This window comes from Salvia splendens, chromosome 3 (assembly GCF_004379255.2).
Source record: "Salvia splendens isolate huo1 chromosome 3, SspV2, whole genome shotgun sequence".
NCBI classification, from domain to species: domain Eukaryota; kingdom Viridiplantae; phylum Streptophyta; class Magnoliopsida; order Lamiales; family Lamiaceae; genus Salvia; species Salvia splendens.
This window is the reverse complement of record NC_056034.1, coordinates 20,185,394-20,329,572: the sequence shown is the minus strand read 5'-3', so window position 1 is coordinate 20,329,572 and position 144,179 is coordinate 20,185,394. Positions and strand designations below refer to the sequence as shown.

General features: G+C 40.3%; 6 protein-coding genes, 1 long non-coding RNA gene, 1 other non-coding gene and 3 pseudogenes across 9 annotated transcripts; 4 read left to right on the top strand and 7 right to left on the bottom strand.

Moving 5' to 3' along the window:
• Positions 1-23,794: 23,794 nt before the first annotated feature.
• Positions 23,795-25,770, bottom strand: LOC121796722. Its single transcript, XM_042195511.1, has 3 exons — positions 25,699-25,770; positions 24,286-25,506; positions 23,795-23,896 (listed from the first exon to the last, which is right to left on the bottom strand). Exons 1-3 carry the CDS (start codon positions 25,768-25,770, stop codon positions 23,795-23,797), a joined length of 1,395 nt encoding a protein of 464 aa, XP_042051445.1.
• An 18,568-nt stretch (positions 25,771-44,338) lies between these two features.
• Positions 44,339-45,072, top strand: LOC121795410 (metallothionein-like protein type 2). Its single transcript, XM_042193937.1, has 3 exons — positions 44,339-44,495; positions 44,572-44,655; positions 44,732-45,072. Exons 1-3 carry the CDS (start codon positions 44,431-44,433, stop codon positions 44,823-44,825), a joined length of 243 nt encoding a protein of 80 aa, XP_042049871.1. The 5' UTR covers positions 44,339-44,430; the 3' UTR covers positions 44,826-45,072.
• Positions 45,073-45,186: 114 nt separating this feature from the next.
• Positions 45,187-48,574, bottom strand: LOC121795409 (kinesin-like protein KIN-10B). Its single transcript, XM_042193936.1, has 13 exons — positions 48,212-48,574; positions 47,970-48,138; positions 47,400-47,793; positions 47,110-47,315; positions 46,722-47,023; positions 46,579-46,642; positions 46,417-46,501; positions 46,038-46,303; positions 45,911-45,957; positions 45,799-45,820; positions 45,650-45,712; positions 45,513-45,551; positions 45,187-45,437 (listed from the first exon to the last, which is right to left on the bottom strand). The coding sequence occupies exons 1-13, from the start codon at positions 48,451-48,453 to the stop codon at positions 45,375-45,377; spliced, it is 1,962 nt and encodes a 653-aa protein (XP_042049870.1). The 5' UTR covers positions 48,454-48,574; the 3' UTR covers positions 45,187-45,374.
• Positions 48,575-61,742: 13,168 nt separating this feature from the next.
• On the top strand, positions 61,743-64,394 carry LOC121795408 (RHOMBOID-like protein 1). The gene is made up of 5 exons (XM_042193935.1): positions 61,743-62,335; positions 62,798-62,961; positions 63,328-63,491; positions 63,577-63,833; positions 63,981-64,394. Exons 1-5 carry the CDS (start codon positions 62,022-62,024, stop codon positions 64,228-64,230), a joined length of 1,149 nt encoding a protein of 382 aa, XP_042049869.1. The 5' UTR covers positions 61,743-62,021; the 3' UTR covers positions 64,231-64,394.
• A 2,396-nt stretch (positions 64,395-66,790) lies between these two features.
• On the bottom strand, positions 66,791-66,863 carry TRNAK-UUU. The gene has a single exon. It is a non-coding gene; the product is annotated as a tRNA-Lys (tRNA).
• Positions 66,864-68,034: 1,171 nt separating this feature from the next.
• On the bottom strand, positions 68,035-70,285 carry LOC121795407 (receptor-like cytoplasmic kinase 176). Its single transcript, XM_042193934.1, has 6 exons — positions 69,911-70,285; positions 69,435-69,763; positions 69,176-69,311; positions 68,950-69,092; positions 68,742-68,865; positions 68,035-68,656 (listed from the first exon to the last, which is right to left on the bottom strand). The coding sequence occupies exons 1-6, from the start codon at positions 69,966-69,968 to the stop codon at positions 68,232-68,234; spliced, it is 1,215 nt and encodes a 404-aa protein (XP_042049868.1). The 5' UTR covers positions 69,969-70,285; the 3' UTR covers positions 68,035-68,231.
• Positions 70,286-84,116: 13,831 nt separating this feature from the next.
• Positions 84,117-87,605, bottom strand: LOC121793359 (annotated as a pseudogene).
• Positions 87,606-115,528: 27,923 nt separating this feature from the next.
• On the top strand, positions 115,529-119,241 carry LOC121795406. Of its 2 annotated transcripts, XR_006049465.1 has the most exons (4): positions 115,529-116,487; positions 116,625-117,775; positions 117,848-117,965; positions 118,806-119,241. It is a non-coding gene; the product is annotated as an uncharacterized LOC121795406 (long non-coding RNA). The 2 variants fall into 2 exon arrangements; XR_006049464.1 differs by having other exon boundaries at positions 115,768-117,775.
• A 1,022-nt stretch (positions 119,242-120,263) lies between these two features.
• On the bottom strand, positions 120,264-128,589 carry LOC121795400 (annotated as a pseudogene).
• Positions 128,590-129,509: 920 nt separating this feature from the next.
• On the bottom strand, positions 129,510-134,342 carry LOC121796720 (annotated as a pseudogene).
• Positions 134,343-135,202: 860 nt separating this feature from the next.
• Positions 135,203-141,575, top strand: LOC121795401 (nucleolar MIF4G domain-containing protein 1-like). The gene is made up of 13 exons (XM_042193927.1): positions 135,203-135,341; positions 135,415-135,500; positions 135,593-136,487; positions 136,575-136,642; positions 137,289-137,371; positions 137,881-137,980; positions 138,134-138,219; positions 138,793-138,875; positions 139,028-139,155; positions 139,235-139,336; positions 140,184-140,477; positions 140,556-140,678; positions 140,916-141,575. Exons 1-13 carry the CDS (start codon positions 135,338-135,340, stop codon positions 141,297-141,299), a joined length of 2,436 nt encoding a protein of 811 aa, XP_042049861.1. The 5' UTR covers positions 135,203-135,337; the 3' UTR covers positions 141,300-141,575.
• Positions 141,576-144,179: the final 2,604 nt, after the last annotated feature.

Here is a 144,179-nt window from a genome sequence, read left to right as displayed (position 1 = left end):
CATCTCTCTCGCGGAAACATCATTCTCAACCCTCAACCCTACCTTTTCACCACTAAATCGCAGATTTCCACTCATGGGGAAGAAAGCTTTCGCCCGGAAAATCAAACCGCGCCGCCAAGAAACCCAGGAGGCACAACCACAGCAAAATCTACCGCCACCAGCACCGACCGCTCAGCCACCACCTATGATTTCCATGGATGCCATGATGGCATTTCTTTGTCAACAGGACCCTACTCGGGACTGGACGGCGGCATTGACTGGTTTTGATCAAATGGGGGGCGTAGGAACCACACCTAGTGAACTCCCGCCTGCGCCGGACAGTCATGCAGCAGATTCAGTGCCGAATTCGGCAGAGCTCGACGCTATCACCGCACATTACGACTCCGACTCTGAGGAGCGTACGAAAAAGTCGAGTCAAGGCAAGACAACTCCGGAGGGGAGCGAAGGAACAGAGAAAACGCCCGCAGCGGAGCCGGTAGTTCAAGAAGTGAGAAGGCCGGAAATAGATTTGAATGAATCGGCCAGAAAACAAGGCCTAATGACAGACGAAGAATTTGACTCGATTCTGAACAGGGTCAACCAGAGAGAGGAGGACACTGCACCAATGGCTGAGGGTCTAAACCTCGCATTGGGGGCAGTAGGAAACAGGGAGAAAGCCACATCAGGAAACATACCGGAAGGCCGACCTTTCCAGTTGGTAGGAGGGGAAGGAGAAGCACCGAGTAAAGAAAAAGAGCCAGTAGATCCCCGAGTAGAAGTAGGGGATGGTAGAATGCAGGTAGGAGAGGAGGAAACAGCTGCAGAAACCAATGAGCCAGAACCGGTGGCACCTCCGGTAGTGAAGCCCAAGCCCATAAAGCGGAAACTGGTGGTGAAAGCAGACCCCAAGGCAGACTCGCCCAAACCGCGGAGAATTTCGCAGAGATGCTTGGGAAAGTGGGCAGCTAGTAGGGCGAAGCCGAACACAGAGGCAGATCCCGTGGAAATCTTGAGTGAAGAGGAGAGGACCACTCCCACAAAACCTGGGGAGGAGTCTTTACGTGTTACTGACCTAGAGGATACTGCAATGGAAACCGAAGCGGTCTCTCCAACACTGAGTGGCCAAGGTGAAGAGGCTGACGGGATGGCTGAGGGTCTGGACCTCGCATCCAGGTCAGTAGGCCACAGGGAGACCGGTCCTACTACCCAGTACCCATTTTCAACACAAGCTGAGAAAGAACCCGAAGTAGAGAACGACAAAGCTGAGGAGGAAGCCAGGTACCAGATAGAAAGAAAAAGGAAAGGAAAAGCCGTTGTGAAGAACAAGCCGAGTACCAAAAAACCACGTACCGTGAACACAGGCATCGTGATCACTGAGGCTGACCAGAGGACCCCATCAAACCGGCAAACACAGAGTGACAGTGAATATGAGATCAGTGAAGAATCTGAATCCGATAGCGATACGACCATGGAAGATGAGGAGTACAAGGAGCAGCAACTCCCTAACGATCATCGGGAACTATTGCATCCACCTGCAGAACCACTCCGATATAAGCGTTGGACGGTGGAGCTCACAGATGACGTGGTGGAGGGGATGCAATTTTTTGACTCCAAGGAGCTCCAATCCATCTATCGCACCAAGAACGCAAAAGGCAAGAAGGTTAAGTGTGGAAAGGTAATTAATCTCCCCTCGTTAGATGAATTGAAGGTTCGGGAATCGTTTCTCGCCCTTTTCCACGAATTGGGTTTTGAATGGCTGTTAAGGAATGAGAATTTGAATGTTCCGGTCGATTTGGCCAAAGAATTTTTCGCGACCTTTCGATTCAAGGTCACAACGGATTTGGATGTAGAGTGCATCAGTTTCAGAGTATTTGGAGGAGAGATTAGGATGAATCTGATTGAATGGACTGTTCGGCTAGGGATATGCAGTTTGGAGGAGGCCATAGGGCCCGAGTGGAGAGATAGGGAGCGGGGGATTCCCCGCAGGCATGTGGACTTTGAGCCCCCCCAGGTAGCTTGGGAAGAGCTTACTCACCCCAGGGCAGGACAGTTTCAGTCCACTATCTCCCGATCTATCCATCTCAACGATCCTAATCTACGCCTGGTTCAACTCTTCTTGGGTTACAACCTTTTAGGACAGTCGAATTCGGCAGTCCGGACATCGATGACGGAATTGTATCTTATGTGGTGTGCCAAGAGAGGCAAGAAGTTGCACTTAGGGTTCTGGACTGCATACACATGTCACCTCATCGCTACCCACCCAGCACGGAATATTTCCCTCTGCCATATATTGGGAATCTTTGTGAGAAACAACGTCACCGTTTCAGAGGACAAAGACTTAACCCCCTTGACGATGGTGGACGCCCCAGGATTGTTTGATACCCCCCTATTCGTCCGGACGAATGCGGTATACATGAGGCAAGGCGTGCCACACTTCTACGCGATGGGAGAGGAAGCTACACCCACTGCTCGGTTGGCAGCAGCTCATGAAGCACCGGCACACGACCAGAGACAAGAGGGGATGCAAAAAGCTGTGGAGAAGATAGCGGAGGGAAGCAGACAGATAAGGGCAGAAATGATCGGATTGGCATCGGACCAGGAACAACGTCAAGCCAGAATGGAGAAGGAAATGGATGAAGTTAGAGAGGAGAATAAGCAATTGAAAGCAGAGATGGTCAAGCTAGCGGCAGTGATGGAAAGGATGTTGGAGGGATCTGCAGAGCAGAAGACATTGGCTCAAAAGCAAGACGCTATGGAGACGTTAGTGACTACTTTGGGAGAGGAAAACCATCGATTGATCACGGAGATGGGCCGGATGGCATCCGTGATAGATGTGTTGTTGGAAGAAGTGACCAGCCGGAAGAAAGAACAAGCTACAGGAACAAGCGGCCATGGAGGCCAGGACGATGAGACCCACCCACCAGAGACAATGATAGACGAGCCCGAGGAAGAGAACGCCGAGGTGCCGGCAGCAGCCGAGGAACCGGCGAAGGAGAGTGAGGATCACACTGGAACGGAAGAGGAACCCCTGGAAAAGCAGCCTACACCACCTGCCCCACGGAGGAGCAGGAGACTTCGCTAAGACCACCCCCATCTGACCAGTTAGTTTTTTTTTTCTTTTTATTTTCTCGTTTTTAGCTCTTCGTTTGTTTTAATTGTGTTTTGTGTGTCTAGGTAGTATAATTTCTGTTTGTGCGCAAACCCCGTTCATAACACTTAGCCTGTTCTATAGTCTAAGTGTGAGAAGTTAAGGGTTTGTCTTTTGACGCATGTGTTGTGTTTTCTGTTTTTCGTAAGCATGATTGACGCACACTTAGTCCGTTGCACGGCCTAAGTGTGAGGAGTTTTGTATATATATGTGTTTTGTTGGTTGCTGTTTAGGTTTTCAAAATCTCACACTTAGCCTATTCCATAGTCTAAGTGTGAGAAGTTTTAGTTTTAATTTGTTGTTTTTGTCTGTTTGTCTATGTGTTCATCATACTGGCCATTACCTTTTCCACTTCACAGCCCTATCTGAGGGCAGACACTTGTGAATTGGGAGGGGGACGCAATGACCAGTATGATGAGTATGTGTATATGTGTCGTTTTTGTGTTCGTGCTTGTGTTAGTGTCCTGTTAGGTTTAGTTTTTTTTTATTTTGTGTGTTGATTGGGCTTAAAACTCAACCGTCTTGAGCTGACGGTGAAGGGAACTGAGGGAGATAAGACGTGCTGGAAAACCGAAACCACCCTCCCTAGTACCTCCTAGTCAGGATAGATGATGTGAGTATGAGAGAAAAGCCCATACTTAGAGCCAAGCGCGAAAGCCCTCTTAAAATGTGAGTTATAAGCTTTAAGTGGAACCACTTTCCACATATATGGAAAAGAAAGAGAGGCTGCCACAAATTGCCTAGGATGAAGTGACCACGGGTAGCAAAGACTGAAGGCAGTAGGAAACCCCCCATCTAAAAATAAAAAAAACCACCCTTAGAACCTTTTTTTCCTAACTCTTTTACCCAGATAAATACCCCTAGCCACTGGGACTGTGTGTGTGCAAAGCGTGAGGCGAATGAAGCCTACTGGCCAGAAAGATGTACAAGAAAGCAGACTCTAGCTGGGCAAGAAGGTTCGGAAGAAAATCGACCAGGGAGTTATCCCGGGTCCACAAAAAGAAAAAAAAGGGGGGAGAAGAAGAAGGAATAAGGGTGGCGAAGCCAAAAAAAAAAAAAAAAAAAAAAAAAAGAGAAGAATGTGGAGAAAAATGGTCAGAAACTTGACCACAAAAAAAAGAGAAGGAATAAGGGTGGCAAAGCCACAAGATGATACTGAACAGTTGGAGACCCAAGCCAGAAGCGCCAGCTAAAAAGCAACTGATCAAAAGCCTACAGCACACAGTTCTCCCGCATTAATAAAATAGAAATTTTGAAAACTTAGAGCCTTAGGAACATCTACCCCAAAACGCTGCAACCCAATAGCCCCATTACAAGCCTTTAAGTCCTTCAGTAGCTGCACGTGAGATCTAAGTCCGAAGCAAGTGTGGTTGAGCATATTGAGAGAATGCGGTCCTAACATTCCTGGTGAGGTATGAGAGACCGAGTGAATCTAGTGTTTGGCCGAGAGTTTGGGCGATCTTGACAAACGGATGTACTGACCAGGAAGGAATGGGGGGTGGCAGGAGTTCAAGGCTGTCTAAGGCCGGATTGCACCAGATCCCGAGGTAAGGGATGGTTGAAAATATAGCCCAAATCTTTGTGTTTGTGTGTTTGTGTGTTTTTTTTTCTGTGTTTGACCAAGTGTTTTTCTTTGCGTCGAGTCTAGTTTAGGTAGAGTCGGTCAGGGGAGTAACCAGGCTAGAATTCGACTTATTCGTTTTTGTTTGTTCTTCACGCTTGAGGACAAGCATGTGGTAAGTGTGAGCAGTTTGATAAGTCGTATTCTAGGCCTAGGTTACTGGTCAGTATGATGTGCGTAATTGAATTATATCTGCAAAAACTAGTTGCTTAAGCGTGCAGGGTAAGCATTCTAGCCAGTAGGTAGAGTTTCAGACACTTCAAGTGAAAAGGGCGTCAGGACGATTACGTACTGACCAGTATACATGCAAATATGGCTCGAGATGGAGAAGGAGGATAGCTGGGACTGCTCAATCACAATTAAGGGCAAAGAAGTCATCTCACCGCAAGGTCTTACCCTAAAAATCAAGGGTAAGCCTCCCTATAAAAGGAAGCCACTTGGAGAGAGAAAAAAAAATCATCATCATCACTCTTAGGTAGAATTCTCTGGGAGTTCAGTCCTTCAGCCCAGTCCAGAATCTCGTTTCTCGCCACTGCCATGGTCACTTGAAGATCTAGATGTTCCCGGAGTTCCAAATCGTCCGTTCCAGCCAGCAAGACCGTAGCTTAGTGATTTCATCGCCCGGAGTGGCGAAACACTTTTATTCGCTTTTGTAGTTTAATTTACTTGCTTTCTTTACGTTGGATCTTTGTTGCTTTTGGATATTTTCTGCTTTTGAAGTACTTGTTGAAGATCTGAACGTGTTTATGCTATGAAGTTGATTTCCGTTTCGGTTATTGTGTTGATTTATTTTCCTTCCTATTTCGCCTAGTTAGCTTAGATCTAAGGTTCCTTGGTGTTTTAAGTGCTGAAACTTTCCTTTCTTTGTTTCCATCAAAATTCCTTTAGTTAAGTGTGGAACTGTTGATCGTGAGTGAATCGCTGCATGTGAAGTCTTGTTTGAGTTCGTTTTCGTTTTCCTGCTGATCAGTATGCGGAGTTGCATTTTCTGTGTTTGATTTAAGATTTGGTGTTCGTATTTGTGGATCTGTGTTCGCGAATTGATAAACTGTGTTTCCGTGTTGAATCTGGAATTGTTTTCTGATTTCAGTTTGTGTTGCTGAAGAAGATGATGTCCCTGTCAAATGTTGGGGACCACTTGCTTTTTAGATGCTTTTGCTTTTTTTTACTTTTTGTCCTTTGCTTTTCGTTATAACCTGCAGATCTGTCAGCCCAGTCACCTTGACTACCACTACCCTCTGAATATTCTGTCTAGCCCAAAATAGAATCCCGTACCTTCCAAATATTTCCTGTTACAAAAATGTCTCCCTATTTCCACGTACACAGCTGCACCCCTACACTCCTTTCCCCATTCTAGTCAGTAGGAAATTACCTTTAAGTTCTTGCCTAGGTAGAGACTCAACCCGAGCGTGGTAGCTAACCAAACCATCCAGAATATCACCACAATAGTTTTAACGCACCATCTCTGTGGGATTCGACCCTTACCACCACTATACTGATCAGTAGAAGTGGGTTGAGGAATTTTTGAAACCAGGGTCTAGGCTTAGTTAGGATCTCTATCCTGACCAGTAGGATATATCCTTGCTTGAACGACACCTAAGCACCCTGAGTAGAACCATCGTTTCATGTAGCTCGAAAAACTCCTATTTCGTTTCATTGGCCTTGCTAAACTCTTGCATCATGAACTCGACAATCCGTTGCCATTTCTCCTCATTTCCCTCTGGCCTCTCCTCAGCTGAGTGTGTCCCCGCCTCAGAAATCTTTGGCCTTGCTTCGTTGGGAAGTGGTCTCTCTTCGGAAATCTTCTCTTCTGCAGCCTCCCTGGGGTCACTGTCCCATTCGCTCGATTTTGTTTCACTTTCTTCCTCCGATTGCTCTGCCTCACAAAATACCAAGCCCTCTCCTTTTCCTTAATAATACCGATGCTGATGAAATAAGATGTGTCAAACCACTCTGGGTCTTCACACATCACAATGGAAGACTTTGGGATTGTCATCCTCGGCATTACATTCATAATTAGATATGCTCCCACCAGATGGCAAGCATATAAGTGGCGAACGAGGTGATGGGCTATTTTGTGGCATGAGTGTGCCAGACAATAACCAAGATGCACTTTAACCTTCTTGATCATGCACCACATGAAGTAAAGTTCAATCGTGGTGATTGTGGTATTTGAGTGGCCAAGGAGGTTATGGGCCAAAAAAACGATGTGTCATTATTAGAACAGGATCAGCTATCTCTTCCCATGTTGAATCACTTATCTTAAATGGCTTTGCACCTTCAGCTCCTATCAACTTCCACGCTTTCTCAGTGTTGAATTCATCTGTACGATTAGGTTGGCCAATTTCCCGCCGAGACCAATCCACTATCTCGTCCATCTCAGAGCTCAGCAATCCCAACCTCAACGACCACTCCCTGAGATTCATAGCCATTTCTCGGTTGAAAAATCTGAAGTAAATGGATTACTTGTCCAAGTTAGTAGTCGATTCAAAATGGAAGGATGTGAAAAATTCCTTTGCAAGATTCACCGGCACCCCACAGAGTGCGTGTTCCAGTAACCAACCAAAACCAATGCCTATGATGTAACCAATGAACTGCTCCTTGACTCCTATTATACGCAGAGATGGAAGGTGAATCTTCCTCCCCGATTGCACATGTCTTGACTCAGATACTCTCCCTGCGCAATTCCTCCTTAACTTCGGGTCTTCGAAGTGGATCATAGCTTCCAGCAGCTTTTGATCCAGCTTGATTTCCAGTCTCTTATTTGGGGTCTTCGAAGTGGATCATAGCTTTTGATCATAGCTTCGAAGTGATGCAGGTCTTGATTTCCTACTCTTATTTGGGGTCGCCACTTGCTTCCCCTTTCTTCTCCTTTCTGCTGCTTCTCTTTTTGCGGCCGCCAAAACTGCAGCCTCTTCTCCCATGATCCTTAGTTCCTCTCTATCCACCCCCCATTGTATACGGAAACTCCTTCTTCTCGCCCCCTCACTCAGGGTCTCCCTACCTTCTTCTGATTCGATTTCTTCCACATTCACCACTTCTACAGCCTTCTCTACTAATTCTTCCCTAACTGGCTTCCGAATTTCTCTTTCCTTCTCTCCATCGGTTTCCCCCTTTTCTTGGCTCTGTCCTTCCTCGTCAGACTCCACCCCTCCTTCAATTTCCGCCTTCTATTCAAGATCGTCAGTGGTTCTGGATGTTTCCGACATGAGAGTTTGAGTTTGAACGGCGGTCAATGTGCTGAGGGGTTGTGCCGCTGGTTTTGTCAGGACTTGTTCTCCGACTGGCGTTCCGATGGGGATAGAAGCGACTCGACTTTCTTCTTTCTTAAATTTCTTGGCCAAGTGGAGAAAACCTCACTCATTTGTCGCTCGACGCGAACTTTCCCATTTCGTCTCCAAGAATTCTAAGGTACGTACCGCTCATGGACGTCTTTGTTGGCTGAGATGTACCTGAATCTGGTGATACCATTGACTGGGTGGGTGGTGACGTCATGATTTCCGGAAATGGAGTTGTCGGAATCAACTGCGTTCGCCGTGCTGTGGACGATTTCAGGTTCTGGTTAGATGCAGATGATTTTTCCATAGGTGGTGGTGTGGGGTGCCTGCGTCTAAAACTGAAAGATAAGAAGTTAGGAATTTTGGAGGTTAGAGAAATCTAAGGGTTTGTTGAAATGTAAAAAGGTTAAAGAGAGAGAAAAAGAAGTTTGATAAATAGAGGAGGGGAAGATGGGACGGTTTCCATGATGTCAGCAACCATTCGACTTCCGCACTGGATTTTGAAATTTTGAAATTATCCACATTTCCCCATCTTTTTACCTCTTCCGGTAAGAACAAAAATCTGCAGTAATTTTCTCTCTCTTACCTATTCAATCAAACCTTTATTTGAAAATAAAAACTAAAAAGAAAATAAAATATTCTCTAGAGTACTGGCAGGATATTTCAAGATTCGAAAGGGTATAGTGATGAAAATAAAATCCCCACCAGATACATCCAAAGATTTCAAAAATATTTTACTATTTTCTAAAAATTAATTTTTTTTTGGGAATTTCCTTAAAACATAATATAAGGTAAAGAAACATTTATTTTGAGTCATAGGCAATTTTCGAAGTCTACTTGATCAAGTACTTAAGCTGAAACCTTGGTGGTAGAGAAAGTGTGTGTGCTTTTGTGCTAGGTCAAGTCTCTCAAGCCCAAAGAATCCGCTAGATCACAAGGTCTAGGAACTCAGAGGATCCTGGGAGTGTCGCTCATCGGACACACAAATTCCGGGTTCAAAACCCTCAACCCGCTATGCTATGAATTAGTACAGGGAAGTAGGGATCGATCCCATGAAGATGGATGCGTAAGAAGGCATTTAAAAGATTCTGGAAAAGGACTTGGCTGCCGCCACGCAAATTTGGGTTGAAAAAGAAAATTACAACTTGGCTGGGGAATGAAAACTAACACTAGACCTAGGAAACTGTAAATATCATGCGGACATGGGACATCATCTTAACTTCAATATCTAAAACAAACTTCCTCGACCTAGTAAATGACTTCCTAAACTAACTAAATAGAGATCAAACATGAAGTGGGGACCATTTGCCGAAACGGTAAAGTACGGATGAAAAGTTGCAAATAACTAACTCTGAAATTAACAAACTACGATCTGCATCAATCACTTGATTCAAGCTCGAACATGGAGAAAACAGAGTAATAACCTAGATTCAAACAGAACAACATAATTCAGACGTCGGAAACTGGTGATTAATCGGAAACTGAACAGATCTATACCTACTAGACTAAGTAAACAGAAACACAGAAACGAAATATCAAGTTCATGCACAATTCCCCAACTCTGCTTCAGATCAACACGTTGGACGCTTAATCCACTCCGGATCCAAGCAATCTGAACCAAACTACAACCAAAAACAACTCCATGAGCTCTGATTCAACAGATCCACTCCGATAAACGACAATCCAACAACGATTCAACTCCAATTCACCAGATCAAGTGCAAAAAGCATCCATTCAAGTAAACAACCACAAACTCAGAATCAAACACAAACAAACCTCAACATCAGCATCATTCATGACAGAAAATAGAAATTCCATAGATAGCTAAACGAGATTTCAATAACACAACGAAAGCCGAGCTTCGAACAGCGAAGACTCGGTAGAAATTTGAACAGAAAACTAAAATGAAAATAGTAAAATGTTTCTTCGCCCTACGTAAGGACGGTGGTACACAACATCAAACCGAAAATGACCCCAAAACCCCCAGATTTCCGATCACCCCAAGTGTGTGTGAAAGTGAGCTTAGAGCCAAAAAGTAAATATATATATATATATATATATATATATATATATATATATATATATATATATCCCTCTATATATATATATATATATATATATATATATATCCCTCTATTCATGTTGCATTATCTCTCTTTTATAGATGTGGAGGCGATCTTCTAGAAGCTTTTCTCTTGAATTCTCTGTTCTGCCCTCCAGCTAATGATCTCCTCCGTCTGGCAATTTTTCTTCATTCTGCTCACTTTCTCGCCAATTTCCTTCGCCAGGCGATTATCTTCCTTCCTTCCTGGACCTGGCGATTTCTTCTACACATCTGGCTTAAAAGATGTGTTAGACCCCGTAAATTGTTGAATTTAACCCCATAACTGATGCATGAAATTAGCCTTATCATAAGCTAAGTACATAAATCTCCGAGAGTTGCCTAATGACTATTTATTCACTTGATCAGGCTGAATATGTGTAGTGGGATTTCTTCTACTGCACAAAATTTATTTATCATTTCTCTTTTTATGTGGATTATGAAAAAGAAGGCTATGAATCTGGATGCTCCCTGAAACTTTGTAGCTCTTGGGATGTGCTGAATCACTTGGGTTGCAAGTTTACACCTGCTCTTCTGAATTTAACCTACTTCAATCTCTACCAAAACATGAGAAGTAGTACTTTCCGCCCAGTTGATCATCGTTGTACCTTTGTACTCTTGGGTTGGAAGCTTCCTTTCCTCCTCATAGACATCCATCATTCGGTTCTCATTGCTCCTGTCATAGTTGAATGGATCAAGTGGATCCGAGTTCTTTTTCAACTTGATCAGCTCAGATGTTGGTAAACTCCTATGGGAACAGTCATCACTTGGAGATCCTGAATTAACTCTTCTTTCTGCTATCCATTGATTTTTCTGGAGGTACATCGCCATGGCACCCCGCTTTTTCTTGTGATTCTTGTACGTTCCCTGAATCTTCTTCTTCTCTTTGGGACGTAGTCCAGAGTAAGGAAGCTTCCCTACATCAGGCGGTTCCGACCATGGCGGTAGCTGCACCCAGTAGATGAATCTTGCAGCTTTTCTTCTCGGCCTTCCTTTCCCTGACTCTGGTTTTTCCTCTTCATAGCAACACCCAGTAGCTGTATTTTCTCCATTCGCCGCAATTGTGAATTCCTCCACCTTTTCATTGGGCACATGCACTTTTTCTGACTGGAGATAGAACAATGTATTATCGAGTTCCACATCACGCTCGATGACATCTTCTCCTTTCTCTTGAGGTTCATCGCGTGCCTCATCCAGAATTTCCTTTAGTGTTCCATCATCAGGACGTGTGGTAATCAATTCTTCTTCGACTAATGTCTCTTTCCCATCTGATTCTACTTCAACAACTTCTGTCTCTTCCCGCAGTGCCTCTGACTTTCGCTCCGCATCTGCAGGCTCTTTTTCTTCAGCTTCACTTACACCTTCTTTTTCTTCCCTGCTCTCATTCACCTTAGACCCTGCTCTGTTCTCTTGTATCTCCTTCATCAGCTCGGTCAATAGAGCGACTTGCCTGATCATGTAATCCATGTTGGATTGTTGTTCATCATAAGTGCGCTGCATTTCCATCACCAGTTCATCATTTGATCTCGTGCAGCTCCTCACGTTCTGCTGGGCTACGGCTAATCCTTCAATCTCCCCTTCTGTAGAGTTTGCATAATGATCTTCATCCATGGTTGGTTCAATACTCCCTTGAGGTTGAGGTTGATATTGAGGTTGATCAGGACAAGTTTGGTCTTTGGTGGTAATGAGTATCTTGAGTCTGCCAACCCTCATCTGACCATGTAGGGAAGTGATCCCCGGCCTTGGAAGGGTAAGTCTGATAAGGATGATTTGGGAATAAAGGGTAATGGCTGGAGTAGTCAAGTCGGTATGTCGGTGGGTTTAACTCATGGTTTTGAAAGTCAGGGTATGGTTGGTAGTGTGGATATCCCAGTTGCCAAGAGGGTGTTTGGGTGAAGGTTGGATAGGGCTCTGTATGGTATGGGAAAGGTGGGTATTCTTCTGCCCAGCTCCATCCTCCACAGTGTGGGTATTCCTGTTGGTACACCTCTGCTTGACCTCTAGGGTTCCAACTCATATTCGAACTATAAACCTGCCCTGTGTTCTGGCGGTGGTTAACTTGATCAGTCTGGAAGTGGGGTTGGATGGGAACAGTTGGATGTTATCTTGGCTCGATCACTGACTGGAGGGTTTCCTCTAGTTTGTCAATCCGGCTCTTCAGTATATTGTCATTGCTCTCTGTAGAAGTACTCTTCACTTTTTCTTGCACTGGGGCCACTGATGTATCATCGCACTCCCTCTTTGCATTTAGAAGCTTTTCCAGGACAACCTTGGCCTACTCAGCCTTAGCTTGTAGAAACTTCCCCCGCTTGATAAGTTCACCAAGTCTTTACTCTTTGCATCCATTCCATCATAGAACTTTGAGTAGACCTCCACTTCCATCAGGTTGTGATTTGGTCATGCATCCAGAAGGTCTCTGTATCTGTTCCAGTATTTGCTCAAGCTCTTGCCATACTCTTGGGTAGCCTCTCTGATTTCCCTTCTTGGTGCATTTATTTTTTATGCTGGAATAAATTGGTTTAGGAACTCCATTTTGAAATCTGTCCACATCTTGATGCTGTTGGGTTCCAATCCTCTAAACCAGCCATCTGCTTCGCCCTTCAGAGAGAGGGGAATAGTTCTCAGCTTGAGATCCTCCTCACTCGACCCCTCTGGTCTTTTCCGCACTCTGCAAATTTTGTCAAACTCATGAAGGAATTCAATTGGATTCTCCTCATTGGCTCCAGAAGGGTAGGTAAGATGGCAAGCACTTTTGGGTTCACATACACAGCTTCCTGCCCCGGAGTGGTAGATATGGCAGATGTTAGCTCATTCACCGAGTGAGCATAGAGTGAACCTATCTCCAGATCCTCTTTCTGATCGCGCACCATGGTGGGTTCGTCCTTGATTTCCTCCTTGTCTGGGGTGGCTATTGATTCGAGTGGACTCACGAAAGTGATGTTCTCACTCTCTTCACATTTGGCAGCCGAGTCAGTTAGTGGAGTGGGAGGTGATTCATCTTGATCAGTTTGTGGCTCCACTCTCTCTTTTTCCTTTGTCTGACCTCTGGACTCGGTGCCTTCGAACTGGGGTAAACAAAAAACAACAAAAAGCTTATTTACAAAATTTAAACTAAAATTCTCAAATAAAACTTGAGACGATCCACCCATCTATGTGTTCCCTTGCTCGAGTAGCTCCCTTAGTTCACACACGCAGGGAAAATACTTGATACACATATATAAGGACATTGATTCTTCACAGTTGTTGCCCTGAGTTGTCTCTAAACTGAAATAAAAACAAAGAAACAAAGAAGATATCAAAAATATTTACACCCAAGGTGTCTCACAACAAATGCAGGATAAACGCCATCATCCCCGCCAACGGCGCCATTTTGAAAGAGCACTTTTTGTGTGTACTTCACATCTTTCTTTTTTGTTATATCGTTGTGAGCTACTCAAGTTGGGTTGTCAAACTGATCCGGCCAGCCTATATATACTTGTTACCTGCAAGACTGCAGAAAAATGGATCCGGTAAAAGCTTAGGCTGATCAACTCGACTAACATCCGACTCAAGTGAGAAGAAAGGAAGAACTCAAAAGTGTGTTTTCAAAACTTTAACCCACTAATATTATTAACTAGAATAGGGAAGTAAGGATCGATCCCACAGAGATGAGGCGTTTGAGATTTGTTTGCATGACACGACTTGGGAATGGTTGCTGCCACGCTTCTAGGGGGTGGGTTAAGTTAAACTACTAGACTTTGGAAAATATAAACTTAACTAAACTGATCAACTCATGAAAACTTAACTAAACTACTTGATCAACTTAACTAAACTTTCCATAAATGGACAAACAGAATAAACGGGGACTATCAGTCCCCTGCAAAAAGCACTGTAAAGTAAAAACTTTCTAACAACTTCATCTTCTTCAACAAATCAACATGGAAAAGTCCAGAGCCTTTGTCCTTGCGGCAAGGAGCTTAGACATTATTGCATGAGGTGCCGAGTTCGAGCCCTCTTGACATCAGTTGTAATTTCCTCCTATCTATAGTATAGGAGTTTATTTATAATTTTCTCCCTTATATAGGAGTTAATTTTTAAAAAAAAACAAATCAACATGGAAAACAGAGTAGATAACAGATCTGAAAAGCTAAGGAAAACGAAACATCAAAATAACTCATAAAACTAAATCTACTCCTAAGATCTAAGCTACGACTACGTGTAACATAAAACTAACCCATGCTCATGCAGAAACGAAACTTAAACTGCTAGATCTAAACATCCTACAAACTCTCAAACATAAAACATCATATCTGAGCAAATCAAAACATAACAAAACATTTCTAAGCTAAGACATGCAAGATAAAAGGGAAGTCGAAAGAAGATCTGAAAACATCATGCATAAAACAGAACACAGAAGCTGAAAATGGAAACAAAACTTCGAATTAACTAAATCAAAAGCATCAAAAGTCGATAACATCGAAAGTAAACAGAAAACAAACAAGGAAACATGAAATTGTTTCATCACCCCTTCTCGAGGTGGAATAGCATAACAGAATGATAAAACTAAAAACCAACACCGAACTACCAGCTAAAACTGAACTAAGATAAGACCAAGTGCGTGTGTGCAGACAAATCAAGAACAAGAACTGAAAGAGCTCCGATTTCAGCCCTAGAAGAGAACTGAAAGAGCTCCGATTTCAGCCCTAGAAGAGAACTGAATTCCTAAAGATATCCTAACTAAGAAAGCTTTTGAGACTCCCTCCCTAAACTACTGGTTGGGACTCCCTTTCTTTATGTGTTGGGTTTCCTTTATATAGAGAGACGTAGGGCTCTCATCCCTAGGGTACCATCCTCTCTTAAATATCATTGCTGCCCTTCATATTTTGTAGGTGGGGTCTCTATCTCTATCTTCCAATGCAGAACTCCTGCTGGCTCCATTTGATTTCTGACTTGATCAACTCAATGCCGCAGTTTTTGCCTTCTTTTCTTGATTCGTGCTTCTGCCCAACTGATTTGCTCTCTCTTCTGAAAATGGCGGATTTCACACACACCTGGCTTGAAATTGGCTGTTAGTTCATGGTTTTGAGTACAGTTTTACCACGGAACACATGCATGAAACGAGCCTCATCAAGAGGATTCTGGTAGTGTTGATAAACAGGTGGAGCTACAAGTCACTCACGATGAGAGTGAATCACAACTTCAAGGTGGAGAAGATCAACACACTACTGCTGAAACTACTGATTCTGATACCCATCCGGAAGCTCGACAAAGAAGCATTGCTATTGACTGAGCTAGGAGGACAAGTGTGAAGCCTCCGCTGAAGTACGGTTTTGAGGATATGATGTCATATGCACTACACATGGGTGGACCCAAGTGAGGAGGGGGAGGGGATTAAGCCCTCATTGATATTATTTTTTTAACCTTTTTCTATTAATTTTTAAAAAATTTTAAGGTTTAGCGTAAATTTTTATGTAAAAGCCCCTACAAATGAACTAATTTATTCAAAAGTATACTTTAGAATAAAATTTAGAAATTCCAGTCCCTATTGATAAATATTTCTGCGTCTGCCCCTGGCACTACAGGTTGCCAGTGAGGTGGAGGATGAATCATCCACTGCAGAACCATCCACCTACAAGGAAGCTATTTCGGGTAGTGAGCGTGCTAGATGGCTCGCTGCAATGGGAGAGGAGATGGAATCATTGTGGAAAAATTCAACATGGGAGTTGGTCAAAGGCCAAAGGGGAAGAAGATTGTTACTTGCAAATGAATATTCAAGAAGAAGGAAGGGACCACAACAGATGAGGGTGTTAGATACAAAGCTCGGTTAGTTTCAAGGGGGTTCACGCAGAAGGAGGGGGTTGACTATAATGAGATTTTCTCGCCAGTGGTCAGACACACTTCCATCAGAGTGTTACTTTCAATAGTTGTACACTATGATTTGGAGCTAGAGCAACTAGATGTGAAGACAGTTTTCCTACACGGACTGCTCGAGGAAAATATCTACATGACTCAGCTAGAGAGATTTGTGGTTCCGGGCAAGGAGGATTATGTTTGCAAGCTGAAGAAGTCCTTATATGGACTAAAGCAGTCTGTGAGGCAATGGTATAAGAGTCCGTATGTATGTTGTGTATATCACAACAAAGCTGATGATGTTTCCATGATCTATCTTGTTTTGTATGTGGATGATATTCTTATAGCTGCAAAGTCAAAGTCTGAAATTCAGAAGTTGAAAGCTCATGGAAGGACTTGGAAAGAGACGAAAACGTGATTAGAATGCAGATCAAGTTATATGGAATGATAACCGAACCGGTCGGATCAGTTAGCAAATGTCGTTGCCACTTAATCAATGCAGTCTTGCTCTCGCTCTTTCTTCCTTACCAAAGTAATTTGTAAACTCCCAATTTTGCACAACTTTAAAGGTAAAGCAGCAAGTTCGGGGTCGATCCCACAGAGAAGTTGGAGTGTTGAGTGTGTGAGTAGTGAACAGGGGGGGTTGGCTGCTGCCACACTTTAACTTGGGAGTTTTTAACTACTATTTTTACTCTAGGCAGAATTAAACTAGCTAGTTTGATCAATGGAGATTTAACTACTGGGTCAAGTAAATTGCAGGTAACAGCGGAAAAGTAAATGCGAGGATGAAAACGAAATAACTTTGATTAAACTAAACTGAGAGCAATACAGCGTGAAATTGAAACTAAGCTATTACTTCGGAAAATAAGAAAGCAATTAAAACCGAGAACAATCTCGGCGGGTAATTTAGGAATACGCCGACATAAAACAAGTATTCTGCAGCCCTTCTTTAATTCTCCTTTCTAACTATGCATTACTTTATCTAAGCTAAGTTATTCTAGGGAACTGGACTAAGCTAAACTAAGCTAAACTACACGGAAAGTAAAGGATCTCCACTTTCTTGTGATGGCACACCCTCTATTTATAAGCTCGATTCGGCCTCCAGCTGGATAACGATCCTGACAGCGAATATTCGCTCATACTGAGAATGAGCGACTTATTGATTGCTACGTGCCTTTCTTCTAGAATGACGACGCATTTGAGTAACAGATTCATGACTCAGGTCCGTCCTTGCGTCTCATAAGCTAGCACGTGTCCCCTTCTAGAACGTTGTCCTTGATAACAGAATGGTGTTCATTTCCTCACGTGTTCTTCTTCTAGAAGCCAGCGGTCCCCTCCTAACTGCTTGATCACTCCCCTTGATCAACTCCCCCGATTCTTGGCCTTTTATCGCCTTTTGTACTTGCTTGATCAGTTTGGCCTTTGCTGCCTTGGTCAAGTGGCATTCCTGCATATTTAACACTTGTTTTGCGCGATAAACCGATCAAGCAGCATACATTTTACCCTTAAACCGATGCATGAAATGAGCCTTATCAAACTGCTCACACCTAAAACATACTTGTCCTCAAGTATAAAGAAAAAAAGAAAAAAAAAAGATAAGGCAAATTTCAGGCATGGTTTTCTTATTTCACAGGTAAAAGAAAAAACGAAAAACAAGACTTCAAGATAAAAAAACATGTATTCACATGTATGCATTAGACCGAATAATTTTCCAACAATCATACCCGAGGTCGAGGTAAATCCATTTGCCAGTAGCTTGTGTTCCTTCTCTTTCGCTTTTGCTTGATCAAGGTGTCAGCTTGTCAAGATTGCTCAATTTAAAAACCACTGTTGGATTCACTCAGTCACTCATTTCTCACCAGAGATGTTAGGACTTGTTCACTCGGTGTTGCCATATATTTAATACTCTGAATCGGACTGCACAAGATAGTTCCTTAAGGTCTTTGTTTTGGGTTGTAACGGGGCTCAAGGGTAGTAACGTATTAGGGTAGGGTCCTAGGGGTTCTAAGTTTAAAATAAAATTTGTAAATTAAAAAGAAAAATCACATGAGTCAAAAAGCCAAAGATTTGACTAAACTCGCTGGATCAGATTTGGGATATTTATTTCTTCCTCTGCTTGATGCTCCTTCTTGGTCAAATTTCGACCTTTAGCCTTATAACTTCCGGCTTATTTCCTGACTTTTGATTTTCTGGGTCAGGTTACAACTATTTCCTGCCCTCTTTTTCTCAAACCTTTTCTTCATTTCTTTTTATATGATCAACCCGATTGTCTAACTTGATCAACCTGGCTACCCTTCATTTCGACCATTCTATCGCTATCCCCTTTTGTTTCCCTTGACAAAATTCATCTCTTTGACCCTCTTTCCTCATGTGATATGAAACTTTGAATTTGGTTTTAAGACTTCAAGGAATGGGTAAGAGTGTATGGGCTCAACGTGGTTAACTAAGGGGTGCCTTGATTAGTGAGGCGGGTTTGTGGAACGAAGGAAGAAAATGGCTCAAAAGGCAAAGTCATAGTGCCTTTAATCCTTACTACTTGTGCAATTGTCATCTCAATATCAAAAGTCAGCCTCTCGTAAAGTTTCCTTTTGTAAAAATAGTAGAAAGTGTTCTACTTTTGGCTTTTAACTCACATATATAGAGGCTTCACAGTTGGTTTAGAAATTGAGCGTTTCCATCATACTTGCGTCGTTCAAATTGATCAAGTTTTTGAAATCAAGTTTTTACAAGTGAGCATACTGAATCCTTTTTCTAACTCTTCCAAAAAGTAATCAAGTCTTCCAATTATCCAATTTCATGCATATTGCCTATTTTATTACTAACTGGAATTTATTATTTTTGTAACAAAATTTAGCATGTATGATTCTACTGTAACTAACCCGTCCTCCCTCCCCACTGCATATGAACTCGTCCTCGAGGGACTTGATGCAGTAGAAAAAAGGGTTAGGCACAGGCAACGGCACAACAACAAACAAGGGAAACTTCTCACACTTAGACCAGACACTGGGTTAAGTGTGAGATAGTGCCGGCGATCAACACATGCTAATAAATATAGAAACAACAACAAAAGACACATAAAGCGGGCAAACAACATATAGAGCAAAAGCGAGCATGCATACTTTCTCACACTTAGACCCAAAAACAAATTAACTTGAGCTGAGATGGGGGGTTGTACTCAATGCTTTCCGGGAGGATTACTGGGAGAGGCTGAGGTGTATTTGAAGGAAAATGGGCGCTGAGACGGAGGAGAGCGTGTAGAGGGAGGTGGTGGTCATTTGGCAGGGGTCTGGTCTTAGGTAGTTCCCACCATCCTGGCCTGCAGAACCAGTTGAGCATTTGAATTCTCCACCAGCTGCATCAATGTCTGTTCCACTTGGAGCTTCCATGCATTGTCAGTGCTTGAAGCCTCCTCCTGCTCCATCCTAGGAGTGGGCGCCTGGTGTGTATCCTCTTCTTCTCCATCGGCAAGGTTTGCTGAGGCCTCCTCTAACCTTCTTCTCCTCTGGGGCTGGTTTCTTTGCTGCTCCTGCCGGCCTGCTGCGTAAAACTAAAAATTCTCTCCCTTCGTCTTCTCTAAAACCTGAATTCTAACAAAGAAGTCAAGGTCAAACATTTCAGGACTAGGGCAAAGGATGGGGCGTCCGACTCTTTTCACGATCCAGTTCCTCCTCAGATAGGCCCCGAGGAGGTGGCAGATGTTCAAATGGCGGGCAGCATGGGTAGCCATCTGGTTCGTGGAATACGCCAGCCAGAACCCCGGGTGGACTTTCCTCTGTTCTCTCATGCTCCACATGAAATAGAGCTCAGCCAGAGTGAGGATCGCCAGTATGTTTGCTTGTCCGTGGAGATTGGAGGCCAAGTAAACCTGGGCTAGGCGGAAGGCAGGATGAGCAATAAGATGTCCTCTGGATTCAGAAGTTCTGAACGTAGGGGCGCGTCCTCAGCATATTTCCTTCCAGACGACTTGCTGATCGAATTTTGGGTTCCTCTGAGGGAGACCGATATCATGCCTAACCCAGACCCCGTCAGCCACCTGTTGTTCCGTGTAGAGGCCCATCTGGATAGAGAAATCGTTGAGGCTCATTAGTTGTTCTTGGCCAAAGACCCTGAAGGAAACACTCTCTTCGTTCAGGTCTAAACTTCCTATAAAGCGGAAGGATGTGAAAAACTCCTTGGCTAGGTCCTCAGGCACAGGGGCCTCATCGACCTCTAGCAACCATTCAAAACCGATGCTGGCAATGTAGGCTGAAAACCTCTCATTCATTCCTATCTTCTCCAGGGATGGCTGGTGCAGCATCTTCCTCGCCTTTAACTTCTTCTGGGAGGTCACCCTTTGGTGCACCTCCTTCTGCATCTTAGGATCATCGAACTTCATCATCTGTTGGTGAAGAGTTGGGGTCAACACTACATGCTGAGGAGAGTAGGTGATGGAAGGAGAGGTTTCAGGCTTTCCTTGTTGTCTCCTGGTCGTTCTGGTCCAACGCAATTCCTCTCCTGTTGAATCACTGCCCTCATCTCCTGGTTGTGGGGAAGCGGGCGTAGAAGCATCTGCAATGGTGACCTCTGTGTCAACGGGGTGGCTTCTCTTGGGAGTAGGGAGAATACTCTCCTTCCCCTTCCTCTTTCTCTCTCTCCTTTCCCTCGCCAGACTGCCCTTGGTATCTTTTTCCTCCTCTCCCGCTTCCTGAAACTGAGGCTCTTCTGGTTCTTCATCCACCAGCCTCTGTACTGTGCGCGGCTTCTGTAACACCGTTCCTTCCTCACCTTGTGTTTTCAGGTTTTCAGCTACCTCCAGGAGCCGATCCGTTGTCATACGCCGTGTCTGACGACGTAGCGGTTCCTCTTCCTCCGTCTTCCCATAGTCGAACAATAGGCGGAATTCCTCTTCCTCTTCACTGTTGATGCCGCCGCCCTCAGTCAAATGAGCTTATGGATCGAAGCGGAGCCGCCACCGCCTGCTGGCGACGGAATAGCCAACGGCTGCCTATAATCCTCCCCCAACCCTTCTTCATCGGCGGTGTCTGCACTACATTGCATCGGCTGGGTTGGGGACGAAGGTGAAGGTTGGATGGAATATGGTTTCTTGATGTAGGAGAACTAGGTGGGATCTTTGGTTTAGAGGATGAAGCAGGATTGTTAAACCGGGAAATCCCAAGTCTAGCCTTGAGTTCGGCGTATGCTGTTGCATCGTCCAACTCGCGAGGTATACTCAGGAGGACTTTATTGAGGTGTCGTAGGGTTTCTTTATATATTTCGGGACTTGGAGTAGCGGTGCTGGTTTGTGGTGGGGCGGTGTTTGGCATACAAGAGTTAGGATTTTCTTGACGAACTTGGGATGAAGTTGTTAGGGTTTTGTATACTAGAAATCACCTTTCGAGTGATTGGATACTGTAAAACTCTAATGGTTATTTTCCAATAAGTGTAACAGATTATTTTTATCATAATGTTGTTATGTTTTACATTTAATGGTTGTTTATTACATATTTAAATGTATGAGCAAACGTAACAAAGTCTACGTCTTTGTTTTAGTAGACCGGTTGTGGGCGTCGTCCAATTTAAGGTGACACGGTCAGTTCTAAACAAAGAAAAATAAGAATTTCACAACGTAGATAGGCTTAGACTACCTATCGCGAAAGGTTGCAATGTCAGTCCGATTATTTCTAAACCTTATTGAAATAAGATGACGTTGGTGTGATATAGCACTGAATGGATCTAACAGCAAGACGAGTCTTTATGCTATCTACTGAAAGACGAGGTCTTGAAAATTAATTTCTTAATCAATGTACGTTAGCATTGAGCATACGATATTGAGGATCCACTACTTTGACTTACCAAAGGTGCGGGTTTTTCGTAACCCAGCGATCCAGGTATATTGGGTAGTGGTGATCATTATCTAGTGGTGCTAGGATTGCTATTATATTGAAACGTGCGCGAGGAGAGTCTCGTTTGATAACATCCACAAGAGGACCTCGAAACGAGGTTTTATTATTCAGAACCTAGCTAGTTGGTGTTTGATTACTCTATGAATAATAAATAAGAGTTTCTTGCTAAGTCCACTCTTGGAATTCGAAATATGTTAATTAAGTCTATAGCAGACATTAATTAATTAATGGATGTTTCCATCTTAAGCGCGGGAAATGAATCAAATGCAATTAAAGGAAACCCGGAATACTTGTAATTTCGGATTTGAAAGGCAGTGCAATATTACTTCTGTAGTGGCTGCTCGTAATATTCCAATATAAGCTTATATTAAATTGTGGGTTCAATTTAATTAGTAAAAAGCTAATTGGTTGAGGCCTGTTCCAAATTCTTCCTTAGATCCCTGACTGGGCCCAATATGTGACTTATATAAATAGGAGAATAAAGGAGACAGAAAACATAACAATTTATTATCAAAATTTTCATCCCCCTCTAAAGAGAGAGCTCGAAATTTGTGCCTCCTCCGTGAGCTGAGTTCTGTCTTCCATTATTCGAGTCCTAGTACGTTGGTGAGATTTGCCCACACAAATATCAGCGTATAGTCCGGGACACCAGTCAGAAGATCCAAGGTCTTGTATTGAAGATCTTCACGTGGAGACGGAGCAAGCCATCATCGATTCTTGATTGAATCAACAAGGTAAATTGGCTAATTCCGTAGTAAGCATGTTTTAGGGATTTTATGTTCTAAAGCATGTTTTAATTCAAGTTATGAGCATGACACATGTGATAATTACGCGAATAGATTTTGTCTAAATAATCTGCTAAATAGATCAAATTCATGTGATCCGTTTTGAACGCACGCTTCCGCTGCCAGCCCCTTCAGAAGTTTCCTGGTCGCCACCGTCGTCTCCGGCACTGGGGGATGATGAAGGAGTGGGAATTTGCTTAATAAACATTTTCACTTGTAATGGTGATGACTGCTGGTGGAGAAAATGTTCTAGGCAAGGGTTTGAAATTTGGATCGGTGTGGGGAGAGTAAAAGGAATGCACTGTAGTCGCTTTTGGTTGAAAGTGAAATACAGCCCTGAGATTCTGCCTATTATACTAATACCACAACTGTTGGGATCTCTGTCGGTTGAGATCTCTGCGACTGTTCACGCACGGGCGCACCTTTTTCAGAGTGCCAGCTGGCTTAGCTTCTCTGATACGCTTTCTCCCTCTCCCTAGGACGTCCTTTCATTGAGACAGTTGGCGCAGCCTGACACCTCTCTAATGACTGCATATGTCCTATCACCACTTGTCCCAGATTAATTAAATCACTGTGGCCACTGGTTAGCCCTCGTTGCACTGATCAAGTAGTCAATTATATCCAGGTGAAAACTCACATAATTCCACTTGATCAGTTTCTTTCCTCCACTTCCGACTTTTAATTTTCTAAGAAATAAAAGTAACACATTAAAAACAATTTACACTAATAAGGATTTGACAGGGTTCCCATGGGATGTTACTTGATCAGTTTAATAGATTAGGAATTTGTCGCTTGATCAAGCAGACTTCCCATGAGTATCCGATCACTTCTTCTACCTGTTCATTGGTGCGAGCTAGGCATTAGTAGTGGAATGTCGCCCACTACAAACGCCCCCATTCTGTCCCTTCCTGTCGACTCGCTTGCTACCAAGTAGTCGGCCATATCTGCAAACACTGCCCTTTTCTGTGCGTGTTGTCCCCATCTTATCTGTTTTCTTTGATCAATTTTCCCTTCCTGGCAGATCCGTTGTTCTTCAGATTGTGACTTGATTAGATGCAGGTGCCCTTCAGGGAAATCGGCTGGAATGGTTTACCTGTTTCCTTCTCGCAGAATTCGGCATAGGTGATTCACCTCTCTGTCCTCACATCTTTTCTTATCCACTGCTTCCCATTCAAACTTCTGTATAAGGAATAACCACCTGTGCAAACGCGGGTTTGATCCCCTTTTCGCCAAGAGGTACTTGACAACCGCCTGGTTTGTATACACTATTACCCTGGAACCAAGTAGGTATCGTCCAAACTTTCCAAATGCAAAGACTACTGATAGCACTTCCTTTTCGGTTGCATCATAGTTCCTTTGTCCCCGATTCAATGTTTCTGACACGTAGAGGGAAACGTAACTCTCCCCTTGGATTTTCTGACTTAATACTGCCCTCACAGCATGATTGCTAGCATCGCACATCACCTCAAAGGGGTGATTCCAGTCGGGGGCACGTATTTTTGGAAAGTTTATCAATCGGTCCTTTGGGAACGCAGCCTTGCAACCATCAGAGAACTCAAACTTCATGTTATTCGGAAAAAGCTTCGTCAGGGGCTGGGCACTTTTTGCGAAAACCTTGATGAATCTTCTATGGATCCTGGCGCGTCCTAAAAAGGTTCTGACCTCCTCCTGGTCGGTAGAGTATGGGAGTTTCACTGCCTGCGTGTGCATTGCTTCGATTGTTCGAGGGTCTGCCCAGTTCGAATTCTGCCCTTTGGGTGTCAGTTTCGGTTGACACTGGAAGAGTAACTCTTCCTCCCCCACCATGAACTCTTCCAATCTCAGGGCGGGGCTAATTCTGCATTGTCGATTAAAGTGGGGCGTCCCTCCTTTTTTTATAATGGGATGCATATACAACTCCGGGTGAGTTTCTATCAAGGCATGCGTTTTCCACTTGACTACCCCTTGATCTGGCCTCAGTTTTTTCTTCGATTTCCCTTCCTGTTCCTGCAGATTTAGCTTGACTGGTTTGTTATTGGCCTGGTTGGTAAAGTTCTTGAGAGTCATCGGCGATGCTGGTGCGGAGATTAGATGCCTTGTAGGCGAGGGATCTTCCTTCAGCGTTCCTTTCAATGGGGTAGCTTGGTCAGGTGGTTTCTCGACCCTTCTTAGTTGGATAACCTCTTTTGACTCGGTTGGTTGTGACGGTTGGCGAAATTTCATAATTGTCCTTCTAATGGCTTGATCGTTCATTTCTCCAGTCATCGTCGTATCAAACCATTCTGCTGCCTCTCTCTTGAGTTGTTCACCTTCAGTGGAACCAGAGGGTGGTTCTTTGAAGGATTTCTTTTCCGGATACTTTTTTTTCTGAGGGCTGATAGCGTCTACTGTTTGAATGCTCTCGCTGTCCTGCGGCTTCCTCACAGCTTTATCAACTTCGAATGTAAGTTGTTCTCCATTAAAACTCAGCTTCATCGTCCCTTGGCGGACGTCGATGACTGTGCTAGTTTTGGATAAGAATGGCCTTCCCAAAAGGATGCCAACAGACTCTTCTGCTCCCGGCTCTGTCGTCTTTATGACGAAGAAGTCGGCGGGGTACATAAACTTGTTTACTTTGACAAGTTCATCTTCCAGAACTCCTTCGGGGTAGATGCAAGACCCGTCTGCTAGCTGTATTTCCATATCGGTTTTGACAAGCTTAGCATCTTCCAGCTTCTCGTATATAGAATACAGCATATTATTGATGGAAGCCCCTAGATCGCACATTGCTTGCGCCATTTGGACGTTTCTGATGGAAATTGGGAGCGTAAATACCCCTGGGTCAGCTTTCTTTGGTGGAAGATCACTAGATTGGATCACTCCAATCACATTTTCTGCTTCGCCCATCTTCCTCTTCCCAGCAACCTGTTTATGGGTGTTAGGCTCAAAGCCTTCATTATGATTGAGTCTAGGTGCTGGAAAACTCGCAGATGAACTTTGACAAACTTTTTTCGATTTCAGAGAGACTGTATTGACAATCTCTCATCCTGTAGATTGTTGCACTGTGGCCGGAAGCCTTCCTTCATTCCCTCTCAGCTCGCCCAAGGACATGGCTACCTGAGATAACTGCTTTGTAAGTATCTTGAGTGCAGCCCTCTGCTCTTCCTGAGTTTTTTGTATTTCTCGCATTGCGTCTTGGGGCTGATGCGGGATCATCGCATCTCTTGGACCTTCAAATTTCTGTTTGTTATATCCCTGATTAAATCGCCCTCCTCCATGGCCTTGCTGATAGTAGCCGGAATGTCCATACTGCTCTGGCCGGAAGTGATTCTGCGGGTTTCCTCTTTGGTACTGCGGGACTTAGTTCACCATTTGATCATTTGGTTGTCTTCCCTGGTTGCAAAACTGAGGGACTTGGTGCCGGTACCCCCACTCTCCTTCCTGTTGTCGGCTTGACCAGTTAGGTTGTCCTCCACTTGACCAGTTCCCTTGAGGTCCTCTTGACCATCCTGCCTGACTGCCCTGCAATTTGTTCCCTCCAGTGTTTGGCCACTCCTGGACCCGAGCAGGCCAGTTGGGCTGCCCCTCGGTGAGTTGTAAGGACTGCGTCGGGGGTGGTTAGCTTTGATTCTGATCAGTCCACCTAATGTTTGGGTGGTCCCTCCACGGAGCATCTCTCTACTTCCCTTAGAACCAGTTCCCATTCGCGTTCCAATGACCTACGACATTCACTTGGGCTTGCGGCTCTACCTCAGGGGGGGATTCACAGTAATAATAATGATGTTCTTCTGGTTGGGACGGTTGCGGCACATATTGTGTCTCCTTTGGTGTAGGTGGTGGTGGCGGTCTTGCTTTCTCTACTGCCTCCCGCAGTTTCTTCTCCATTTGCTCAAATCGAGCCTCCAACTTTTCGTCATTGCGCGCCTCTGCTACATGCACTGCCCCTCTTCTATACTGGCCTCTAGATGTCTCGTACGACCGCTTAGCCTCGATCAGCCTCTCCAGTATATTTTTGGCTTGGCTAAACGGGGTTTTCGAGAAATCCCCTTGAGCTGCGAGGTTGAGGTCATTTTTGCTGTCCACCGTAAGTCCGCCATAGAAGGTCGAGTAGATCTCCCGCTCCCCCAGCTTGTGGTTGGGGCATGCTTGAAGCAGCCCTTAGAATCTGTCCCAGTATTGACCGAGGGGCTCATCGTACTCTTGTCTGGCTTCGGTAATATCCCGTTTGAGGGCACTCATCTTTGATGCTGGAAAGAAGCGGTAGAGTAATATCATGCGGAATTCGGCCGAGGTCCGGATGGATCCTTCTGGCAGCCTTGACAGCCAGACACCCGCATCGCCCTTTAAAACGAAGGGAATAGCTTTTAGCCTGTAATCTTCGGATGTGGATCCAGCCGGCACGGGCTGAATATTACAGTATCGGCAGTACTCCTCTAGAAATACGTACGGACACTCTTTTGAAAGACTGTAAAAGTGGGACAAAACAGCCAGTACTCATGATTTGATCGCGATGGTCCGCATCCCAGGAGTAGCGGCAATGGCATATGTGGGCTCCTTTTCATCATGAGCGTGCAGAGATCTGATACCGGAGTCGTCAGCGACAAGGGTCATCTCTGCTGGTGGTGGTTGTGTGTTCTGTTCAGCGGCTGCTGCGGCTTCTAATGCTGCTCTGTAACGAGTGGTGACAACGCCGGCTTCCTGGACTCTCCAATGAGCGTTAGTCTATCTGTATAGAAAGGGATGATTCCAGTGTCCACCGCGTTGGTACCTTCTCATCAACAGTGAAAAACAAAATGAGAAAACAAGAAAATAAGACTATATACACCTACGCACTACACACAAACATAAAGTAACACCATGCTTCCCCGGCAACGGCGCCATTTTGGAAGGACTTGGAAAGAGACGAAGACGTGATTAGAATGCGGATCAAGTTATAGGGAATGATAACCGAACCGGTCGGATCAGTTAGCAAATGTCGTTGCCACTTAATCAATACAGTCTTGCTCTCGCTCTTTCTTCCTTACCAAAGTAATTTGTAAACTCCCAATTTTGCACAACTTTAACAGTAAAGCGGCAAATTCGGGGTCGATCCCACAGAGAAGTTGGTGTGTTGAGTGTGTGAGTAGTGAACAGGGGGGGTTGGCTACTGCCACGCTTTAACTTGGGAGTTTTTAACTACTGTTTTTACTCTAGGCGGAATTAAACTAGCTAGCTTGATCAACAGAGATTTAACTACTGGGTCAAGTAAATTGCAGGTAACTGCGGAAAAGTAAATGCGAGGATGAAAACGAAATAACTTTGATTAAACTAAACTGAGAGCAATATAGCGTGAAATTAAAACTAAGCTAATACTTCGGAAAATAAGAAAGCAAGTAAAACCGAGAAGAATCTCGGTGGGTAATTTAGGAATACGCCGACAGAAAACAAGTATTCTGCAGCCCTTCTTTAATTCCCCTTTCTAACTACGCATTACTTTATCTAAGCTAAACTATTCTAGAGAACAGGACTAAGTAAAACTAAGCTAAACTAGACGGAAAGTAAAGGATCTCCACTTTCTTGTGTTGGCACACCCTCTATTTATAAGCTCGATTCGGCCTCCAGCTGGATAACGATCCTGACAGGGAATATTCGCTCATGCTGAGAATGAGCGACTCATTGATTGCTACGTGCCTTTCTTCTAGAATGACGACGCTTTTGAGTAACAGATTCATGTCTCAGATCCGTCCTTGCGTCTCATAAGCTAGCACGTGCCCCCTTCTAGAACGTTGTCCTTGATAACAGAATGGTGCGCCACTTCCAGCTCATTTCCTCACGTGTTCTTCTTCTAGAAGCCAGCGGTCCCCGCCTAACTGCTTGATCACTCCCCTTGATCAACTCCCCTGATTCTTGGCCTTTTATCGCCTTTTGTACTTGCTTGATCAGTTTGGCCTTGCTGCTTTGGTCAAGTGGCATTCCTGCACATTTAACACTTGTTTTGCGCAATAAACCGATCAAGCAGCGTACATTTTACCCTTAAACCGATGCATGAAATGAGCCTTATCAGCTCACCTCAGTGTTGAGTTAGATATGAAGGATTTGGGTGCTGCAAAGAAAATCCTGGGTATGAAGATATCTAGGGATAGAACAAAGAAGAAGCTTTCCCTGTCACAGAAGAGTTACATTGAGAAGATTTTGTCAAGATTTGGCATGCCTACATCAAAGGCTATTGATACTCCAAATGCCATAAACATTCATCTGTCATCTGATCATGCACTGAAATCTGAAGCTGAGAAGGAATACATGTCTCAACCTTCGTACTCAAATGCTGTTGGGAGTCTGATGTATGTTATGGTCTGCACTACACCAGATATAGCACATGTTATTAGTGTTGGCAGTAGGTTTATGGGGCATCTTGGAAATGAGCACTAGCAGGCTGTAAAGAGGATCCTTCGTTACTTGAGAGGTACGTCTGATGTTGGTCTCGTTTATGGAGGTGATACTCACTGTTCTATGATTGGTTATTCTGATTCTGATTATGCTAGAGATGTTGACGGTAGAAGATCTATGACTGGCTATGTTTTCACTCTTGGTGGTTCCGTTATTAGTTGGAAGGCAACTTTGCAGGTTGCAGTTACTTTGTCTACGACTGAAGCAGAATATATGACATTGACAGAAGCTGCTAAAGAGGGAATATGACTGAAAGGGCTAGTTGGTGATCTTGGTCTACATCAAGAGCAAGGTGTTATTTTCTGTGATAGTCAAAGTGTTATTTGTTTAACCAAGGATCAGGTCCATCATGAGAGGACCAAACATATTGATCTGAGGTATCATTTTCTGAAGAATGAGAAGAGAATTGAGGTGAAGAAAGTAGGTACTACTGATAATCCTGCTAATATGTTCACCAAGCTGGTCCCGCAGAGCAAGTTTCAACATTGTTTGGACTTGCTTAATGTCATGAGCTGTTAATTGCCCAGTGAGGGAAAATCTGAGGCAAGCTATTCGTCTAGCTAGGGATGTCAGTGCAGCCTGCTACCCGTGGGCTGGCCCAAATAGCCTACCAAATTTATAGGGTTAGGGTTGAAAATTTATAGCCCGAAAAAATTACAACCCGATTAGCCCACACCCGATTAACCCGCAACCCGTTAGGGCAAGACCTGAAAACCCGATGGGTTGGCCCGAAAACCCGGTAAAATTTCTATTGTTCTATTTATTTGACTCATAATTTGTCATTTCATTGATTATTTTTATAATATATATAACTAAAAAAATAACTTCTAATTTTATATTAAATATACAAATTATATAGTAAATCTTTATTAATATAATAATAGATAAATAAATTAGAAACATCCAATTCACTAAAAATTATATAAATTTCTAAAACATTCTTTAAATTTACTTGAAATATGTTTATACTTCATTTTGCACAAATCTCAAATATTAATATTTGTTCATGTTTATGTTTGAGTTTAAGCATATATCTCAAATTATCAAATTATCATAATTAAATGTTTTACATTTTATAAATATAACTAATTTTCATCATTATTTATTGGATTGATCGCATGTTAATTTTATCGGTAGCAACCCGATTAACCCGTTGGGTTAGCCCGAAACCCGAGCTTTTTGGATTAGGGTTAAACTTTTATAACCCAAAAAAATCACAACCCGATTGACCCGAAACCCGATAGGGTTAGCCTGAAACCCACCGGGCTGGCCCGATTGACATCCCTACGTCTGGCATTGTAATGATGCATCTGCAAGGGAGAATTCAAGTCAAGGTGGAGATTTATTAGTATACATTGAATCTGTATAGTTTGTCGCTAGCCGAGAGGTCAAGGGGGGTAACGCCCCCTTGTCTGGGGGTCCGGGGAGGCGGACTTGTTCGGATTTTCGACTGCAATAGACGTTTGATATTTTCCATTTTGGGTCAAGCCCGCAAGGATTTGTTTTTGGGTCACTCCCAAAAGGCCTCTAACTGATTAGGGGTTGGACATGTATTACATACACCTTCCAACTTCCCTCAAACTCCTGATGCGGGCTTGACCCAAAGCGGACAATATCAAACATCTGTTGCAGTCGACAATCCGAACAAATGGTATCAGAGCTAGGTCGATTGTGTCTGTCTTATTCCCAATGTGATCTGGTTTGAGGGAGAGGTTCGTTAAGTACAAACCCATCCCACATCGGGAGTCTGAAGGAAGTTGGAATGTGTATATAATTCATGTCCAACCCCTAATCAGTTTGACGCCTTATGGGGTGACCCAAAAATAAATCCGTGCGGGCTTTACCCCAAGCGGACAATATCAAACGTCTGTTGCATTCGAAAATCCGAAAATAAATAAATACCTTTGGTTGATTAATTAATGGGAACCTCTATGAAAGAATAAACTTAGTGGAAATGGTCATTTTTTACTAGTCCAGAATAATATGCTAGTTTCTCAGCCAAATTCACTTGCTCCGTATTTTATATGTCTAAATTCAATTCTTACCTAATATTAAAAAAGTACTACAGATAAGAGCAAGCGGGTTGTCCGTCCGGGATGTCCACTATTGCGACGGACGAGCGCTCGATTGACGAGAGGTCGTCTGCGGGTATGAGCGGACGTCCGCCGGGTCGTCCGTCGTGTCATCCGCTATTGTGGTGACTCGACGGACGTCCCGGCGGACATCCCATTTTCCAATTTTTTTAAAAAAAACTCTATATATACTACTCATTGCACTTCATTTCATTTGCACCACTTGTATTAACGATTTTCTCTCTCTCTACTCTCATTTCTTTTGAAGATAAATGGAGCACGACAGTGATTCTCCTGCCACGAGCGAGTCACAAACGCTGACGTTCCCCGTTGGAGGTGGGGGAAACGCCGGCGGAAGTGGCGGGATGCCCAGAATGATGCCCCAAATGTCGAGAATGATGGGCGGGGATGGGTGGGATGGTGCCCCAAATGCCCGGGGTGAGTAGGGGGATGGCTGCCGAGATGATGGGGGGAATGATGTCCGGTATGATGCAGGGCATGTCTGCCGCTGCGGGGGGGGGAAGGGGAGCAGAGTGGGGGTGCCCCAATCACCTGGGGACATTGTCTATCGGCCCTACATGGATTTATTGACCACCGGTTCCCAGAGTACTCCACTGGAGACTCAGTTCACCGGCAATGAGACTTTTTCACTGGAGGAGTTGGGGATATCTCCGATTAGGGAGACTACCACTCAGAGTCAACTGGCGGTAGGGCGTCGGTTGCTTCGGCAAGGTAGTCGAAGAAGAATGGCAAGGGCAGGGGCGCTGATGAGTCCTCGCGTGCGGAGGACGAGGGGGTGGCGGGAGACGAGGGGGAGGAGGTCGACGAGGGAAAGAGGATCGTCTGGAGTGAGGCGGAGTGAGTCGCTCGGGGCTAATCAAACTATCGAAAAGATGTGGTGGCGCATTATCCAGGCCTACGCCAAATTCTGCCTGGCTGGTGGAAGGTATCACGGGGGTGAGCAGTGCCGGAAACAGTGGGAGCGGGTGAGGAGGGCCATCACCCGATTTGCCGGAATCTATGAAAACAACAGTCGCACGATAACCAGCTACATGTCCATGGAAAATGTGAAGAAATTGTCTTTGCAGCACTACCCCGAGAAGGGGAAGTTCGGCAACTTCAAATACTGGGATGCCTATGTTGTGCTGCAGGATTCCTCCAAGTTTCGTGCGGGTGTTGCTGCTGGCTGGCCAAAGCTCAACGCCTCCGGCGAGTACAGTAGTAGTGTGGGTTCCCACGACCTCCCCGACGATGCCGAAGAGGCCCCGACCCCTTCCTCGTTTTCCTGCAGCCGTCGACCGTTTCGGCAAAAGACTGCGATGCGGATGCCTAGGGGAAGCGCCAGCCGGACTCACGAGGTCCAATCGGCATCTCCTAGCGAGCCCAGTCCCATTCTCACTCACCTCGCACGCATCCAACAGCAGCAGAGTATGATAGATGTCATATGGGATTGGAACACGGCGGCTGACCCCTTACACGAGAAGATGCTCAAGGGGGTCATCGATAGTATAAGGCGCGATTTGGGGCTCCCACCCCTGCCCGGGAGTGCCGCGTGTGTCGAAGCTTTCAGATGTTTTTTAATTTAATTATGTATTTTTTTCCCGTATTCGTGTCGAAATTTTAATTCCATAAATTGCATATTTGTGAATTTGTGAATTTTTATTATTGTGCTTGTCCACCGGGATGTCCTTGGGGATATCTGCTATTGTGCAATGGGATCTCCTTATGATATAGCAGTGTAGTGGGATGTCCTTATGATGTAGTAGGAGGTGTTTCTGGGATGTCTGTGGGCTTTCCCGCCGGGACATTCGTCCGTATTGTGGATGCTCTAATAAAGAACAAAAATGAGACCCTTGATAAAAGCAAGGGCCGTGGTAGTATGTCCGATGGCTCCAAGAAGTAGATTGAATATAATGGGAAAGTATGATAGCAACAGACAAAAAGCAAAAGTTAAAATGTTAAAGTAAAAGAAATTGTTAACTCTTGGTGGGTAATCGTAATTATCTCCAAAACGGCAAAACCCTTATCAACCTAACCTAACCTAACCTAACCTAACCTAAGGCATCCACAATAATACCTTGATTTTCAACCTTATTTTCAGCTATATATAATCTAGCTTTTTTTTTCCTTTCACCATTTTTTATTTCAGCCACAATACATGCAATAACAATAAGATAGCCTAATTTTTTGCCAGAACTTAGTTCACCATTTTTTCAAATATTTTAGTAGGAAAATAATAAAAATGAAAATAACATAAAATAAAAAACACAATAATAAAAACTACTCCATCCGTCCATGATTAAATGTCTCATATTTGACCGACTCGAATTTTAAGAAATTGTTTGACTTTGTGAAGAAACTACTTTTATATATTAGTTTTATAATAAAATATGAATAGAATGTGTGGTCTATTTACCAAAAATGATAAAAGTGAAAAGACATTTATTAGCAATGAACGAAAATGAAAAAAATGAGACATGTAATGGTGGATGGAGGGAGTACATAAAATTAAAAATGCAATGTAACGATGGACGGGGAGAGTACATAAAATAAAAAATGCAAATAAAAAGTATAGATAAAATAAAACTACACTTAGAAAATATCACGTTAAAGTCCAAATTGGTTGTTGACGTATATGGCGGCAAATTTGGACACCTCTGCTTGAAGCCGGCCCCAATACTTGCAGAGGTGATACCGTTCGCAAAGCATGGCCAGTCGAGCTTGATCCGGTTTTACGTCTCCGAGATTCGTATCTAGAATTTGTTGACACTCTGCTTGTTTGCGGTCACTGGATTGTCGGAAATGTCAACGTAACACTTAGCCACCAAGATCGTCTCCTCTAAGGTATACTTCCCCCTCACCCCCCCCCCCGGCAGGATTTTCCTTGGCTTTGCCCTTCCCCTTTGCGCGTGAACTGTGAAAGTGTGTCCATGCAAACTACTGGAGCTCGGCTTCTGAGCTCGGAAATGAAGCTCGGCTTTGAGTCCGGTTGTGATCGAGTGGTGGAGCCTCGGCAGCTCCGAGAAGAGATCAAGAAATAAAGCTCGGCTTTGAGCTAGCCGAGAAAGGCAGTTCGGTTGATAGCCGAGAAAGGCAGTTCGGTTGATAGCCGAGAAATGCAGTTCGGTTGCTAACCAAGAATGGCAGTTCGGTTTTAGCCGAGCAGCGGTTATAACTAACTTTGGGAAATAGAGTTAGTTGGATTTTATTTCTTGATTGCATCTTGTATAAATAGCTCGATAGAGCTCAGTAGTGAGAGAGCAGAATTACACCATATACACACACTCAGAGAGATTAAATCTCAAGATAGCAAGCAGTTGTGAGCGGTAGCGTGTGAGTGTGAGTTCGTTGTAATTGTAAAGAGTTCGTCAATAAGATTCCGGTCATCTTCTCCGTGGACGTAGGTGGATTATCACCGAACCACGTTATATCGTTTGCGTGCTTTATTTCCTCGTTCGTGCGTGTGTGAGATCGGCGGTATCTCGACCCAACAAGTGGCGCCGTCTGTGGGAAACGTTGAAACGTTTTCTTGATTGGTTTTCTGGGCGAGTTGAAGTCCGGGAGCTCTGTTGTCTGAGCCGATCTTGGCGATTGCCCACCGTTTGTTCGAGAAATGTCCACGGCCAGGTTTGAGGTGGAGAAGTTCACCGGCAGAAACGATTTTGGGCTGTGGAGGCTGAAGATGAAGGCCATCTTGATGCAGCAAGGCCTATGGGATGTCTTGAAGGGAAATAGTGATCCTAAAGAGAATCCGGAGGCCGACGAGAAGGAGAAAGGGAGGCTTCAAGACATGCAATACAAGGCCTATAGCACCCTGATCTTGAACTTGACAGATAGGGTGCTTAGAGAGGTTTCCAAGGAGGAGACAGCCGCAGGGGTGTGGACAAAACTTGAGTCATTATATATGACCAAGTCCCTTGCAAATCGATTGCATTTGAAGCAGAAACTTCTTGCCTTCAAGTTCTCGGATGGAAGAAGCATTGCTGAGCAGCTTGAGGAGTTCGGAAAATGTATTGATGATCTTGAAAACATCGATGAGGTAATCAAGGATGAGGACAAAGCCTTGATGTTGCTGAATTCCCTTCCTAAAAGTTTCGAACATTTCAAGGATGCGGTGCTACTTGGAAGAGAGTCCAAGGTTACCTATGAGGAGATTCATTCTGCCCTAAAATTGAAAGAATCACAGAGGATTGATCATCCAACTTCTTCAAGGAAAAATGATCCAGTAGCTGAAAGTTTGTATCTGAAGAAAAGTCAGAACAAGAAAGGCTTCAAGAAAAAGAAACCAAAGAAGGAGAGGGCTGAGGGAGAGAAGGAGACCAGGAGCTGCTATTATTGCAAGAAACCGGGCCATTTAAAGAAATCTTGCAATGCTTGGAGAAGGAAGCAAGGGCAAGAGATGGCTGGCAACCTGGAGACTGCTGATCTAGCTCAAGAGGTGGAGGCCAACGAGGCCTTGAATATACACTCAGGAGCAAAGATTGAAGAGTGCTGGATTATGGACTCGGGCTGCTCCTTCCATATATGCTCTCACAAATCCTGGTTTCAAGAATTGTCAGCATGGAGAGGATCAGTGATGCTGGGGAATGATCAGACGTGTGATGTCAAGGGCATTGGGGAGATCAAGCTCAGAATGAAGGGTGGAAGTGTCAAGACTCTCACAGAGGTCAGGTTTATACCACAGATCAAGAGAAACTTGATCTCTCTTGGATTGTTAGAATCAAAGGGGTACAAGTTTGATTCCAGTAATGGGATTCTCAGAGTAACAAAGGGTTCCAGAATCATTATGGAGGCCCAAAGAAAGAATAGCTTGTACTACTTGCTGGGAGAGACAGTGGTTGATGCAGTGAATGTTGCTCAGTCAGAGAATCTTAATATTTGGCATGCTAGGCTGGGACATGTGGGTGAAAAGGGCATCAGGCAGCTGGCCAAACGTGGTGTGATGAAGTTAGGTACATCAGAGAAACTGAGTAAGTGTGAATCTTGCATTCTTGGAAAGGCGAAGAAGCTGCCATTCACTGGTGGGAAGCACACTTCAACCGCACCCTTTGTGTATGCCCACAGTGACCTTTGGGGGCCATCTCCAACTGAATCCATAGGTGGAGGTAAGTATTTCATCTCCATCATAGATGATTATTCAAGAAAAGTATGGATATATATCCTGAAAGAGAAGTCCCAAGCATTTGAGAAGTTTAGAGAATGGCATGCTAGATATGAGAATGAGAAAGGGTCAGTGCTGAAATATCTTAGGACTGATAATGGCATGGAGTTTCTGTCTACTGAATTTGATAGCTTCTGTAAGGAGAAGGGAATAAGGAGACATAGGACAGTGCCAAGAAACCCCCAACAAAACGGGTTGGCAGAGAGAATGAATAGGACATTGCTAGAGAAAGTGAGATGTATGCTATTTTATTCTGGAATGCCAAAGAAGTTTTGGGCAGAGGCCGTTTCTACTGCAGCCGCTCTCATCAATAAGTGTCCTTCTTCAGCAATCTCTGATGAGACCCCAGATCAGAGATGGTATGGGAGCTTGGGAGATTATTCTGCATTGAAGATTTTTGGATGTGCAGCTTATGCACATATAAGGCAGAATAAATTAGAACCAAGAGCCAAGAAATGTGCAATGTTAGGATACCAAGATGGTGTGAAGGGATACAGATTGTGGAACTTGGATGGAGAAGGTCAGAATGTTATAGTGAGCAGAGATGTAATATTCAATGAAGAAGAAATGCCATTCAAGAAAAATGGAAGAGCCTCTGATGGTGGCAGCAGCTCTAGTATGCAGAACTTTGAGTTTGGTGAAGGATCTGGTGGAACAGATACAGATGAGGATGCTGATATTACAGAAAATCAAGAAGAAGGTGGAGTACTTAATCCTCAACCAGCTCAGGATGCGAGTGATCATGATCCACCAATGGAGCAAGCTGCTGCAAGTCAGGAAATTAGAAGGAATCCGAGGAGGAATGCAGGCTTGCCTAGTAGGTTTTCAGATTATGATATGAGCTTCTTTGCTCTATGTGTAGCAGAAGTACTCATGTTTTCAGAGCCCTCGACCTATGAAGAAGCCATGAGTTGCAAGGAAAGTCAGAAATGGATCAAGGCCATGGAAGAAGAAATTGAGTCCCTATTGAAAAATGGAACTTGGGTTTTGGTGATTGATCCAGGGATACAGAAACTGATCAGTTGCAAATGGTTGTTCAAAAAGAAGGTAGAGGTGGGGGAGGTTGAAAGCATACGTTTTAAGGCAAGGCTGGTTGCTAGGGGGTTCACACAAGTGGAGGGAATTGATTACACAGAGGTGTTCTCTCCAGTGGTGAAACATACTTCCATTCGGATCTTGTTGGCCATGACTGCTCATTATAACTGGGAGCTGCATCAACTCGATGTGAAGACAGCTTTTTTACATGGAGATCTAGAGGAAACAATCTACATGATGCAGCCTAAAGGCTTTGAGAAACCTGGAGAGGAGAAGAAAGTTTGCTTGCTGAAAAAGAGCCTATATGGCCTCAAGCAAAGTAGTAGGCAGTGGAACAAGAAATTCCATGAGCAGATGGAGCTGATGGATTTTGAGAGATCAAACTTTGATAGCTGTGTGTATATCAAGAGAAAGGGAGATCTGATAGTTGCCTACTTATTGCTGTATGTAGATGACATCCTGTTGGCTGGATCTAGCAAGAATGAGCTGCAGATTGTCAAGAAGGAACTGAAGCAGAAGTTTGAAATGAAAGACCTTGGGGAGGCAAAGCGGATCCTAGGGATGGATATCATCAGAGACAGAGGAAAAAGGGAACTGAGGTTGGTTCAAGCTGATTACATCAGGAAGGTGATAGAAAAGTATCAAGTGAAGGATGCAAGGTTAGTCTCCACTCCATTGGCAGGCCATTTCAAACTTAGCAAAGAACAAGAGCCAAAGACAGATGAAGCTAGAAGGGAAATGAGTCTGATACCCTATGCGAATATAGTGGGCAGTGTGATGTACTTGATGATTTGTACAAGGCCGGATGTTGCTCATGCTATAAGCGTGGCCAGTAGGTACATGGCTGACCCGGGCAGAGAGCACTGGGCCGCGCTGAAATGGATCTTGAAGTATCTAAAGGGATCTGTAATGATTGGTTTGAAGTTTGGTGGTGGAGCCTGGTCTGAAAAGGATGAAGTTCTTGAGGGATTTTGTGATTCGGATTATGCTGCCAACTTGGACAACAGAAAATCCCAAAGTGGCTACATATTCACGTTATTTGGCACAGCAGTGAGTTGGAAATCAAATCTACAGTCTGTGGTTGCATTGTCTACGACCGAGGCTGAGTATATTGCGCTAACAGAGGCTGCAAAGGAAGGAAAATGGCTGCAAGGGATACTACAAGATCTAGGAATGAAGCTGGGAGCAGTGAAGATTAACTGTGACAGCAACTCGGCTATATGTTTAGCAAAACATCAAATGTTCCATGAGAGGTCGAAGCATATAGATGTGAGGAGACACTTCATCAGAGATGAGATTCAAAGTGGAAAGATCAATGTGGTGAAAGTTCCTACCGAAGAAAATGCATCAGACATGTTGACAAAATCTCTGCCAACTTCGAAATTCAAACATTGTTTGAAGTTGGTTGAGATTGTGGAGTGTTGAAGCTTGTAACAAGGATTGAGAAGGGAATCCAGATATTGATGGAGTTTTGCAAGGACAAGGTGGAGATTTGTGAAAGTGTGTCCATGCAAACTACTGGAGCTCGGCTTCTGAGCTCGGAAATGAAGCTCGGCTTTGAGTCCGGTTGTGATCGAGTGGTGGAGCCTCGGCAGCTCCGAGAAGAGATCAAGAAATAAAGCTCGGCTTTGAGCTAGCCGAGAAAGGCAGTTCGGTTGATAGCCGAGAAAGGCAGTTCGGTTGATAGCCGAGAAATGCAGTTCGGTTGCTAACCAAGAATGGCAGTTCGGTTTTAGCCGAGCAGCGGTTATAACTAACTTTGGGAAATAGAGTTAGTTGGATTTTATTTCTTGATTGCATCTTGTATAAATAGCTCGATAGAGCTCAGTAGTGAGAGAGCAGAATTACACCATATACACACACTCAGAGAGATTAAATCTCAAGATAGCAAGCAGTTGTGAGCGGTAGCGTGTGAGTGTGAGTTCGTTGTAATTGTAAAGAGTTCGTCAATAAGATTCCGGTCATCTTCTCCGTGGACGTAGGTGGATTATCACCGAACCACGTTATATCGTTTGCGTGCTTTATTTCCTCGTTCGTGCGTGTGTGAGATCGGCGGTATCTCGACCCAACATGAACCGGTATGCACCTCCGAAGGGGATGGTAGAGCTACATCAGTTGATGGCTCCATGTCCGAAATCTTGTAGTAGTTTGTGTTGATTGGGAAATTGTCGACGAGGTTGATTCCGGAGTTGTGTGTTCATGGGGAATCCATTTCTTGGGCCATTATCGGCAGATACCCCTCTTGACGATTCCACGAGTCAGAATCTTTCGGATCCATCCCGCAGTCTGACTAAAAATGTAGTACACATTTTGAGCAGCCCAAGATACATTGGGGGACCACCGGAATACATTGGGTGACCATTGGGATACACTGGATAGTCGATGAAAATCGTTGGGGGACCATCATGATTCATTTTTGTGGAGTGTAAACAGAGAATGTAGAATAGAAAAGGGAGGAATGAAGGGATTACGAAGTGAGGATAGTTATAGAGAAAAATGTGAAATATATTTAAATTTTTAAAAAAAATAAAATGAAAAATCAAATACCCCGGAAATTCCAGTTGAATTTGAGTTGCAATAAGGCCGGAAAAATAGCAGCAAAATCAGGTAGACCGCCGCGATTGCGGCTGTTTTTCCGATGGCCGGAATTTTTTGGGATCCGCAATAGAGCCGGAAATTGCGGCGCCTCCATAGGCAGCAAATTACGGCCTTATTCTGAATGGCCAAAGCATGAGAAACATTAAAATGAAATGATAAGCCTTCCGGAAATATAGAATAGCTCTCTATCTTAGATTGGGTTAAGTCAAGAAAAGCAGACTTTATTATAGCTGTGATTGTGAAGACTAAACATTGCAGAGTGAAATTTGAATTTGGGCTCATTATTAATTAAGCACGGGCCGTTCTATTTAATAAGTGTGTTTATACTCTCTCGGATTTATAACGAAAGATTCTTCTTAAATGTGTTTCTTCGTTCAATTAGTCAGTTGCTAAATGTTTAACATGAAAAAGAACACTGGCTTTTGAAAATTAAGAGAGGTTAAAAGCTGTTAATAGTTGTGTAGGAATTGAACAATGGTCTTTTAAATTGAGAGGATGAGACTGGGCTTTTGGTTTGGACAGCTCCAATGTTCTTTGCTAGCTAAGAATTATGTAATGATGATATAAATATTAAATACTTGAAAGCCCAAACATGTAGCCCGTCTAACTTTGGTGAGAAAAAGTCCTAACAATTATAAAAATGAATAGATAGCCCCGTCTAGCTCAGTTGGTAGAGCGCAAGGGTTCGAGTTTAGTTGTGCTGAAAAATACTCTATATATTTACTTTTATTATAATATTATATCAATATGATATGATTATTTTTTGAGTATTTTATTGTCAATAAGACATTTTTTGTACGAATCAAATAGTTTTGGATTTAATCCAATAATCACTCGCTTATTTAAAATATTAGATTTATAGGTATATAAAATAATAAAAACACAATCATATATTTAGTAATATATATATAGGGATGTATTCATATTTTATGATTAATAAATTTAATTTGATTTTAAATTCATATTTTTAAAATACAAAAGAAGAAGTAAAAAAAAATAAAGAAAAATGAAAGGAGAAAAAAGAGAAGTAACAATTAAGAAGAGCAAAGTAAAAATTGACTGAAACAAAAATTACGAAAGAGGTATCGGTGAAGTATTTAATATCATTGCTGGTACCTTTTGAATGATGCATATTGATATTAGTGGATATATAGCCAATGGAGAAGTTTCCCCCCAATTCAAAAAGTAACATAAAGGATAAAAATGTATAAGAATAGTGTAAAAGTCCCTCCAATATGATTATACCTCATGTCCACAGACTAATAATGCGATAAAATTGTCCAATATCAGAAATTTAAGAACCCAGTTGTCCAAGGATTGAATTTGTAATTTACTCTTAAAATTATTATACATTGAAATAACAACTAGGAGCAAATTTTATATTAGGAAATGAATATATAAATAAAACAAGGTTCTCTTAGTAAATTATAGATTTAACTATAAATGCTATATAAATTTTATTCCATCTTAGTAGTAATTTGTTAAAAATGTACAACAACTTTCATAGTTTTGTAGTACAGTAATAATTTATTTTATAAGAATGCTATGTAGGTTTGATTTATCACTTTCATGAATAGTATTTAAAAATATATAATTATTTCATTGATTCATTTTATTCCATCTTAGTAGTATTTTGTTAAAAATATACAACAACTTTCATAGTTTCGTAGTAATAATTTATTTTATAAGAATGCTATGTAGGTTTAATTTATCACTTTCATATTAAATAAGTAGTATTTAAAAATATATAATTATTTCATTGATTCATTATTTTTAAACGAAATTAACTTTGAATAAATAAAATTAAAACACAGGTTTTAATATGTTCTTCAAATTAAAAAATTTTTAAATAATTATTATATTAGTTTCAAAGTATTTTTTTAATTTAAAATAAGAAATTATGTACAGAAATATTCTTTAAATGTAGTAGTTTCAATGAACTACATACTATTTGGTTTCTAAACTTTGTCATAATATCAAAAGGTTATTTTAAATCGAAAATTTTAAAATTCCCTTTAGAAGTATGAGTCATTTTAGAGCAAATTTTTTTCAAAAAGGATAAAAATCGTTTCAACAATATTACAACAAAGTCTAAAAATGTGTGATGGTATTTGGAAGAATGAAGATTGCATTTAATATTTTGACAAAGTTTAGATACTAAAAAATAATCCACTAAAAAATGTTCTGATTTCAATTGGTTGCCCCCTTTTTTACGATTTTGATTCTTGTAGCTATATTTTTTAATAAAAAATTTAATGATTGCTTAAAGTTGGAATCTTGTAATATCTGAGAGATAAATGAAATAATTAATGGGTTGGGCTCAATAGCAAAAAGATATTCCCGTGCACAACCAACGGATGAATTTGAATTATACCCCACCTACTCTTAAAGAGTGATTTCTATTAAAAGTAGTCTCCATTCCCTCTTCTTTTTCATAGTAGTAGTAGCCTAGTATGAGTACTTTATAACCCAAATATAGTGTACACTATCCACGCCCCATATTTACTAGATATATTCAAACATATAGAATCAAATTTTATTTATTTTTGGTGTAGAAAACTTCTTTAATTATATTAATTTCTAGATTTATATTTAGCAATAAATATGAAGTTATTGCTAAAATTTTATGATATATGTACGCAAAAAATGGTGTCAAATTTGAGTTTGGTGTAAATAGTTGGAGTAAGTAAAATTATGTGACATATACACAGTGTAAAATTTGAATTTAATGTAAATGGTTGGAGTAAAATTATTTTTTGGTGTGACTTACACTAAAAAATGACTTTGAGTTTAGTATAAATGATTGGAAATATTACTTCCTTTATCATTTAAACATATTGAATTTAGGAATAGTATGAATTTTAAACAAAGTAAAAGTAGGAGATATAAAAAATTTAGGAATAGTATGAATTTTAAACAAAGTAAAAGTAGGAGATATAAAAAGAAAAAAAATGCTGCTACTATTATTAGTAAGAAATACTACTAATCTGGGCATGGATTCAAATGGCAAGAGTGAAAATTTTGCAGGGATGTTTTCAGGGAAGAAGGGAGTATAAATTTTGGTTAATTGCATATAAATTATGAAATCTAATCATATTAGGATTTATACCAGTACATATTTTGAAATTTGAAATAGTACAAGAAATTTCAAATATTCTCAATTGATCTACTTGATTAAACTTGTGCTATAATTTTTAGTTTCTTATATTCAAAATTGCATAGTTCAGTCATCTATATTGTCACACTATACATATTTGTGCCACTAATTATTGATTAGTAGTACTCCCTCCGTCCCATGCTACTCGCACTTTTCATTTTAGGCCGTAAATTTGGGATTGATTTTTTTGTGTAATTAAAAAAGAATTTTAGGTGTAATGAGACATCACTTAATAAAAGAGCTATTAACTTAAACTAACATATTAATTAAATGCATTAAACTTGTGCTATAATTTTTAGTTTCTTATATTCAAAATTGCATAGTTCTATATTGTCACACTATACATATTTGTGCCACTAATTATTGATTAGTAGTATATGTGTCACTAATTTATCAATGAATTTGCCTCTAAAAATAATTTACTATTCCAATTTTGACAAGTGTAAAATAAATTAAAATTTAACAAAATTTCATGATTTTGATAAATTTCCTAGGTTTGAATATGGGATTGTGGGGTGATGCTATCTCTAAGACCATCCACAATAGGCGCCCAACGACCGCTCAGCCGAGCGCCGGCGCTGGGCGGTTCGCTGGGCGGTCTATTGCAGCCGCCCAGCAGCTGAGTGGAGAGAGAAACCGCGCAGCGCTGGGCGGTTATGTGGCGCTGGGCGGTCGGCTGGGCGGTCCGTTCGGCGCTATTACAGCGCCCGGATCGCCCAGCGCACCGCCTAGCGCGAAATTTTTTTTTTTTTTCCGAAACACTATATATACGCGCTTTGCTCGTCATTTTCCGAAACACTATATATACGCGAAAATTAATGTACTTTTTTTAAATTATTGTACTTTTTTAAATTTTAATAGTATTATTAAACTTTTCCCGTATATGTCTCGTAAATTAAATTCCGTATATTGTGTGATTGTTAATTATGTCATTTTATATAATTGTTATTAGTGATGTGTCTATTAATGTGGCTGGGCTATTTATGATGTGGCTAGGCTATGGCTGGGCTATTTATGATGTGGCAGGAGGATTTTTAGTGCTGATGATGTGGCAGTGGCTGGGTTATGGCTGGGCTATTGCTGGGCTATTCCTATTGTGGATGGCTAATATGACTTTTGTTAACTTTAAGGAGTTGTGGATTAGATTAGACAACTTTATTTCGCAATCAAGTATAGAAATTTCCACAATATAATAATCAACGCTAAAGTCTAGAAATATCTCGGTGGGTCCCATACTCGGTGTAGATGAAAACAGACCGATCGGATACTGCCACGTGTAATGATGATGTCCACGCTTCCTCGGCCTCGCACCCCTATAAATCGAGGAGTCGATCGAACATTGCTTCTCACATCAAAACACTCATTCATCTATCACAAGTTTGCATAATTAATCAGAAAAGATGTCTTGCTGCTCTGGTAACTGTGGTTGCGGATCCAGCTGCAAGTGCGGTAGTGGCTGCAATGGGTAATTAATCATCTCAATTCTCCATTCCTACCCATCCTTCAACAGTTTCATTAATCGATTCATACCATATCTACAGTTGCAGCATGTACCCGGGGTTGAACTACTCCGAGGCTGCCGGCGCCGCCGAAACCCTTGTGCTCGGAGTTGCTCCTCAGAAGACGTAAGTCTGATTTTGATTCGCCGATTTTTCAATTCAATTCGATTCAATCAATAATTTATTCTGTAATTTTGTATAGATTCTCTGAGGGAGTGGAGATGGGTATGGGCGAAGGAGAGAACGGATGCAAGTGCGGAGCTAACTGCACCTGCGATCCGTGCAACTGCAAGTGAAATCGAGGTTCCATCCCCAAACAGAGATGAACACCTTTTATATATATGTATCGTGTTTTTATTTACCAAAAGGCCCTCATAGCCTTTTCTAATAAGTTTGTTGCCTTTTCTGATGGAGTGTGGTTGTTTACGTCTTTTACTAGTATTAGCTTGGATGGATCTCGGCTTCATTCACTTGATCTTGTAACTTTGTAAACTCACTAAATCCATCCATATTGTTAGTATTATATTATTATTGGTCTTGTTATATCATGTTTTATCTATTGCTTTATTTCACCTTTTTTATTTTGTTATACAATCTTGACTGAAAATCTTGAAAGATTACTTTGCCCTACAACCCATGCATGACTCACAGTAAAAATAAGAGAAGAAAAATAAGATTACTTTGTCACTATAGTAACGTGACAGCTAAATTCCTAGTTAATACATGGACAAACGTATCTCTAAACACTCAAATTCAGTAACACACAGCAAGAGCAAGCTCAACAGGAAATGCAGAACCTAATATCAGCACAGGCTCAAATTTCTGTTGTCTTTGCAGCTCTGATCCTAGGCTTTGTGTATGAAATTCTCAAGAAGTCCTCTTGCAGCCCTTCCAAACATGTTATGCACCTAAATAGTAATATTTCTTCAATATTTCTGTTTCAATCCAACACAAAAAGTTCTTGTGGAAAACATATGCCATACCTGCTTTGAGGAAAGGCCTATCTTCTCCAGATCGCCGAGCTACAAAAGGTCGAATTAGAGAGTTAGTGGCGACTTTGTAACCTAAGCTCTCTTACCATGGGTAAAGTAGCAATAATAATTTGTGTGTTTTTTCTTACAGATTTTAAAGGACTTGTTTCCCTCAGCTCAATGATGTAATTAGCCATCTTTTGCCCAATGCCCTGCAACGATAAATAGGAGTAACTAATTATGATTTACAGAGTTGGGAATTCTATTATAGTCCATGGTGATCCGAGGGGAATGCTACCTTTAGCTCCATTAGCTCCTCACTGGCATAATAGACATGAAAATGTTCAATACAAACTCAAGAATAAGAGTAATGCACTTACATGTATAGTAACAGTAAACGGTGTTGATACCTGCTTGCCGTATTCAAGAATTCTATGTAATCTTGGAGAAGAGAAGTCTGTCCAAGAAATCCATTTATATCTATCAGCACAGGAAACAGAGCCGTGTAAATTACAAGGGAAACAAGTGAGGCAATACCTTCAAGCTGGAGCTCCGAGCAGTAATTTTATCAAGTGGGGTACCATACTCATGGATGCTATTTTCTCTATTACATGTTACTGCACGTGATGTAGGAGTCTTTGGATCCGAAGAAACAAAATGGGATCTCTCAATGTTGGAGTGAATTGGTGAAAGGACCTTCCTATAGGGCTTCTCAAGTGCTTCGATTTTCTCATTTTCCTGCAATAGGCCACTGGCATCGACGCATTTGTTTGTTGTTGTTTCCTTCCCATATTGTAGTTCATCTGGAATAAAGAAGTATTACACATACTTGAAAAGCACTTTTAAATTTCCTTCTCAAAGTAGTTTAATGTATATAGATAAAAGCTTTGTGAAACTAAGGCAAGAGATAGTGTACCAGCAGGATTTGATTTTGATGCATTGACAGAAACTGGGACAGAAAGCTTGTCTTGGTTAGTTTCTGCAGCAGAAAGGTTTTCAACCTGTGCAATAAAATCAGATTACTTGAAAGTATATGTAATTTTAAGTTTCGGTTGATATAAATCACATGAACACTAACCTCTCTTTTATAGTCAGTGTAAACTCCACCCTGAAATAGTTTTTTTCCTGTTTTACATGAACTCCTGGGGATAAACAATGACTTAAGCGTTTAGCATTCACGGGAAAGATCATGTCACATCATAGTAATGCAAAAATCATCACCTCTCTTTTGAATCTGGAACTTGTTCGTTGTTTCTGACAGCTTTAGTTGATGGTGTAAAAGTATTCAATTTCCTTACAGGTTTCACTGAACAAGGACTTCTACTGTAAAATGGAGAAGTGTATATTTTCTGACCACCTTTCGTTTTGCCCTTGGATTCTAGCCATGTCTGGAGCTTTGCCGCCATGTCAACTTTCATGTTTGAGTCTGCTTTTTTATGAGCAGGGCATACAAAATTGGAAACTTGGCGAGACCGTGCTGCCAAGCTAACTGTATAAACACATTCTTGGTACTCTCCTGGATTCTATGACCCAAGAAGCCCAAGTTAATACAAGGTTCTTGCAAGTTCAAAGCGCAAAAAACACATCAGAAAAGATCAAGTTGATATACCAGACAAGCCACCATAAGGGCACGGCTTGTTCCTCCGAGAGAATCCTGTAATATGCGTGTCAATTTGCTATCTCTGTATGGTACTCTCTGCTTGCTGTTATTAAGTGCATATATCACGTTCGATAGTGCAAAAAGAGATTGGTTGATCTTAGTGCTCTCTTGAAGTCGAATTCCTTCATTGCAAATTCTCCTGTTGTCTTCATTACCTAAGTTACATTGGTAGACAATCAAATGTTAGAATAACTTTCTTGAGATTCCACAACAGAAACAGTAGGCCAGTTACTGAAAACCTGCTAAATCAATGAGGTTAAGTTTGCCAGTGACACTTTTTTTGGTTGATTCATGAGAAGGGGTGGATACAGTAATCACTAGCACGCCATGGCTACGGCTTGATGCATCATTCAGACCCGTGCAAGCAACCTTTCGCCTTTGGAGTGCAGAGTTGAAAATCTCATGAAACTTGCTGGTTGAGTTAACCTCAATTTGAGCTAGCCCCTTGAGATGCATCTGTCCATCCTTGTCATCCAAAACCATGATCTCCTTTTCTTTAGGATCTAATAGATCATAACATCTGTCCAAGTATATCTCGTAGTACGATACTGCAATGCTACTTCCCGTACACTTGCACTCGGACAAGATGCTCGCAACCGCAAGATGCATTACACCAGGCAGCAAATCACTCCCCTGCAATTTTCATTTCACCAAATGAAGGTTAAGCTCCTAACATAGTACAGAGAATCTTATCTAGATATATGGGAAAATCATGTCAAATTCAACGCAAAATACTAGCATGTCATGAATTTTGAAACTGAGTCCTATTTATTAGTATCAAATTTAAGTTGTGTTTTAAGCAATGAAACCTGCATAGTATAAGTCTTTCCGCTACCGGTGGCGCCGTAAGCAAAGATGGTGGCGTTATATCCCTGAAATAATGCTGGAATCAAAGGCCTCACTTCCCTGTCGAAAATCTGGCCCACATTGTTGTCGTCTTGCCCGAAAAAACCATCCAAATTGAAGCACTCATTTCGACTACATCCACGGGAAAATATCAATTACTCATTCGAAAACCCAAAATTGAAAATTTCAAGTCACGAGGATTTACCTGGTTTCTTGTTCTTTGAGAAGAACGGTGACTTCATTTGAGGAAGAGTCTTCCGATTCTTGTAGAGATACGCAGGAGATGGGGTATCCATTTCTTGTAGAAATTTCATGAGGGAGAAAGGGGCGAAGTCGTACTATCACTCTGACCTGGGCAATTGAGATGGATTGGTGACGATCTTTGGCTGGGGTTGAAAAGATTTGCCGCTGAGGTGTGAAGCAGAGCTTTTCTGGTTGAGTGGCCATGACAATTTGATATTTTTGAACAACAGAGGAGATGAGAAGATGATGTTGAAATTTTCTAAATAGGAAAATTTTGAATGTGCGCTTTCATAGTTTAAATTCAAAAATCTGGGCATGGATTCTCCTTCCCGTTGCAAAAGGTACTCTACCAAATATTATCTTTTTATTCTATATTTTTATATTTACGGTCCTTGAAAAATATTGTAAAATTTTTTTGAACTTTACACTTTTGCGTTTTTCATTCATTGTTCTTTTCTTAATTTTTTTTCAATCTAAAATCTAGGGTTGATAATTTTTGCTAAGAGTGGCGAAACGGGTTACTCGCGGGTACCCGTACCCGATTTTAGCCAAATTTGTTGTCCCAATACCCGACCCCGCGACATACCGGGATTACCCGATACCCGTGTCGGGAATCCCGTACCCGACATTGCGGGTACCCGTATCCGACCCGAAATCCTAATAAAAAATTTAAAAATCATAATGACTGTTAATGTTCCCTAATTTACTTTATTAGGGCTCGTTCGCTTCATCTCAATTGTGAAATGCAGAAACAATTGTGTGGAAGGTGAGATCCTTCAGCGCATGAAGATTTATTTGTCCCTATTCTTTATCATGAATTCCTGTACTACCCTTCCTCATCAATAACGTGGTACAACGAAAAACAAAATATTCGAATTCCCCTCCTAATTTTTCCTTGGTTCGTGTCAAGGGAGCTCTTTATATAGACATTGCTTCTGCCTCATCAATCATCCCAGACACATCCTTTCTTCCATCTTTGGGTACATCATACACGGTGTTTTCCTCAATTTGTTCCCTTCTTTTCTTTGTAACAAGGTGTTTGGTTCTGCTATACAACATGTCGTAGTCGATGGTTGTCGTGGGGTCCGGAGTTGATGGAGTCGGCAGTGTTGCAGGTTTGTACTCCAAAGTACTGTATGTCATCAGTTTTTATGGCCTTTGATTATGGTTTAACTGTTGACCCACTTCCATATATCTTGTAGGGGTTCCCGGAAAACCACATCGGAAATTCGAAAAGGGTGATTAGACGCATCGAACGTGATCTCACCGGGAAGAGGAAATCTTAGCTGCGACTTTGGTCGAACTTGTGGCGTTAGGGTGGAAATCTAACAATGGCTTTAGGTCTGGTTATTTCCAGCGGTGTGAGGATAGCATACGTCAAGAATTTCCGTCGTCGGATATCAAAGGTTCTCCACATATCGTGTCCAAGATCAGCTTATGGAAAACAAGCTACACTAGCCTGCGTAACATTCTGGAGAGGACGGGTGTAGAGTTTAGTTCGAATGGCGATTACAAGATTGACATCGACGACGAGCAGTGGGAGCATGTTGTGCAGGTCAGGCTGTTTTCCGATGTGCATGTTTGACTAATTGTCCTTCATTTGATATGTGCTCCCTCCGTCTCAGTTTAAGAGTAAGATTTAGTTATGACACGGGTTTTAAGAAATTTGTGGAGTGTGTAATAAATCAAGTGAGGCAGTGGTTGTTGGAGTGTGTAATAATTGAAGTGGGTAGTGGAAGGTGCGATCCTTTTGACTTTTTGTATGTTTAGGATTTTGTTTTGTTTTATTTTTATGAAAGTAATGGCATTTGAGTGTAAAATTCATCAACAATGAGGTTAAATTTCATGGCCAAATATGATAAATTCTAAATAGGACTCTTAAACTGGGACGAACGGAAATGACAAAATAGGACTCTTAAACTGGGACGGAGGGAGTATTATTTATCTCACGTAGGTGGACCCCAAAGCGAAGTTCATACGGAACAAGTCTTCGCCTTTTTGGGAGACTTGGAAATGCATATACGGCAAAGACCGTGCGACAGGCGCCGGAGCAAAGAGTGTATCCGTAGCGGCTGCACGGCTCGGCGACCCTGACGTCGTTAGTGGTGGAAGCCATTGCGATGAGAGTGATTCACTGCCAGATTTCACGCCACCACCTCCACCCCAAGTAGGGGAACCGGAAGAGAATCCTCTAGGCCAGCCCAACAGCTCAGCCAACAGCGACAAGCCCTCATCTACGGCGAAAATGTCCGACGAAAAGCGTAAGGCAATCCATACCGATGCAATGTTGATGGATTTTTTGGCTACCTTACATGTAGAGACGAACTCAAAGTTGGAGATGATTTCTTTAAGGATCAGCTACGACTTTGATCTCGGTCAGGCCCGACAGGCTGTGTTTGACAAGCTCAGTGACGTGGATGGACTTACCATTGACCAGCGGTACCTACTGTGAATATATTTTGGGAGATAAACCACCGAAGCTCGAGGTGTTCATGGGCATACCGGCACAAGCTCGACTTGGTTACCTTCTGAAGCTAATGAACAAGTGATAGGAATATGTGAGTGGTGTGGCATAGGTTATGTGTGTTAGAAAGACGCATATTAATATTTAAGTTGTGGTAGTGTGCTTATTTACGTTTGTGGTATTTTTTGTTGACTCACTACCATCGCAGAGGTAGTTTTGTATCATCCACCGTCTGCCGGTAGTTAATGGTTCACATTTTCTATGTTTGTGGTGTTTTTTGTTGAAACACTACCGTTGCAGAGGTAGTTTTGTATCACCCACCGTGTGTTGGTAGTTAATGGTTCTCATCTTCTACGGATAACTTTGTGTTTGCATGTAAATTGGACTACCTACTACGGATAACCTATGTGTTGGTGTTTTGTGTTAAATGCATACCTACAAACGCACGACCAAGCATACATTGTTCAAGTAACATAAACAACAAATGCATTGTATGTACAAACAACCATAAAAGCAACATGGGGTATGATAACATGCAAACATAAACCCCTACGCCCTAAGCCAGCAAAAGCAAATGAACCAAATTTGGGGGCCGCAACTTTGCCAAAAATATAAACCGGCGTGACTACGTAGTAGATATTATAACATGCTTGTGCATCATACTAAGGACCAAGTCTCGCCCACCCGAAAGGAGAGTTCAATGCACATGAGCTAGCGAATGGTGAGAAGGTTTTGGGCATGAGGAATCCACCGTTGGGTATGAGTAGGGATGTCAATCGGGCCGGCCCATCGGGTTTCGGGCCGGCCCTACTCGGGTTGCGGGTCAATCGGGTGCGGGCTAATCGGGTTGTGAATTCTTTCGGGTTGTAAACGTTCAACCCTAACCCTAAAAGCTCGGGTTTCGGGCTAGCCCAGCGGGTTAATCGGTTTGCTACCGATAAGATTAACATGCGATCAATCCAATAAATAATGATGAAAATTAGTTATATTCATAAAATGTAAAATTTTTAATTAAGATAAATTTGAGATATATGGTCAAACTCAATCATAAACATGATCAAATACTAATATTTGAGATATTTCGTGAAATTTTAATGCATGTTTTAGAAATTTAAATATTTTTTAAGTGAATTTGAAGTTTTTAATTTATTTATCAATTATTATATTAATAAAAATTCAATATATAATTTGTATATTTAATATAAAATTGGAAGTTATTTTTGTAGTTATCTATATTAAAAAATTAATCAATGAAGTGTCGAATTAGAAGTAAAAAATAGAATAATAGAAATTTTATCGGGTTTTCGGGCCAGCCCATCGGGTTTTCGGGTCTAGCCCTAACGGGTCTCGGGTTAATCGGGTGCGGGCTAATCGGGTTTTAATTTTATCGGGCTAGAAATTTCCAGCCCTAACCCTATAAATTTGGCGGGCTATTCGGGCCAGCCCACGAGTTGCGGGCTACATTGACATCCCTAGGTATGAGGTTGCATGTGTTTGGGCTTGCACTAGGGTTTGAGCCTCCCTCAGCAATTGGGACATCATCTTCATCGAACAACTTACGTCGTACATACGGTGAGGTTACATCGTTATCATGGACATCCACGTCCATGATGTCTAAGTATTCCTCCAAAGATATGTCATCGGAAGATGTCGAGATGTGTATGACCTCTGGTGTAGAACTTAGATTGGGCACGAGGGTATCCGAACATAGCCAATAGCCGATAGTATTCTGGCTTGTCGTGATAATAATATGTTGCCGCGAATGGGTTGTGCTGCCAAAAAGGAACACACGTTATACATTACACAAATTAAAGATCACATGCAAATTACTAGGCGATTGTGTTATTCACCTAACGCATCTCAATCAATCTAACCCACACGCATTCGGCGGCATACACGAACTTGTCCATCTTATCCCAATACGTACCGTTGGAGGTGATGACCTCCCTGAACGTGGTACAATGCATTGCAAGTAGACTCAGACGGTTTGCAATGTCAATCGCCGTGAAAGCTATCCTGCATCTGCCTTGTACCTCTCATACTGCACAAGACATGGAGTAGCTTGGAAAAGCTTCGTACATGAACCCTATCTCATTTTTCAGCTGCATGAGGGTCTCTGATAAGGCTAATTTCATGCATAGGTCTATGGGATAAATTCGTGGATTTACTGGGTCTAACACAAGTTTTAAGCCAGGTGTGTAGAAGAATTTCGCCAGGTCCAGGAAAAAAAGAGGACAATCACATGTCCGAGGAACCTGGCGAAGAAGTGAGCATTGTGGAGGAAAATTGCAAGACGGAGGAAATCTCGGAGCTGAAGGGTAGAATGGAGATTTCTACGAAGGCTTCTAGAAGATTATGTCTGCGCCTATATAAGGAAGGAAGCATGCATTCTAGAGGGACCTTCTCGGTGGAGGCCTCGTTACGGATTGTAGCTAGGAGCTCACTTTTCTCTTACACACTTGGGTTCTCTTTGGGAAATTTGGGGGTTCACGGCTGGGTTCACTTCCTGTTTACTTTAGTTCCATCTGGGTGTAACACCATCCTGTCGAGGGCGAAGAAACAATTTCCAGTTTATTTCTCGTATTTTGTGGATTTTACCGAGCTTCGCTGTTCGGAGCTCGGCTCTCTGTTTTTACCGAATATTTTTATGTTTAATGCAAGTGTAATTTTCTGTTATGTCGTTGATGTTGATTTCTGATTTCTCTCCTGTGATTTTCTGGAGTTTGAGTTAGTTTACTTGTGTTGGATGCGTTTCGCAATTGCTCACTGAATTTGTGCAGAATAATGGCTGGATCGGGTTGATCAGAAATTGTTGGTGGTTGAATCGGAGGTTTGAATTCGGTGTTGTAGCTGAGTTGATTGGAATCGTTTAAATTCGGTGTTGATCGGAGTAGATCTGTTAGATCGGAAGATATGGAGTTGATTGAGGTTGTTGTTTGGTTCGGATAACTTGGATCCGGAGTGGATTAAGCATCCGACATGAATCTGAGCAGAGTTGGTTTAAATTTATGCCTATCCTTGGTGCTTTCATTTCATTCCGTCTAGTATATGTAGATCTGTATTATTTCCGGTTTGTTGTAAGTTTTCGACGACCCAATTTTTATATTCTGTTCGAGTCTAGGTACGTGCTCTGTTTTCTTCATCTGCGTTTTTGATTCAGTTAAAGAAATGCATGTCATTGTTAGTTAGAGTTTCGGTTTGTTATTTGCAGTCTTTCTGCCGTACTTTCCAATTCTGGAATTATGGTCCCCACTGTTATATGCTTCATGTCTGGTTCTATTAGGTAGCCGTTTACACGGTCTAGGAAGAGAATTTAATATCCCGTAGTCTTGATGATGTTTGATCTCAGCATGTTTACAATTTCCTAGGTCTAGTGTTTACATTTCTTGCCTAGGTCTAGTCGTAGTTAAACCTCAACCCAGTTTGCGTGGCAGCAGCCGCCCTTGTCCAAAGTTTCTAAATGCTTTCTTACGTGTCCATCTTCGTGGGATCAACCCCTGATTCTCTATACTAATCCATAGTATTCGGGTTGAGGGATCTTTGAAGGGGAGTTTAGTGTGCCCAACGACATAAAATTCTATGTTCTCTTGAGTTCCTAGACCAAGTGATCTAGTGGATTCATAGGACTTGGCATCTCGACCTAGTATAACACCAGACGCACGCACGAGCACTTTTTCTATTCTCCTCACACACTTCAGTCTCTATTAGCACACCATCCACCGATGAATTCCATTTACCTGCGTAAAAATAGTGCGATTGTAAGGGTACGTTTAGAACCATTAGGTGTGGAGGGAAATGATGCATGGTTACTTTTTAGCGAGTTATAGGAGGGTTTAGGTGTTGTATATATATAGGAGATATGATCGATAGCCACTACCGCTCATCAAACGAGAACCCCTCTTATGTGTCAACACCCCCACCCCCTACCCGCATCTACCCCTATGTGGACGAGAGATTTTGTAAATTTCATCGGTGTCCGCAACCGAACGACACTAGTACCCTGCAACACATCAATCCATCGAACACCATAATTGAGGAGGATTTTGTACATCTTCCTTGATTACTCAACCGAACAAGGTTTTGCTACGTCATGATTTAGATGTTGAAAAATTGTAACGTGACCTCGATTTGTGGGCTTAGCGCGTGAGGGTTACCAGACTAACATACACGCTTTGCTCTTACACACAAGACATTTCATGCAATAAGACAAATTGCATAGGAAATTCACCTTGGCAACCATCACTTGTATGTTCCGAGTTTAGTAAATATTTGAGTACGTACTGTAGTAATGATGTGGACATGTGGTACATGCATCAAACATTAATGGAGAGGGTTTGTGTACATGTCATAGCCTTCATTGTGGTAGTGTAGTGTGTATAATTGTTTCATAGCCTTCAAAGGTAATAACAGCCTGTGACACAAACAAACGGCATAGGCGTCTTAGCGGTTAAGTCTATACGAAAATGTTTTGAATGTATGTATAATAGAACGAGGGAAGGTTTCTCATGGTTACCGACCTTGAGGAACTTTCAGGCCGCCGTTACGACCTACGACGTCGTGTAACACCCTAGAATCCCCAGCTGATCCCTCCCATCTAGGCAGGACATACACAAACTGCATGTTCCGGTCTTAGACTGCCAAAGTGTTTGTAGCTATTTGACCCTTACGAGTTCGATAGCGAGGCTTGTCTGTGCTACTGACTAAAACGTTGATGTGTGTACCGTCAAACGCACTAAGACATCCCTACCAACCAAATTCAAATGAACATTTGTACAATTGCATTAATAACGACATAAACATATAAGTGGACAAATCAATGTAACGGACCTTGAACCATTTCCAATGATAGTCCGCACATTCGACCGAAACTGGCAACGAGGTCTTCAACAGAAGGCCGTGCAGGTTCAAAACTGCTCCCAACACATTGTTCACGTAATGCGACACCTTGGAGCCTGACCGCCAAAATTGAAATTTCACTACACGATTTTTTTGATGGTGTGCCAACACACCGATGAACATAGCTACTTGTTCTTCCACCCCAACACACTTTCCTGTTTTCAAACCACAACGGACTGCCAACACTCAACATAGACGGCCAAAAGTATTCCGGTCCATCCGTAGATTTGCTATGCAGTCGTAATCTGTCACATTTACCAATCGATCTAGGTGATTCACTTGCATCGGTATCTTCTTAATCACACTGTACCTGTGTGCGTTCTCAATCAGTAATCGTCTTTTCCGCCGGCTAGAACACAACATGCACCTGTGGACGAGGGTGGTTGTTTATATACGTAACATATGCATTATATCCTCTAACATCATGTACAGCATCCCGTTAGTAGTACCGGGTTTCCTCATCTATGGAAGCATCAAACGGACCACATACCAACACACACAGAAGACATAGTAGTTGAAGGATAACAGAGAGGCAAATGTAAATGATAAATTTGAAACATATTGGTACAAGGTACAGTACCGAAGATGTGTGAGAAAGTACTGACTACGGCATACCTTTTCAAAATCTTGTCGACAGTGAGTATAGCACCTCCACTAAGCAGCCGTGGTAGCCGGATCTGAGAACAAACACAACACAGTCACATGGCCAGATCCAAGAAAAATATCAGAAAAAAATACGAATGGGTAGAGATTAGGGGTGTGCATTCGGGTTTCGGTTCGGTTTTTTGCCAAAACCGAACCAAAACCGAAAAACTGAATTTAGTTCAAAATTTAAACCGAACCGAACCCAAAAAACTGAAAAACCGAAAACCGAACTTAAAAAACTGAAAAACCCGAACAAAACCGAAAAACCCGAAAAAAAACCGAAAAACCTGAAAAAAATAAATATATATTTATATATGTGTATTTTATTTTATTTTATATATACTAATAGAATATTTATATATAATATAAAATTAATAATACATATAATATATATTATATAGTAGAATATATTAAAAGAATATATATATTATATATAATATAATATATTATATTAATAGAATATATATATAATTCGGTTTTTCGGTTTTTTTCTTCGCCCGAACCGAACCGAACCGAAAAACCAATTTTTTATTTATTTTTAAAACCGAACCAAACCGAAAAACCGAAAAAACCGAACCGAATTTTAAAATTTTGGTTTGGTTCGGTTCGGATATTCGGTTTCCGGTTTTTTTGCTCACCCCTAGTAGAGATATTAAACCCCAAACGGAAGTCTACCGTTCGTCACACGACACAACGGAGTCGCAATGCCGGAAAGTAGTTGGATGTTCGAACCAATTTCTGCAGCACCGTTTGGGGAGAAGAGAGAAGTGAGAGAAAGTAGCCACACAATTTTGAACCCTCAAATGCACCATACTGTGTAAATGGTGGGAACCCCAAAAAGCTGAGGGGCCATGTAGTCATTTCACCACCAATTTTGATGAACTGTAGCAGACAAGATTTACCAAACCAAGTGCTCCGCCTGAATTATTTATGCCTAAAGTCTAAGTTTACAGTGCGGGCCTCATCTACAAACTAGGGCCATGCATAGATAATAAGTCAACACCGAACCGACGTGTTTCTCATGATTTGACCCCATTCTTGCCCAATTAATGATCACCGAACTCTATAGCTAGTTCCGGTGAGTTTTCAATTGTATGTTCATTGGAATATAAAAATGTTTCAAAAGAACTCTTAGATTTTATAAAGTACTCTCATTGTTCCGCCTTAATAGAGGCATTTCATTTTCTTTACTCATTTTAGAAAAAAATAATATTAATACTATTCTCTACATTATCATCTCTCTTACTTTATATTTTCTCCATTTTAACTATTTATTTTTAATTTTTCAAAATGAGTGTGTATATGACTATTATTATTTAACTACTTACTTTTTTTTCTCCACTCTAACTATTTGACATGTCTCTATTAATACGGAACGAAGGGAGTATTAAAATATGGTATATGGCTAATACTAATAATAAAGGGTATTATCGGTATAGTGGGTATACCCGCTACCCGCAAAACTCTAAAACATACTACCGGATCCCGCCCCGTCTCCCGTTATCGTCGGGTAGTGGGTACCCCATACCCGGCAGGTAGCGGGTCGAGATGGGAATTATCCATTACCCGCTACACATTTTTTCACCCCTAATTTTTGGCACGATACAATAACCCAACACAAATTTGCACGAAATTGATGGTTTGGGTCAAAGCTTTAGAAACCACAGCACAAGCTGGTGTGGTTAAAACGCAGCTAATTGCATATTAAAAGCATGAAATAGACAAAATCCTATTCATTTACTTTTTCTGTTTGCTATTTTAGTTTTTAGTTTTGGAACACTTCATTTTATTTAAACATTACCAATTAAGTTTATTAATTAGTACATATAATTGATCTTCACTATTTATTTGGACTTTTAAATTCACCTAAAAAATACTTATAACTTGTAGTAGGTACTCCCATCTTTTTTTGTAATGGCAATCAAACTAAAATTTACTATAGCAAAAGGAAAAAGGAAATGAAGGGATTGTGTCAAAGTCTTGAGTGAGAATATGGCTGCGTTTTAACCACAGCAGCTTGTGCAGTGGTTTTTAAAACTGCAGAGGATCTGTGCCCATTTGAATGCTATTCCTTGGGTTGGGATCCCCTGCTCACATTGCGAAAATCAAATCAAATCAAATAAAAGTGTAAAACGGAGTCTAGAAGTGCAATCAATCAACTGGAATAAATTAAAATTCCTTTTTTTAAAAATTAAAATTCGTTTAACCAAGTATATCTATCGGCGGGTGCTTATTAGCTTCTTTTACGTGGATATGATGTTAATTGATAGTTATACGTAGTGAGTATGAGATTATGTAATTTTAGTTTGTAGTTTTGGAGTGGCGACCGACTCCATTTGGATGACGTGATTTAAATCTAAATTATGTGTAGTGTCCTGTGTCCATGGCCATGTGTGAGAAAAAGAATATTGACAACTAATCCCATATCGATAGCTATAGTATTACAAATATTTATATTTTATTGGTAGATGTAAGAGTGGACTTGGACACAAATAATGCAAATAGTAAAATTCATATGACATCATGTTTGGATCTTAATCTCCGTCTTAGCACTCTTTGGATTCTTGCACGTGCCTGCAATCTGCATATTACCCTCCATCAGAGCATCTCCAATGGTCGGCGTCACCACCGGAGCGCCGATTTTTCGCCCACGCCGGTTTGACGCCGAACCATTGGAACCGGCGTGGGCGAAATCGGCGTCAAAATCGGCGTCGCCATGCCGATTCCCGCGCTGACGCCGGTTCCCACGCCGATCCTCACGGGCGCCATTGTGGCTCCCGGATCGGCGCCAAACCGGCGTCGGATTTAAATATTTTTTTTTTTTTTCGCAAAACACAATATATACGCGCGTTGAACCTCATTTTCATTCGCACCACTTGTTTTAACGAGTACTCTCTCTCTACCTTACTTTCTGTACAAGATCAATAACGAGCAATGGAGAACAACTACGAAGGTACTCCAGTTAATCCCGGGGGATGGTCTCAGACTCCCCCGGCTCCCGGTGTAGGGTCTCAGACGCCCCCGACTCCCGGGGCAGGGTCCCATACTTCCCCGGCTCCTGGGGGAGGTGGTTGGCCTCCAATGAGCGGGTACTACAACGTGTACCCGTGGCAGCAGATGATTCCGGGGTGGGCACCCGGCATGCAGCCCCCTATGCAGATGATGCCGGGGTGGGCACCCGGCATGCAGCCACCGGCGCAGCAGATGATGCCACCGGCGCAACATATGATTCCACAGTCGCAGGCGACGCACGGGGGGGACAACGCCTATCGGCCGACTTTTGATTTTTCCACCGGTTCTTCGCACACATCGACCCCAACGGATGCACAGTATTCGGAGACCTTCTCCTTAGCGGACTTGGGTTTTGATATTAACGACGTTTCTGAAACTCTCATTCAAAGCCAGGGAGTAGGGCGGGGTAAGAAGAAGGGCAAGGCGAAGAAGGTCGGCGAGTCGTCGCAGCCCCGCGCCGAAATCCGGGGCCGGAGGAAGTGGACGGACGCGGAGAACGTTGCGGTTGCCAAGGCGTGGGTGAGTGTTTGCGACGATCCTCTCGTTTCAAACAACCAGAGGATCGTCAACTTGTGGGCGAAGATAGCTGCAGCCTACAGGGCATTTTGCCCTGAAGGGAGACCGTGCACCGGGGAGGAGGTCCGGAAGTGCTGGGACCGAATCAGGGCTGGCGTCTCTCGATTTTCGGGTTTGTACGCCAACGCCCTCCGCATGCAGACCAGTGGCCAAACAGAGGAAGACTGCAGGAGGATTGCGGAAAGAGCCTACCCCGATCCGGATAAGAAGTACTATGAGTTCACCTACTGGAACTGCTACGTTGTGCTCAACGAGTCGGAGAAATTCCGGGCAGGCGTCGACGCTGGCTGGCCGAAGAGGCAGAGACTGAACTATACCGGAGATTATAGCGGCAGCAGCGGTGGTTCGTCAGACCTCCCCGAGACGGCCCAGGAGGTCCCGACTCCTCGGTCGTTCGGTCGCCGACCTCGCCCGGTTGGGCAAAGGCGGGCGCAGCAGGTTGCGAGGGGGGGCACACCGAGTTCCCAGGATGTCCATTCGGCATCCCCCCTCGGCAGGTCTACCGAGGAGCTCAAATTCTTCGCGCGCCAACAAACGCGCGCTCAAATGGTGAAGACCTTAGCCGACTTCCAAGCGGCGGTGGACCCCGAGGTGAAGGATTTTCTTCGCGTATTGCTCCAGAGCCAGCGTGAAGAACTGGAGGCGATGAGGAGGGACACCGGCGGGAATAGCCGCGGCGTAGGTGGCGACGGAGGCGGCGGCGACGGCAGTGAAGAAGCGTTGGGCGACGACGGAGACGAGGACGGCGGCGATGAGTGATTTTGTTTTACTTTTTTAAATTAATGTACTTTTTACTTTTTGTAATTTTTTTAAATTGTTGTACTTTTTTTTAAAAGTAATGTACTTTTTAAATTTTAATATTATTATTCGAATTTTCCGTATTTGTCTCGTAAATTAAATTATGTATGTTGATACAATTGTAAATTAAATTATATAATTGTTATTAGTGATGTGGATAGGTAGTGTGAAGGCTATTTGATGGCTATTTGATGTCCAGTTGATGTGGCAAGCTGATGTGGCAGGAGAATTGTAGTGCTGATGATGTGGCAGTGTGAAGGCTATTTGACGGCTATTTGACGTCCGCCAGCATTGGAGATGCTCTCATTAATTCATTATTGCTTGCTTATTTTCTTTCTACTTTTTTGACTTTTAAGCAATCCATTTCTTCACACCCAGGCATCCTCATATATTCCAAAATAGCATGCTACCTATATATGTTAATTTCCACATTAATAATAGTTAAATATTAATTTCCAATGAAAAATAGGTTGTAGTTCTAAAAGGTAGAAATATCACATGAATAATAACTAATTAATGATCCATTAGAAATGAAATATTATGTATTTTGGAATATTGATGGAGTAATAAATACTTAATGAGGAAATAGAATAGATTAAAATAGATAGCAATGTAGATGAGACTCTCCTTAACATTCCTTAACATTATACTCTCTCTTACTTTACTTGTTATCTATTTGTAAAAAATGGGTCACATGCTCCACTTACTTTCTTCTTTTTACCGTTCTTTACAAGATCTAATAATATTTTAAAATTCATGTCGAATCAAAATGACTTTTTAAATGGTGGATGAGGAGAGTGTTTAATTTATCGTCGAAAAATAACAAATACTCCCTACATCCAATAATAAGAGTCACATTTTGTCATTTCGATTCGTCCCACAATAAGAGACATTTCACTTTTACCATAAATGGTAAGTAGGTCTCAAATTCCACTAACTTACTTTACTCACATTCTATTATAAAATCAACATAAAAAATGAATTTCATATTCCACTAACTTTTTCAATCCACTATTCTTTACATTCTTAAATTTGTAAACACACCAAAGGTGACTCCTAGAAAGTACTAATTGAATTGGAAAGCATATGTATGACTTGTCTTCAGGCTTAAAATTTGGAAAAGGGAGTAGAAAAAAGGACTCAAGTCCAAGCAAAGAACTGGCTTGCTTGCAGCGTCGGCAGATGAAAAAGTGCTAATAATTACAGAAAGGGAGAAAAAGAGAAAGAGGAGGAAACGGTTAAAACAGTTGACCGAACCATCTCCTCCTCCTTCATCGCCGGCCACCCACCCCACCAACCTTCTTCTCCAAATTCAAGCCTACTCAAACAAATTTAAACCCACCAAAAATCTTTTTTCTCTGCATATATCTCCGATCCCAAAATGGAGAATGCCGCCAACAGCATACAGGTTCGAGTCCACTCACGGCGGGGCAGCAACATGATCCACCCCGTTTCCATCGAGTCTCCGTCGCCATCACCTGCCGCTCCCGTCGTCTACAGAGAAGTAAAGCATTTCAAGAAATGGTTCCCGTGGCTCATACCTTTCTTCATACTCGTAAACACGGTGATATTTATTATAACAATGGCTGTCAATAATTGCCCCAAGAATTCCGTCTCCTGCCTTGCTCCCTTTTTGGGTAGGCTTTCCTTTCAGCCCTTCAAGGAAAATCCCCTTCTTGGCCCTTCCTCTTCCGCGTAAGCTCTTTTTGCGATTCTCAATCTTGAATAATATGCTTCTAGTTGAATTGTTTACTAGGCTTGTGAGGGTTGTGTTAATTTTGAAATATGACCAAACTAGAAAAAATTAGATTGGAGACACTTAATCTTGAAATTCAAACAACACAAGTCTTGACTCCAGGAACCTCACTGTATTCTCTGTTTTATTGCTGACTTGTAATGTAATTTGACCTGTAAACATACTAAATGATGGTATTGTCAATGGAGCTTTGATGCCTATGGGCTGTGGATGGCTCTATTAACAATTCAGCTGCATAGTCTCGTACTGACGGATTGCGATTTCTTCTACTTGGCTTGTTATTTTCTTTCTAGTATGTGGGAAATGGGAGGTCATCGAATACCTTGATTTCGTTTGTGAGCGAGTGGTGGTTTAGTACTGGATGACCTCTAAAAATCATTTGAAATCTTCACTTGGTTTAGGTTGGAGAAGATGGGGGCTCTAGATGTGGGTAAAGTTGTACATCAACATCAAGGATGGAGGCTTATCACCTGTATGTGGTTACATGGGGGAGTTTTTCACTTGCTTGCCAACATGTTGAGTCTGTTAGTCATTGGCATCCGACTTGAGCGAGAATTTGGATTCGGTATGTTAAATCACTACATGGTACATACACATGCTATTGGAATTAGATTCTGTTATCCGCATAAACTATCATGTGGTTGAACGAGACATTACAATCTATTCTCTTGGTAAAGTTTCAGATAATAGAACAATATGAATATCATAGCATGTTGATATCTTGTGATTGTGACTCTATCTAGATTTGTGACTTTAAGTATGCTGTTTGTAGACATTTGAGTGTGTTTGCAGTTTACATTGTTATTAGAAGATGATTATATGTTTGCCATCCATGTTTCTGTCAATTCATGGCATATGGCTCATAAGTTCAGCTTGTATCATGAAACTATTTTTCTCCAATCCATATTTAGTTATATGTTGTGCTTTTCAGCAAAAATTGGTTTGCTTTATCTCATTTCTGGATTTGGTGGAAGCCTTCTATCTGCTCTTTTCATTCAATCAAATATATCAGTTGGTGCTTCTGGTGCTCTCTTTGGATTGTTGGGAGGAATGCTGTCGGAGCTTATTACTAATTGGAGTATATATGCTAACAAGGTATCTCTCTCACCGTCTCATTAGCATCCAGGGCTTTTATGAAGTCTTATCTTTTTTGCTGAAACCAAGAATCTTCAATTTTCAGATAGCAGCTTTGTCTACACTTATTGTGATTATTGCCATCAACCTAGCAGTAGGAATCCTCCCACACGTTGATAACTTTGCTCATCTTGGTGGATTTTTGTCCGGTTTCCTTCTTGGTTTCGTGTTCTTGATCCGCCCTCAGTTTGGTTGGGTCAGCCAGAGATATGCTCCAGCTGGGTCAGTGACTTCCGCTACCCCCCGATTCAAGCCGTACCAATGCATCCTTTGGGTGCTTTCTTTGATCTTTCTAATAGTCGGGTACGTCTCTAAATTGTTCCGTCTCAAGGTTCTTGGGTGGTTAGGTCCCAACTCAAGTTATCCATCTCACTAGGCCAATTATGTTATGTTATATGCTGCCTTATTCTATTTCGACTGAAAATGCTAAACTGCACGCTGTATATATAGGTTCACGGTGGGGCTGGTTCTGCTTCTCCGTGGTGAGGATCTAAACGATCACTGCTCGTGGTGCCATTATCTCAGCTGCGTTCCTACTTCCAGATGGAGCTGCAACACGCAGCCCATCTCGTGTCAGGCTGTGCAAAGTGGGAATCAGTACACGTTGACATGCTCGAACAGGAGCAAAAGCAGGACATATTCACTTGTTAATCCGACAACGACACAAATTCAAGGACTATGCACTCAACTATGTGGATAGATTAGTTTTATGTGAAGTTAGGCTAGATTACTTTGTACACTGTTTGCTGTAGCTTCGGATTCTGATTAGTGTGAGGTTTATACTAAGTTTGGCAGTCGTTCATTCATTTGTTCAGCTCATTTTGTGTCATGTTATATGATTGATATCTATCCTTTTCTCTTAAAGTCAATTGTCTTTTAATTTCTTAATATATAAGGTTTAGATGCAATAGCAAAACATCATTATCAAAATGACATAATTCTTCAACTGTCCTCTATTTTTCATTGTTCACTATTATCATGTGTATAAAAATTCATGTGTATACAAATATAGTACAATGTAAGTTGTTATAATCCTTTGTCTAGTGTTGTTACACAAGATTTATATAAGTTCATTGATATTCTTAGTCACAAGTTTTTACAATCAAAATGGCAGCCAAATGGTTTAGGTTGGTGATGCTACTACTTGCTCCCTCCATTCTATAAAAATAGATAATTTGGGATTGATACGAGTTTTAATACGTAATTGTTAAAGTAAAATAGAAAGAGAAAAAATAGTTGAAATTGTTTAGTAGGTAGTGTGGAACATTATTTTAACTCATATGAAGTAATTTTTTTATTTGGACATTTTTTCCCTTTCTTTATTTTTTTTGCATTGAAGGGTATTTTAGTACTTCTAAAGTTTGTTCTCTCTTTTCTAATTTATTTATAAGTTATATCTCTCATATTTCCACACTTTTCCAATTTATTTATGATTACTTCACAAATAACTAATATTTTAAAATAATGAAAAAAATTATATGGAACGAAAAATAAATTTAAATTTAAAACATACTTTAGTTTAATTTAAAATAAAAATTTGAATAAAAAATCATATTATATAATTAGCTTAATGAGTAAAAGCAAATGAAAAAAAGAAAAAAGTAAGTCTTTCAAATAAAATTTTAAAAATATTTAATTAACAACAATGTACTCATATAACGATCTTGAATTTTGATAAAAAAAATATTAAAATAACGATCTTGAATTTTGATAAAAAAAACATATACAAATAATTGAATTTGAATATAAACAATTACATAAATTGAAATTAATTTTTTCCAGTCTCATACGTGAGTATTCTTTTCCATTCGGCGTTTTAAACTAATTATATGTTAAGTATAACTTGTAATTCTAAGTGAGTTAAGTAAAATAAAATAGAAAAGAATTAGTTAGGAGAAAAGAAATCATCATAAATAAATTGGAAGAGTGAGGAGAGAAGAGAGCATAACAAATAACAAAGCTGGAAGGTGATATAAAGAAAATGTTAACTGAGCCCTTAAGACGGCAAAGGGCAAAATGAGATAGAAAATGTGAAAAATATAAATGAATTTAAAGTTTGTCCAGGTACCTCAAATGCAATTTATTTTCACGAAGTAGCTCAAATATGCATCTTATATTGCCCGGATGCAATTTTTATAGTTTACTCTTTATAATTTTGCTATAATAAAATATTTATATATAAGTAATAATTATAATAGAATGATATTAAAAAGAGATAATAGTGTGATTGAGTGGTCATTAATAAACTATAAATGTATGATTGGATTTTATGAATATTGAGATTGTGAAAAAGAGATAAATTAATTAAATATTAAAAAATATGACTAATTGGGTGGGTGGTCTGTTTAATTACTGATATACATGGTATAACAAAGAAAAATTAAAACATGGCAGTAATTAGTCAACACCCAATTGAAATGAAAGCCTAAATTTGAAGAAGTTTACAATTAGATTGAAGGGTTTATAATATTATGAATATTACCAGAGGCATTTTGGCCAAACATTAAGCTGCACTGGGGGACCTTCCTTGATTGAGATTAGGTGTGGGTAGATACGGTATACCTTACCAAAACCACCATACCGTATACCTTATCGTAAATTCGGTATATGAAAAAATCATACCTTTACCTTACCAAAATTTTCGGTATACGTACTTCGGTATACCTTATTTTCGGTATAGCAAATTTTCATACCGATACCATACCGAAGTTCGATATACCTTACTTTCAACATCAATGAAAATAGAATATTTGAGTTTTTAAAATATTATGTATATTTTATAATTTTAAAAATATGTTAAATATATTTTATTCATAATTAACTATATTTCACAACATATTTTAATAATTTTAAAATATATAAAATATATAAAACATATATTATATATAATTATATTTATATTTTACGGTATATACCTTAATTTACTGTATATACCTTAATTTACTGTATATACCGAATATCGGTATGTCACGGTATACCGCAGTATATGAAAATTCATACCGTTACCTTACCGAAAGTCACCGAAATCTTTCGGTTAGATATCATACCGTACCGAAAGTCACGGTATACCGAACATTCGGTATTTTTGGTATTTTTTCGGTACGATAAGGTCTGTATTTCTGTAATTTTTCCTAGCCCTAATTGAGATGAGTGTACATTCGTGAATTAATGCGTTCTTGGATATACAGAAATATCCTTTTTCTTTTCTTCCCACTCCTTCGGAAATAATTAAAAGAGGAGGAGATTATGTCCAAAAATATCGCCGTCTGTGGGAATCGAACCCACGACCACGTGGTTAAAAGCCACGCGCTCTACCAGCTGAGCTAAGACGGCTTGTCTCATTATAATCTAACTATATTATAAAAGTAAATACAGGGACTATATAATCAATAACACACGCATACTATAGGTATCTTGATTTCGAGAATTGCGTTCGTTCTGTTTGAAGTAATTTGGAATAGTTTGAATGGAATATACTAAAAAATACTACTACAATGTTAAACTCTAAGTAGAAGTAGGATGACAACCCCAACCATACTACATAACTCATCTTTCTAGTAGAATGACCTCCAATCATACTTCTATCTTATCTAAATTGTCATTTTTTTCGGCAGTAGCACTGTAGCTACTGAAAATTGCAGTCGGATCCTTCATGGTTGTGTATTTTTGAATAGAGGCAAGGAAACTTAATATACATGTAAGTCCAACACATACTACTGAAGGCATATATAGTAGTAAACCATCCACTAAATGTGTATGACACGGGATTTTGCTTTATACAAAACTAGATCTTAATACATATAAATAACCACTATATTTATATTTTGAATTAAGTATTCCTATAATAGGGGTGGAAACTTGTGCTTGTTGTTCTTGTTTAATGAATGAGATAGTTTTAATAATAAATAAAGTATAACACTAGGAATCCTGCGCAGATTGTTATCACTAGTGGAGGTTATATATTTTGTACAACTACAACCTAACCACTGGATAAGCGAAGACTAATTCGACGCCTCATTTTCCAACTGATTGTGATGTCTCACCTCGCATTATTAACTAACTCATTTCTAGAACATGCATTGTTCTTCTTGTTTGACACCTTTTTCTATCTATTGTCAAATTATGGCTGACCCTCTTTTCTTCTCTATCGATAAATATTAAAAGGTTCCTAATAAAGATGCAAGCAATATTTATGCTGTCTTTCCTACTTCCACTCCCACAACACCGTCAAAACTTCAAATCCCATTAGGCAATGGATGACATTTGAATATTCAAATCTCTTGCCACTAATTCACAGATTCAAATGAAGACTTGGTTGGCTCACCATCATTCTACATGGACTTTTATGCATTTTTAGTATTTATTGAAGAATTTTAAATACAATAATAGATTATGGTTTGACCAAGAATTTGCATGTTTAAATGCATCTCAGTTACTACTTGGTAGAGTAAAGAGTAATTGATGTTGTCAACTAAAACCTTAGGCATTGCCACAGAATTGGAGATTTTTAGATATCTAAGCAACAGCACATCAAAATCTTTTGATAAAATGAAAATTACAAGATACATATATGTAGAAGATATTTTAATATTACAGCATGTATATCATCAACCAGAAGAAGCTCAAAAATCTAAGTTCACTACAGAAGTTCAACACATGCATTACAGGAACACACCAAAAAAACAGATTATTTACAAGCATCTATGCATAAAGAGCAGGTCTTGGATAAGCAGGCGCTCCAGCACTGGTCTTGCAGGACTTAGGTCCGGCATTTGAATTTGATTGGCGTCGCCTATTCAGGCCATGATCTTTTTCCTCCTTTGAGTCGAGGAGCTGTTCCAAAGCTATTATTACCTCATCCATAGTAGGCCTAGTTCTGGGATCCATATATATGCATTGGAGAGCAAGGGTGGCTGCCTTTAAGGCTAGATCAACTGTGTATTGCCCTTCAATGCGGCTATCCATCACACGGGATATTCTGCGCTTGTTTGTCAGGTAAGGTTTCGCCCACTCCACCAGACTATGCTCCCCCATCGGCCGATTCTTGTCTATAGCTTTCCTACCAGTTAGAATCTCCAGGAGCACCACTCCAAAGCTGTATACATCGCTCTTGGTGGTTAAGTGGCCTATAAATGCAAAGGAATTAAGTATGGAAAGAAACAAAGACATCAAAGCAAGGTAATTTTGAATGAGATAGTATATGATCCATACCTGTGGATAGATACTCCGGTGCAGCATATCCATAAGTACCCATTATCCGAGTGGAGACATGACTCTTGTCACCAGTTGGCCCATCTCTAGCCAGTCCGAAATCAGAGAGTTTGGCATTGTAGTTCTGCTAGCATAAAAAGCCCCCAGAAAATGAGAATACAAGCGAAAGAGAGGCAAATGGAAACAAAAATAGTCGAAAAATGATGACCGAATCAAGCAAGATATTAGAAGTCTTGAAGTCCCGGTATATCACTTGTGTTTCAGCATTGTGAAGGAAGGCAAGGCCCCTCGCTGCACCCAGAGCAATTTTCACTCTTATGCGCCACGACAGCGGCTGGAAGTAAGATCCTCCTAATTCATAATAAAATCATCCATCATTAAAGTTGCATAAATAAGAATTTATATTAGAAAGATGATGTCAAATATGAACTCACTCCTGAATAGATGATTCTCCATGCTTCCTTTTGGCATGAACTCATACACCAAAAGTCTGTGGTCATCCTCTAAGCAGTAGCCAATTAATTTCATGAGATTTGGATGACGCAGCTGCCCAAGATAGTTGATTTCCGCCTATCAATTCAAATGAAGGACGTCAATGAAAATATATCTGCATACAAAACGAAGCACAAGAATTTGTGCAGAAAATTAAAGGCAAAGAATTGGAGGGGAGTTGAAATATGTTGAAATACATACCAACCATTCCTTGTGACCCTGCCAGCCCTCTTGGTTAAGCCTCTTGACAGCAACAGCCATGCTACAGCCAGGCCTTGATGCTGCGAGAGAATGCTCATCCATCCAACCTTTGAATACAGAACCAAAACCTCCTTCCCCTAACATGCTGTCGGGGCGAAAGTTTCGAGTGGCAGCCTTGAGATCGCTGAACGCAAAGCTTTTCATGTTGGAGGACTGCAATATCTCACCTTCACTCCGAGGAGTTGGAGGTATGGAAGCAGAGGATCTCTTGCTACTCGAACTGCTTAACTCGGTCCCATCTCCGCTTATCATTTTAGACGAGGTTGCACCTATCAACAACCATTTTATATCATACTATAATTTGAGAAACTCTCTTCAACAGATTCAAGATAATAGTATCAATTTGCAAAAGCACAAACACATACTAAAAAAAAAAGGATTTTACATAAGAAAAAAGAAAGCATTTGAGCATGTACCTGTGGTGGTATGAAAAGGGCTCTCAGCCTTTATCTGATTGCTCAAACAGATCCCCATTTTATGCAGCTCAAAGCCAAGCCTCAAGATCACATTTTTGGTGAGTGTAACATGCTCTCGACCGAACTTCAATACCAGCGCTAGATCCAATGTAAAATCCCTCGATTTTCTTGTTTTCTCTGTCTTAAATAAGGTTTCAGCTGCCAACCACACAAGTTATTAGTTCAAACCAGATGCTCTTGACTGTAATGGGAGAGATGGATTAAGGGATCTTCAGCTTTTTTTATGTTAAAAATGAGAAATTAAAACAATACATGTAGAAGGGGAAATGGAATTGAAATTTTGAGAGGGGGGTTGGTGGATTATATTGGCGGTTGGATGAGTTGGTTGTACATGAAGAAGCCTTTTTTATTTTTGTAGTAGTAATAAAGATTGACTTTCTGCTTGTGACAAGATAGCCCAAGTCAACATTGAGGTAGCTAGTGCGGTACTATGGTATGCTAGTTGTTTCACTCGTCACTTTTTAATTCATACTCCTATAATTTTGTTAAATTAATAGTGCAACAAATATAATTCAACATTCGAATTTCAAAATCTAGGAAAGTCAATTTTCAAGGAAAGTCGCTTTTGGTTTATGATTTGAATGGTGAGTGGAATTTATAGGAAAGTATGTAAGTGGTATACTGATATACACTGCTTAAAGTGTAAAAATCATGGATTAAATATGCCCGGTCAATGGTTTTGACCAAAGAATAAATGTGACGAGACATTTAATTTTGTGAAATTAAATGATATAGCGTCGATCTACATTTTACGTAGATAAATGTAGTATATTCACTTTCTCAAATCCGATTTCCGATGAGTGAGAAATAGTGGATTAAAGTTGGGCATAATTAGCTTTTAATTAAAGCTTGGAGCATGTGCTTAGGGAATAATTAACTAGTGTTAATTATCCCACATTGGAAGATTAATACATCTTTAATGTGTTTAAATTAAGTGACTTTATGTTACTTAATAATTATAGTGGATCAAGATGGGTGAAAAAGCCCACGCGCGCGCCGCCGCCGCCCGCCCCGCCCGAGCCCGTGGGCGTGGGCGCGGGCCGCGGGCCTCGGGCCCGAGCCCGAGCCCGAGCCCGAGCCCGAAATCCACACGCTCCACACACGGATGGCACACTCCTGCCACACGCCTGTAACCGACGTCGGTTACGAATTGGCCATGATGAGCCTTCAATGGCTGGTTGACCCTGCATGGTGGCTTGGCCTATAAATAGGCTAGCCATACCACTGCATTAGGACACAACACATACAAGCATTCTCTGCATAAGCTCTCTCCCTCTCTCTGCATTGTCTTTCTGTCGAAGCTCTGCTCTCTCCTCCATCCAGTTCGCCGGAGCTCTAGTGATTGCGGTGCTGCATCAATAGAGACGTAGCCGTTTTACCTTTGGGGACGACACGCCAAACCGAAGAGCACTACCGGGGCGTATCTCGTCTTGCGGGAAGAGGCCTCCTCGACTCGGCTAAACTTAGTTCACGGTTCTTTGTTTCGAATTCTTACGTTGTAATTTCATTTAGTTCAGTTTCTCCTTTTCTTTCTTTTGGGTTGTATTACGCCCGGTTTTGTTATCTCTTGTAATCACCAGAAACCAACAATCGCAAGACGAGATAACTTGCCTTTGAAGGGATTTGGACCTTTTAAACTGAACTAAAAACTTTCGAAACTTAATCCTTTGCTGGAGATGTCGACGGAATCCAACACTGCTGCTGCCACCACCACCTCCGCCATTCCCTCCACCATGGCGACCACTGGACCGGTCAACATTTCATCGATTCCCTCGATGATGCCAACCCCCGGCTTCCCAGCTGCCTCATCCACCGTCCCTTGGGTTTGGGACAACCCCTTCGGGGCGTCCACTGGTTCCACCTTTGGTGGTTCGGTTGGTTCCACTTATAGTGGTTCCTTCGGATCCTTTAATGGATCGAGTGTTGGTGCCTTCGGGCTCAATACTGGTGTTGGATCTTCCGGGATCAACACGAATGTGGGGGGCACTATGCCCAACACGAACATGGGGGGCTCTATGCCCAACCAAGTTGTTGGCTCCTTCGGGGGCAACGGAATTGGTTCCTTCAATGGACCAAGTGCGGCACCTATGGCACCAAGAATGATGCCACCCGCCGAGAAGCCACCAAAGTTTGGAGGATCTGACTTCAAGCGGTGGTACCAGAAGATGTTGTTCTACTTGACAACATTGGGCGTCGCCAACTTCCTCATGGAGAACGAGCCGCCCGCACCAAGCGACCAAGAGACTAGGCTCGAAGTCATGGCAGATTATGAAGCTTGGAGGAAAGGAGATTACCTTTGTAAAAATTTCATTCTAAGTGCTTTAGATGATAGTTTGTACAATGTATACTCCAATGTAACCACATCTAAACAAATGTGGGAAAACCTAGAAAAGAAGTATAGCATAGATAATCCTGCAGGGACGGAGCAAGTTGTAGCTTCCAAATTTATGGACTACAAAATGGTCGACTCTCGACCCGTCATGGAGCAAGTCCAAGAGCTCCAAATGATCATCCACTCATTAGTGGCTGAAGGGATGACCTTGCCCGACAAATTCCTAAGGTGCACGATCATTGACAAGCTCCCTCCAAGTTGGAAGGACTTCAAGAGTTATCTCAAGCACAAGCGAAAGCAGATGACCCTTGAAGACTTGATCGTGAAGTTGCGCATCGAGGCCGACGTGCGCAAAAGTGATCAAAAGGCTAAGGGATTCACCCCAAATGAAGCCAAGGCCAATCTGTTGGAGCGGGGCGGACCCTCCAACAAACGCCCTCGCCCAAACCGTCCAAATGACAAGGGGAAGGGAAAGCAGTCTTCAAAGAAGTTTGAAGGCGACTGCTACAAATGTGGCAAACCGGGCCACTTTGCCAAAGACTGTCGCAGCAAGAAGAAGAAGCCGGCAGCCCACGTCGTTGAGAAGGAGTTCAAGGACTGGGATGAGAACGACCTCATTGCAGTGGTCACTGAAGAGGTTAACCTTGTTGATAACAAGGGAGGCTGGTACATCGACACCGGCGCTACTGCTCATGTTTGCTCCGACAGGAGCAAGTTTGCCTCCTACACGGCTGTTGAAGGAAGGAAAATCAACATGGGGAATCAAGCATCGTCTGAAATCCTCGGCGTTGGCAACGTGATTCTCATGATGACGTCTGGCGTCACAATCACTTTGAAGGATGTGCTGCATGTCCCGGACATCCGCAAGAACCTAGTGTCAGGATCAATACTAGTTAATAAGGGGTTTAAACTTGTATTTGAGTCCGATAGGTTTGTCTTGTATAAGTTTGGAAAATCCCTCGGAAAAGGTTATGTAACCGATGGGCTTTTCAAGCTTAGTGTAGCAACTCGCAGTGTTGCAAAGCCATTGGCGAATAATAATAAAGCATCTACTTCCTCTTATTTGACCGAGTCTTCAAATTTGTGGCATTGTAGATTGGGACATGTAAATTCAAAAGCCATTAAAAGATTAGTAAATTTGGATTTACTAAAGGCTAATGAATTGGATATCCAAGATAAATGTGAAATTTGTCTTGAAGCAAAAATGACTAAGTTGCCGTTTCACTCGGTTGAACGAAGCACAAAACCCCTTGAATTAATTCACACGGATGTATGTGATTTAAAGATGGTGCAAACTAGAGGTGGTAAAAAGTACTTTATCACTTTCATAGATGATTGCACAAGGTATTGCTACATTTATCTTTTAAGAAGCAAAGATGAAGCAATAGAAGCTTTCAAAAATTATAAGAACGAAGTTGAGAATCAACTTGGTTGTAAAATCAAATCGATTCGAAGCGATAGAGGAGGCGAATATGTAGCCCCGTTTGAGGAGTTATGCAACGCAAGTGGTATAATTCATCACACAACTGCTCCATATTCACCACAATCTAATGGTGTTGCAGAACGCAAAAATCGAACTCTAAAAGAGATGATGAATGCACTGCTACTAACTTCAGGATTACCACATAACATGTGGGGGGAAGCTGTTTTGACAGCCAACTATATCTTGAATAAGATCCCTCTCAAAGGAAAAGATGTCACTCCTTATGAGTTGTGGAAGGGAAGGAAGCCATCCTACAAATACCTCAAAGTGTGGGGGTGTTTGGCAAAGGTGATGGTTCCTCCGCCCAAAGAAGTTACAATCGGACCTAAGACGGTTGATTGCATCTTCATTGGATATGCACTTAACAGTAGTGCATATCGATTTGTTGTTCACAAGTCTGAAATATCGACTATCACAGTAGGAACAACAATTGAGTCGAGGAATGCTGTATTTCTCAAAAATACATTTCCTTGCAAAGACAAGGAAAAAGTCTCAACCAATTCTGAGACAAGAATTGAAGAAGCCACTAGTTCTAAACAAGTGGAAGAAGAAGCCACTAGTTCTAAATCAGCGGATGAGGAACCTAAATCGCGCAAGCGTTCAAGGCCCGATCCGAATGATACAGTACTAAGACGTGGTAATAGGGTCAGAACGCCAAAAACATTTGATCCTGACTACATTGCTTTTATGCTAGATGAAGAACCGACATCTATAAAAGTAGCTTTCGATGGCCCAGACGGGTTGCATTGGAAAGAAGCTGTTCAAAGCGAAATTGATTCAATTTTGCTAAACCACACGTGGGTGTTGGTTGATCTACCTGAAGGTGCAAAACCTCTAGGTTGCAAATGGGTCCTTAAAAGGAAATTTAAGGCCGATGGAACAGTTGATAAGTATAAAGCCCGACTAGTAGTAAAGGGTTTTAAACAAAAGGAAGGACATGACTTTTTCGATACATACTCACCTGTAACGAGGATTACTTCCATCCGCGTGCTTCTCGCGATTGCTGCATTGCACAATCTTGAGATTCACCAAATGGATGTAAAGACCGCGTTTCTGAATGGTGAACTCAAAGATGAAATCTATATGGAACAACCTGAAGGTTTTGTAGTACCTGGACAAGAGAAAAAGGTCTGCAAACTGGTTAAATCCCTCTATGGATTGAAACAAGCGCCATTGCAATGGCACTTGAAGTTTGATAATGTGATGTTATCAAATGGGTTTAAAATCAACGAGTGCGACAAATGTGTCTACATCAAGAGCACTAATAACGGTCATGTTATAGTGTGTCTCTACGTTGATGATATGTTAATCTTGGGTAGCAACACTCAAGTAATTAACGATACAAAGGCCATGTTAAAGAGAAACTTTGACATGAAAGACATGGGTCTAGCCGATGTAATTCTTGGAATGAAGATTCTAAGAACGAATGATGGAATCATCTTAACACAATCACATTATGTTGAGAAGATATTGAATAAATTCAAAGCCTATTATGGCGCGCCGGTTAAAACTCCAATTGAACTCGACGTTCACTTGAGCAAAAACAAAGGCGAGCCCGTTGCTCAAGAAGAGTATGCACGGGTCATCGGGTGCATTATGTACTTGACTAATTGCACTCGACCTGACATTGCTTGTGCCGTGAACAAGTTAAGTCGTTACACGAGCAATCCAAGCAAAGAGCATTGGAGAGCTCTTGTGAGGGTTTTGAGATATCTAAAACATACTCAAAATCATGGGCTACTCTTCTCGAGATACCCCCCGGTACTTGAAGGGTACTGTGATGCCAATTGGATATCTGATAATAGAGACTCACTTTCGACAAGTGGATACGTCTTTACTATTGGGGGTGGTGCTGTATCGTGGAAATCCACAAAACAGACCTGTATAGCCCGATCAACAATGGAATCGGAGTTCATTGCTTTGGATAAGGCTGGTGAGGAAGCCGAGTGGCTTAAGAACTTCCTTGAAGACATTCCATGTTGGTCTAAGCCAGTGCCACCAGTGCTGATCCACTGCGATAGCCAAGCAGCTATTGGAAGGGCAAACAATGGCTTCTATAACGGTAAGTCTCGACATATACGTCGACGACATAACACCGTGAGACATTTGATCACAACAGGGGTGATTACAATTGACTATGTGAAGTCAATAGATAATCTAGCGGATCCGCTAACCAAAGGGTTAAACCGTGATCAAATGAATAAGTTGCTAGAGGGAATGGGTTTGAAATCCACAAACTAAAGAATTATCATAGTGGTAACCCAACCATGATGACTGGAGATCCCAAGAACTTGGTTCAAAGGGACAACTAAGCTATGAGAGTTCAAGAGAAACACTCAACTATATCTATTCCCTAAGAGCAATAGAGTGTTGGAGAACTTGCCTTGTGGTAAAGGCTAAGTCTATGACTTTTAATGATTCTTAAGGATCTCAAAGAGATGGAGTTCTCAAAGAGACCAAGTATGGCAAGGTACTTGACTAAGAATCACCTATGTAAGTGCGAAGTGTGGTCGCTTCATAAAACGTACTTATGAATCCAAAGTGGTGTCCAAGACCGCAATGGACACAAAACGTGAGAACGGATGAGGTTGAGGTGTTTAAGCGTTAACACCATTGTCTCGGTGCACGCCGTGGGGGATTAGTTCAAAGCATCGCGCTACTGTGTATCCGATGGTGTCGACTATGGAGGGTTCAAAGTCAACAACTACCTATCCTTATGCTTATATACCTCTCGAGGGTTGAGCTTATGTCTGCATGCATATGCATTTGGCTATTTCCACTCATGTGGGGGATTATAAAAATCATGGATTAAATATGCCCGGTCAATGGTTTTGACCAAAGAATAAATGTGACGATACATTTAATTTTGTGAAATTAAATGATATAGCGTCGATCTACATTTTACGTAGATAAATGTAGTATATTCACTTTCTCAAATCCGATTTCCGGTGAGTGAGAAATAGTGGATTAAAGTTGGGCATAATTAGCTTTTAATTAAAGCTTGGAGCATATGCTTAGGGAATAATTAACTAGTGTTAATTATCCCACATTGGAAGATTAATACATCTTTAATGTGTTTAAATTAAGTGACTTTATGTTACTTAATAATTATAGTGGATCAAGATGGGTGAAAAAGCCCACGCGCGCGCCGCCGCCGCCGCCCGCCCCGCCCGAGCCCGAGCCCGAGCCCGTGCTCGTGCTCGTGCTCGTGGGCGTGGGCGTGGGCGTGGGCGTGGGCGCAGGCCTCGTGCCCGGGCCCGAGCCCGAGCCCGATCCCGATCCCGATCCCGATCTCGATCTCGATCTCGATCTTGATCTTGGACTTGGACTTGGATCTTGGCAATTGGTCTTTGGGTGGTCTTTGGGCTTGGGGCTTGGCCCAAACTATTCTTTTTGGACCACCGCCGAGTCAGCAATCCAAGTGGCTTGACACGTCGTCAAGCGAGGCACAGTCACGGGTGCCACGTGAGAAATCCACACGCTCCACACACGGATGACACACTCCTGCCACACGCCTGTAACCGACGTCGGTTACGAATTGGCCATGATGAGCCTTCAATGGCTGGTTGACCCTGCATGGTGGCTTGGCCTATAAATAGGCTAGCCATACCACTGCATTAGGACACAACACATACAAGCATTCTCTGCATAAGCTCTCTCCCTCTCTCTGCATTGTCTTTCTGTCGAAGCTCTGCTCTCTCCTCCATCCAGTTCGCCGGAGCTCTAGTGATTGCGGTGCTGCATCAATAGAGACGTAGCCGTTTTACCTTTGGGGACGACACGCCAAACCGAAGAGCACTACCGGGGCGTATCTCGTCTTGCGGGAAGAGGCCTCCTCAACTCGGCTAAACTTAGTTCACGGTTCTTTGTTTCGAATTCTTACGTTGTAATTTCATTTAGTTCAGTTTCTCCTTTTCTTTCTTTTGGGTTGTATTACGCCCGGTTTTGTTATCTCTTGTAATCACCAGAAACCAACATAAAGAAGGCCCCCAAATCTATGCTAAGATACCTTAGAGCATCAGCAATGGGGACGGATATCCCGGCGGACATCCCGGCAGACACCAAAAACACCTTCTGCCACGTCATAAGGACATCTCACTGCACTGTCATGTCATAAGGACATCCCACTGCACAATAGCGGATATCCTCAAGGACATCCCGCCAGACAAAAACAATAAAAATTCACCAAATTTACCAAATTAAATAATTTAAGGAATTAAAATTTCGACACGAATACGGACGGAGAAAGTGCAATAATAATTTCATTAAATAAAAAAAATACAATTCAACAAAAAAAATTAAACAAATTACATTATAAATATCAACGTGCACCCTTCCGCGTCGATAGCTCTTGAATTATATCGTTCTGGAGTCGAATCGAATATGAGCTTCTTGTTGGCGTATGTCGGCAAATGCACGGACCCGATCGACATCTCCATGGGGTATCCACATACGTACAATGGCAGTGGTCACGCCGTGGCTTGGACCGACAACATCAACATCATTATTGGTCCAATCAGTCAGTGTTGGACCTTCATTTTCGACAATCATGTTGTGCATGATAATACATGCGTACATGACATCAGCGATGCTGTCGATATACCACAGTCGTGTTGGACCCTTCACTGCCGCCCATCAAGCCTGTAGCACACCAAATGCCCGCTCCACATCCTTGCGCGATGCCTCCTGACGTTGCGCAAAGTAGATCTTCTTTTCTTCTACTGGGCATCTGATCGTCTTCACAAAGATGGGCCACATAAGGTATATCCCATCTGCCAAATAGTAGCTCATATCGTGCTGGTTGCCGTTGGTGACAAAACTGACAGTCGCACCAACGCCCATGCACTGCTCGTTGAAAATGGGCGACGACTGGAGGACGTTGATGTCGTTGTTCGACCCGACTACTTCAAAATACACATGCCAAATCCATAGCCGGTAGTCAGCTACGGCTTCGAGGATCATACAATCTATGGGATTCTTGCCTTTGAAGCCGGTAGTGTACACCCCTTTCCAGGCGGCGGGGCAGTTCTTCCATTCCCAATGCATACAATCTATGTTGCCCAACATTCCCGGAAACCCGTGCTGATTCCCGTGCATATCCATCAAAGTCTGGCAGTCTTCGGGGGTAGGCTTCCGAAGACACCTATCCCTGAATATCTCAATAACGCCCTCCCAAAAATACTTCAGACAATCGCGGCAGTCGTCTCGCCGATGTGGAGGTACTCGTCGAACATGTCGGCCTCTCCTCCGTATGCCAGCTGCCTGATTAAGGCAGTGCACTTCTGTATGGACGTGTGACCGGGTTTACCACACGCATCCTCCCTCAACCTGAAATACTCGAATCGACGCTCTAAAGCGCTTATGATACTCATAAATAGCAGACGATGCATCCTAAAACGTCGCTGGAATAAGTTATCTCCAAACCGCGGCTCCGGAGCAAAGTAGTCCTCGTACAACCGACGGTGTGCAGCGAGATGGTCCCGGGGTACTACAGCTCAACGATGGATGGGGCGAGGTACCACCGGCTGCAGCTGCTGCTGCAAGTGTTCTTGTATCAAACGATTTACCTCGGCGGACGTATAAGCCCGCACTTGTTCATTAATTCGCCGCCTTATCTCAGCAGCATCCCCACCACTACCACCCGAACCACTGCCACCCGCACCACTACCACTACCACTAGCCATTTTGGATATACCAATAGAAACGTAGAGAGAGAGAAGAGAAACTCGTTAATACAAGTGGTGCGAATGAAATGAAGTTCAACGAGCCGTATATATAGAGTTTTTTTTAATCGAAAATCGGGACGTCCGCTGGGACGTCCGTCGCAATGTCAGGTGTCACAACGGACGTCGGCGGATACCTCACGTCCGCCGGGGACGTCCGCATCCGTCTCTCCCGACTCAATGGCTGACGTCCCGTGCGGACGCCCGGCACACCGGTCCGACGTCCGTCGGGACATCCGCCATTACTAATGCTCTTAGTGTGTGAAATTCCGGAGTTGTTTACCAATAGCCAGAACCTATCATTTTAATGAATACTCTCAAGGAAAATATGATTCGATTAATTCATAATCTATAATTGGGATATAGTATACAGGCTGCTGACTGGACATAAATCCTCAAAAATGGAGGTTTATGATTTATTAGCATTTCTGACAGTCAACTCGGAGTCTAAGAGAGAGTCTAAATACTCCATAATTAAGGACCAAGAATTTACTAGTGTATGTATAAGTTACATTATTTTATTAATTAAAAAAACACTGTTTTAATGAAATATTACTATGAATCAACCACCACAGGTTTCAATTACTAGAATAGTGGAGATTGAAAAGTCGGGGGTGGCGGTGACAAGAAATAATTTACAATAACGGTTGATTTGTTGCCAACCTTAGCAAAAAGTAAATGCGGTTTACAAGTTAATCATTAAATTAACGTTTTTGTGGAAGCTGGACGAAAATAATGTTACACGTGATTACGACTCCCTTGCAAGGCCATTCAAATTTGTGGATTGCACCGCATTTGAAGTGCCAAACGAGGTGTGGTCGAGTTCGCGAGAAAATATTTCCTAATCTAGACATGCTATGGTGGCAATATGAGGTGGTGTGCCCGCCAATACTTCTTTAACATGTAGAACTCAAAATTGACTCATCTTTTATGCGTGGAAACTTCCCAAATACTTGAGATTTAAACTAATATTTAATATTCTAATATTAACATATTCTATCACGCTGTGTTTAAGTCTTTTTCTAATAAATTTAAAAATAGTATCTAATCTTACAACAATTTTATAATTATGTCAATAAATCAAATTAGATGGTTTTTAATATTTTATGAATTTAATATGCAATATTTTATTAAAATCATAATCATATCTCTCAATCGATATTAATATCAAATTTTTCCTTTTTTTCCTCTTCAACTTTTCTTATCATATTCATTATTATTTATATAGTTTGAATTAATAATTTATTAAAATTTAATTAAATCGTATCTCAATTTCACCGGATATTAATTGTATGGAGAGGGGTCAAACTCATTTATGGTTTTTTATTTGAAAGATTGAATTGGGATATAATTCAATTAAATTTTAATGAATTATTAATTTTCATTAAAAATAATAATAAATATTAAATATTAAGACAAGAAAAAGTGAGGAGAAAAAAATAATGGACAAATGTGATACTAATATCAAGACATAATTAAGATTTTAATGAAATATTGTATATTAAATTTGTAAAACATTAAAAATCATCTAATTTGATTTAAGGACTTAATTATAAAATTTTGTAAGTTTGAATATCATTTTATAATTTATTAAATTTCAAAATATTAGTATTAGAAAAAGCCTCAACCATGACAAGATGGAACATGTCAATAGTAGTAGTAGTTTACATCTAATTTGGAAAGTTTCCATATGCAAAATGTGAGTCAATTTAGAGTTCCACGTGTCAAACAAATATTGATGGGGCATATTTTCTCTGAGTTCGGGTGATATCTAGACTAGTGAATATTTTCTCCGAGTTCGGGTGATATCTGATGTTTTTTATTTGCATACAGAGATATAATTCAAAACAAAAAGGAAAATACATTGAAGATGACTGCAAAATTGAAGGATAAATCATAATGGATAATTGAGTCGAGAAGTCATATTTCCACGAGACAAGGTACAACACAATAGTGCTCCATGTTCAAGTGAGTCATCTCAAAAGATAAACAATTATGTCTCTAATATGGCTGCACCTCCGGTGAACTAGAAGAGGTGAAGGCGGAGCTTCACAATTAAGGATGCAGAGAACTTTTCATATGCTTTGGCCATTGAGATACGCAAGGTGTATAGAATGCACGAGATGACTATCATTTTTATAGGTCAAGTTTACTGCATGTGAAGCTTATTGGAGCCAATACAGATTCTAATATGCCATTATGACCGGCATGTAATGGTCGGGAGTTGCAAATTTTCACATCAAGGTTGTAAGACGTGTGCAAATCAAGATGCATGTGGACATGCACTGCGCCGTTGGTCTTTCTAGGGACGTATTGGACGACTTTGTGTGCACGCATGAGCCCAATGCATGAATTGAGTCATGTCCACTTGGGTATTATTGGGCTATAAGTCTAATGCAAAGTTGGATTATTTCGTTGCCTGAGCTATATTTAATTTGGTTAATTTTATGGTCTAAAAAGATTTAGTTGAACATGAACTAAGCCAAGTCCCATGCCCGATAACTAAGTCCAAACACCAATTGCCAAAATTCAAATTGCAAATCCAACGCCTCGACTAAATTAATGTATATAATATTAAGCATGCATAATTAACTTTCTTTTACTTTTGACTTGTTAATAGGAGGCGTTGATGGCAGAGAAGTGAGATTTGCAAGAAAGGGGCGGCGCCATTTCTTTGTTTTTTTTTTCTTAGTTTAATTCTATTGCCTATTCACATAAAAATGAGTAGATTTTATTGGGGCCATTATAAATTACAACATCCAAACACACAAGTATAGAGAAGTGGTCGGGTACGCGATTTAAGACGCGAGTGGATCAAGCTAATTGGAAGATAACTGAACTGAGTGGATCAGTTAGCATATGTCGTTGCCACTTGATAAGACGTTCTCTCTCGTCCCCACCGCAAATATATTTATAACTCCCAAACTCGCACTACTTTAACAGTAAAACGGTAAGTACGGGGTCGATCCCACAGAGAAACCGGTGTATCGAGTGTGTGAGTAGTGAACAGAGGTCGGCTGCTGCCACGCTTTAAGTTGGGAATTTTTAAGCTACTGGATTACGCTGGGCAGAAAATAAACTATCTACTTGATCAAGACACTCATCATGCTGGAAACAAATATGGGTCAGGTAAACGACAAGTTGGAATAAAAAACTTAACTACCTAATCGTGCTACGAAACTGCGAAAACACCTTGACATTCAACATAATGAAACACTGGATCAGAGACTTAAAAGCGAAACTAAACTGGAACAGTAAACAAGATGACGAAAATAAAACAACTCCGATTTTATATTCAGAACTCCAAAACATGTACTGTGAACATGCGGAATACAAAAAAGATCGATTCTTTAACTACGGAACAACACGGAATTAAACTGAGCTAACAACTTCAGAAAATAAGAAAGCGAGTAAAGCCGAGAAGCTCTCGGTCGGAAACTTGAGACGGCGCCGAACAGATATTGAGTATTCTGTCGCACTCCCTTCGGTGGCTCTTTCTCTAACTGACCATTTCTCTAACTAAGCTATCTTCGGAACTGGAAACTAAACTAGAAAAGAAGATAAAAAGGAATATTATTTTCGAGCTCTCTTCTAAATGGTGGCACTTCCTCTATTTATAAGCTCGCCGCAACGACCTCCAACTAGATAACGATTTCGGCAGAGAATATTCGCTCACGCTAGGATCGCGCACCTCATCAATTGACACGTGCCCCTTCTTCTAGAATGCGGTGGTCCCTCAGCAATCGAGTGAGGATTCTCCCTCGTTCTTGATAACTGATTGATGATCCTATCCAACGCATCAGCTACACGTGCTTCTCTTCTAGAACGTCGTGGTCCCCGCCTAACTGCTTGATCACCCCCTTGATATTTCCACCCGATTTTTGGCCTTTTTCGCCTTTTGTACCAACTTGATCTGCCCGGCCTTGTTGCCCTTGGTCAAGCGGCATTCCTACACAATTAAGACTCGCTTTGCGCGATAAACTGATCAATTAGCATACATTTTACCCCTAAACCGATGCATGAAATAGGCCTTATCAAGAAGCATCACTTGAGTCCTCTTCTAATGCTTATAACACCATAATCCAAAACTAAGACTAAATCTACACCCTTGGATTTTGAAATGAGTGGATGAGATTAAAATTCACAAATTTCAATAAATAGTAGACAAAATATCAACAAAATGGTAATATCGTCATTATGTTATCATATGATAATTTTCGTGAGTGTTTTTTATATCAACATAGTGTATTACAAATATTAACAATATGACATGAGAATATCAACAAAAAGACAAGAAAATATCAACACATTTTTATTGATATTTTACCTACACTATATTGAGATTTTGCATATACTATATTGAGATTTTTTTTGCATTTATTGATAAAATATTCTTATCAATATGTACGAAAATTGAAATATAATATATAAAATTTCATCACTCAAACATCGTCGAAGCATATACAATTGAGATCTCGTTGTGAATCTTTAAAAATTATCTTCAATTTGATATATTTTTTGCGAATAAATAATTTAAATCGCGAGAGTTACATTAATTTAAAGTTTTGAGATGATTTTGATGAGAAATAATTGACATTAATACCCTTTAAGTTTATTTAATATTTTTTTTAATTTAAAATCTAATCCATGTGGCGTTATTTTAACCACTAGATCTCTTAATCTAATGGCTAAGATTCAATGCGCGGCAGCATGCAGCGTTGGGCTTGGTAGTAAGCCGAAACCGAAGGGAAAGAGCAGATCATAAGGGGTCACCCACATTGAGAGGAAGTTGATCAACACTCTTGAACCAAGTCCGTGGAAGCTTCCCACTAAAACCATGCACTCCATACAAAACATCAGCAACACCTCCCCGGCAGCCACGCCGCCACTAGCGCATCAATCTGCGCCATATATGCCTCCATCACCACCGGCCTCCCCGCCACCAGCACCACCACACATTTCACAGCCCCACACACGCTCTCGATGGCACTATACCCTGACTCCGGCAGCGTCAAGTTTAAGCTGTCACCACTCCCCTCTGCATAAGGCATCTCTCCCACCACCACAACCCCGTACGAGAACTTGCTACGTTTAACGTACGCAGCTTCTGGCCTTTCCACGTACACAACCTCCGTGTCAGGATCAACTGTGTTTTCTATCGCACTCAGGATGGTGGTGCCTGAAGTGATGTTGCCGCCCTTCTCCTGCCACTCGATAGTCCAACCGCTGCACTGGTACCCGATGTTGTGGGCGTGGGACCCTGCTACCAGCACCTTTGGCGCCTTCTTAGGAAGCGGTATCAGGGGCTCGTTCTTTAATAGGACTAGAGATTTCCTCACTGCTTCTCTTGCCGGTTTCCTGTGTTCTTGTTGCCAAAACCTCATTCCTCTTGCACTTGCTAACTGCATAGTTTTTAAAATGAGGGGTTTGATAAGTGATAACTCACCTCACAGCCTATATAGTGAGCCATGCTGTAATCAGCTACCGGGTTTTCGAAAAGCCCCATTGTGAACTTCACTCTGAGAATTCTCTTGACTGCATCATCAATCCGCCTCATCGGAATGGACTTGCTTCTGACTAACCAAGTTAGTCCGTTCTTGAATTCGGTATAGTTAAGCGGGATCATCACCTGGAATTTTACACCATGTCAATGCCAGCCCCGATTTAAAGAACGAGCAAGAAAATGGGAATGTCAATGCTGTAACGAACCATGTCAATGCCAGCCCCGATTCCTGCTAGTATCGAATATGTATAGTTAGCATCGGGCGGATCAGTTATCAGGTCTATGCCCTTATAATCCGAGATCACAAATCCCTGCATTGCATTAAATGGGAATGTCAAGAAAATTCAGTTTGTTGTTTCTAAAACTGAAGCACAACATGGACTTAATTTACTCTGAAGCGTAACGTTTTCTTGAGAAAACCAGTGATGAGATTTGTGTTGGCGTGCATCTTCTCTCCATTGATGCTCGAGTAGGACACCATGATAGTTGCGACGCCCTTGATTATGGAATCATGATAGGGAGACATGTTGATGCTAAGCAATTTGTGCATGCTCGTCACAGTATTGTTCATGTTGATGCCTCTGGTTGTCCCACCATCGCCAACGTAGTGTTTGGCGCATGCTGCAACCTTATCTCTGTATATATGTAACATAACCAAACCAAACCGAAACATTTTCTGATAATGCTTGTAAAACTAAGTAGTAGTAATAACTTACAGCCCATTGACATAAGGAACACCCTTGCGAGAATCAGGAGGTATCTCTCCTTGAAGTCCTACTATGATCTCAGTCATTTCTTTCACAACCTTTGGATCTTCGCTGTAGCTCTCGTAGCATCTGCCCCATCTCAGATCCCTGCAGACCTGTACAGCATGCGCAGATGCATACATATTAAGCAATTCCCTTAGAAGTGTGATAAATTGTGCTTGTTACCGCGATGCAAGTGTGCGAAAGTGTAGGGAATCCCGATGGCTCTAAGTTCAAGTGCAGTGGCAGCTCCAATTTTCTTTATTAATTCAGGATCTCGGTTCATATGTAGTCAAACTCAAATACTACAACTTTGGTGATATGGTCACTAGAAAATGTTCCAAATACACATACAAGTATGTAAAATGCTTGCCTAGTAGCACCAAGCCCAATGTTGTGGGGGAAAATAGTAGCATTATAAACAGTGTTGTGGCCATGAACTGCATCAATCCCATAAATCATCGGAATGCCAAGGCGGGTTGACAACGAGCCCTTCTGGATGTCATTCACCATATCCACCCATTTCTCAGGGGACGCCATTGGGCCTGGACCACTCCCTCCACCACTCAACACACTCCCTGGAAATAGAAACATGATAAGTATAAGGTATATGCATAAATAGAAGATACTAATAATAATGCGTTGGGCCTAATCAAATTGTAGAGAGACCTATATAGTAGTCCTTCAAAACTTGGGGTGATGCCACAGCTAGTTCAATTTGCATCATCTGCCCTATCTTTTCCTCTAAGCTCATCCTCCCTATCAAATCCTTGATTCTTCGATTCATCGGCTTTGTAGGATCTTTGTATAGTTTGTACTCTGCATCCGCTATGCCTCCCAACCAACACATCACTAGAAGCCCCATTGCAAATTTCCCCATTTTTGCCTGCATTGGCTGGCAGTGGCACACACTTTTATCATGAAAAAAATATTGAAAAAGTGAATTATGGAGTAATAGTAGTAGTAGTAGTAGTGTTTTTTAAAAGCAGAAACCTTTTTTAGTAAGATACTGATGGAATCTTCTGTGTGTGTGCATTGGTTACCACTCTAAATATCACTAGGTACATGTGATATGAGAAAACAACAATGGAGGATAAATAAACAAATAATAGCATGGAATATGAAAAATACATGTTGAGTAAAGTTGGTTGAGTTTGACATTGAAGGGAGTGAAGCATCATAATCAAAGCAAAGGGGCAGGGAATAATACGAATTGAATTAACTTAGAAGAATGTAGGTGTAGCACATTGTGAAACAAATGGACCACAATCACAGATCACATGAATCACGGGATGCCACATCTCGTTTGCTACAAAACAAGAACTAGTATATTACTATATTTATAAAGGTGCGCATATAGATAACATATAGTAGTATTTTTCAGAATATCTCAAGATCACAAATCACAACAAAACAGTGCTGGAAATAGAGTTAGATGCATTCACCAAATAAACAAAGTAGATGAACAAGAAAATGAAATAAGGTAAAGAGAGAAGAGAAATTAGTGTGCCAATTGTGTATGTTAATGATAGGGTGTGCTAGCAATTACTTATCCTCTGTTTTTATGTGGAAGAAATGCTTCAAACTTGCAGAAAAGGGCAGCCATTAAATTAAAACTTCATCAAAGCCATTAAATTTGTGTACAAAACCAACAAGCTTACTGTGTAGGTTGATGGCTACCTATATATAGTAATAGGATAGAGTGTGCTAGTAATTTTTTATCCTTTGTTTTGCTGGGAAAGAAAAGCTTCTAAGTTGCAGAAAAGGGTAGCCAACTAAAACTAAAACAACCAAAAAAATTGAGTATATCTTCATTATTGAAATCATTCCATAAGTAAGAGTGAAATGGCAAAGAAAGAAAATAAGGGGTGGAAACTAGAAAGCCAATGGAACTCACAGTTATACTTATAGCCAAGCCCTTGATAAAAGATATACCAGCAATCTCAGCTTATTTGTCTGTATAGGTGTGGTAATATAAATATATATATATATATATAGTCTCATTATTCACAAATCCACTCTTAAAGACCGAACCACCGAACCATACCAAATTAGAGTTTTTAGATCTATTTTTTTTGGATGAGAGACACAAATTTATCTATTATTTCCGCCTTCATTACGAGCCTATTTTAATTCATCCGAAGGTAAATAAGTCATACTAACATGTTACGAAGATTTAACTTCATTCTAGTAGGTTTTTACTTCATTCCAGTAGGTTTTTACTTCATTCCAGTAGGATTATTACTTCATTCCAGTACGTAAATGCGGTTTCGCCGTCGCGTGCCATTCTTTCTCTTTACAATATCTATCACCACCACCACAACGCTGATATGGTGTAATAAACACATGGAATGATGTAATAAATTATTGGAATGAAGTATGTGTAGAAGCATTTGAAGTCCTACTGGAATTATGTAAAAACCTTATCCAATGAAGTAATAACGTTTCTGAATGAAGTAATAAACGCACTTGAATAAATTGCATTTTTTAATGTAAATAAAGTAAAAACGCAGGTCAATGAATTCAAATGAAACATATGTTGAATCATTTCAAAACCTACTCGAAGAAAGTAAAAACAAGTTGTAGTTTCAAGGTATTACGTACGGAATGAAGTAATAAACCTATACAATGAAGTAAAATGGGCTTGTAATGAAGACCGAAAAATTTACACAACAGCAAATCTCATTAAAAAAACTAGATCTAATGGCCTAGATTTGGTCTCTAGTTCGGTCTTTAAAATTGGTTCGACATTGATCACAACTCTATATATATGTGATCAATGTCGAACCAATTTTAAAGACCGAACTAGAGACCAAATCTAGGCCATTAGATCTAGTTTTTTTGATGAGATTTGCTGTTGTGTAAATTTTTCGGTCTTCATTACAAGCCCATTTTACTTCATTGTATAGGTTTATTACTTCATTCCGTACGTAATACCTTGAAACTACAACTTGTTTTTACTTTCTTCGAGTAGGTTTTGAAATGATTCAACATATGTTTCATTTGAATTCATTGACCTGCGTTTTTACTTTATTTACATTAAAAAATGCAATTTATTCAAGTGCGTTTATTACTTCATTCAGAAACATTATTACTTCATTGAATAATATTTTTACTTCATTCCAGTAGGACTTCAAATGATTCTACACATACTTCATTCCAATAATTTATTTCATCATTCCATGTGTTTATTACATCATATCAGCGTTGTGGCGGTGGTGATAGATATTGTAGAGAGAAAGAACGGCACACGACGGCGAAACCGCATTTACGTACTGGAATGAAGTAATAATCCTACTGGAATGAAGTTAAATCTTCGTAACATGTTAGTATGACTTATTTACCTTCGGATGAATTAAAATAGGCTCGTGATGAAGGCGAAAATAATTGATAAATTTGTGTCTCTCATCCATAAAAAACTAGATCTAAAAACCCTAATTTGGTATGGTTCGGTGGTTCGGTCTTTAAGAGTGGATTTGTGAATAATGTGACTCTCTCTCTCTCTCTCTCTATATATATATATATATATATATATATATAGGGGTGCATTATAATGATAACCCCAATTTGTGTGATAACCTATAACTAAATCTCCACCACACATTTTTAAAATATGTGGTCTAGATTTAATCTAACAAAACTATCATTTTATCAAATAAAACTATCATATTTCGGTTATATAAGGGCAAAATCGTCATTTCGTTATAAAATTGGGCGCGTAAAAAGAAAACATGAACTAGACGCTGCATTCAATTTCTCTCACACTCAAACCCTCCGAATCGCATTCAAACCCTTGCTTCTTCAGTTTCGAAGGAAAAATCATCCAAATTCTGGAATATGACGACGGAAAACGATCAAGCATCATTGAAGAAATGGTGGATGAAGTTTTTTACTTATTTCACTTTTGTTTTTACTCGATTTTATCATTTTTCCAGCGATTCTCGTTTTTTTTAGATTCTATAGTTTTTTAGTGTAGATTTAGAGTTACATATGACAACATGATGAATTTACTTTGAATTTACTTCATACTTGGTTTTGTATCATCAATACATACCTTATTCCATATCCTAACCTCCTGATCTTTTACACTTGAGAAGCCATGATCTGCTACTAGTAAAACGCTTTGGTTTAGAAAATTGTGTGCAGCAGTAATGCAGATTCGAAGCAGTTTATTTGAGTGCTGATTTTGTGAGTAGTGTTTTGTTCTACTTAAGTGACAAGTTATGCTCTCTCTGCTGTTTTGAACTCATTGAAATTTAGTAAATGATAGTTTCAGAAGGTAAAATGATAATCGCACTTGATAAAATGATGGTTTCAGGGGATAAAATGATAGTTGCACTTGATAAAATGATGGTTTCAAGGGATAAAATGATAGTTTCAGGGGATAAAATGATAGTTCAATCCTTTCAAAAGTCTGGATTTGTCAAAAGTTCAATCCTTTCAAAAATATCAATTTATCAACTCAGAGTATCATTCTATCAAGCAAAACTATCATTTTATGCAGTAAACCTAACATTTATAAGCCAAAAGTATCATCTTAACTACCAATCATTGGCTTCAAAGCATCATCACAAACATGAATGTACATACCTACAAATCAGTAAAAGTATCATTTTATCAACTCAAAGTATCATTCTATGCGGCAAAACTATCATTTTATGCAGTAAACCTAACATTTATAAGCCAAAAGTATCATTTTATCAACTCGGAGTATCATTCTATTCGGCAAAACTATCATTTTATCAACTCAGAGTATCATTTTATCCGGCAAAACTATCATTTTATCAACTCAGAGTATCATTCTATCCGGCAAAACTATCATTTTATCAACTCAGAGTATCATTTTATCCGGCAAAACTATCATTTTATCAACTCAGAGTATCATTCTATCCGGCAAAACTATCATTTTATAAACTCAGAGTATCATTGTATGCAGGAATGTACATACCTACAAATCAGTAAAAGTATCATTCTATCAACTCATAGTATCATTATATCCGGCAAAACTATCATTCTATCATTTCATTTTATAAGCTAAAACTATCATTTTATCATGTACAACTATCATTTTATCAAGTGCAACTATTATTTTACCTTCTGAAACTATAATTTTATCCCCTGAAACTATCATTTTATCCTCTGAAACCATCATTTTATCAAGTGCAACTATCATTTTACCTTCTGAAACTATATAAGCTGACACTTTAACCTGATAAAATGATAATCTAAGCGGATAAAATGACTGTAACCTTATAAAATGATATATAAGCTGAAGAAATGGCATATAAGCTGATAAAATGATACTTTAACGTGACAAAATGTCTTACAAGTTACTATTACAACTACTAGCTCTCTTTAGGGGGTTCAAATTCTCTAATCATCTTTTCAACATCGATTTCCCCTTTTTTGTTATCATTCTGAAACTTCTGTTGTATCATTGCAAATGTCTCAAAACCCTTCTTGTTAGTTTCTCCAATAAGCAATGCTTAAGTATATTTGGCACGGAGTTTTATGAAAGCCTCTGTCCCCTTCTTCGTTAAACCCGAATTCCAGTTACGAACAGGACCACCCATGTAAGTCTCCAAATGGCGCATCACATAAACTCCACAGTCAACTTTATTTGTATCGTTCTGCCATGGCATAGTCATGTGTATGGTTTTTGACAGTTTGACAATTCTCCCCATTGATGGATTAACTCCATTTCCAAGATAAATTCGGAAGAAATGTTTCTATTCAAATAACACAAAACATGCATGAGGTTTATTAAAAATGATATTTATTACTGGTAAAAATGATATTATGTTCCGTACTAAATGATATTCAATGTATTTTAACTAATAAATATTGAATGCATTTAACTAAACATACTAGCAAAATTGGTGCATCTCCATATTTCTTCTTAATCAACTCTTCACTAATCAGAGCATTGTCAATTACATCCATCATTTGGATTTTGAGATTGAAGCACATGATATAAAAATGTTCGTGCGCCCAGATCGGAAAGAATATCTAATTTTCAAAACATTATATACAAATGTCATTTTCAAAAATATAAGTATGTTGTTCTGTAATGTATATCTCAGTATGACTTACCATGTCATAATTTTCCCATTTGAAATTTTCAATCTTTGACACAAATTCATTTAACGATGAGCAGAATTTATCTTGAGCCTCGGCTTCAGTCCATTCAGATTTCCTTGCAGTAATATTGTATACCTGTCATGTTTACATTTTTGTAAATAAATTTAACTTTTAATGTAACACTATTATTTATTTACTCGTTTACTGTACCGTAGTTGTGATGTTGATGAAATGACGACTTAGTGATGCCTTTGATTTGAAATTTTCATGGTAGTTGAGGTGCACAACCCATGCATCTATGATATTGATACTGACGTATGTACGTGGAGCAAGGCTGTGGAAATCAATCTTGAACATGCTCGTCATGTTGTTCTGATAAACCATCTCATAACTGATTTCAAAATCATATTTAATGTTAGTTAAAAGAATTTAATAAGAATATAATTATGTAATTCAAAACTTACTATTCGCTTTCTTCTTGTGTCATCAACCAGTACATTATTTCTTTCTCTTCTTTATTCAGTTTTCCTTTTATATTTACTACTCTGACATTGTAGGGAGAGCACAGTGCTTCAACAATTTTCTTTGTGGTTCTGGCAACTTTTTCCTTTTCAACTGGAGGTTCTTGGGAAACCATCTTCTTCCCTTTGGCCTTTTTCAAAATTTCTTCTCTCTCTTTTAAAACTTCATCATGTTCTATTTCACCATGTATATCCTCCATGACAGTGGATATTATGGTACATACTCTGTCATGCTTTCATTCAAAAATATAAATTTTATTGACATAAGTGATATTATTTTACCCAATGGAATGCATATTATCAGCCAAAAGTATCATTTTATCAGCCAAAAATCTAAAACTATCATTATGAAACAAAAATTTCATTTTATCACTGAACCTATCATTTTACCCACTGAAACTATCATTTTATTCCACGAAACTATCATTTTATGATGCAAAAGTATCATTTTATCACTGAACCTATCATTTTACCCACTGAAACTATCATTTTATTCACCGAAATTATCATTTTATGCAAAAGTATCATTTTATCATTTGAGACTATCATTTTATGAAGCAAAAGTATCATTTTATCACTGAACCTATCATTTTACCCATTGAAACTATCATTTTATTCACCGAAACTATCATTTTATAATTTTATGCAAAAGTATCATTTTATCATTTGAAACTGTCATTTTATCCCCTTACACTATCATTTTATGATGCAAAAGTATCATTTTTCAAATAAAACAGAACAACTAAAAAACATCATCAAACCTATATCATCTTAACCATATAAACAATCATTTTATGTACTTAAACTATCATTTTTAAAAGTTACCTCATATTCATCATTGAGAAAGAATTCAACTTCTTTCTCTAGAACTTTTTCCTTCTCTTCTCGAGCTGCTTTATTAGCCATTTCCTTTTCGCTTTCATTCTGTTTCTCTTGCTCGTTTTCCACCTCATCATCTTTTTCCTTCTCTATATCCTTTTCCCGATTAAAATTTTGATTCTCATCAGGAGTGTGGTCATATTCCGGTATAAGAGTGAAGGTAGGGAACTCATTCCTATTTTTCAGTATAAATGTCCTCTCAGCAGCTTTAGTTAGCTCAATCATGATATCGATCCATTCAGGATCATCAATTTTATCATTGCTCATAGCACGTGACATTGTTTTCTGACTTTCTGTAACATTCTGCACACCTTCCTCTCTCAATCCCATTGCATTTCTTGTTGTATCACAGATTATCTTAAAGCTATCAAGGTTCCTGAGTTCATCCGGCGCTGCTTCAAGGACATCAAGCATCTTCGACATTGACGCTTTACAATCCCTGGCAGCTTCCTTCCATTGATCTATGAAAGTCTTTTCTTGACTTCCACTGGTTGTCCCCTCTTCATCATGATCTTTCATCTTCAAAGCTTTTACTTCTTCAGGTTCATCATCTTCATCTTCAGATTCATCATCTTCATCATTATCTTCATGTGGTTGCTTTTTATATCGGTCATACTTATGACCGAGACCAAAATCTGAATCATTCATTTCTGCTCTTTGTCTTTCTTTCAACAGTTCGGCAGTCCATCCCTTAACTGTTGGATAACATCTTGGCACCATTTTTTTTCAAAGACAATTCTTTCCACGTAACAAGCCTACATTAACAAAAACTAAATATTAGTTTTTCTGTAAATAGATTCATAGACAATGGAAAACAAATATATTCTTACCACTACAAAGATAACTGGTCCGGTAAATATCTTTGATGCGTTTCTTTTCCATCTCTTTTGTGTTTCAAGCAATTTAGATATGACATAGCTACACCAATTGTATTGTTTGATCTTCTCAACATCAGCTATGTAATCTAAAATTTGTGGGCTCACATTTCCATCAGCAGGAGTGTTAATCAAGGCATACTCCAAGAGAACCATAAAATTCCATTTGAACCACTCACCACATTCTTCGTCTTTCATCATCTGCTCTACAACATACGCTGGCACCATTTTTTTCTCTCCACCTTTACAGAATCTAGCAATTTGAGTTTTGATGTCGATATTTTTCTGAAATTTGATCCTATTCATAGGTAAAGATCCAATCGGGAACCCAAGAGTTATATGAACATCTTCATCATCTAAAAACAGTGATTCCCCGCTGTTCAATTTAATTGATGAACTTTTATGGTTAAAGTTGTAAATCAGATAATATGCCAATGATCTTGGGAAACTTCTTATATTGAAGTTTAGGAGTGCGCCAAACCCAATCTCTCGAACACCTCTTCTTTGATTCTTGTTTAGAGATTTGAGCATGTCAACGAAGAAGTCAGTATTCCTTCTTCCTGCCAAAGTCGGTGTCTGAATGGCTGTATCATCTTGAACAACTATTTTCTTGCCCTTCTTTGAAGCTGCCTTACTATTACTTGCATCATCATTCTTTCTTTTCTTGTTATTTTTTATACGCTCTATTTCATCTGCCAGTAGTCTATCATCATCATCAGCAGCAGCATCACCAATGTTCTTTCCTAATACACAAAAGATCCAGTGTGTTAAACGGTTTAGGTCATTATATAAAGTCAAAGTATCATTTTATCCCCTGAAACTATCATTTTATCTCTTGAAACTATCATTTTAACCCCTGAAACTATCATTTTACCCACTGAAACTATCATTTTATCCCCTGAAACTATCATTTTATACCATGAAACAATCATTTTATCCCCTCAAACTATCATTTTATCTCCTGAAACCATCATTTTATCAAGTGCAACAATCATTTTACCTTTTGAAACTATCATTTTATCCTGTGAAACTATCATTTTATCCCGTGAGAACATCATTGTATCAAGTTCAACTATCATTTTACCTTCTGAAACTATCATTTTCAATGTAAAGATTTATCATTAATACACATGAGATTTATCATTTACCTTCTGAAACCATCATTAAAAGTCTGTCATCAGCAGCAGCATCACGAATGTTCTTTCCTAATACACAAAAGATTTCAGTGTGTTAAACGGTTTATGTCATTATATAAAGTAAATTCAAAGTAAATTCATCATGCTGTCATATGTAACTCTAAATCTATACTAAAAAACTATAGAATCTAAAAAACGAGAATCACAGGCAAAATGATAAAATCGAGCAAAAACAAAAGTGAAATAAGTAAAAAACTTTATCCAACCATTCTTCGATGATACTAGAGTGTTTTTCGTCGTCGTATTTCAGAAGTTGAATGGTTTTTCCTTCGAAACTGAAGAAGCAAGGGTTTGAATGTGATTCGGAGGGTTTGGATGCGATTCGAAGGGTTAGAGTGTGAGATAAATTGAATTCAGCGTCTAGTTCACGTTTTCTTTCAACGCGCCAATTTTATAACGAAATGACAATTTTGCCCTTATATAAACGAAATATGATAGTTTTATTTGATAAAATGATAGTTTTGTTAGATTAAAATGATACTTCTGTCTGATAAAATGATAGTTTTGCCGGATAGAATGATACTCTGAGTTGATAAAATGATAGTTTTACCGAATATAATTATACTCTGAGTTGATAAAATGATAGTTTTATTGATTTGTAGGTATGTACATTCCTGCATACAATGATACTCTGAGTTGATAAATTGATAGTTTTACCGGATAGAATGATACTTGATAAAATGATAGTTTTATTGATTTGTAGGTATGTACATTCCTACATACAATCATACTTTGAGTTGATAAAATGATAGTTTTGCCGGATAGAATGATACTCTGAGTTGATAAAATGATGGTTTCAGGGGATAAAATGATAGTTTCAGGGGATAAAATGATAATTTCAGAAGGTAAAATAGTTGCACTTGATAAAATGATAGTTTTAGGGGATACAATGATAGTTTCAGGTGATAAAATGATAGTTTCATAGTATGAAATGATAGTTTCAGAAGGAAAAATGATAGTTGCACTTGATAAAATGATAGTTTCAGGGGATAAAATGATAGTTCCAGTGGGTAAAAGTGTCATGTTATAAGCCCAATGTTATCATTTTATTAAACAAAAATGTCATTTTATACACCAAAAATATCTATCATTTTATCTGCTGAAAGTATCATTTTATCGGCTGAAAGTGTCATTTTATATCAAATGGCTTCAATTTGCCTTCTCATTGAATCTACCACAATTTCTTGAATCATGACGACCCATCTCATGACATTTACCACACCGTCGTAGAGGCTTATTTGCTTTCCTTATTGCACTCTCCCTCTTTGATACTCTGTCACTAGCTGATCCTTTGGTTCTAACAACGTCTGGAGGATGTACATCAATTACATCAGGTACTGCCATTCCATAAAATTCCTCAACCTTCTTTTTCTTTTCAATGACTGAAGGTATTGCACAATTTCCAAATAAATGCTCTTCCAAATCATCAAGACCAGCACATAACAAAGACAGATGATCCATACTTCCCTCAGACTTTTGGACTAATCGATAAAAGTTGGAGAACAACTTTTTCTTAACTTCCTGCATTTCATCCAAATCTGCAAGGTAAAAGATAACATTATTACAATAAATACTATCATTTTCTGACTGAAAAAAAGAGTTTTTACAAATAAGGTTAAAAATGGAGCACACGTTCAAATGGTTGTATCTCCTCAGATGGTAGACCATGGGCTGCCTTTAGTAAAGAGCTCTTCAACCACCTTCGACCAAAATAATTCTCAGGAATGAGATTAGCAGACTTATTCTTCAACAAACAAAATATATGACAACATAACAAACCAATTCTGGAAAACTTCTTACAACTACAGTCGAATGTGTCTTGTTTATAATCATACTTAACATCCCATGTTCTACCATATTGGTCCTTGACCTTATGCATCTTGATGTTATCCTCAACAGTTATAGAAACAATCTCGCATACCATACTTATTTCCTGTTGTACATGTTTGAAAATAGAATCAGTGTAGATTGTAGATGCATGCTTCTCAATAGGCAATTGGGTTGACAAATCAGGAATAGTTGAGTAATCCAAGTAGTTCAATCGTGAATTGGCATTCCTTTGATCTCCCACAGCTCAGTTAAAGAAATTGATGAACTGTACAAGATTTGCACGAGGCTTTGTGTAGTTTTTAAAAAAGCTATTCTTTGATTCAGACATCGATGTAGTCCTAAGAAGCGACCCCATGGGAAAATCTCAAAAATAAGCAGGAACCCAGAATTCTCTATCTTCAAACATCGATCCAAACTAGTGCACGTCTTCTAATCCATACCGTTCCATTATATCATTCCATATTATATCAAACTCATCAGGCTCTAACAAATCAGACCAAACACATGCATTCAACTCTCTTTTGAAATCTTCATTACCAAGCAAGGATTTGGGCAACTTATCTGACAGCTTAACCATAATATGCCACATGCACCATCGGTGCCTTGTTTGTAAAAATACTTGTTGAACAGCAAGGTTCATCCCCCAATCTTGATCAGTGATAATCAATTTGGGAGCTACCACCATACATCGAACAAAACAGCCAAATAACCAAGCATATGAGTCTCTACCTTCACTTGATAACAATCCAGCTCCAAATGTAACTGCTTTGGAATGGTTATCTTTTCCAGTGAATGGAGCAAAAATCATGCAATACCTCCAGAACATAACATAAAAATGAATTATATTTTCATACATATAGAAAAGTATCATTTTATCAGCTGTGACTATCATTTTATCGGCCGAAAGTATCATTTGATGTCTTTTAGCAACAAAAGTAATATACCTGTTAGTGTTGTATGTTGAGTCAAATGAAATTACATCTCCAAACATATGATAATTTCTTCTTGAAATAGCATCAGCCCAGAAGAGTTTAGTTAATTTTCAATGAGATCCTATCTCAATTTCATAATAGAAGGCATCAGATGATTCCTTTTGAGAACGCATATAATCAAAAATCATTTGAGCATCTGAACCATCAATATTGGACATAATATCACGATAACCATTTCTAATATCAATAATATCACATCCAACATTTTCAGGTCCACCCATTATCTCCTTCAAAAGTTTGAATATGAGAGTGGGACCAATATTACACCTGCCACAATCCTCCATAAACCTCCGATGGATAGGATCCAGACTGCGATTGGCCGTCATAAAATGCCTATGCTCATCCGCAACCATTAAGTGATTATGATACTCAACAAATTGATAAACCTCATACCCTTTGCTCATGCCATCTGAAAAATATCTCAAGTTGAGCTTAGCAAGACATTCACACCTAAATGACCGACACCTACGCTTCTTAACAGACACTTCAGTTGATTTGGATGCATCACCAGGTATAAAATTCTTAGAGCCTTGTCTGCTGCAAGCCAAATACTGCCACTTAATAATACCATGAACTGATTTGTTGCCCAGTTTACGAATGCCAAAACCAACTGAACGAGCATAATGTTCATAGAAATCAGATGCTTCTACTAATGTATTGAATTTCATACCAATCATTGGCTTCAAAGCATCATCAGAAACAGGAATGTACATACCTACAAATCAGTAAAAGTATCATTTTATCAACTCATAGTATAATTCCATGCGGCAAAACTATCATTTTTTTTCATAAACTCCTTCCCGGCGGAGGGTTTAGCAGGTCCCTCATCCCATATATATCATATCAAAAAGGGAATTACAAGCTGACAGACCCAAAAGTGGAATGTCCAAAACATCAAAGCTACACCAAACGAGACTATCTTAACAGCCACGAAAAACATCAAAACAATACCAAACAACTATCGTATCAGCCACGAAAAAACCAAACAAACTAAGGAAACCGAAAATTCGGCATGCCAATCTGGTCCAGCCTCACCATAGCTCTTACTCTTGCCGGGGCTGATCTATCTGTATACCTCAACTTGACTGTGTTCTCCTTTCCGATGGAAGCAAGATAGTCTGCCACTTTATTCCCTTCCCGTCTGATGTAAGTGATTTTCCAAGTGAATCCCTTTAGAACATTTCTGATCTTAGCCATAGTGTGCCTTGTCTCTGCCGGCCCCAGCAGTCCCTTGTCAAGGGTAGAGCACAGGATTTCCGCATCTGATTTCCGCAGGCTTTGGCCATCAAGATACCCTCCAAAAGGGCCATCATTTCCGCCTCCAACCCTGAAGACACTTCCAAAGGAGAACTAAAGGCTTCGACTAGGTCACCTCGGTAGTTCCGCAGCAAACCTCCACCCCCCTTTGTTCCCTGACTTTTCTTAGGCTCCATCCGAATTAAGTTTCAGCCAAGGCGACTCTGGAAGCCTCCACTGCACTTTCTCAGCCTTTTTAGGCCTTTCCCTAGTCGGGCATCCTTTCAAGGAAGCTACACCCGGCTCACAATCTTCCCACTGCTCCTGGCCAAGATGCCCAGCCAACACCAGGTTTCTGAGGTGCCATTCTACCCTGTAGCATACATTCTCCAGCCTGAAACTAGTTCCACAATGTATGCATCCATTTCTCTCTGTCCATAGGTACCACAAAATCAAGCAAGGGATGATGGTACTTACATGAGGGTGACATCTGCTTCTGGTATGTTGCTGCCACCATCTCAACCTTCTTTCCACATTATTCCCTGGCCATACAAAGGCCTTGACCTGAGGGAACCAACTCGCAAAGTGCTCCCACACTCCCTTGGCTGCCTCCCCATTCACAAAAAGGTGGAGTCTTGATTCACTCTTTGGATTAGCACAGCAGCGGCACTTGGAGGCCATTGCCACCCCCCTCCATTGTAATTTCTCATCAATCGGGAGACGGTTAGCCAACAATCGCCACAGAAAAACAGATATCGTGGGGATGATACTATTGTTCCAGATGATTTTAAAAACCTCTCTCTCCTCACCTCTGTGTCGGACCTGCTCCCATGCCGAGGCTAGAGTGAAATTTCCATGGGGGGTCAGGGTCCATCGAGCTTTATCCTCCTCCTCCTCCATGTCGAAAGGGGTCAGCAAGATGTCCTCTACCCACTCTCTCGGAACGCCTTGCTCTCCCAGCCATTCCCGGAGAACCTCCTCATTCCACTCCGAATCCCTCCATACATCTGTTACCCAAGCAAACTCAGGAGCTTCTTCATGCAGACGAAGGCTGGAGAGCGGCTAATTTTTCACCCAGACATCATCCCGGCAAAACTATCATTTTATTTATGCAGTAAACCTAACATTTTATAAACCAAAAGTATCATTTTATCAACTCAGAGTATCATTCTATCCGGCAAAAGTATCATTTTATCAACTCAGAGTATCATTCTATTCGGCAAAACTATCATTTTATCAACTCAGAGTATCATTCTATCCTGCAAAACTATCATTTTATCAACTCAGAGTATCATTGTATACATGAATGTACATACCTACAAATCAATAAAACTGTCATTTTATCAACTCAGAGTATCATTCTATCCGGTAAAACTATCATTTTATCAACTCAGAGTATCATTGTATGCAGGAATGTACATACCTACAAATCAATAAAACTGTCATTTTATCAACTCAGAGTATCATTCTATCCGGCAAAACTATCATTTTATCAACTCAGTGTATCATTCTATCCGACAAAAGTACCATTTTATAAACTCAGAGTATCATTGTATCCGGCAAAACTATCATTTTATACAGTACACCTAACATTTATAAGGCAAAAGTATCATCTTAACACGACATAATATATTTAAATATGAGGTTCAATACATCAGAAACATAAACCAATTGACAGCTAATATTAATCTAAAATCAAATTCAATACATGAAGCAAAACAATCAATAAATTAAAATATGAACACAATCAATAAGCTAAATAATAGATAATAATTGTTACCTTCGTTATTTGCTACAGACTCCATCGAAGCGAATTCTGACAACAATTGAGCAGGTAATCAATGAAAATAAGAACGCAAAATGAAAACATCTCACCGGTCACAATTCACAATTATGCGAGAAATATGGAAACAAAATCTGGAGATTATGGAATAATGAACCAAATCGGAAGAAAATATGGAAACAAAATCGATGAGAAGAGGAATATGGAAACAAAATCGCTGAGAAAGAGGAGAGAATCGAACTGAGAGAGAATGAAAGAATGGAGCGAAATTCAAAAATTAAATGAGTGAAATGACATATTTACCCCCGCGCCTTTTTTTATGAAGTAAATATAAGTTTGAATCTCAAACACAAGATTAGAAAATATGTGTGGTCAATATTTAGTTATAGGGTTATTACGTGATTTGATGGTTATTATATGATCACAACTCTCTTTATATATATATATATATAGGGGTGCGTTATAATGATAACCCATATTTATGTGATAACTCTATAACTAAATCTCCACTACACATTTTTAAAATATGTGGTCTAGATTTAATCTAACAAAACTATCATTTTATCAAATAAAACTATCATATTTCGGATATATTAAGGGTAAAATTGTCATTTTTCTGTTTAATTACCGGAACACTGTTAATGCTGATCCAAGATGGTGCTGCACGTATCTTCTAGATCCCTCTGATCCTTTATTTGTACAAATTGGAGAAGCGTTCATGATACAGCAGATTAAAGGCAATTTACATATAATTTATGCCTGTTACTTGTTCCAATGTTATGCCCATGTGCAAAGATTTTGCGTCTTTAAGTGTAATTTGAACGCTTCCTTTAAATCAATATAAAACCATCCTTTTTGTATTCTCTCTTCAAAGAGTTCTCTTATGTTTATTTTCGTTGCTTTGTAATTTTTTTTCATTTTGGATTTTGTGATGTAAAAACCTTTTGGGGCTGCATCGTGGAGAAGAAGAAGAAGAAGAAGAGGCAAAACTGGTGATTGTAATAGTGGTTTCGAATATAATCACCCAAGATTATCATTTTATCAGCCAGAAGTATCATTTTATCTGCTGTGTCATTTTATAGGTCAGAAGTATCATTTTATATGTACATACCTACAAATAAGTAAAAGTATCATTGTATCAACTCAGAGTATCATTCTATCCGGCAAAACTATCATTTTATGTGCATACCTACAAATCAGTAAAAGTATCATTGTATCGACTCAGAGTATCATTCTATGCGGCAAAACTATCATTTTATGTGCATACCTACAAATCAGTAAAAGTATCATTGTATCAACTCAGAGTATCATTCTATCCGGCAAAACTATCATTTTATGCAGTAAACCTAACATCGAACTGAGAGAGAGTGAAAGAATGGAGCGAAATTCAGAAATTAAATGAGGGAAATGACATATTTACCTTCTGCGCAAGTAAATCTAAGTTTGAATCTCAGCCACAAGATTATAAAGTATGTGTGGTTCATATTTAGTTATAGGGTTATGACGTGACTTGAGGGTTATTATATGATAACAACTATATATATATAGATAGAGAGAGATATTTTCTGCGAACATGAAAGTGATGATTCTGTTTGAAAAAATATACAGCGATATTTGAATGGGACAAGTTCTCTTTGTATATTCGTTATTTGATTGCATACAATGATACAGGCAAGGTGGGGTTGAGATCTTCTAAATAAAATCTCTAGCGTGATAATGTAAACCATCAATACTTATGAACATAATGATGTCTGTAAGACTGTAACTATAAATAATGCCGTTTTGTATATACAAAAATGCCTCCTTTAAGAAGTACTTCTACTAGAAGATGATTTTGAAACCAAATCAAGTTAATTAATTAAATCGGCATCCACCGTCCATATATTATTGAAGCACGAAAATAAATAAAAGACATAAATCAATAAGTAGGATGGGAATGGGCACGTCTCTTAGGGCACCCGGCTTCTCTTAATTGGCCACATGCTATTATTTTCTTAATAACACTCATAATTCTATTCCTATCTACTGTATTCCAGTTTTAAATGTCATCTCTTATTCCATAATTTGAAATTATGTATGTTTATACATTCAAATTCAATTATATTAAACCAATAAAAAATTTAAATTTCACTAATATTAAAATTTTACAAAATTAAAATAAAAATACTTCCCTCATTCATCAATCATCATTAAATATCTCATATTGCCATATTCAAATGCCAACCATTAAATTTCATATTCATTAGTATTCATGGACATTTACTAGAAACTGTTTTATGAATTTTTTGGGTATTTTCAATTGTTTCATGTTTAACTTATAAACTCGTATTTTTTTATGTAGGTATTAGAGTTGATTGATGTGTTTATTACTGAGTTTTTTTAGCTTGATTGTTAGTTTTTTATTCAGTTTCATGGCATTTGATGCTTGACAAATTTATTGAGTTTGTGTGAAAAAATTGGTGAAGAAGGTGTAGGAATATTTATTCCTATATGTGACCTATGTAGATATTGGTTTAATATTAAAGATTAAGTTCAAAACATATAAGTTGGATTCTAATATAAAAGACGATACCGTGATGGATCGGTTTCGATTAAAGAATTAGAATCGGGTGTATTGATAACCCTCTTCTCTTGCCTTGCATAGATGTTATAAATATGTGTATATAAATATGTGTAAAAGATTAAAAGCTGTAGGATAAATCTGATGTATTTATGAAAAGGTGCGAACGAACGGATACGACCCTTATTGAAAGGTTGTCTATTGCCTATATATACAATCAGATTTTACAGCTTTAAGGTTACACAATTTACTACAAAATATCACATATTGAATATACAGAAAAGTAAAGTTTATATCAGATTCTTCTCCATCGAAAGGATCCGAAAAGCAAAGGCCAAAGAGACGATAATATCAACCGCAACTTTAGGGGAAACATCAACTCGTGGAATTCCTCCCTACATCAACTATAAGCTATGGATGGAGGTTGGTAAATAATCTCTTTGATGTGGTATATGTTATGGTTGAATTCATATGAATCTAGAATATGATTTCGGTATAGAAATCGGTAAAGCATCGAAAGATGGCTAACAGAAGGATCAAAATAGACGAAGAATAGACGCTCGGACAACATATGGCTGAAGTCAGAGGCTCCTCTACTCAACCAGGTAGGAGTTGTGCTTGATAGTTGTAAAAGAACACGATCACAGTGGACAGCAACAAGCAAACAAGAAGCTAAGAACAGAGGAGTTTACATGGTTCGGCTTACGCCTACATCCACGGGCAAAACGTTGTGACTCTTTATTGGACTGATCTGGAAACAAGGATGAATACAAGCACTCTCGCTCACTATCGATTACAAGATGATTCACTCAACTCTCTGATAACAATATACTATGAAAATCGCGATTCAATTCTATCTATTTTCACTTGGCTGAAGATTACTCTCATTCACCTCTAATCTATTGTGTTGCGTTTCCTCGAGCACTTTATATACGTGTTGAGCAGCTGAGTAATTCATAACAAACTAACTTCCTTCTTCGAGTCAGTTACTAACCAGGTAGGAGTTGTGCTTGATAGTTGTAAAAGAACATGATCACAGTGGACAGCAACAAGCAAACAAGAAGCTAAGAACAGAGGAGTTTACATGGTTCGGCTTACGCCTACATCCACGGGCAAAACGTTGTGACTCTTTATTGGACTGATCTGGAAACAAGGATGAATACAAGCACTCTCGCTCACTATCGATTACAAGATGATTCACTCAACTCTCTGATAACAATATACTATGAAAATCGCGATTCAATTCTATCTATTTTCACTTGGCTGAAGATTACTCTCATTCACCTCTAATCTATTGTGTTGCGTTTCCTCGAGCACTTTATATACGTGTTGAGCAGCTGAGTAATTCATAACAAACTAACTTCCTTCTTCGAGTCAGTTACTAACCCAAAACTGCTAGCTCATGTACCTTGAATTAACTCGAGCAACTCCAACGGTCATATCATAGCCTTGGTTCTGGGCGAGTTGCGTTTGCTCAGCCAAACCATTAACAAATCATCCACTTTGGTTGATCAAACCAGCCTACAGTTACCCAACGCCCCACCATCCATACATCATCCTCAAAACCTTCGGACAAGACCTACCAAATCCAAGCAGTATCTGAACTTAGAAGTTGGTAGTGCCTTAGTGAGTGTATCAGCAACATTATGATCAGTGCTCACCTTTTCAATCCTGACCTTCCCTTTCTCCACCTCATCTCGTATAAAATGAAGTCTTACATCCATGTGCTTGATGCGCTCATGGAATGTCTGATGCTTCGCTAAGCAGATTGCGCTGCTGCTATCACACTTGATGGCAACACTTCCTTGCTTTAAGCCAAAATCCCCAGTGATCCCTTTGAGCCAAATACTTTCCTTTACGGCTTTAGTAAGCGCCATATACTCAACTTCGGTAGTTGACAAGGCCACTACATGTTGGAGCCCCGATTTCCAACTCACCGCTGCACCAAACAAAGTAAAGACATAGCCAAACTGTGACCTCCTATTGTCAATGTTTGCAGCGTAGTCCGAGTCACAGAACCCTACTAATGCATCCTCACTGACTCCACTTCTTGTCTTGAACAAGATTCCAAGATCACCATGCCCCTTTAAATATTTTAGAATGCCTTTCAAAGCCAACCAATATTGTTTTCCCGGGCAGGCCATGTTCTACTTGCCACACTGATTGCATGGGCAATGTCTGGCCTAGTGCAGACCATAGTGTACATAATGCTCCCCACAATATTTGCATAGGGAATCTGACTCATTTCTTTCTCCTCAGCTTCCCCTTTGGACTCTGATCCTTACACAATCTCACCTGCTCAGAAATAGGAATGGAGACACTTTTGTTGTTTTATGTCTGAAACTTCTTTATCACTTTGTTGATATAGTTCTCTTGAGACAACCAAAGGGTTCTTTTTTCTCTATCCCTCACTATATCCATTCCCAATATCCTCTGAGCTTTGCCAAGATCCTTTACTTCAAAACCTTCAGCCAACAGCTTTTTCACCCTTTCTAACTCCTTCATGTCAGGTCCAGAAATGAGAATATCATCTACATACAATAGCAGATGTGTCATGGCTCTTCCATCTCCTCTTCTGAAATACACACAGCTGTCATCCTCAGACTTTTGGAAGCATATCTTCTCCATATGTTCATCAAGTTTTAGGTGCCATTGTCTACTAGCTTGCTTCAAACCATACAAACTTTTCTTCAACAAACACACTGTACTCTCACTCCCATGCATCAGAAAGCCCTCTGGCTGATCCATATATATGGTTTCATCTAGATCTCCATGAAAAAATGCCGTCTTAACATCAAGTTGTTCTAACTCCCAATTATTCTGAGCAGCCACTGCAAGCAATACTCTGATTGAGGCATGTTTCACCACAGGTGAGAAAACTTCATTGTAATCAATACCTTCTTCTTGTGTGAAACCCCTGGCTACAAGCCTAGCCTTAAATCTAACCTTATTCCCAGCCTCCACCTTTTTCTTGAACACCCACTTGTAGCTGATCGGCCTCTGTGTGGTTGGTTTATCCACCAAAATGCAGGTCCTATTCTTCATTAAGGACTCTATCCCCTCCACCATGGCCTTCATCCACTGTTTACCTTCATTAGATGCCACGGCTTCCTTGAAGTTTGATGGCTCTAAATACTCAATGTGTTCTGCAATGCATAGGGCATATAAGACATATTCGGAATCACTGTATCTTGATGAGGGCCTCACATTCCTTCTGACCCTATCTCTTGCCAGCATATAGTTTCTCTAGTCATCATCTGAACTCCCTTGCTCATGAATATTCTCTGTAGCTACTTCATTCTCTACATTTTCAGGTGGCACCTCAGTTTCAGTAAATTCTTCACTGACTTTATTCTCCACCTCCACCTAAGTCAATCTCTGTGGCTCACTCTCCTTCTGTTTGGCACCAGTCTCAAGAAAAGGCATCTTGTTCTCCTCAAACTGAACATCTCGGCTGATAATAATTCTTTGCTTATTTGGTTCTATGCACCATAACCTATAGCCCTTCACTCCCTTCTGATAGCCAACTATGACACATCTGAGAGCCCTAGCTTCAAGCTTAATCTGCCTGATGTGAGCATAGGCCATACATCCAAAAACTCTCAAGTTGGAGTAGTCTCCATTTCTTCCATACCACTTGCTATCTGGAGTCTCAAAGCCTATACCAGATGAAGGACTTCTGTTGATCAAAACTGCTGCCATTGCTACAGCTTCCCCCCAGAATCTTTTTGGCAAACCAGAGCTGAAAAGCATGCACCTCACCCTCTCCAAAATGGCCTCGTTCATTCTCTCAGCTACCTCGTTCTGTTGTGGGTTACATGCCACGATTCTATGCCTTCTTATCTCTTTCTCTCTGCAGTAAAGATCAAACTCTTAGCTCAGAAACTCAAGGCCATTATCAGTTCTTAAATACTTCACTGAACTTCCCTTCTCAACCTCAACTTCTTTGCACCCTCAACTTCTTTGAACCAATCTCTAAACTTAGAGAAGGTTTCTGACTTTTCCTTCATAATAAAAACCCACAATTTCCTTGAATAGTCATCAATGATAGATAGGAAGTACTTACCCCCTCCAATAGTCAGTGGTGTTGCTGGACCCCACAAATCAATGTGAACATACTCAAGTGGAGCTGATGAAGTGTGAATCCCCTTTGGATATACTAATTTCTTGCTCTTGCCTAAAATGCACTCCTCACATACGCCCAAATTTCCTGACCCATTCTCAGGTCCAATCAGTTGTCTCTTGATCAATTCCTTCATCCCATTCTCACCAAGATGCCCCAGCCTCAAATGCCATTTTCTGAGATGAGCCTTCTGCACAACATTTGCACTACTAGAAATTACATCAGCCACAAGATAATATAGACTGCTACTCTTTCTTTTTGCCATCATAACCACTTCTCCATTCTTCATGACTTTCATCACTCCACCAGCATAAACAAAAGAGCAGCCCTTAGTCTCCAATACTCCAAGGGAGATCAGATTCCTTTTTATCTCTGGAATATACCTGACCCCAGTGAGCAACCTCCTTGTTCCATCATGCATTTTGAACATTATGCTTCCAACCCCTTCAATGCTACAGATCTGATTGTTTCCAAGCAATACTGAACCTCTACTCTCAGATAGATCGATAAACCAGTGTCTCACATGACACATATGCAAGCTGCATCCAGAATCCATTATCCATGGTCCCTCTTCACCATTCCCTGCTACATTCAAAGCTTGAGGAACCTCCATTTCCTTGTGTAGTCCCTGCCTCTTCAGCCTGCTTCCTCTTCCATGAGAATCAATTCTTCTTTAAGTGGTCAGGTTTCTTGCAATAGTGGCAAGATCTTGTCTCCTTTTCGGTTTCTTGGCCTCCCTTCAGATGTTGAGGCTGCTTGAATCCATTGAACTTCTTCTTGAATTGCTTCTTCCCTTTGAAGCCTTTAACATTCAAGCTTTCTTCCACAGGATCCACTGTCTTTGTTACAAAACTGATTCTGAAACTAAGAATTGAAGAACACTTTTGATTTGAGAGAAAAATTGTGGAAATCTTATTGAAACGCTCTTGGAATCGAGCTGAACAAGAAAGTGAGAAAGGAATGAATTGAACTAACTAACTAACAACCTATATATGAAAAGCTAACGGCTAGTACAATCAACGGTCCAGATTAGAACTAACTAATCTAAGGAGATCCAACGGCTGCTGAACCTCGACGGCTTCATCATTCCATTTCCAGCTCTTGAGCTCAAACAAGCTCAGTAACTCGACGATTAATCACACATATCACAATCCTCCACCTTGATTGATCAAAGCTTACTCAGACTTCAGCCTGCAAACACTCACCAACTTCTTGCATAGATCAAACTTCTCTCTCGGTAGAGGCTTTGTTAACATATCTGCTGGATTGTCATCCGTGTGAACCTTGAACACCCTCACGATTCCTTTCTCTATCCCTTCTCTGATAAAGTGTAAACGGACATCTATATGTTTACTCCTTTCATGATATACCTTGTGTTTCGCCAAGCATATCGCGCTGTTGTTATCACAACCGATTGAGATGGCATCTATTTCACAACCAAAATCTCCAGCAATCCCCTTTATCCAATAGCTTTCCTTCACCGCTGCAGTCAGCGCCATGAATTCAGCTTCAGTAGTCGACAAAGCAACTACACTTTGGAGACTTGATTTCCAGCTAATGGCTGCTCCAAACATAGTGAAGATGTATCCGGATTGTGACCTTCTATTATCATGATTCCCTGCAAAATCAGAGTCACAAAAACCAACTATAACATCTCCCTCATACTCACCATCTCCTCTGAACAGAATGCCAAAGTTCCCAGCTCCTTTCAAGTATCTTATTAGCCATTTCAATGCGCACCAATGCTCCCTTCCATGATTGGACATGTATCTACTGGTCACACTCACAGCTTGAGCCACATCCGGCCTTGTTGAGATCATAGCATACATTATTCCCCCAATGATGTTAGCATATGGAATCTTTTGCATCTCTGCGGCTTCAGCCTCTGTTTTGGGACACTGATCTTTAGATAACTTGAAGTGTTGGGCTAGTGGAGTTGCAGTTTCCTTAACATTGCTCATGTTGAACTTCTGTAGTAATCTTGATACATAGTCATGTTGTGAGAGCCATATCAACTTCCTTCTTCTGTCTCTGATCAAGTTCATGCCCAGAATCCTCTTGGCTGGACCAAGATCTTTCATCTCAAAAGCAGCCTTCAAGTCATCTTTAACTGATTGGATTTCATTCTTGCAAGATCCTGCCAGCAGCATATCGTCCACATACAACAAGAGATAGGCAACAGGAACACCATCTCTCCTCTTAATATACACACACTCATCATAGAGTGACTTCACAAAATCGCAGCTCAGCACATGATCATCAAAACGCTTATGCCACTGCCTACTTGCTTGCTTTAGTCCATAAAGACTTCTTTTGAGTAAACAAACCTTCCCTTCATCTCCTGGATTGACAAACCCCTCGGGCTGTGTCATATATATAGTTTCCTCCAACTCACCATGTAGAAAAGCCGTTTTAACATCTAGTTGCTCCAACTCCCAATCCCTCTTGGCAACTACAGCAAGCAAAATTCTTATGGAAGTGTGTTTCACAACGGGGCTGAATACTTCATTGAAATCTACCCCATGTTCTTGAGTGAATCCTCTAGCTACTAGCCTTGCTTTAAATCTAATATGCTCTCCATCGACTGACTCTATTTTCTTCTTAAAGATCCATCTACAACTCACAATCTTTCTGCCTTGGACCCTATCAACCAGTATCCAAGTCCCATTCTTAAGGAGAGACTCTATCTCCTCTATCATAGCAAGCATCCACTTGTCTGCCTCCTTGCTCTCAACAGCTTCTCTGTAGTTGGCTGGCTCAGAATACTCCACCTCCTCAGCCACACACAGAGCATAAAACAACATCTCAGCATCTGCATATCTTGAAGGTGGCTTTATATTCTTCCTTCTTACTCTATCTCTAGCAAGCTGATAGTTATCTAGATTTTCTGGTTCTTCAACCTGCTGATCTGTGTTGGTATTTCCTGGACTCTGAGCAGAACCAGGATCAGCATCATCAGCCACTATACCTTCAGTTTCCACCTCAAACTCAGCAATCTTATCAGCATGATCAGGTTTTGGAGATTCTTTGAGAAATGGCATCTGATCCTCCCAGAAAACCACATCTCTAGAGATCACAATCTTCGAATTCCCAGGTTCTACACACCATAACTTGTAACCCTTTACCCCAAATTGATATCCAAGCATCACACATCTCTGAGCTCTTGCTTCTAATTTCCCTTGCCTGATGTGAGCAAAGGCTTTACAGCCAAAAACTCTCAGCCCAGAGTAATCTCCATGAGCCCCATACCACCTAAAATCCGGTGTATCACCATCGATGCTTGAAGATGGACATTTATTCATCATTTTTACAGCCGTAGAAGCAGCCTCTGCCCAGAACTTCATTCCCATGCCCGCTGACAAAAGCATGCATCTAACCCTTTCAATGATAGTTCTATTGGCCCTCTCTGCCACACCATTTTGCTGAGGGTTGAGTGGGACTGTTCTGTGCCTTTTTACACCTTTGCTCCTGCAAAACTCATCAAACTCCTTTGATAGATACTCCAAGCCATTATCAGTGCGCAGACACTTCAGCACTGCCCCTTTCTCTAGCTCAGTTTCAGTGCACCAGTCTCTGAATTTATTGAATGCTTGTGACTTCTCCTTCAATATGTAAATCCAGATCTTTCTTGAGTAATCATCTATGATACTCATATAGTATCTGCCACCACCGATAGAACTAACTTGGGCAGGCCCCCACAAATCAGAGTGGGCATAATCCAATGGCTTGGCTGATGTGTGCTTGCCCTTTGGATAGGTGAGCTTCTTAGATTTCCCAAGCATACACTCCTCACATCTGAGATGCTCCACCTCCAGCTGAGCCTTCATGACCCCAGATTTCACCAATTCTCTGATACTCCCCTCAGCTGAATGGCCCAATCATTTATGCCATAACTCCAAGCCCTCAGACACTAAGTTGATCTCTGCCTTGAGTGGCACCTGGACCTCAGCTAGCAGATAATATAGGCTAGCTATTCTTTCTGCCTCCATCACAACCTTGCTGTTCTTAGACACCACCATTTTCCCTCCAGCAGAAGAAAACACACAGCCTTTCCTTTCAAGAAGGCCAAGAGAAATCAGATTTCTCTTGACTTGATGTATGTATCTTACCTCTGTCAAGACTCTAACACAGCCATCCTGCATTTTTAGCCTTATGGTGCCAATTCCTTTTACATAGCATACCTGGTTGTTTCCAAGAATGACAGTGCCTGAGTGCTCCACCAGCTCCTCAAACCACATCAGATTAGAGCTCATGTGAAAGCTGCAACCTGAATCCATTATCCAAGATCCACCTATGCCACCATCAGCCACAGTCAGAATTTGATTCTCCTCACTATCTTCCACACAATCTGTTGCATTAACCATTTTCTCCCTAGCCTGTGTCTGCTTCCTCTTCCAAGCATGGCAATCCTTCTTCAAATGGCCAGGTTTCTTGCACCAATAGCAAGACCGAGTCTTTCTTTTATCAACATGACCAGCCTTAGACATATCCTGATCATTCTTGAAGGGTTTCTTGAACTTGTGGTGCCTTATATTTAAGCTCTCCGCAACAGGAGAGCTGGAACCCGAACCAATTGCCAACCCACTATTATGGAGTTCCTTTGCTCGAATTGCGTTTTGAACCTCCACAAAGGTGATAGCTTTGTCCCTCCCATACAAAATAGCATCACGAAGTTGATCAAAGGATCTTGGGAGAGCATTTAATAGTAGGATCGCTTTATCCTCATCCCCAATCTTAGCATCAATATTTTCAAGATCATCAATAGCTTTACTAAAATCCTCCAACTGCTCTAACACCCCTTTTCCCTCCAAGAATTTATAGGAATACAGTCTCTGCTTCATATATAAACGATTCGCCAACGATTTCGTAAGATAGAGATCCTCTAACCTGGTCAGAATACCCGCAGCAGTCGTCTCCTTTGCCACCTCCCGCAAAACCTTGTCGGCGAGGCACAATACGATCGTGCTGTGTGCTTTGGCCTCGATCTCAGCTTGCTTTAACATAGCTTTTTCATCGAGAACCCCCTTTTTCTTTCTGATCTTTTGGCTTCGGATCCAGAGCTGATGCGAGTCCTTGCTGCGTCAACATCGCCTTCATCTTCATCCTCCATAATCCGAAATCGTTGTTGCCCGTGAATTTCTCGGCCTCAAGACGCGCTGCCATTATCAAGAAATCGCAAGGAAAAACTCTACTTCAATCTTGAGCTCAGAATTTGAAAACTGCAATCGGTGGAAGAAATCGCTCGTCGCCTCTCTTCCCACAGACGGCGCCAATTGTTACAAAACTGATTCTGAAACTAAGAATTGAAGAACACTTTTGATTTGAGAGAAAAATTGTGGAAATCTTATTGAAACGCTCTTGGAATCGAGCTGAACAAGAAAGTGAGAAAGGAATGAATTGAACTAACTAACTAACAGCCTATATATGAAAAGCTAACGGCTAGTACAATCAACGGTCCAGATTAGAACTAACTAATCTAAGGAGATCCAACGGCTGCTGAACCTCGACGGCTTCATCATTCCATTTCCAGCTCTTGAGCTCAAACAAGCTCAGTAACTCGACGATTAATCACACATATCACAGTCTTGACTCCTTGTTTCTGTAGTTCCTTGCACCTCAGAGCAGACTGAACCTCCTCAAGAGACATAGTAGCTTTTCTCCCATAGAGCATCGCATCCTTCAGTTGCTCATAGGACTTAGGCAAGGCATTTAGTAATATGATTGCCTTGTCCTCATCCTCAATCTTGACATCTATATTCTCAAGATCATCTATAGCTTTGTTAAACAATTCATGTTGCTCTTCAATACTCCTTTCTTTACTGACCTTGAATGAGTATAACCTCTGCTTCATGTAGAGATGGTTTGCAAAGGACTTTGTCATGTACAGAGACTCCAGCTTCGTCCAAACCCCAACCGTAGTTGTTTCCTTCGCAACGTCTCTAAGAACCTTGTCACCAAGATTCAAGATTATAGCGTTGTGGGCTCTCTCGTACATCTCATCCCTCTTGGCTATCTCCTTCGGATCAGTGAGTTCTTCCTTCGTTTTCTGATCCTTCAAGGCTTCAGCGAGACCTTGTTGAACAAGCATCGCCCTCATCTTCAATCTCCACAACCCAAAATCGTTTTTACCCGAAAACTTCTCGGCTTCATATCTTGAAATCGCCATCCTCAAATTTCGATTTCCACAGACGCCGCCACGTTGTAAAAGAACACGATCACAGTGGACAGCAACAAGCAAACAAGAAGCTAAGAACAGAGGAGTTTACATGGTTCGGCTTACACCTACATCCACGGGCAAAACGTTGTGACTCTTTATTGGACTGATCTGGAAACAAGGATGAATACAAGCACTCTCGCTCACTATCGATTACAAGATGATTCACTCAACTCTCTGATAACAATATACTATGAAAATTGCGATTCAATTCTATCTATTTTCACTTGGCTGAAGATTACTCTCATTCACCTCTAATATATTGTGTTGCGTTTCCTCGAGCACTTTATATACGTGTTGAGCAGCTGAGTAATTCATAACAATCTAACTTCCTTCTCTGAGTCAGTTACTAACCCACAACGGCTAGCTCATGTACCTTGAATTAACTCGAGCAACTCCAACAGTCATATCAATAGCCTTTGTTCTGGGCGAGCTGCATTTGCTCAGCCAAACCATTAACAATAGTATAATTCTAAAATAATTTAATTGAAATTATATTGTCAAATGAATTACTAAATATTATGCAATTCTTCCCATTTTCCCTAACCTATTTAAAACCCAAACCACGGCAAAAAAAAGCGCTCATTTGCTACCGATTGTTTTCTAGCACACCACGGTGCTCGCAATTTTGCTAGCAAAAATCAAACAACGACCCATTTCTAGAGGGGGAAATAAAAACGAGGGGCTTTGCGAGCACAGATTTAATGCTCGCATATTTTCGAGCAAACGGTGCAAAATATACATGTGCTAGCAATTTAGCGAGCAGGAATAAGTGCTAGCAAATTAGCGAGCAGAAATAGGTGCTAGCAAAACTTAATTATTATTCGGGTCTACTTTCTTCTTTCTCATTTGTTACCTTTTCCCATATTTGTTATCACCGTATGATTCCATCCCTTCTGCCATCATCTGCCAAACCAAGCTTCCACTCATAGCAAAATTTTTTGCCAAATCTACTGACCTAAAAGTTGGGAGTAGAGAAATATGGGGAAGCAAGCTCATCAAATTTTGATATTTTCCTTGGGAGTAGAGAAATGTGGGGAAGCAAGCTCATCAAATTTTGATATTTTTCAATTATTGAAAGGTAAAACTTGATTTGTTAGTTTTTCTTCTGAAGTTGTGGGCTAAATTATTATACTTGATTTGTTTGATATTCTTCTAAAGTTGTGGGCTAAATTATTATACGTGATTTGTTAGCTATTCTTCTAAATTTGTGGGCTAAATAATTCAAAATATTATTATACCTGATTTTTTAGCTATTCTTCTGAATGTGTAGGCTAAATTATTATATACTTGATTTGTTAGATATTCTTCTAAATTTGTGGGCTAAATAATTCACAAAATACTCCCTCCGTCAAGTTATTTGAGTTGTATTCCATTTTGAGTTGTCCCAAGTTACTTGAGTCATTTCTCTTTTTGGCTAAAAATAAAACATTCAATTACACTTACTTTATTCTTTCTTTTACTTTACTCTCTCCTCACTCTCTCACTTTATACTCTCTGCTACTTTATTTAATACATTAAACACAACTTTCTTAAATCATATGCCGAAAAGAAACACCTCAAGTAACATGGGACGGAGGGAGTATTATACTTGATTTGTTAGCTGTTTTTCTAAATTTGTGGGCTTAATAATTCAAAATATTAGTGTACTTGATTTGATTAATATTATTATACTTGATTTGTTAGCTATTATTATTTGTGGGCTTAATAATCCATGCATTGTGATCCACCATTGAATCCGTACCGGCACATGGTGCACGATGTGTGGGGACAATCAGGTGCTCACGAGCATTGGCAGTATGTTCCGCCTACATACATGCCAGAGCCCCCATTCAATGAGTCGCAACAGTTCTACAATTTGTTAGAAGCGTCTAAGTCTGATTTGTGGGAGGGGTGTGATTATTCTAAGTTGTCAACAAATGCTCGAATAATGACTATGAAGTCTGAACATCGAATGTCTCATTGAGTTGTTGACGAATTGTGTCAGTTTATAGAAGAGCGTTTGCCAAAGCCAAATCGTATGCCTAACAGTTTCTACAAGTGCAAGAAACAAATGCAGATCTATTGGAGAGATACATTGTTGCAAGAAAGGGTGCATGATCTATTGGAGAGAAGACGAGAATAGGACTGAATGCAAAGTTTGTGGTCAGGCTAGATTCAAGGATAATGGTAGGAGTCCATTCAAGAAGATGTATTATTTTCCTCTGGGCCCAAGATTAAGACGATTGTATGCGTCTGGAGTTACAGCTCAATCCATGCGATGGCACGCAGAGCACGCCCAGACTGCTGGAGAGAGGCGTCATCCAGCTGATTCTATAGCCTGGAAAACTTTCGACAAGACACATCCCTTATTTGCTTCTGAATCAAGAAATGTCAAGTTGGCACTTAGCACAGATGGATTTCAGCCATTCGGCCAAAGTGGTTCACAATACTCATTATGGTTGGTAATTTTAACTCCATACAATTTGCCGTCGTGGATGTGCATGAAAGATCCATACATGTTTCTCATTGTGATCGTGTCAGGTCCGAAGAGTCCAAAACAGAAAATTGATGTGTTTCTACAACCCTTTATTGCAGAGCTCAACGATTTATGGGCTGAAGGAATTCCAGCATACGATATATCAAGAAAACAAAACTTCTAGTTGCGTGTAGCACTAATGTGGACTTTCAGCGACTTCCCCGCATATTCAATGTTATCAGGATGGAGTTCATATTGGCACCGTGCATGTCCGTATTGTATGGAGGACTCACAAGCTTTTTCCTTGAAGCATGAACAGAAAACTACTTGGTTTGATTGTCACAGGAGGTTTCTCAATAGAAATCACCGATTCCGCAAAGATAAAAAGAATTTCATAAAGAACATAACCGAACATTCCGGTCCTCCTTCGATCTTAAACGGAGAAGAGATACTTGATAACTTGGAACAATTTGAGTGCAAGAGAGTGTTTGATGAAGGTGCAGAAACAGCAAACTCCGAGTTGAGCAAGATTTTTGGATGGAATAAATGAAGCATATTTTGGGATCTTTCGTATTGGAAGACAAATGTGATTTGTCACAATCTGGATGTCATGCACATAGAAAAAAATATTTTTGACAATATCTTCAATACCATCATGAATGTGGAAGGCAAGACGAAAGATAATGCTAATGCAAGAAGAGATTTGGAAGAACTTGGTATACGGCCTGAACTTTGGCCATGTGACGGGTAATATCACAAGGCTAATTTCACACTTGATAAAGAAAGTACGAAATTATTGCTCAAGTGGCTCAACATTTTGAAATTCCCCGATGGTTATGTTTCTAACTTGTCAAGATGCATTGATATGAAGAAACACAAGTTGTACGGTATGAAAAGCCATGACTGTCATGTGTTTATGCAACTATTGCTACCAATTGGACTTCGTGAGTTACTTCCACACGGTGTATGGGAGCCTCTAATAGAGTTGAGCAATTTCTTTAGGGATCTTATTGCTACAGTGATACGAGAGGCTGATATGACAAAGTACATGAGTCGATTGTGGCTACCTTGTGCAAGCTTGAGATGATATTTCCTCCGTCTTTCTTTGACTCCATGGAGCATCTTCCAGTCCACTTAGCATATGAGGCATTGATCGCAGGACAGGTGCAATTCCGAGAGATGCTCGAAAAACCGTAAACAGGGATATGAGAAAGCCCCTGGCACACTTTGTAACGGATGTGTCTCATTTGATGTGACTGTGGAAAAAATGGTAAACATTGCATTTTCTAGTTTAACTTGTTCATTTTTTAATTATTGTCAATCATTTGAATATTGTTTGCAGATTAAAGAGAATAATGGGAAGATGCCTAACTTTGTAGAATTTTATAAAAGGGTTCACACGCTAAGGAGCAAAGATTCACAGGGAGAGTTGTGTTCGCAGCGCGCCATAGAAAAAAATGGTAATTTCAAATTAATTTGCTTACAAATTTATTCATCTATAATTAATTTTTGAGTGACAACTGCTGGAAGTAAATATCTCTAGTATGATGAATAGTAAATATGAATATGATGGTAGTAGTGACTATATAGTATAGTCACTTGATCCATTGATGATCACCCCAAAAATGTGAAATTAAATAAGATATCAAGCATTTTTGGTCTTGCATCTTTGGGATTTTAAATGAAGAAAATGGGGACTGCCTTGCATCTATGGTATGCTATGCTTCCATGATTGATTCTATGTGAGCATTTCATGAAAAACCAAGGCAGTATTGAAGGGGGTTTACCATCTGCTGGTATAATTACTGTTGAAATAAAAGGTTTGGTATGAAGGAGTGAACTGATGGTGATGAGCATATATGTGAGTGTGTGTATATATATATATACAAATCTGATTCTTGATTACTGTTGATATCATAACTGTTGAAATAAGAGGTGCTGTAGTTTGGAAATCTCACCATCTTCTCATTTCCTTTTTTAAAATGTCTTCTTGGCTCTTTTGATTTATGAGAGTTGCAGATAAATTCCTTTAGCACCATTTCAGATTGAATTTGACAGCTATGTATTGCTTTCTATAGAGTTGCAAAGTCATATGCTGGTTGGAATAGACCGTATATAGCATGTGCATGCATTGGTTTGAAGTCTTATTATACATGATATGAATCATGCATCTTGATTGATTCTGTATCTTTTAGTTCTGCAAACAAGGGGTTTCTGGTGCTTACTGTTTTCTTCTTCTAAGTTGATATTTGATTTTAAATTTTGGGACAGCTTCTTACTATGTCTTTGTTTGTTTATAGGAGCAAGTTATGGCAAGAGCCAGGGGAAGTAGATCCAGATTTAGATCGCATTTACCTTGACCTTTTTGGGAAGAATATGAACAGACAACAAATTCCCGGAGCCGGACAGGCAACAAGCATTTATTTCCCTAATGCTAGTAGTTCGTCCACTGGGGGCTCGGGCGTTAGCAAGGAAGAGTTACAAGCAATGCGAGAGCAAATCACTATTGAGGTGTGTGGGGAGATGGAGCAGCGAAATGAGGCGTCGCGCGCGGAGTTGGAGAGGCAAAATGCGGCGTCGCGCTGAGTTAGCGAGGTAAAAGGTGGAGTTACGCGCAGAATTTGCGAAAGAAAATGAGAGGGTATTAGAACAATTGTTTACCCTTAGTGAAAAGGTTAGTTTAGAATTTTGATACCTTTTCATTCTCGCTGCATTATTATTTTTATTTAATAAATTATCCAGATAATAATTAAAAAAATAATATTAGAATTTGCAAACAAAAAATATATTTAGAAAACTATTTGCTAGCACCATTGTGCTCGCAAAAAGAGCTAAAATTAAATAGTCTAAAATTTGCGAGTGTAGGGGAAGTACTTGAAAACTAACGAGCAAAATGGAGGTGCTGGCAAATTTGCGAGCACATATATGGCTTGGTCGACTTCGCCATTTAGCGAGCACAATGGTGCTCAAAAAAGAACTTATGCTCGCAAAACTAGTTTTTGCGAGCATTTTACTACCCGTTTGCGAGCACAAGGGTGTTAGCAAATGAACGCTTTTTTCGCAGTGACATTCTAATTTCTCAATTACTTAATCTAATTTACAGTCACATGCATATTTATTGGGGCGTTATATTTTTTGTGGCCAGGACCCACCATTTAATCATATACGTAGAAGGAAAACTTGTTTACCCAATTAATACTTACTATTTGTTTGAAAAAAAAACAATAATAGTAATGACAAACCATGGCAGCAAAAATAATTTCTCATAAAATTGAAAAATAAATTTTACATAATACAAACAACTCAAACTTGTTTGCATATTGTACTCAAATTGCATATTGTACTCAAATTGCAACTAAAATCACCAAATTAAATTACAATGACAAAATAATTTTAAGATTGAATAAAATTGAACATACTGTAGTTTTTTTCAAAACAAAGATAGATATACGAATCAGGAGGGTAGTCTCCATTTAAATCTTTACAACTTTATTTAGAGTCTAGTCTGGACTAATGTGTGTAATTAAAATTGTAATGAGCATGGTAACTTGAATTATTATATATTTTGAATCATACAAAGCATAACATAATTAACATTGTGCATAGTATTCTAAATTTGATAAAAAGTAAGTTGAACAACTACTTAACTAGAGCTTGAATTAATAAATGTAAAGCTTGCAATCAGCACATACTCGGATTACGAATATAGAAACTTAATAGTGATAGCTAAAAATCTCACTCCAGAATTAAGTAATTAGTTAAAGCATACGATCGGAGAGAGAAGGCAGTCGGCGGAAGAAGTTGAGAGCAGGCGACGGCATTCTGTCCCTGAATATAGGATAATAGAAACCCAACGCCATTGCCACCATCTTCGACGGCACCATATACAACACCAACGCCAAAACGAAACAAAACCCCACGAATATCCCCGTCGCCCACCAGCGCCTGCACTCTCTCCCCCAGCATCGTCTGCACACGCGCCCCCTGTCGTACCTCGCACGCACCACCTCGTTCCCCCTCACGCACGGCATCGCGTCAAACTCCTCGTCCACCTTCTCCCGGTCCACGCTCTCCAAGTGCGGCAGCCCCGCCTTCGCACGGAACCTGTAGTTCCACCGCGAACACGTAGAACGCCAGCGTGGGGACTATTAGGTCGGGGAACCACACCAGAATCACCATAAGCGCGTGGATGAGGACGGTGGCTGTTGGATTCTTCCAGGAGCGCGTGTCCTCCACCCAACGGAACACCTCTTCCTCCCCTGCCATCACCTTTATGATCCTGTACGCCGTCCTGCTCCAGCACATGGTTCACAACCTCGCGTCGCAGGGGCGGCTCTGACCTCGAGAGGTGTGCCGCCACGATCTTAACAGCAGCGGATCTCAGCGCTTCCTGCTGCAGCATTCCGAGAGGCTTGAGGTGGTGCATTGCTGGAAGCAGGGGCTGCGAGTACACGTGTAGGAAATCGAGCGTTGGTGTTGATCGGACGAATCTGACGGCCAATTCTATCTTCCCCATTTTCTTCAGGCCGGCTTGAGACAGCAGCATCAACGGGAATACGCTTCTATACACCTTGCCAGTAGTCAGCGTAGAGATACGAATGCGTACCTTTCCGATACGGAAATCAGGCCTTAGGGAGGCCTCTGATTCGACTGCTTCCCAACTGTCTAATACTCCGATGGTGAGAACGGTGGACGGGTCGTATACACGCCACGTGTACTGCTCGTTCCACCTCGGCTCCAGGCTATCGGAGATGGTGCGAGTCCGGACCCATTTGTTGCCGTATTTTGCGACTGCATAGGCGTCGGTTGATCCTTTTGCGTTGATAGTTTTCATCGGCTGCAGATCGTTGGCCTAGTTCGATTGTTCCGATTGGTGGTTTCCAAAGCTGCCTAGCTGTAGGGCGGTAGTCGCTGCAAACACGAGCTCCTTCGTCCATGACATGATATCCACCGTCGAAACAGAGGCGCAGATGTACTCTGCCTCTGTATACTCTCTTCTCTTCGTTCGGATCCTCCAGAGGTACTCTTGTGACGCCGACAATGGCTTGCTCCTTGGGTGGCCTGTGCTCGATCAGGACGAACACGAGGTCATTCTCAGCCGTGAAAGGCTCCGCGGCGACGAACATCAGATCCTCATTCCACGACGGCGGCGCGCCACTGACCTGTTTTGTTTTCTGGACCTGAAATCCCAATTGTGCCTTTAATTGGAAGCTCGACTCTTTCAAGTTTAACATTGAAATGTCTGTGGAGCGGAGGTACCACAGTTTAGGCGATTGGTACACCTTGGATCTGGAATTGGCGTTGGCACCCACGGTGTCAGTCTTCCAAGCATCAGGAAACGAGTCGTCGGCTTGGGTGCCGAGCCACGTGGCGAGCATGAGGTCCCCTCTGTGGGCTCCACCGCCTTCGAGGCGGTACTACTGCAGGGCCAGCGGGCTGTCCGGCGGGTCCCGCAGGGGGATCTCACCCACGTCGAAGCAAATTCCACCGAGGAAATCATGCCCCACGTCAGCACCGATAGGGTCCCACACGGACACTTCGAGTATTGAAGAAGAGCCTTCCGAGTCGCGTCGGGAAGCGAATGTCTGATCCCAGTCGAATAATGCGGTTTTCCGGGCTGGTTTGGAGACGACGTGGAAGCCGGAGACGGCGATCTTCACCACGGGGCTCCCCGTTGTGGGGAGCGACCTCGCCCTCACCACTCGAACGAAGAGGTAATGCATTTTGTCTACTAGATCGAAGGAGGATTGCTCAATCATGGATCTATCAGATTGATCGGACATAAACCTACGCACCGACGACACGTGGCTGATTGGCTTGGGGCCGTTGATCTTCACTAACGGCATGGCCGCTGAGGAAACTGACGCCTTCAATCGATCAGCGTCGGAATCAAAAGGCGGTGGCGGTGGCGGTGGCGGTGGCTGAGGCTCAACTGATTTCTCTTCCGGCATTGCTGCTGATGAAACTGATGCCTTCAATCGATCGGCGTCGGGATCAGAAGGTGGAGACTCAACTTTGTCAGCTTCGGCAAGTGGTTTCTCTTCCGGCGCTGCAGCTGATGTTTCATTCTTTTCGGGCTCATCAGAAGCTGGAGGTGGTGGAGGATCGGCGGCGACCGGCTCAGGGGGAGGAGAAGGAGGCGCAACCTCGTCGGAGAAGTAGATCTTCAATCCGATCTCGCCCTGGATCCAACTCAGGAGGCTCTTCTGTCAAACCTTAGAAGACACAATTCAAGGAAAGAATCTAGGAAAGAAATAAATCTATTTTAGGAGAATACCAATTAGTGATTATACCTAGAATAGATTGATATGTTTCCAAATATACTTGTAGTTCTCTCCTATAAAAAGAGATCATTGTATACAATGTAAAACACACAGAAATACAGAAATAAGAGAATCATAAACTTTGTTCTTTGCAATTCACCATGCCTAGTCTTTTATCCCTTATCCCTTTCGGTTACCATCTTCAAGATGGTATCATAGCAGGTTATTAAGGTGGGGACTCAGAGAGAGTTCATCACCGTCCCAAGGCTACCTTTCCCGACCGTCTGTCCTTAACCCTGTGAGCAAACAAAATGTCAGAAACCACCGAGAGTTCAAACACAGATCCACATAACACAAACACTTCAAACCAAACCAATTTTCCAACAGATTTCGCGGCACAATTTGCCGAATTCCTAAAATTTAATGAATTTTCATCAGGGCAGAGCTCGAAAAACCCCTCAACCCAGCCAGAATCGCTGGGGGAAGTAACCATCAAAACAAAGCTCAACGGGAACAACTATCCCCTATGGGCCAACCTGATGAAGAGGGCTATTGGCGGTAAAGGGCTGACCTCTCACATAATAGGAGCTTCAGACCCCGAACCGCCGATAACCGACCCAAATTACCCGAGGTGGCAGCAGAGAGATCACTGCACCTTCAATTGGATTATCAACAACATCGAATCCGACCTTGTAAACGAAGTTTCTCAATACGCGACCGCCAAAGACCTTTGGGAGGGCCTGGCAATCATGTATGGCAGTGGGAGAGATCCATTTCAGGTGTATGACCTACACAGACAATGTATGACGATCAAACAAGGAGGAATGACCTTGGAAGCATTGTGGCAAAAATTACAGGATCTGTGGATATCCATAGACGCCCGATATCCAAGCACGATTGACCATCCTCCGTCAATCGAGAAAGACAATCAACGTACCCAAAGGATGAGGGTGTATCAGTTTCTTACCGCACTCGATGAACGGTATGAATCAGTCAAGAAGGAGATCATCAACAAAGAGCCATTACCGACTCCTCGAGAGGCATACGCGATGGTGAGGCGCAATGCCGACAATGCGCGAATATTGAAACCTACCGAACAACCTGGCTCCGGAATTGGAGCGGGACTGATCGTATTCGACCGCAACAGGACCAGTCAGCCTCCACCGCCACCACCGGCGCCGTCCCAGTATCCAACCACTCACCGCAAATAAGACGAAGATAAAAGCAAATTGTTTTGTAGCCATTGCGGAGGAAAGAGGCATACAAAAGATACCTCCTTCCTCATTCATGGGTATCCCGAATGGTGAGATGAAATGAAGAAATCCAAGCTCCAGAGGGCGGCGAATCGCGGCGAACCGAGGGCATCGGCATCAGCAGCAGCGGCGGTCGGAGGCCAAGCTGCCTACGCCGAGCACGCGGCGGGTGGCTTCGGTACTTCAACCACCACCGGAAATTATGGCGGATGCGGGGAGGAGAAATCCGTGGCCACTGTCACGGCGGCGAGAGTGCAGATTGGAGGAGAAGCAAACGCGGCGGACCCATCTAGGGTTTGGAGTGAAGGTAAAGGGGGGTTCTCTCATTTTAACCCTCCAAGCTCTGCCAAATCACGTTTTTTACCCCATCCCCATAGACTTATTGTTTCTAGCCCCAAAACTCCTCACATATTGCACCCCGTACCCCACTTCGAAAATAACTCCTCTAAACTCCCCAAAATTCCTCATAAACACATTCCAGCCCCTAAACCTTGTAAAAATCTTGTGATACATCCCACAATAATATGCCAAAATTCCTTTGAAGCCTTGGCCATGTCATCTACCTCAGAAATAGGAGAAAAGAATAAAAATTAGATTTTTGATTGTGGTGCAACTGACACAATGTCTTTTGATATGTCTGATTTTGAAAGTATTTCCAAGTCAAATAAAACCTATGTTCAAACTGCGAGTGGAGATCTGGCACCTGTTCAGGGGGCGGGAACTATCACTATCTCCCAAACCCTTCGACTCTCGAATTGCTTATTTGTTCCGTCACTATCTCACAAATTATTGTCAGTTAGTCATGCGAATAAAGAATTGAACTGCAAGTTACTAATGCAGCCTCGTTTCTGTTTACTGCAGGATACCCAAACGGGGACGATAGTTGGGCGTGGCACTGAACGACACGGACTGTACTATGTGGATAAGGTGGCCCATCAGAGTACTGCGTTGCTGTCTCACGGACTGACCGATAAGCAGGCTTGGCTTTGGCATCGCCGGTTAGGACACCCATCTATAGGATATTTCCGTTTGCTTTTTCCTAAGTTGAATTCTTCTTTTACCTTTAATTGTGAAACATGTTTTTTGGCCAAAAGCCATAGACATTCGTTTAAGTTAAATAATACTAGAGTGAAAACTCTCTTTTCATTAATTCATTCGGATGTGTGGGGGCCTGCACCTGTTACTGGGGGATCGGGCTTTCGCTATTTTTTGTTGTTTGTTGATGATTATACACGCATGACTTGGGTTTATTTCTTAAAAACAAAATCTGAAGTTTTTGACAAGTTCACCCAATTCTATACCTTCGTACAAACTCAATACAAACACAATATCCAAATCCTTCGATCCGATAATGGGGGGGGTTTGTCAATTCTAAAATGCAGTCTTTCTTCACTGAAAAGGGATTAGTCCACCAAACCACCTATCCACATACTCCTGAACAGAATGGGGTAGCAGAAAGGAAAAACCGATATATTCTAGAAGTCACACGAGCCTTCCTAATCGAATCCCGAATCCCAAAATCTTTTTTGCCAGAAGCCGTAGCCACTGCTGTCTACCTTCTAAACCGTCTCCCTACCAAAATCTTGGACTTCAAAACACCTTTGGACATCCTATCTGCCCAAGCCACTATCCCATCATCTCTTCGTCTAGAACCTAGGATATTTGGGTGCTTCGTCTTTGTCCATATTCCCAAACACGAGCGATCTAAATTTTCCCCTTGTGCTGTTAAATGTGTTTTCCTAGGGTATGGCCGGAATCAAAAGGGCTACAGATGTTATGATCCTAAAACAAGAACCATGTATACCACCATGAACTACGACTTTGTTGAGGGAGAATACTTCTATAGCCAACCTAGCGATCAGGGGGAGAGTCGACTAGAAATTCCGGAAAATGACTCACTAGGCTGGCTACCGACACCAATACCCGAACCTACACGTACACCCGTACCCGAACCTACACCTACACCAATACCCGAGCCTACACCAAACCAGGAAGAGAATCACAACAGTCAGGGGGAGGGAAACTTGACGAGTCCAAGTCAACCTGTTCTAAACGTCGGTCCACCAGAGACAGTTAGCGGTAACGCCGGGCCGTCAAGTTCTAATGTGCAGGACGAGGAGTTCGGCGACACCTCGCTATCTACCCCGGTCAGGGATCCTGAGGTAAATAGTCATAACTCTGGAAATATTACTCCTGTGGAAGAAACTAATAGTGACGGGGAGAATGAGGAAATTGAGGAACAAGCAGACATGGGTTATGAGTTACCGCTAAGGAGTACGAGAGGCGTTCCTCCTCGGCGATACTCTCCAGACTGGAAAGGAAGAAAGTCCCAATATTCTGTAACTAATCTTGTGCATGGACATCTCATAGAAATGGCTAGAGTTTTTGAGGCTGCCCTCTATGAGGATGAGATTCCTCAATCCTTTGAGGAGGCGATGAAACACAAACATTGGATGGAGGCAATGAAGAAAGAGATAGATGCCTTAATAAAGAATGGAACATGGGAGAAGTGTACTCTACCAAAGGGAAAGAAGCCAGTAGGATGTCGATGGGTCTTCACAATCAAAAGACGAGCAGATGGTTCAATCGAGAGGTATAAAGCACGACTGGTGGCTTAGGGATACACTCAGGTCTATGGAGTGGATTATGCAGAGACGTTCTCTCCGGTAGCCAAGCTAAATACAGTTAGAACACTGCTGTCTATAGCTGCATCTAGAGATTGGCCTTTACATCAGCTGGATGTCACTAACGCCTTTTTACATGGAGAGTTGGAAGAAAATAAGGAAGTCTACATGGAAGCCCCTCCAGGTTTTCTTAGAGAATTCGGAGACGGACAGGTGTGCAGATTGAGGAAAACCTTGTATGGACTAAAACAGTCTCCCCGGATATGGTTTGGGAGATTCTGCCAGGCAATGTTCAAGCATGAGTATGAACAAAGCCACTCTGACCACACATTGTTCATTAAGAAGAAGGACGGCAAGGTGACATGTATGATCATCTATGTGGACGACATGATTATCACAGGAGACGATGAAGAGGAAATCAAGAATCTGAAGGAGAATCTATCTAAGGAGTTCGAGATGAAAGAGTTGGGGGCACTGAAATATTTCCTTGGAATCGAAGTCTTGAGATCGAAGAAGGGAATCTTCCTAAGATAGAAGAAGTAAGTACTAGATTTACTAGCAGAGACTGGTTTACTAGATTGCAAGCCCTCAGATATTCCTATGGTACCCAACCATGGATTGAAGATAGAAGAAGGAGCAAAGCTAGCAGACCGGGAGAAGTATCAACGATTGGTGGGAAAGTTGATTTATCTCTCACATACTCGACCAGATATTACCTATGCATAGTCAGTCAGTTTATGCACAAACCGCAAGAAGACCATATGGAGGGTGCCTTGAAGATTGTAAGATATCTGAAGGGGACTGTAGGATTCGGAGTACTCCTAGAAAAATGAGGAGATCTGGAGGTTCATGGATACACTGACGCTGATTGGGCAAGCAATCCAGTTGACAGGAAATCTACGGGAGGATACTTCACGTTCGTAGGGGGAAACCTGGTCACTTGGAGAAGCAAGAAACAAAAGGTCGTTGCCTTATCTAGTGCGGAAGCAGAGTTCCGAGGAATCAAGAGTGGTTTAACGAAGATTATGTGGTTGCGGAGGTTACTTACGGAGATAGGATTTTCTCCAACACAGAAGAGTCAGTTATTCTGCGACAACAAGGCGGCGATCAGTATTTCAGAAAATCCAGTGCAACATGACAGGACTAAGCATGTGGAAGTAGATCGACATTTCATTAAACAGAACCTAGAAAAAGGAGTCATAGAATTTCCATTTGTGAGGTCAGAGGATCAGCTGGCAGACATCTTAACCAAAGCTGTGAATTTTAAAGTGTTCAAAGAAGTTCTTGGCAAGTTGAGCATCGGAGATGCCGCGGCTCAACTTGAGGGGGAGTGTCAAACCTTAGAAGACACAATTCAAGGAAAGAATCAAGGAAAGAAATAAATCTATTTTAGGAGAATACCAATTAGAGATTATACCTAGAATAGATTGATATGTTTCCAAATATACTTGTAGTTCTCTCCTATAAAAAGAGATCATTGTATACAATGTAAAACACACAGAAATACAGAAATAAGATAATCATAAACTTTGTTCTCTGCAATTCACCATGCCTAGCCTTTTATCCCTTATCCCTCTCGGTTACCATCTTCAAGATCTTCTTCTCGAGGGGATAATATATTAAGGCCTCCTCGCCTCGCTTGACAAATTGGATGGCGCTGAGCATGACTCTGCCAAGGAAATTGCTCCTGGTTGTGGGGCCGACGTTTTTGTCGTGAAAAACGCGGAGCTCCAGCATGTCGCCGAACACCTCAGGGGTCTTGGCGACGTTGAACTCTAGGCTCTCGTTCCACGTGGGACTGAGGTCGCGGATCACGGTCCTCGTCTTCCTGCGTTGGCCGTGGAAATCGAGAACCGCGTAAGGGCTAGATGTACCGTGTCCGTCTTTGGGTAGAAGGTTTCGCGCGTCCACCACCTCAACTATAAGCTTGCGAACAGACGCCATTGGAATAATATTGCATGCTTTTTCTGTGGAATGAATTATATCTTGCAGGCATGATAATACTATATATGTACTGACATAGTGACAAATTCATGATTAAAAGATCGTAAAAAAAATTTCCAAAAAATGTAATCTATGCTTATTAAATTCATGAAAATATAGTTTGATAATGTGCATAAGATTCTACAAATTTTCATAACTGAAAACGAGTGTGACTAAGTGGTTCACTTTTGAAAACATGACCATCCTTTTCTTATCCGCCGACCGACCACGTTGAACAAACTAAGCTTTATACTCTACATCTTTTCTGACTATAGATTTATTTCCTCAAATTATATTTGGCACACATTCCTATATACAAAGTTGTGCTTTATTTCCTTCACTACGCTATTTTTAAAATTACGAATGGCCTCAGATTCATATAGTTCATACTTGTAAGTACATCATCACATTGCGTGACAGTGCACCACTGATTTACTTACAACGTCAGCGTGGCGGACGCGCCCTGGATGCTCAACGCGGCCACGTTGTGCTCACGCGCTGCCATATGCGGCGTCGAAAATGTCCCGAGGACCAATTGTGATCCGATTAACAGTCTAATTTGGTTAAAATGGGATTAAACTCGTTGACCGTTAAAAACTAACGGAACAGTTAGTTCAGGACCAATTGTGATCCGAATTGAAATGTTCAGGATGCAAAAATTCAAAAGATAAAGTTTATAACCAAAACGTAAAATGAGCATATGTTTAAGACCAATTTTGGCATTTACTCGTGAATATATATACTAACAAATCCATAACTTATAAATGTATGTGAGACAAATGGGACTGTAAGAGGCTGTGTATGGTCATCAATACAACCAATGAAACCCAGATGAGCACAAGAAGCAACAAATAACGGTGGAGCTTATGATTAGTGGACAACCAGCCAACAGCTTGAACTTTATTGATAGTAAAAAGAACCACATTCTACTTGTACAGGTGAACTCAAGTCCCAACTAAAATAGGCCACTTTTATACAAGTTGAGCTCCAAAATAAAAAACGATTGGGCCAATCCTAACTATGCATAGGCCATCAATGGCTGATAAGCATCTATTAAACGCGAATCTACACCATGAATTTGTTACTTTGGAACGAACAGAAACCAAGAAACTAACTGGAAGCAACTAGCTTAGGAAGTGAAAAAAATGAACTTTACAGAGGATTCTAGCAAAATAAAAAAAATAAAAAAACCTACATCTTCCCTTTTATAACTGGTTCTTTACAATCCTAACATTGCTGTAGAAGCGCTTGAGGTCTTTAATAGCCCTCTCTTCCATCCGAATCGAGCGAGAGCATCGACCTCCGGTTTGAACCAACGGTTCAAAACAGCAGACAGACTCCGATGGTGATCCCAGACCGTTCATCACAGAGAAGCCAGTGGTGCTATTCTGTGGACTATGAGAAACTCCCAGCTGCTGCTTTTTTCCCTGAATAGAATTATAGGAGAGATTGTCAACTATTTGCAAGCTGCAATTTCAACACCTACAGAGTAAGAAAGTACATGCATATATAGGCATGCCTGCTGAAACTGGATATCTCTTAGAGATGGACGGGAAAGGGATGGCGGAGTTCCAGATGCCGCCCAAGGTGGTGTGTTTCCATCTTCATCAGGTAGTGATGCTTTCCGAGCTGGAGCCATAGCTATCGGAGAGGAACAGATGATGGAGCGTAGCGGGAGTTTCCCATTGTTTCCTTCAGCATGATCTTCTGACTCTATCTTCTTTGTGGGCTTGGTCTCTGTCTTGCTCTGCTCGTCCTGTATAATGCGAAGTGACTTTGATCCCTGAGATGCTTTGGTACCACCCCAAGCAGGACCCTCACTTTTGGCATCACCACAGGTGGTGGTGGAGCGACACTTTTTGGAACATCGTCAAGAGCACCACTGAGAAACATAGAAAGCCCACCTTTTCTCTTCTTTTTCTTCGATGCAGTTGGAGCAGCAGTCGCATCTAGGGGAATATTTACAGCTTTCTTACTATGAGATTCTGGAACCCTGGTCTCCCAGAAATTTGCAGCTTTCTCCTATAAATTGTAAAGAATATGGTAACCAACTGCTATACAATATCGACAACAACAAAGACAGAATGGCTTAATCAATAAACAAAGGAATTGCTTCTATCTGTATATGCCTTTCTATCAACATAGTTGAGTAAAATGGAAAACATGTTAGTGAGATCGGCAAGCTTCCTTAACACAAAAATTGCATATTAGTCACTAGCAATTTTCTTTCAAAGTTATATAGGAAAATGATATCATACCTTAACCTTATTGGTCTCATCACGAACCTCGGCATCCAGGAAGCCCTTCCCGATGCCTGGTTCAGAATTAATAGCTAATTTACTAGAGCCTTCTTCCTTCTGGGCTGTCTTTCCTTTGTTCTTTCTTCTTTGTTTTCTAGATTCTGCTTTTCTACTTCCTCTTTCATCTACCACAGAAGATGCTTTTGTATGAACAGTTTCATTTGGTGCACCAAGCTCAGCAAGTGAATCTCCACTGCTGATCTCATTACAAGTTTCGAAATCTGCTGGCCATCGAGAAGATGCCCCCTAGATTGTTTTTCCTCAAGCAGCTCAATCTGCTGCAACTCTTTCCTCAAAGCTCTGATTCTTTTGTGGACACCTTCCACCGCAGCATCATCAGATTGTAAGAAACCATCTAACCTACGACTTCCCTCATTGCAAAAATTTAGCCCCTCTGTGCCATCATTGTGTGTCCTAAGTGTATCATCTTCAACTTTCTCATCTTCACTATTTAAAATAGCTGGAAATTTAGCAGTGGGTGTAGGAAGTTGACGACAACTCCATGGCTCTGATGACTTCAAGTCTAAAAGTTTCTCAAGATCAATTAAAATATCAAATGATGCGCCAATAAAAGTTTGCACTGCCACTGCTAGTATATAGTCTAGGTTACGAATCACAATCTCCTGCAGCAAGTTTTGGCATCTTTTAGGAAAGAAGAAGCTTATAAAAACAATGAAACTAAAATATGGAGGAATCAGTAAAAGGAACATCAGTTCAGTTAACCAGGCAGAATTCTCCAGCATCTGAGCAGAGAACATCAAATTCTAATTGCTACTATTTGCAAGTGCTGTGTGTGTTAAGCACTAAATATAATTTAACGCAAAAGGTGATCAGCATCATAAAGTTACTGAATTTGCTACTATTTGCTAGTGCTCTTTGTAATCAGGGACCACCAAATAGCAGCTTACTCTTGATCCTACAGCAGAAACTCTGGTTGAGGCTCTGAAAGCCTTGAGCTTTCTAATTGGCTATTTTATTTTACTTTTTAGATATTTTTCAGCACAGTATTTCCAGCTTTTTTTATATTTCTAGCAATGGTTACACGTCTAGGGTTAACAAGTCTATGGCCCCAAGTGAATACCTGCAAACCGTCATATATTTAAGTCCATCCATTCTAGGTATTTATTATACAAAACATATAAGAAAATTATAATAAAAATCCTCCCCATCAGACCCTAAAACAATTGTGTGGTACTTTGCTGCAGAGACTCCAACAAGGTGTTTACCCTTCAAGTATGCCACTACCCTCGGGCTATAATTTGAAGCTGAGTTAGATATGCCATAACCAAGTTGGCCATCTTTATTGCAACCCCATGTATATATCTCACCAGCCTCTGAAACTACTGCTGTGTGTTTATTTGCTGCAGAAACAGCCATTATTCTTGCCTTCAAGGAACTGACTCTACGAGGAGTGGGTTGTGTGTCAACAGAAGTATAGCCAAGCTGACCCTCTGCAGAACATTAATAGATAGTATAATTGTATAATTACTCCCAGACATAACATGGTATATTGATATTAAACAAAGTGTTACAATTTTCGCAAAAAACTGACCATTAATTTTCTTCCAAAGTGTAAAAAGAAATGAAAGCATGACTAGCTTAAATACACAGGCTATCATAAAGTCAAAATTAGCCATATAACATCATCTACCTCTATTGGAACCCCAAGTAAAGACTTCTCCACCCTCTGTCGCAACAACAGTGTGATGTTTAGCAGCAGCAACAGCCTTAACTCGCCGTGCACCTAAACCCATTGTCACTTGACGAGGAGTGATGACTGCAGCTTGACCACTGAAAGAAAACAGATGGTTAAGCTCATAGAAGTTTCACCCAAAAAGATCTATTCTAGGGGAATGATGGAAATTAGAGATGTCCTGATTAAGATCCTGTGTTTTCCTCGAACAGATGAAATTAAATAATCCATCCATGAATCTTGATTTTTCACTAGTTCAACTGATGCACCAAAATCAACAGAAAACATGGTAGCTACACAGGAAGCCAAGAGTCTAAAATTCTGACGTTCTTGACTTCTTGTAAAATTATTTGATCACATAATAGGGAAGCACATCATTCGATAAAGTGAAGTCATTGTATTTTGAGAAAACATTAAGCAATAATTTATTATTTAGATATACAAAAGCTTGTTAAATCTTCAAACATTGAGGTATAAGTATAAAAACCAAAATTAATTTCATGGCACCTGTGTATATCAAAGTCGGGATGCCCTAGGCGGCCACCCCTTCCAAATCCCCAAGTGTAAACTTCCCCACATGCACGAACTGCCACACTGGAACTTTGCAGCAGAAATAGATTTGATAAATGAACCATGAAGAGATTCGACTTTGCATGGTAACTTCTGGATGTGCGCATTTCCAGTTCCAAGTTGATAGTTTACCCCACAGCCCCAGCTGAAGACCTCCGTATTTACTGAAAATTCAAAGAAATAGATCAACATCCTAGATTATGTCAGCAATAAACCTAGAAAATCAGATTTGAGGATACAGCTACATACCCGAACTGTTTTCCTTGCCAATAGCTTGCAGTACAGGCCCAGATATGAGATCAACCGGCGTTCTAGATTTCGAATCCCCTAGTATCAACAAGGCGCCAAACTGGAGGAGGACACAAGCAACTGCTAAATGTCCAAAATGAAGAGCCCTGTGAAGGCTACTCCACCCCGATTCCCCATCCTAACAAGTGGTAAACTGATTTTTAGAGGAAGCGAGGAAACCATGTCTGCATTAATAAACCAGAAGAAAAGGACTCATAATACTGAAGCTTGAGATATTTTATCCATTCCTGCACCACCAAGATGGGCATCTATTCATGTAAATAGCATCTCCCTCATATTTTTTTTGCAAATGATGACCCATTTAATGAACTTTAATATTTGTTGCAATACAATGGCATAAGAAACTGGAACTTACATCAAGGTTATTGCATCCATCAATTTGGTCAATCAAACTTTATTCATATGCTAGATAAAAAATGCACCACTTACAAAGAAATTTGGTAAAAACTGTGTGTCATTAATCAACTTTAAGATTACATTTCTCTTCTAGTCCAGCTTATGATAAACCAAAAGAAAAGAAAATCAATTATGATACCCCAAGGGCAGAGAAACAGGAAGCCCGCATGCGATGACCGAGATCAAGAAACAACCCCAAATCAGTCATCATATAACAACTCAAGTAAGCATCAAACTTAATGTCGTACGTCACAGAGTAGAAGATCAGAAGGAAAAAATGTACCCTTGCATTAGGGTCTGCACCAGCTTCAAGAAGCCTTCTTACAACCGGCCGGTATGTGGTTCCTCCAAGTAGCAATATGCAAAGGAGTGAGCCCAAACAGGTTCCATGCATGGTTCACCTCACAATTCACATGGTTTGTGACTGGGTCTAGGGATAACCACATTTGACATACCGTAGTGAGCTAATCACTCCAAACACATAGGTGTAAATTCGAATATTTGTGTTGCAACTAATCTGATTTGGGTATGCTTTATGTTCACATACGATTTTTTTATCAAGCATGAGTGCTCGATGCACTATAGCTTTGTGGGATCTTCCAACTTCACTTGTGTTTATGATAAGGTCATGCATGTCTTTTGCATTGTGGTTTAACCATTAAGTTACACTATTTATTATGAATAAAAGTTATAGTTTCAATAAATAAAAATTATTATTTTTATGAATAAAAGTTACTCCTACTCTTCTTTTTAATAAAATTACTTTCTAATGAATAAAAGTTATCATTCTTATTACAAATAAATAGTATTAATCTTGTGAATAAAATTTATTAATTTGCAAATAAAAAATAATAATTATACCTCACAATTAAACTTTGTGTTCTTATAAAAATTAAGTATTATTATTGTGAATTAATATTAGTATTTATTAATTAAATAAAATTTATTATTTCAATGAATTAAAATTATCATTCTTGTGAATAAAATTTATTATTACTTTAAAGAAAAATTAGTGTTCTAATGTATAAAAATTATTGTTTTAATTAATAAAGATAATTATTCTAATGTACAAAAGTTATTAATCTTTTGAAAAAGAGATTATTTTAATAAATAATAAAATTCTTATTCATTTATTATTAATAAATACTACTAGTATAATATACTACTTGAATAAATAAAATTTAAAATACGTCAACCCATCCCCATTCCCCAATAGATTGCTGCTAATTGGGCTTTACTATCAAAAATATTTGAGCACGATTTCTTACGTTAATGGCCCAATATTAAATGGACTAGCTCAATTTAAAGCAGGTTTTCCTTTAACTCGCTTTCCCTCCGTTTCTGTATTCCGCACAACCACCGCCGCCGCTCCCCACGACGCCAGTCCCTCTTTTCCTGCCCTATTTCACACCGGGGAAATTCGCCCCTCAGTAAACACCGCATGGGTAAGATTAAAATCCGTGCAATTTCTGTTCACTACGCCATTCTACTTCCGATAACAGTTTTTTTCCGATGCAGAAGAGAAATCCAGCCGCAAAGAGCGCAGAAAAGAAGCTCGCTCAGTCAGGAATAAGAAAAAGTTTGATTCGTGGATCCACCATCGAGTATGATGTCTGATTCTATATCATCGCTGCACTTACTTCATGGGATTCTTATAATTTTCTTATTGAACTAGGAAATTTTAATTTGTTTGTAGCAATCGAAGATTTCTAAATTGGAGTCGAAGTCTGAGAAGGCAGGGAAGCGACTTAAGAATAATGAAATTGATGATAGCTCTAACCAACCTGAGATGGTTGGAATATCCAAAACTGAAACAAGGGATCGGAAAACTATCGAGGCAACTGGAAAGACTCGTCCTTCGCGAAACTCAGAAGCGAAAAAGGAGTTCAAACGGAAGAGGAGTTCGGATAAAACTTCAAAAGCCAATTTCTTTAACTTGCTGGATATGCAAACGAATGGGATGATGGCATCGGCAGAGGAGGATATGCGTTTGGAGAGGAGACTTGCGAAGAAGCTCAAGGTGAAGAGTGGGAGGTTGACTAATGCAAATGATGATCTTGATAGGTTGCTTGAAGGAATACCATCTATGGCTGACAGTCTTGGGAAAGTTGGAAAAGAGGATAAAAATGCTCGGGATACTAAATCGAAAACTATAAAGATGGATTCAGCTTATGAAGACTTGGATGATAAAATTTCATCCGGTGAAGGTAGCGAAGAGTCCAATTTAGTAACTAGCGACGACGAGCTCGAGAATGTGGATTCCCCTATTTCATCTGGTGAAGGCAGTGAAGAGTCTGATTCCCTTGATCAGGAGAATGAGGATGCGTATCTTGGTCCAGGTTATCCAAAGAAAAACCTTCAAACTAGCAGATTATTAGAAAAACACAATGATTCCAGTTCATCTGAACAAGAAGTTGACACGAGAATAAGCTCAAATACTGAGGCATCTGGACCTCCAAAGGCTGTCTCATCTGAGGTAACCTTGGATAAATTACCTAACAAGGGGCCAGGGAAATATGTGGCTCCCCATCTTAGATCGCGTGGTGGGAATGAATCGGCTGAATATGCTGAAGAGCGTAGAAGATTACGAGGTATGAGCATACCAATGTATTCTCGTATGGGTTGATGGCCATATCAGTTATAAAATCTCCTAGATTGATTTAAGTCGTTGTTTTCAGGACTTCTGAATAGGCTTTCTGAAACAAATGTTGAATCAATCACTGGGGAAATTTCTGCACTCTTTCAAGTAAGTAGTCATATCTACTTTGTATTATATTGTTCATACATTGTTTGTGGAATCTTTAGAGATGGGCAGCAAAATGTAAAATATGTCATTATAGATAGTAACTGAGCTTGGAAGCAATCTTTGGCAATGGCTGTATATGTTATAAATTTTACATTGATGTTTCACATATCTAACAAATAGTCTTTCATCAAATAAGACTTTTGCTAACTCAGGATTTTTGTGTTGTTGATAGGCAAAGGTTACTTCTCGATATAATTTATACAATCTTTTGATTTTATAGGCTTGGAAACTTATGGCTATGTCCTGTTGTGGTTATGTGCCTATCTTTCGTTTATTTGCGTAACAGTAGTACTAGATTAGGAATATGACAGCTGTTCCTATGAAAAATTAGTTTCAAATCATGATGCATACTAGCTATACTGAGGGTTGACATGCGTCAATTGAGATCTCAGTTGTCATAATTTCTGTAATTCCTGCTACTTGCACATCTTGCAGACTGTTGGGCATCAGGCATACTGTTCATATGAAACCATTAATTGCTTTCTTGTCGTCATGACGACACTTACTTTATTGCAGATTTGCATGAATTACCTTGTTGGAATACAATCTCAGTTGTCATCATTTGTGTAATTTTTGCTACTTGCAGTCAGTAGGTCGTGCTGTTGGAACCCAGATTGTAACTGACGAGATTGTGACATCCTGTTCAGGAGGCCCTCGTGGAAATGAACAGTTAAGAACATTCATTTCTTTCCCCAGATGCCCCCCATGTTTTCTCCAGTTTGTTCATAGCTGAGTTTATACAGTAGTAGACTTATTAATAACATTATTATAGTAATATATATGAACTTTGTGGTTCCTTCTTTATTTTGGTACAACCATGAGTCCATGAGGGGTTGGGGCTTTTATGATACTACTCTAAATCATTAGGGAGCTGAGCTCCAGAAGACATTTATTCAGCCTTGGATATACTGGTATATTGATATTTCTTGGATGACCACCCTGCAAGGAACAATTCTTTTTATTACATAGGCTTATATGACTTGTATTCACCAGACACCATGGTTATACGTCGGGTGAAGAAAGGTTTGGTGGTATTTAGTTCTGTACATAAATTTGTTTAGTTTAAGCGTAAGATCTTTTCAGAAATAAATTGATGTCTTTCATTTGAATTTGGTTCTTATTATCTTTCATTTTTTACTCAAACATTTGAACAAACATTGCTTCATTTTCTTATGAAGGTATGCTGCAGTTTTTGCATCATTTGTTGCTGGAATGGCTTCTTTGGTTGGTATAGACTTTGGTGCCAAACTTCTTTCACGTCTTGCAAATCGTTTTGAGGTACTTTCTCCTGAAAGTTTATACATCTTTTGCATGGTGTAAAATGTTAATCTAATTAACCAATACTGGAAAATCTACTTGATCAACAAATGATCTGTTCCAGATGTGTTTTCTCTTGGCTGACAAGAAGACTTTTTTGTGTTTCATCTCCAGGAAGAGTATATGAAAGAAGACAATCTCTCGTTACGGAATTTGACCCTTCTATTATCTCATTTATTTGTTTTTGGAGTTTGCTCCAGGTACAGTAACAATATTTATATATACTGGTTAATTTTATAAATGAAATGTCATGCTCTCATTGCTTATTAGTTTGTCTTTCCAATTGAATACATGAACCATACTTCAAATCTGTGTGTGTTTAACACACTAGAGAAAGTAGGTATTTGCTTGACAGTCTTAGTTGTCGATCAGCCGATATTGACTCAAACATGATAGATAGCATTATATGTTTTGAACGTGTCCCTTGGCTGTCTATAGATTTATTGATTTCGTGCAATTAAAAGTTGGTTTCTTTAAGATACATGGTTTTGGTATGACATGGAATGATGTTTAAGTATAGTGTGATCTCTCTATCCTGCATTCATTACATCAACCTTATTGACATTTGAGATTGTTTTCAGTTTTTAATTTTTAAAAACCTGAAAAATTATTCGGTTGCTCTACAAGTGAGTGTTTCCTTGATGTAATTAACTTGACATTTTAATTCACATTTGAACTTCATCTTTTTCCTGCATCTTTAACTCTTTAGCCTCCCATTAGTCAATGTCGAGTTTATATGTGCCCCTCTGATGAACTCTCCTTCTGGTAACCAGTGAATTGATATATGATTTCCTGATTATGCTCGGAAGGCGGTTAACAGAGGTTGATGTTTCGACAATCCTGACAGTGTTGCAGTGTAAGTGAAACTTTCTTTGGTTTTTCTCATCATAACAAGTTCATAACATTTGAATATATTGTCTGCTTTGTGTATGTACATTTGTCATGACCTGCAGTTGTCTTGGTCTCTTGGTGATTGTGTTTATTATACTAAAAAATCGCTTCTGACAGGTTGTGGGATGAAATTGCGAGGGGATGATCCTGTTGGCATGAAAAATTTCATTCATAGTATTCAGAGTAGGGTAACTGAGTTGAAGGCCTCTGCTGACTCCGGGAAATCAAATATAAGCAGCAAAAGAGTATGTGCATTGGAAATTATTTACAATGAGTTCATTATACGATCTTCCTACTTCCTCTGACTCCTGTCAATTTCTTCAGATGGAGTTTATGATTGAAACCATATTTGACATAAAGAACAATAAGAAGAGATCAAAGGAAGAAACTGTGCAGCACACTCGCATAAAGAAGTGGCTACAAAAGGTTCATGTTTTCATCTCACACAGTTACTATTGTATGTTTGAAGATAGTTCTCGTTCTTCTTATTAAGCAGACATCACAAATTCTACACCGTGTTGCTCTACAGTAGCTTGCTCGAAACACTGAAAAAGAGAACCCGGTTTCTGATATAATTGGTCTAATTGTAAAGTTCACTTTAAGTGCTAAGTTTGATCAAATAACATCTGCTCTTAGTGAAGTGGTGCGTCGTTGTGGCAGTCAATACCTGGGACCAGCTCAATCAACATGCATAATTTGCATACTGTTTGGTCTTTGTCCTGCATAATGTTTTGTCTATTTTCTGTAAATCAAATGGTATCTATTTGAGGTTTTTGGTAAGTGACGTATCATTAGGCCAGTGCTATTATGTACTCCCTCCGTCCCTCTGTAGTAGAGGCATTTCTTTTTGGCTCAGGATTTAAGAAATATTGTTTTAAATGAGTTATGTAAAAGGAGAATAAAGTAGAAAGGAAAAAGGTAGAGAGATGAAGAGAGAGTAAAGTACTTTTTTCCAAAAAAGGAAATGACTCAGCTACAGTGGGACAACCCAAAATGGAATACGACTCAGCTACAGAGGGACGGAGGGAGTAATTATTTTTCCAGAATCCTGAAATAAATACCGTTTGATTTATAGAAAATAACCACATGATGAGTACCTGAGAATATATTGCAGTTTTGTGATTTTTCTGTACAAGTATTTTAGGTTCTTTGCATATATGGAGAAATAAGCAAAGTTGTGTCCTTTCTGGGGTGTAAGTGTGACCATGTGTATGATTACATATGTCTGGTCTATTTTCTTTTATTGACATTTCCCCTGTTTTCTCTACTGCAGTTAAGGGTTGATGATATATTAATACGAGGTTTGAAATGGAGCAAGCTACTTGATCCCAACAAGAAAGGCCAGTGGTGGTTGTCTGGGGATATTGCTTCAACTGTTGAAAATATTGAAGAGGTTGCTGGCACAATTGATAAAGAGATCCCTGAAACCAAAAAGATGCTACAGCTTGCGGCATCAATGAGGATGAATACAAGTGCACGAAATGCGATTTTTTGTGTAATTATGAGTGGAGAGGACTATATTGATGCGTTTGAGAAACTTCTTGGACTGGACTTGCCAGGAAAGCAGGTATTAATATCTTAATTACTATGCTCGTAGTTCATTTATCACTTCCCATATTTCCCTATTGTCTTTTCTGCCCTCTAGGATCGAGAGATCATGCGGGTACTCGTGGAGTGCTGTCTACAAGAGAAAGTATTCAATGAATACTACTGTATTCTTGCATCTAAGCTATGCAGCCATGATAAAAACCACAAGTTCACTTTACAGGTGAATTTCTAGTTTTTGGTTTAGCTATTTATTTAACCAAGAACCTTTTAGTTGATACTTGAGAATTTGATATTATAACCAAATATCTAAACTTCTCCCTGGTACTGCTTGAGGAAAAAGGACATAATATGAATATGGTGCAGTCAGTGTTAAGAACTCAACACTTGAAATCATCTCTCCTATTTTAGCCTACAAATTTAAGTTAAGTGAATTACTATGCGCCATTTTCTGTTGCAGTATTGCCTGTGGGATCACTTCAAGGAACTGGAGTCAATGCCACTGCTCAGATCAATGCATTTAGCGAAATTTACTGCAAGGATGATCGAGAATTTCAGCCTTTCATTAGCTGTTTTGAAGGCGGTTGATTTGAGTGACCCTGCAAATCTGACCTCTAAAAGGATCATGCATTTCCGGATGCTATTTGAGGCCATATTCGAGTTCCCAGATAAGAAAGTTTGGAATATTTTTACACGTATCGCTGTGACCCCTGAATATGAAGCTCTTAGGAGTGGAATTGAGCTTTTCATCAGCAAATACGTCGTAAGCAGTCAAAAGTCACTGGCTAGTAAGTTCAAGATTGCAAAAAAGGCTCTGAACAATATTGAAGGTCTTGTGATGTGAATTCACCCAAACTGCAGCAAATTTTGTGTACTGGTTTCCTTAATTCAACAACGGCCAGGTTCCTTCAGGTTATTGTCTTAGCTCCTATTTATAGTCTTTATGATAAAGGGTAGACTAGAATTATAAATCAATATGAATATTGAATAGTAGACCTTTGAACAGTTTGTATCCTGACATAGTAGGAGCATTATTTTTGTGATGAGAAAATTAGATGGCACATGTATTGATTTGATTGCGTCTTAATTATAAGAGCCAAAGATTTGGTTATTCATTCTATATGAACTTGTTGCATACTGCACTTATTCCTATTTACTGATTTACAAATACATTTTCTGATAACAATGTAACATCCTTCACCAAATACTGTATAGTTAAGTGGGCAATCTCCATATCCTACATTGGTTGAAGAGTAATAATTCCATACAACTAAGTGGTCCTCTACTTAAGAAACCAAAAGGTTAGCATTACCTAGTTAGTTGCTTTTTGATCTACTGTGACTCTGTAAGCAAACCACCGGTCACTGCTATATGATATGGCAACACAGGCATTTTCAGGTACTGGTTCGACTCTGTAAGCAACCCACCGGTCAAGGTCATTGCTATATGGCAACACATGGGCATTTTGCCCATTTTGATTTGGTGCGATCAACAAGAGTCTTCCACCTTGGCTGGTTCTCATCTGTCGGCTCAGGGACGGGCTCATCAGATGTTGAACCATGAGGCGGAGGGCTACTATGAAGAAGGGCATTGACATCTACATCCTCCGGCGAAGATTTGATTCGTTTTGCAGACCATCTGAAGTGGAATCAATTACACAAGGAACAAGTTATACATCTATGCCATTCTGCACCAGTAATCTATTCCATAAATAAAAGAAAATGTTCTGCATATACTATTAAAGAGGATTAAGTTTAAGATAGAAGGAAGAACACGAGTGTTCTTACTCATTTACACTACTGAAACAAGTACGTATTATATTTTAACCATACAACATTTTTTCTTGACCATCCAATGTCAGTCTTCAATTAAACAATCGAGATCAAGTGAGATGACTTTAGATACGGGGCATTCAGAAATCACCTTCGTCTGTCGCAATTATTTCATTAGAATTATAAGAAAATCCTAATTAGTACATATGATCCAATTAATAAATTAACTACTCCCTTCGTCCCACACTCCCGCTTAAGGTGTCCTCGTTTCTTTTTTAATTTGTTCCACTTAAAATGTCCACTTTCTATATTTCAAAATAAATCTCTCTTCTCATTAAAAATATTCAATCACATTTTCCACTTTACATTATTACACACAACTACTCCACTTAAAATTTCATGACATTCAAGAATATGAACATCTTGAATAGGAAGGAGAGAATATATTGATTGTATTTTTATGTATATGTTGATGTTTATTGCATGTTATAAATATACTAATGATATGCTTTCGATATGTTGATTGTATTTGTATGTTATAGTTGTGCGATGTGCTTATTGTATTAACTTTTCATCTAACGTCACAATCAACATATATTAGAGTTACTAGAAACGCAATCAACGTATATAGAATACAATCAACACATATTACAAATTCAATCATCATATTTGTAGAATGCAATCAACAAATATTTTAAACTCAATCAGTTTATTTCAAATTCGACCCAACACATTTATAGAATTTATCTATTATAATAAGTATTACAAACTCAATCAGTATATATTCAGAAGTATAGAATACAATTTACAAATTGTGTAACAATAATTTAAATCGATAAAATTATAGGTATATTTAATATTTTGAGATATTTTAAGATAAAGAAATTGATTTCTATAAGGGTTATTGGCCTATAAATACATGAACTTTCAATATTTACTGGTTTTTTCCCCGAACTTTATTTTTTGAAGAGTGAACTGCACAAAAGGGCCCTAACTTTTCGCCGTGTAACAGCAGAGACCCCTAACATTTAAAAATCCCATCACATGTATCTAACAAAATATATAATCACAAACCTTGTGTTTTTTGCCATTTTCCAGACGAAAATGCCCAAATGGGCTGAAGGGCAGTTTAGACTATTTACCTACTAAACCTGCACCCTATGCTGCACATAGTCTACATGTGTAAGAGTTGTCTTGTCAAACAGAATAGACACTATTTTTCCATTCTCCTATTTTCTTTTATCTTTCCCTCCCTCTCTAAATGATTTCATTCGTCTCCAAACAGAATAGACACTCTGCTTCTTTCATCTTTCATCTTCGTCGGCTTTCATATTTCCCTCTCTAAACATAATAGGCGATTTTATTTTGTTCGGCATCTGGAATTTAGGGGATTTCATTTGTTCGGCATCTGGAATTTAGGGGATTTCATCTGGATTTTGCTAAATTTAGGGTATCCACAAGGGTTTAGGCGATTTCATCTGGAATTTTATTTTGCAATTGTTGGTTGAATTTTTTTGTTGTAGGGTTACTCTCGGGCATCTGAAAAACTATTTTGCAATTGTTGGTCGAATTTTATGGTTGTAGGGTTACAGTCGGGGCATCTGGAAAATTTTGCAATTCTTGGTTGAAGTTTTACAGTTGGGCATCTGGAATTATGATTTTAGTTTTTGTGCTATGTGCTTGTGCTATGTTTCGGTGAAATTGCATTGCTGATTTGAATTTTGTACTGTCGAATTGAATTCAGGTCGTGTTGCAATGTCTTCTTCTTCTTCTTCTCAATCTTTCGGTTCAAGCTTCAATTGGAATTGGCCTCATCCCGAAATTGTGAATTGTAATCACGATCTTGAGGCTGAGCTTGTGACATCTAGGACGGCTGCTAACCCGGGTAGACGTTACTATCGTTGTCCAATATGGAAGGTTAAAATCATGTATTTTGTTCGTTTTTCCATTAA

Bases quoted from the DNA above. Each gene is read 5' to 3' on its own strand.
- LOC121796722 (XM_042195511.1), bottom strand. From the start codon at position 25,770: ATGCGAGAAATACAAAAAACTCAGGAAGAGCAGAGGGCTGCACTCAAG. The intron at 25,507-25,698 runs GTAGCCATGTCC...ACCCATAAACAG, and splicing joins TTACAAAGCAGTTATCTCAG to GTTGCTGGGAAGAGGAAGAT. The intron at 23,897-24,285 runs GTCAGAACCTTT...ACTTGGTTCCAG, and splicing joins ACTCTACCGACCAGGAGGAG to GGTAATAGTGTATACAAACC.
- LOC121795410 (XM_042193937.1), top strand. From the start codon at position 44,431: ATGTCTTGCTGCTCTGGTAACTGTGGTTGCGGATCCAGCTGCAAGTGC. The intron at 44,496-44,571 runs GTAATTAATCAT...CCATATCTACAG, and splicing joins TGCGGTAGTGGCTGCAATGG to TTGCAGCATGTACCCGGGGT. The intron at 44,656-44,731 runs GTAAGTCTGATT...AATTTTGTATAG, and splicing joins GGAGTTGCTCCTCAGAAGAC to ATTCTCTGAGGGAGTGGAGA.
- LOC121795409 (XM_042193936.1), bottom strand. From the start codon at position 48,453: ATGGCCACTCAACCAGAAAAGCTCTGCTTCACACCTCAGCGGCAAATC. The intron at 46,643-46,721 runs GTGATGATTTTT...GTTTATCCCCAG, and splicing joins GTTCCAGATTCAAAAGAGAG to GAGTTCATGTAAAACAGGAA. The intron at 45,438-45,512 runs GTATGGCATATG...ATTACTATTTAG, and splicing joins TAGGCCTTTCCTCAAAGCAG to GTGCATAACATGTTTGGAAG.
- LOC121795408 (XM_042193935.1), top strand. From the start codon at position 62,022: ATGGAGAATGCCGCCAACAGCATACAGGTTCGAGTCCACTCACGGCGG. The intron at 62,962-63,327 runs GTATGTTAAATC...TGTGCTTTTCAG, and splicing joins TGAGCGAGAATTTGGATTCG to CAAAAATTGGTTTGCTTTAT. The intron at 63,492-63,576 runs GTATCTCTCTCA...TTCAATTTTCAG, and splicing joins GGAGTATATATGCTAACAAG to ATAGCAGCTTTGTCTACACT.
- LOC121795407 (XM_042193934.1), bottom strand. From the start codon at position 69,968: ATGGGGATCTGTTTGAGCAATCAGATAAAGGCTGAGAGCCCTTTTCAT. The intron at 69,093-69,175 runs GTGAGTTCATAT...ATTATGAATTAG, and splicing joins GGAGAATCATCTATTCAGGA to GAGGATCTTACTTCCAGCCG. The intron at 68,866-68,949 runs GTCATCATTTTT...TTATGCTAGCAG, and splicing joins CTAATATCTTGCTTGATTCG to AACTACAATGCCAAACTCTC.
- LOC121795401 (XM_042193927.1), top strand. The intron at 138,220-138,792 runs GTACAGTAACAA...TCTGGTAACCAG, and splicing joins GTTTTTGGAGTTTGCTCCAG to TGAATTGATATATGATTTCC. The intron at 138,876-139,027 runs GTAAGTGAAACT...CGCTTCTGACAG, and splicing joins AATCCTGACAGTGTTGCAGT to GTTGTGGGATGAAATTGCGA.